The sequence below is a fragment of the Lepidochelys kempii genome, chromosome 14, assembly GCF_965140265.1.
Source record: "Lepidochelys kempii isolate rLepKem1 chromosome 14, rLepKem1.hap2, whole genome shotgun sequence".
In the NCBI taxonomy this organism is placed as follows: domain Eukaryota; kingdom Metazoa; phylum Chordata; order Testudines; family Cheloniidae; genus Lepidochelys; species Lepidochelys kempii.
In genome coordinates this window covers 41,178,240-41,293,877 of record NC_133269.1, presented here as the reverse complement: position 1 = coordinate 41,293,877, position 115,638 = coordinate 41,178,240, and the positions used below count along the sequence as shown (strand labels likewise).

Below are 115,638 nucleotides of genomic sequence, written 5' to 3'. Positions count from 1 at the left end.
CTGATCACCATCTTTTCACTATCATCTTGCACTGCCTGTCCCAGCCCCCCGGGTTGGCTGTTGCATCATAGACTTGGGTGGTGACCCCTTCGGGGCAGGGGCTGTCTTTCCATCATGTGCGTGTGCAACCTGGCCCGATGGGGTGACACCACAATACAATTAATAAACAATAATAACACTGCAGTTGGTGCACGCGTGCACACACAGAGAGAGAGAGAGAGAGAGAGAGCAGGTCTCAGTCCCTCCAGCATGGAGCATCAGGGACACACAATCACACACACCACATCTGTGTGATGAAGTGGGGGATTTTCTTAAGAGTTTTGCATGAATACTGTGTGGGTCTCAGTTTCCCTGTGTGCTTAACAAAGTGGTGGGAGAGGGGGGGTTGTTGTTACAGAGGACCAGGTGTGACCTTGCCTAGCAGTTGAGACCCCATACAACTGCCTGGAGATGGGAGATCCTAGCGACTGGTGACCAGGAGGACCACTCCAGCTTGGCAGTCAGCCAGTTCTGGCCAGTGGGAGGACAAAGGGCTAAGGAGAGAGGACCCCAGTGCCTGACTCCACTGGTTCCAGCCAGTGGGGAACAAAGGTCAGAAGAGAGGAGGCCCAGGCAACCTGTTTGTCTGGGACCGAAGACAAAGGATAGGGGAGGAGCTGTTGGGGGAGATGATATAGGATGGTCGGCTGGAAGGAGGGGGCTTCTGGACTGGGGAGAGAGCAGCCAGAGCCACCAGGATGCAGGAGAGACAGAGATGAACTGTGCTGAGGAAGGCCCTGAGAGTTTCCTATGCTGTGTTCAGACGCTCAGTAAACCCTCCTGTTTTATGCTGGCTGAGAGTCACTGCAGGCTGGAGATCAGGGATGCATCCTTATGCATCCATTATTCCTTCTGGGTGGGGAGGCCCCAGGTGTCCAGAGTGAGTGGACTCCTTGAGGGGGCCCACAGTGAGAGACAGGCATGCTGAAGGCTCAGAGAGGTGTGCTTCCAGGAGGTGGAGGGGCCTACGGCTTAACCCCCGAGAGAGAGTGGACCCCCAAGAAGGGCTGTCACACTGTAGGGGGTTCCTCCCAGGGACTGTACAGAGCCGAGAGAGAGCACGAGTCCTGTGAGTCCGTGACACCGTTTAATTTTTTTTAAAAAGAGCTGATTTCTGACCTGAAATTCTTTTTTTAATGGCATGCTTGCCCATAAATCATGGCTTCATCTGATAATACAGGTATCTATTAAAATAGCAAATACCTGAAAATGACCAAAATAGTTAGCGAGAAACCTAAAACTGCACAAAATCCCAGTCCTCTAAAAAAGTGCTCCTTGGCACACAATGCCACTCAACTCCTGCTCTGAAGAAATCCATCAATACCATCTTCTAACTCAAATCCTGTGTCAAGTGCCTGTTCAAAGCCACTCTTGAAGACTCTGCCAGGGTTTTTGCCTGATCCCATTCTCAGGATCCTGCCCGTAATTGCTTTAATCAAACCGTTACGATGCTGCAAGCAAGAAGCAGCGAGCACATGCTTAATGAAGTTAGTGGGTGCTTGTGCTTCAGGTTAATAACAAGATCTCTCACTCATCATGGGGGACGGTTGCAGATCCATCTGCTCACGGGTTTGTTTACTTCATTCTCTTTAAAAGGCCCGACACCCTGCCGCTGTTAAAACCATCGTACAGGTGCAGAGGCCAGAACCGGCGGGATGGGAAATGTAAAACCCCCATGGCACTAAATAACCAGGATATGCAAACAACCTACTGGGGCTTGGCCTTTTCTGTACTGGGATCCCACTCCTTTCTGCCTGGAATCCACAGCACCATGGAAAGAGGCAGTGGCTCTCTGCTGTCTGGTCAGGGTCATAGCCCCTATCCTGAGAACCTTCCATTGACCCCGCCCCTTCCATCTCTGGCCCCACCCCTCTCCATTAATATTGACTCTAATGCCCCACAAGGAGCAGCCAGGGAGTGGGGGATCTGGGAGCGGGCTGGGGGGGGGCATTGAGAGGCTTGGAGGAGAGAGAGAGACGGAGAAAGAGATGAATGATGGTGTCTAGATGAGGGATGAAAGACAGAGAGCAGGAAGGCAGGGGGAGCTCCTCCCCATAGATGTCCCACCCCCATAGGAATGTATCTTGGGCAGGGCAGTTGGGTTCTCCGCTATGACCCATGGCAGAATTTGACCCAGAATTAGTTGGAAAATGAGGGGGTGGGGGAGAGAGGCAGTTCCCTGTGAAAACATTCAATCTTTCAGCAAAAGTTCAAATAGGAAACATTTAGTCTGAAAAGTGAAATATTTTGATTTGGACAAGCTGTTACAGTGCCTCATGGGAGTTGTAGTTCGGGTGTCTTTAGGCCCAGCTACCTGGTTGGACTACATCTCCTATGATGCACCAGTCTCTCAGGGAGATGCATCATGGGAGTTGCCATTCAGAAGGGTTATTCTGCTGTAGGCTAGGCCGCCAGTGTACACATCTCCCATGACGTACCATGAATACGGCTAGCTTTTGGACATGGGTATTTTTAGTAAAAGCCATGGACAGGTCACGGGCCATGTATTTTTATTTACTATCTGTGACCTGTCCATGACCTGTACTATAACCCTAACTAAAATTTGGGCCGGGGCTCTGCAGGTGCTTTGCGGGGGGGCGATCCGGGGGCACTGGAGGTGCTGGTGGCGTGGCTTGGGACCCACATGGGTGCTGGGGTGGGTGGGTGACAGCGCACAGCCTGGGATCCTCGCTGGTGCCCCGGGGGTTGGAAGGGCTGGCAGGCTCCCTACCTGGCTCCGCGCAGCTCCCCGGAAGTAGCCTGCATGTCCCTGCAGCTGCAAGGGGGAAGGAAGGGCAGGGGGCTCCATGTGCTGCACCTGCCACAAGCTCTGGCTCTGCAGCTCCCGTTGGCCGGGAACTGCAGCCAGTGGGAGCGGCAGAGGTGGTGCCTGCAAGCAGGGGTGGCGTGCAGAGCCCCCTGGCCCCTCTGCCGAGGAGCTGGAGGAACATCCTGGCTGCTTTTGGGGAGTCCCCCCACCCGAGATAAGTGCCGCAACCCAACCCCCTGACCCAGCCCTGAGCCCTCTCCCACACCCAAACTGCTGCTGGCCAAGGGCAGCCCCTGAGCCAGCAACACAGGCCACTGCAAAAGACACTGTGACTTCCATGACCTCCATGACCATGACAGACACGCAGCCTTAACCGTGAGCTCTTCGAGAGGGAAGGCGGTTGCATCATGGGAGCCCCTGGTCATGCTGCATAATGGGAATCGTAGTTCAGGTGTCTCATGCCCCCAGGTTCTTCCCTAGGTTGGGCTTCCTAATAGGACTACATCTCCCATGATTCACCACAGTCTCTTGGGGAAGAGAGGCAGATGCATCATCGGAGGCATAGTCCAGCCAGGGAGCCTGGTCCATAGTCAACAATGGGGACAGAAGTAAACTGAACTACAACACCCATGAGGCACTGTGGCAGCCTTGCAGAACTGAAATATTTTCAGGTTTTTTTGAGGTGTTGGGGGGAGGGAATGGAAATTCCCCACAAGGTGCAGTCACTTTTCACGGAACAATTCCATCTCGTCGAAAACCCAATTTCCCATCCAAACATGAGTTTAGAAAGAACATTTCCCACTGCCCAGCTCCCTGATGTCTCCAGCTCTGAGCCCTCCATGCAGTGACCCCCCTCCCTGGCTCCTCTCTCCTTGCCAACCACCCCTGTGAAAACACCACGGGGGAGAGGGGAAGGAGGCTGGTGCCTGGGCAAGGGGCCTCCTTTTCTCTCTCCAAAACCTCATGTGACACCCCTTCATAAACTTTCCAGACCAAAGCCACCAAGGGCTGGGATGGACCAGGTAGAATTTCAGGGGAATCATGCCAGCCAGTAGAAGATCAAGCTTATACTGGGATATCAAGCGACATGGGCCCATTGGTCCCAGCAGGGAGGAGCCAGGATACCGGGCTAGATGGGCCCGTAGGTGTGGGGTTCTGCAGCCATGCTGGCTTAGTGCTAGCTGCCCCCCTGCTCACCAGGGCCTGGTGTTGCGATACTCCTGCTTGTAGCGGATCCATTGGGCATCCCGTGACACTCCCGCTACCGTCCAAGATGGCTGCTTCCCCCATGGCACCCCGGCTGGGTCGTACCACCTGTTGCTGGGCCGTGGAGGGAGGCAGTCCACAGGATCTCCTAGGCCAGAGGGCTTTGACTCCGGGGCCGCCCGGACGCCTGGGTCCTTAGTCCTGTCTGTCAGGGCCGGCTCAGTGGGAAGGGAGGTGCCCTCAGAGTAACGGACCGTCCCACTTGGCTGGGGTAGGGGAGCTGGATGTGATGTGTCCTGGCTGGTGATCATTGTGCTGTCCAACCTGACGTAGAGAGAGGGAGGCACCAGTCAGTGCCGGGGGGGTGTCCCCTCGAATACTGCTAGAGTGTGGTGGGGGGTAGACGTGGGGAGCACAAGCCAAGGATCGGGGGAGGGGAGGGCTCCCAGCAACGAGGGAGGTGGGCCATGTGAGGAACAAAAGCCAGAGGAGGAAGGATCACAGAGGAGTCCGAGAAGTTGGGGTGCTGGTGGCATGGGGTGCCCGGGGAGGGATCCCAGCAGAGGGGAGGCAGGTGGTGTGGGGAATGTGGGTTGGAGGGGGGTCATGATGGGGTCCTAGAAGTGGGGGGAGAGCAGGTTGTGGAGGTAGAGGGTGTCCTGGAGGTGTCCCAGAGGCAGGCAGCGGAAGCACGAATCTTACCGGCCTTCTGAGTCCTGGAGTCTCCTTAGTGGCTCTCGGCTGCTCTCTGGGTCAAGGAGCAAAATGGGGAGTGAGCAGCAATTCTTGTAACGTCCCTGATAGTCGCTCCCAGTCCCCCCAACCCTCGCCACCTCGGGACTGCAGGGAGCAGGGAGGAAGTGGGGGGCTCAGTGCACCTGGCAGTCAGTGCTGACCCCAATGCCCAGTGCAGCAGGGTGAGGGATAGAGGATCAGCAAGAGGAGACCAGCGAAGATGTGGCAGGACTCCAGCTGGCTCCAGGGGGCTAGGACAGGACCCCCTGAACTGCCAGACTCTGGGGGCAGCTGCAGCCTGAGTGCTGGGCTTCAAGGCAATGGGCGAGAGCAGCAAGATGTCCACCTGCCAGGATGCCAAGAACCGATCCCAGCCCAGACACACCCAACCCCGCCCACAGTGAGAGGTGGAAACCCCAGTCCAGCTCGGGGTGGGGCCCTGCGCCCACCCCACTCACCCGCTCTCCTCTCAGCGCCGCCGGCCACCCCGTCAGGCAATGGGGCAGGGTTCCCGTAGCGGCTGTAGGAACTCCGCTGAGCCACAAGGCCGTCCTGCCCCACAGCGCTCCTCCTGGAGGAAAGAGGGGAGGAGACGGGGGTGGGGCGTGATGAGGAGGAGGTGGAAGGTGAGGGGTGGGGGGGATGCCAAGCTGGGAGGGCAGACATGGCATGGAGTCTCATGGGACGGGAGCACAGACAACGTGATGGAATGGAATTAAGGTGGGGGGTTCAGCAGGGGGCACTCTCCCCTCACAGGTGGTGCTGACACCCTGGCCCGCACCGTGCTGAAGGGAACAGGATGGCAGCTCGGCCTGGGGCACTCCCCCTTGCACTCAGTCCTGATCTCGATGCCCTTGTTCCTGACAACCCTCGTGATCTTGAAAGGCCTGCTTTGCACAGGACCCTGTCCAAATCCCAACTCTGACACCTGCATTTCACCTCCCTGCCCTTTCCCCCTACAGGATCCACTGACCCACTTCACTTCCTGTCCTAAATGGCTGCAGAGTCCCTCTGCGGCTGTTCTCCAGCTGCCCCACCCCAGAGGTGGCTGCATTTCAGTAGAGGTGGAAATCACTCTGGGATCCTTGGAGGTGCAAGATGGTAGCCATGTAAGTGATCAGTCTACTGGCCTGAGAGGATCCCAGCTGATACAAAGCAGCGAGGACAGCGCCTGGCAAACCCATCCTGGTTCATACTCCAGAGCCAGGCAGCACCAAGGGACCCTGGCTGGTTCTGCGCAGACCTTCAGGAGGGGTTCAATCAAACTGCTGCGCTTAGCTTATTATTCAGGGTACCCAGTAGCTGGTGAAAGGGGCTGGCTAGGCAACCACTAGTGGTTCTGTACCCCCAGACAGACCCACCCTCGGCAATGTGCTGCATACCTGCAGGGATCGATGAGATTCAATCCGCAAGACCCAACTCCCTTCCCAGAGCTGGGCATAGAACCCAGGAGTCTTGGCTCTCAGCCCCCCCTGCTCTAACCACTAAACCCAACTCCCCTCCCAGAGCCAGGGATAGAACCCAGAAGTCCTGACTCTGACCCCCACCCAGTTCTAACCACTAGACCCCACTCCTCTCCCAGAGATGGGGATAGAACCCAGGTGACCTGGCTCCCAGCCCTCCCTACCCTAACCACTAGACCCCACTCCCCTCCTGATGGCACAGCTCCATAAGATGGTTCCAGAGCTGAGACGGGCAGAGCAGTGCAGCTGCCCTCGGCCCCTGCGGTGCAACAATAAACGACAAAAGCTTCCATGGAACATTTTGAATAATAATAAAAAAAATCTCCAAACTTTATTGAAATGTAAACAAAAGCTCACGTTCCCGCATTGAACGCTAACGACCGAAGGCAGCTCAGAGCCCTGGGCAGCTGGGAGGGGACAAACGGGGGCTGAGATTAAAGAAAGACACTGTCAACCCAGTGAGCTAGCTGTGCGCTCGAAGGCTGGTGGACAAGACCCTGGGCTGGGAACCAGGAGCTCTGGGCTCAGTTTCCAGCTCTACCACTGAGCGGGTGTGACCTTCGGCAAGTCCTGGAGATGCAGATCCTCCCAGGTATCTAGGTGCGTAACAGTGAGTTCAGTGGGCATTGTGACGGAGAGGGGACTTTTTGTCGTATTTGTATGGAGGCCTGTGTGTGCCTCAGTTTCCCCTGCATGTGGCACTGGTACCCAGAGGAGGAACACTGATTTAAGTTTGCTCTCAGGGCAGGCTAAGAGACATAGGTGGGGGGTCCCCTCCCTGCCTGGGTGGAGCTGAGAGCCCTGAAGGAACTGACCCAGAATAATAAGGGGGCCAGCGACCGAGCTCCAGGGCCTCATGGATTTCCCTGCCACTCTGCCAGGAAGCTGAGCAAAAAGCCCAGAACAAACGAGTGACAGGTGGGGGAGGAGTTCTGGCTTCCGGGGGGAAGCTGGGAGCGGAGGAAGGAGGTTGGCCTGAGAGACAGAGCCTGATCATGGAGTTTGCTGTGCTTGAACCTTCTTTCCTCCACGCTGACCTAAGAACCGCCAGCTGCCGTGTGCAGGGTGACTAACCAATGGTTACCTTGTTTCAAAAAGGCTGCCACTGTCACAGTATTGATGGGAAGCACGGAGTATGGGGAAACTGAGGCATACAGACGTCTCATATAACTACCATAGAACATTCCCACTTCATCACAGGTATCTACAAATACCTTTGAGGATCTAGGCATGAATTTCTCTGGCCTCAGTTTCCCCATCTGTAAAATGGAGAGAACAAACCTTCCCTTATATGCCTGGTCTGATTGTCAGTTCTTTGGGGCAGGGCACAACGGGGACCTGATCTCAGCTAGGGCAGGGACTGTCTCTCCCTGTGTGTCTGTGCAGTGCTTGGCACAACAGGGCCCTGATCTCAGCTGGGCCTTCAGGTTTTAATATAATTTAAAAATAACTGCACCAGATTCAGGGCAGGGAGGTTTTGAACCAAAGTTTTCCAGTGTTAATAATTATTAACTAATTAACACTTTCATTAAGCCTCATGACATCCCTGGGAGATGGGGCCCTAATTTTATACTTTTTTACAGATGGGGAAACTGAGGCACAGTGGTGAAAGGACTTGCCCAGTTTCACATAGCGAGTTTGTGAAGAGACTCAGGGATCTCTACTCCCAGCCATCCTACTTTAACCCACTTGGCCCCACTGCCCTCCCAGAGCTGGGGATAGAACCCAAGATTCCTTACTCCCAGCTCCCCTGTTGTAACCTGCTAGGCCCCTCCTCAGCTCTCAGAACTGGGGATAGAACCCAGGAGTCCTGGCTCCCAGGCCCCGCCGCTCTAACCCATTAGACTCCTCTGCCCATGAACAGCTGTGACGCCTTCAGGGGAACGGGAGCAAAAGCAACTGAGAAGTCATTAACAGTGGTTCCCTTTGGGGGCATCTGGGTACTGGCCACATCCTCTGTAGATCTCTACCATGGATCTGTCAGCTGAAGGGACCCCTCGGAGGGATCTGGCAGTCAGCAGTGGATCCCTCCTGAGGCTCTAGCCATTGGCAATTTGTAGACAACCTTTTTAGGAGGCATTTGTAATGGAGCCATGTGGCAACCCAGGCAATCAGGAAGCTGGGGGCGGACTCTATTTGTTGGATTTAGCAATTGGCAACATGTAGTGGATCACCTTTGGAGGACCCAGTAGCCTGTCGGTTTTGGGTGTTGCTAAGGCAGGCCCCTTTTCAGATGCACCAGTCAAAGAATGCAACTCAATCTTAGTTTGGTTTCAGTGGTTGGCAGCATGAAGTAGATCCCTTTCTAACCTACTCAAGAGAATAGAGAAGCAGATCTTATTCTGGAGTTAGTACTGGTGATCTGCACTGGATCTCTTTTAGATCCAGCCACTGGGAAACAAGGAACGTGTCATATTTTGAAGCCAGCAACTGGTAATCGGCAGCAAATCCCTTTTAGATCCAGCAACCACACAAGACAAAGGGACTTTATTTCAGAGTCTTCTGTTAGTGGGCCAGAGTGGATCTTTTTAAATCTACCGACTGCAAATCACATGGGATCTCATTTTAAAACCAGGAATTGGTGACCTGCAGCTGATCCCTTTTAGATCCACCAATTAAGAAACATAACCAGTAATTGGTGATCAGCAGTAGATCCTTTAAACCCAGCAAGCATGAACCACAAGGGGCACCTTGCTCTAGACTCCACCCACACTGGATCCCACTTAGATCTACCGAGAAACATAAGGGGATCCTTTTTCTGATGATGAGATTAGTATTTTATGATCCTTTTTAGATCCAGCCACTGAGAAAAATAAAGGGATCCCTTTAAGTCAGCAAATTAGTGGATTGCTTTTAGATCCACCCACTAAGGAATACACATGGATTCTATCCTTAAGTCAGCCACTGGTGATCTGCAAGTAGACCCAGCAACGATGACACGCAAGGGGACCTGGTTCTAGAGTGGATTGACGAGATCTAGTTTAAGTCCACTGGCAATCTATAGTGGATCCCAGTTAGATCCCAAGACAAACAAGGGGGTCCTATTTCTGAGTCTGCAGTTGCCAATTTGCAGTGGATCCTTTTCTTTAAATCCACCTACAGACAAACACAAGGGGAGGATCTGATCTGGCACCAAGCAGCAGATCCCATTTCGAGATCCGGCACGGGAGGGATGATCAGAACCAGATTTCCCACTGTAAACCTCTGAGAGCTTTGGATCCAAAGTACAACATATGCATATTTAAAAAAAGGGGGTGGGGGGGAACTACCGTGCTAATGGGACCGGATCCCTCTTCGGAGGGAGTTTTAGGATCATTCCATAGAAAAACAAGCAGCCCAGGAAAAACACCCACTGAGCCCCGGAAATAACCCAGCATCTGCGCCAGCCCCACCGAAGCCTATAAAAAAGGGCTGTGGAGGAACGATGGGGCTGAAACCCCCCCTCTCGCCGCCTGAGATCTCAAGACACAAATGGACGACCAAGCCGGGGCGGGGGTGGGGGACACAGCGGCGACGTCAATAGCTGTTTTTTTCCGAGCGGGTGAGGGAGCTGGGATGGGGAGGAGGGGGCAGAGAGAAAGACAGAGAGAAGACAGGTTAGATCCCAGGCAGGCTGGGGGAAATGTGACCAAGCAAGATCCCTTTCCCCCCCTCACCCAAAAAGAGATGGCTGGTGACTTCTGGTTCTTATCCCACCTGGTCTCCTGAGCTACTGTGTGGTTCTGGGGGCGCAGTGGGAATGGCTAAAGGCACCAGGTGTTGGTTCTGCTGGGCCAAATTCAGCAGCGCAGGAAAAAGTGGGAATGACCCCTCCACACCCTCAACTGGCTGGAAAGCAGGGGGCAAGGGACAAAGCTGGGTGACTAGCCCAGAGCTGAACTGGCTGGCAGTGGTGTCAAGTGAGAGCAGCTCGGAGCGTGGCTTGCACTGATCCAGACCTGGGTATGCAAAGCATGAGTGTGCAAAAGTTAGTGCAGCTTGCATGGATCCAGCTGTGGGTGCAAATCATGAGCGTACAAAACCAGTGGGGGTTGCATTGAGCTGGCCCCGGCCATGTAAATGGTGAACCTGCAAAATCAGTGCACCCCTCATGGATCCAACACGCTGAGCAGGCAAAGTGTGAGTGTGCAAAATCAGAAAACTTTGCATGGACCCAACACTATCGTGTGCAACACAAGCATGCAAAAGCAGCATAGCTGATGTGGATCCAACCTGGTGTGCAAAGCACAAGTATGGAAAAGTGGTATGGCTCACACAGGTCCAACATGCTGGTGTGCAAAGGGTGGGTGTGCAAAACTAGTTGGCTAGTCCAACATCTGAGCTTGCAAAGGTTGAGTGTGCAAATTCAGACTGGCTCACACAAATCCAACCTCTGAGTGTGCAAAATCAATGCATCTCGCACACATCCAGCATCTGAATGTGCAACAAGTGAGCATGCAAAATCAGTGAGGTATGCAGAGATCCAACATGTGTGTGTGCAAACAGTGAGCATGTAAAAACAGTGCAGCTCACACAAATCCAACACCTGACCTGCAAAGGGTGAGCAAGCAAAATCAGAGCAATTTGCATGGATGCAACATGGTGGTGTGCAACATAAGTGTGCAAAATCACATGGCTCCAACCTGGCATGCAAAATCAGTATGGTTTGCACAGATCCCACACCACAGTGTGCAACATGAGTATAACATGGGCCAGTGCAGCGCTCGGTGGGAACATACAAAAGGTGGTCTCCTTGCACGGATCCGGCACTCACCCACAAAACTAGTGCACCTTGCACCGATCTGGGACTCGCTGCGAACGGGAGGCACCAATCTAGCACTCAATGCGGACGTGCGGAAGCAGGGGAAACAGCACCAGTTTGACACCTGGCCAGTGCAAATCGAGGACAATCTGCACTGACTTGCTACTAGAGCGAATATGCGACGCTAGTGGGTGGGGATCTGGGCCTCAGCGGCAGCGTGTGCAGCCCGGAGAAGGGGAAAAGTTTGGCATGGGCGCACAAACCGAGGGCTGGCAGTTTGTGCAAAATAAGGCCAACTCCCCCCCAAGGCAGCACTTGGGGTGGACGTGCAAGACGTGGATGATCAGGATAAGCGTGCAATGCAGGTGGTCCAGCCAGGGCTCGCCAAACGACGCAACAGCTGCTTCCACCTCCCCAGTGCTGAGCAACTCCCCCTCATTCACAGCCCCACTGAGTCTGGCCCAGAGCAGGGAGGCCCCACATCCAGTCTGCAGCTGCCCTCTCCGGGTAACTGCGGGAGGGGACAGAGCTGAGCAGCTGTGCATTAACGCAGTTCAAAACATAGGACCAGGAGAATGAGGAAGAGGGTCATGCTTCCCCTTACCTGCTCTCTCCTCTGGTTCTTGGCTGAGTGAGAAGATACCACCCTGCACCCACATCCCCCAGATTGCCAGGACCAGACGTCAACCAGCAGCCCAGATCCAAGATCTGTAGGATCAGAGGCCAGCCTGTGTTCTGGATCCTCAAGATCTCATGGGATTGGATGCCATCCAACAGCCCTGCGACCCAGATCTCCAGAACCGCACACCGCCTGGCAGCTCAGATCCCAAATCCCCAGGAGCAGGTGCTGCCCAGCAGCCAAGATCCCCGCTAATGGAAACCACCTGTAATCGGATGCCGCCCAGATCCCTGTGACCGGGCACTACCCAGCAGGATGCCCTCCGTAAAAGGGCCCAGGCTCCTAGGCGCAATGCTGGCTGGGTCCATCAGGGTTAGAGTGGCAACGTCCCCCGTCCCGTACCTGGTTCTTCGCCTCTGGGCGGCCGGCCCGCCCGGCTCGCCGTTGAGCAGGTGGTGGGCGGCCGCATGCGGGGGGCAGAGGCGCAGGTTCCGCAGCAGCTCCTGCTCGTTGAGGAAGGGCTTGAGGCAGGTGCGAACCGGCGAGTTCCCCAGGCTGCTGGAGCGGGTCAGCGAGTGCGACTGGTTGAAGGGCCAGGGTGGCTCCACCTCCTCCTTCAGGACTGAAGGGAGATGCCCAGGATCAGGCCCTCTGGCCCTGCTCTGTGCCCCCCACCCCCCTTCCTAACCCAGGTACAGCCTGGGGGCCCTGGGGATCCTGGATTAACAAAGGGGAAGGGAGTGAACCTTGCAAAGTCATAGAGTTCTGGGGCCTCCTGTTGCTAGAGAGGTCCAAGATGTGTGACAAAGGGGCACGTTAAGAAAGACGGGCCCAGGTTGTTTTCCAGCTCTCAGCCTCTCTTGTCTAGGGATGGCCCAGTGGTAAGGGTGCTTGTCTGGGCCTCGGCAAACCCAGGATCTATTCCCGGTTCTGCCCCAAACTCCCTGAATGACCTTGGGAAAGTCACTTAGCCGCCATGTGCCTCAGTTTCCCCATTTGCAGAAGGCAGCTAATAGCAGGGCCCTGCTTCCCAGGGCTACTGTGAGGTGCTCAGATCCTATGATGATGGAGGCTAGATAAGATTGATAGAACATAATACGGACAGTCCAGTCCATCTGCCTATGCTGTGTGGCGGTAGCAATGGGATGAACCCCTCCAGCTAGCAGTGTGTGTGTGGGGGGGGGGGGTCCATTCTGTCCTCTCTGCAAAGTGGGGGGTGGGGATCTGCCCTTCCCCATCAGAGGGGAGGTGGCTTCCCCCACAACAGCTGTGGGAGCGGCTCCTGGAGAGGGCAGTGTGGTTGACGGCTGATTGGTGGGTGCAGTGCGATCATTGTGCAGGGCAGTAAAGAACCCTCGGGGGGTGCGCTGGGTGAGGGAAGCAAAGAAGGAAGCAGAAGGGGAGTGGGCAGTGCAGCAGCTGGGCTGGGGGCAGAAGGGAAAGGGGAATCATTCTAGCCCCCATTCCAGTCAAAGCAAACGGAGGGCCATACTGAAAACCACACGAGCCAGCAGCCTCATTTCAGGGGACCCCCTGTCACAGCCCTGCTGAGTCCCTGTGTGGTGACACTAGGCAGTGCAGGCTGGGTTAGTCAGGTTAAGGGCCCACAGGGTCCAGCAGTCTCAACCCCCCTTTGATGTTCATTACAGCCAAGTGCTGCCTCTTCTCAGCCACTGGGGCGCCACACCAAACCTCCTAGGATTGTTTGGGGGCAGAGGGGCACATCCTAGGTGGGGATACTCCTGAGCCAGCCAGTCCCCCATCCACAGGCTGGATCACAGCCAGCGCCCCCATCCCATTCCCCACCCCCTGAGCCAACCAGACTGCTCCGCCCCTCCCCCCGGGCTGGATCAGAGTCGGCACCCCCTACAGGGGAAAGGCCCTGTGTCTCATTCCCCAGCCAGCCAGTCCCCCATCCACAGGCTGGATCAGAGCCAGCGCCCCCTAGAGGGGAAAGGCCCCATGTCCCAGTCCCTGCCCCCCACCCTGGGCCGGCACAACGGGTCTCTTACACTCTCGGTCTGTCAGAGAGTAGGGTTTTATCTCCTCCTCAGCACGTTTTGGAGGCAACTTCCTCACCGGAGCTGCAGGGAGAGGGTGAGAAAGGTCAGTCCCAGAAAGGCAGAGGCCAGAAGGGGTTGGCCCAGATCGTAACTACCACATCCCAGAGCTGGAGGTTTCAAACCCGTCCTGGGCTCACCGGAGCACTCCTGGCCTAACTTTGATTGCCAGCTCTTCGGGGCAGGGCCGGTCGCTTTGGTCTGGGTCTGTACAGTGCCAAGCACAACGGGGTCCTGGGCTGTGCCTGGGCTAGTAGGCGCTACTGCAGCAAACGCACCCCAGGGTCCTGGCCCAATCTCACTATGGCTGATTGCATTGTACTGCCTCTCTAAGCACCACACCCTGTAGGTTTCCTTTCCTTTCCAAAACATGCACTGTTGCTGTTCGCCGTTAAATGGATGCTGCACCCCATCCCAGAGGTGGCTGCATCTCAGCACTGGCTGATTGATCCCTGTGCCAAGTTGCTGTGCATCTGTTCTCCAACTACCGCACCCCAGAGATGGCTGCATTTCATCCCTGGATGAGCAATCCTTGTGCAGCATCACTGTGCAGCTGTTCCCTTCCTGCCCCTCCCCAGAGGCGGTTGCATCTCAGTGTCTGACGAGCAATCCCTGTGCAGCGCTAATATGCAGCTGTTCCCCAGCTGCCCCACCATGGAAGAAAGGGGCAGGTACCCTAGTGCTTGAAACACTGATTGCTAGACTCGGCAAAGCCCTACAAAGCAGCGTGTAGGGCACCAACCCATCACTGAATGGGATGCGGCCCCATGAGGCATTAGCATTTCTACCAGGAGGGGTCCAGTTGGAGCAGAAGCAACATTCGTCGCTATTATATCTGCATTCCCCTACCACCCAGTCACTGCTCAGCAGCTGTCCAAACCCAGAACAGAGAGATGCTCCCTGTTTTCAGAGACGCTTGGGCCAACCTATCCAAGAGCAGCCTCTGACTGTAGTCTCCCTTGCATATTTGGGCCCCTGTCGCCTAGGATCCGCTTTCTAGATTTTAAAGGCAGATGGGACACTTGTAATCTGAGCTCCAGGATAAGCCAGACCACAGAACGGCTCTGGATTGATCCCTGGTTGAACCAGAGCAGATCTTTTATGGGGAAAAAAAAAAGACCCGTTCTTGATTTTAAAATCTCCAGTGATGGAGAATCCAGCACAGCACAGCTGGGCCAACCATTAATACCCTTCACTGGTAAAAATATACCAGTCTCAATCTTCCAGCCGTTGAATCTCGTTAGACCTCTGTCTGCTAGACCAGCGTTTCTCAAACTGGGGGTCCCAACACAAAAGGGGATCTCAAGACTATTGTAGGGCAGTCGCGAGATCACACAAATTATAGGGTGACCAAACGTCTGAGTTTTCCCAGATATGACCTTCTTTTTGGTCCTCCAAGCTCCGTCTGGGTGGATTTTTGAAATACAAACAAATGTCCGTAATTTTCTCTTGCTCGTCATTTTTCCTTGTCTTCAGAGCTGGGTGCCCGGCCAGCTGCTGTCGCTCTCCGGCCACACAGTTCTGAAGGCAGCACTGCCATCAGCAGCAGCACAGAAGTAAGGGTGGCAATACCGTACCATGCTGAGCGGCCAGAAAGTGACTGCAGCTGGCCAGGCACCCAGCTCTAAAGGCAGCGCCGCCAGCAGCAGCAGCACAGAAGTAAGGGGGGGGCATAGTACGGTTACTTAGCTTTGTAGGGATCTGCACTCATGTTGCGAAAGCTATGTCTGGTACCAAGAGTGAGGTGGGTTGGCACAGCCTGAAATATTTTCAAAGGGGGGCCCAGCAAAAAAAGTTTGAGAACCCCTGTGCTAGACTGAAGAACCCCCTACTATCAGATTTCTCTTCCCCATGCAGGTACTGCTAGACAGTGATCAAGTAGGCTGACCAGATGTCCCAAGATTAGGGGCTCTGTCTTAAATAGGCAACTCTATCCGTCGCCCCCGAAAAAGAAGTGTCCTGATTTTTCATGCTTGCCATCTGGTCAACCTAGGATCAAGTCACCCCTTCACCTTCTCTGTGCTCAGCTAAAGTGATTTGCCCAAGGATCCACATTTCCCACTGTCTATGAGTGGCATTGTGCGTGATCAGCACCTCTGAGAGCCAGGCTGGAGGTGTCTGGAGTCAGGCAGCCCATGACCAAGGGGCTGGAAATCAGAGGCCATTTGATATGATGGCCTGGGGGTGTAACCAGTAGGAGATGGCAGCTGTCCCGAGCTCCCCGCTCGATGCATGTGGGAGACAAAGGACTCTCTTTGTTCCAGCTGGGCAGGCTTTTGAAAACACAAGGGAATGGAAATCGTGTGACAGGGATAAAGGCGTCTAGATAGGGACGCTGATTCAATCGGTCTCTGCAAGTCCCCGGCTTGGAACGTAGCGTCCCCTCCCCGCAAAGCAGGGCAAATTGCAGAGCTCGATCCCGCATGCTGCCTTTCAGTGACGGCTTTCAACCCTGGCACAGAATGGATTAGGGCGGCAGGGCGTGGTGTGGTTGAGTTGCCTCAAGAGGGCGACAGAGCGCTGCTGCATTGGCCAGCCTGCTCCTGATGCTGCTATAGGTTGGCGCTCAGAGCATGGTACTGGATGAATGATGGGAGGGTGGAAGACTCAACCCCCATGCCCCGGTGTGGCACTAGAGGGTGCTGTGCTGTAGGAAGCAGGGTGGGGGCTCAGTAGGGAGTGCTGTGCTGACCCCAATGCCCCAGAGCAGCACTAGGGGGTGCTGTGCTGCAGGGAGCAGGGTGGGGGCTCAGTAGGGGGCGCACTCCCCTCAGTAAGTGCTGACCCATAGGGGGCAGTGTCCTTTCAAGGTGCCGATCACTCACATTCAATCAGGCACTCATTCTTCATTCTTCTCCTCCTAGTCCCACTTCCACGAGCTTTCCTACACTTTTAATGGAGTAACTGAAGAAAAATTCTTCTTCACTTCCTGTCCCAAACAGCTGCTAGTCACTGTATTCGTCATATCTGGCCTTATGCTCTGGTATGAGTATTAAACAGCTGCTATGCCCCACCCCCAACACGGGTCAGTGGTAGGTGAGCAATCCCTGTGTTGCTGCGTGGCTGTTATCCAATTGCCCCACCCCAGAGGTGGCAGCATTTCAGCGCTGGTTAAGCCATCTCTGGGTGGTGCTGTTGCATGGCTGTTCATCAGCTGCCCCACCCAGAAGTGGCTGCATTTCAGTACTAGGCTGAGGATCTCTGTGAAATCTTGCTGCCTGGCTGTTAAGGAGCTGCCGCGGCCCACCCCAGAGGTGGCTGCGTTACAGCTGTGGTTGAAATAATGCTTGCATGAGGTAACAGCCTGTCAATCTGCACAGAGATGAACGTGCCATGTAGACAGCAACAAGCTGTAATGTGCCACTTGCTCTGCACATGGAGGTGCCGAAGCGGCGGTAGGGAAGCTGACAAGATGGGGTCAGATCAGCCGAGGTTCGGGGGGTCATCACAGGACAGAGGAGAAGAGTGGGCTTCTGTGTGGGGTTCAGGGCGAGATGCAGGGGAGGAGACACTCAGGGAGAGGTACGAGTTCCTTACTGCATTGATGCTGCTTAGAGAGAACGCCACCCCCAGGGCAACGGAAGGCATGGCAGCATGGGGGCCAGGAACCTCAGGCAGGGAGGATCTAGGCAAGCTAAGAATGCACCAGCTCTCTATATGAGATGGGCCCGAGCATGAGGGGGAAAAAAGGGCGAGGTTAAGTTCCAGAGGCATTCGGTAACACTGCCCCCCACCCCTCCACCGCAGCTCTGGGACGATCAGCAGCGGGAGGAGGAGACGAAGGCAGCACAAAGGGTTAAATCCCACTGATATGAATGAAGTCAGCATGAGCCTGTGGAACTCACGGACACAGGAGAGTTCTGAGGCGTGGAGCTTAACAGGATTCAAACACAGGCAGGGTTGCCTAAGGGTTAGAGCAGTGGGCCGGGACACAGGACACCTGGATTCTATTCCCTGCACTGCCACCTGGCCTGCTGGGTGAGTCACTTCACTGCTCGGTGCCTCAGTTTCCCATTCTGCCCTTTGTCCGGGTGAGAAGCAGGATACAGCAGAAGTCCTGTTCCTTCCCCACAAGTCTAGCTCTAGCTCCTTCTTGGGGGACTACAACTCCCAGAATGCACCTGGCCTTAAAGGGGCCAAACCCCAATTTTTGTTTCCTGTTTGCTCGCCACCCAGGCTAGCTGGCCCAGCTGGCCGGGAAGGGGTGAAGACCACCTCCCCCTTTCGCTTCAGGCCTGAAACCCCACAAGGCAGTGGAAAGACAGGACCCACCAGGCAGAAAGCAGGACTGAGTGGTGCTGTTATCGCTCCGATTGGGGGTGTTTGCTACCCCCTCGGGGCTGCCACTTGCCCTCCAGATTTGTTGTCTTAGCCCCTGGTCTAAACCCCAGGCCTCTGGGGTAGCCCTGCCTATGCAATGGGGTAGCAGGACTGACGCTGACCCCTAGGGGGCAGGCTGGGCTTTGCAGCTGCCATCAAAGCAGCCCCCAGCTGGCGGCTGTGACTCAGGGATGTCCCTGGGCAGGGTAGGGGCTACATGTCAGGGGAGCGCCCCCTGCTGACAGAGAGGGAGGGCCACCCACGGCCAGGCCACTCACCGTGCTGGTCAGCAAAGAAGCCCTCGAAGATCACAAAGTTGTTCACCTGGGAGAAGCGAAGGCCACGGACAATGAGAAACTCCTGCCTCTGACGCCTCCTGCCCCCACTCCCACTCCCCCGCCTGGCGCCAGCCCCCAACACCCCAGTACCAGCCGCCTTCCCCACCCCCGCTGCCCCCATTCCGCCCCAGAGACAGCTCCTCTCCTAACTCCCCGCCAACCCCATTGTGCCCCAGCACCAGTCCCCCCTCCTCCCTTCCTTTACTCCCCAGTGCCAGCCTCCCCCACCCCCATTCCCCTAGCACCAGCCAGCTCCCCCTCCCCCCCGATACCCTCATATGCCTGCCCTTCGCCAGCCTCCTCTTTGCCCTGCCCAGTCATGCTCAGGCCCCTGCTGCTCCAGGAGGACAAAGGTGGCCTGAAGCCACATCCAAGCCCAGGAGCGGGGGAGCTGAGAATCAGCCCCTCTGGCCCTCCAACGTGGCAAGAGCCTTCTCCTCTGCAGCTCCCTGGCATGGCTGGCAGCCGAGAAAGTAGCTGCTCCTGATAAATCACTCAGTACATGCCCTCCGCCGCCCCAACGGCACAATGGGGTGTATCCGTCCCTCACCCCCGGAGGATGATGGGAGGAGCCAGAGGGTGCGACTCACCTGGGGGATGGTCCCCTGGAGGTTGTAGTGCTTGTGGAGGAAGCAGAGGAGTTTCTCCGAGGGGCGATCCACGGCCAGCTGGTGGGGCTGCACTCGCTCACGCTGACAGCCGGAGAGGAGACACAATCGGGGACTAGTCAAGGTCACAGGGTCAAGATTAAACACACCCACGGTACAAACAACATCTTCAGCTAAGGGACTGGCTGGCGCAGGGGGTGGGGAATGGGTGGGGCCCTACCAAATTCACAGCTCCAATCTGGTCCCTGGTTGGGAGTCTGGCTGGGTCAGGGGGGCAGGGAATGGGACACAGGGCCTTACGCCTCTAGGGGGCACCAATTCCACTCCAGCTCCAGGTCAGTAGCTGCTTAAGGTTGTTCCCATCTGTTGGCCCACATGTGAAAGCAGTTGGTGAGCCCGAACCCAGTTCCTGGTCACAACCACCACCTCTAACCGGCCACTTCCCAGCAGCCTCAGGCCTGGTCACAGACTCCGGATACCAGACCGACCACTGGTCTGGAATCCAGGCTCAGATGGACCAATGGGGTCCCCCAAAGATGTGGGAATACAGGTCCAGATGAATCAATGGGGTCACGCATTGTGACAGTCAGGATCCAGACACCCCAAGGGGAGAACAGGGGGTTTGAACCCGCCAGAATAAGTGACTGAATCAATTGGTTGTGGACAATATTACTGTATATCAATATATGTCAAGGGTGGTCTTTAATGAAAGCTTGTAGTGACCTGAACTTTGTGGCCATGAGGAAATCTGTGTACAGGCTCTGGTGATGACCATATGCACGTATGTTCAGAACATTGTAACTGTAACCAGGATTCAACTACAGCATCACCTCCCGACAGGGGTGTGAAGCAATCAGGCAGGCAGGGGCACCAAGCATTGGCCTGCCCAGGGAAAGCTCATGGGGGATTACTGGAGTTAATGGAAAAACACTGAAACTGACAAGAAAACCCCAGTCTTGGAAAACTAGGTGAGGAGGGAGTTTCCCGCACTCTGTAAATTCCCACAGTCTGGGCGGGGGGAACATGAAACCCATAAAGCCTGTCCAAAGGGAAGAAGGCTTGAGGAAGTGAAGGCTGTCCAGGGCTGGCATCTAAGCAGGGTGCTGTCTGTGGCCCACTAGAACAGAGGGCGTGCTGGGAAACCGTTCAGGTAACTGGCATCAGGAAAGGGAATTTGGCTAACAGAGAAGCGTGAAGCCTGAGACAGCGTCTTTATTTTCCGCGGAGCTCATCCACGTTGGCTTTCCCTCACTATTTCCCCTTTGGCACTGCGATTTCTCTATTCAATCAACTTTTCCCCTTATTTCTCCTCCAAGCCGGGCTCTAGGATGCAGCCTGTGCGACAAAGGGAACTGATAACTGGGGGCAGATTTCACCCCTTTGGGGGGGGAAGGAGGGGGGGGTAATTCAGAGAGACAGGTTTTTTTTGGGGGGGGGGGGACGACATGACGACTTGGGCTAATGGGGCCACCTTGCAAGGAGTAACTAGGTTGGTGGAAGCCAGGGTGAGACCTTTATGCCTGGAATCAGAGCTCCGAGCCGTATGGGCATGATGGCACCTGAATTTACAAGGCAGGTGGTGCCAGACCCCCTCACTGGTCTGGGTGATCCCCAAACCCTCCCACCCGGCATGGTAGGGAGGCAGGAAAGGGGTGAGAGGGACCCTCCCAGACAGAGCAATTCCCTTGGGCCCCTGCTCTCACCTGTAACATGCACTGGAAGAGCTCCTTGCCATAGCCGTGCCTCTGCAGCGACTCATGGATATAGAAGTCCAGCACGCACAGCGGCTCCACCTCGTTGTGAGCCCCATGGCGATCCTGGGAAGGGGGGGCGGGAAGAGGGAGGGAATATGCAGGCAGTGCTGAATAACCAGGGGGCCCCCAGAATAGGTGACCTGCCCTGAAAAGTCAGGGAACCTGGGAGTCCTGGCTCATGGACACCCCTGCTCTAACCCACTAGACCCCACTCTCCTCCCAGAGCCAGGGATAGAACCCAGGAGTCCTGACTCCCAGCCCCCCCCCGCCCGACCCCCCCCCCATTCTAACCCACTAGAACCCACTCCCCTCCCAGAGCCAGGGTTAGAACCCAGGAGTCCTGACTCCCAGCCCCCACCCACGCCCCATTCTAACCCACTAGAACCCACTCTCTTCCCAGAGCCAGGGATAGAACCCAGGAGTCCTGATTAAAGCTGGGTGAAACTTTTCCAACAGAGGTTTTTCCCCTGATGCTGAAATTGATCCAAGTAACAAGGATCGCAATGTGAATGGAACACAAAAGGCCAGTTAGACAGCACACCACTGAGGTTAGCACAGACTGTGAGGGGACAGTGCCCCCTACTGAGCCATCCACTCTGCTTCGTGCAGCACAGCACCCCCTAGTGCCGCACTGGAGCATTGGGTCAGCGCTGACTGAGAGGGGAGCGCATCTCCTATTGGGTCTCCAGTTCAGAGCTGCATTACAGCAACTCACCAGCAGGAAGAGCTTCTTGTAGCCGACCTTGAGGAAGCCGATTATGGCCCCTTTCCCTGCTCTGCAATGGGGGAGGAAAAGAGGGGACATTAGCGAAGGCATCAAGTTGGGAGAGAGGAGACAGAGGAGACACACACTGATGGGAAGCCACGATTGTCCTCTCTGTGCATGAAGTTCCTCTAGTCTCTATGGTACCAGCTTCATAGGGTCAGAGGAGCCATGGACAGGTGAGCGAAGGTCCCATCTAATCCTCCAATATCTATGGTATGGTGAATGTAGAGGGGGAGGGAATGAGAACCTGTGAAACTCACTGCTGCAGGACATTACCCTGTCAAAGAGCTGAATGAGGCATAGGCGCCAACTTTCCCTGGCACCGGTGGGTGCTCGCCCTCCCCCGCCCTCACTCCAACCCTTTCCCCAAAGTCCCCGCCCCAACTCCGCCCCCTCCCTGCCGCTATTGGATCCCTTCCCCAAATCCCCGCCCCAGCTCCACCTCTTCCCCAAGCATGCCACATTCCCCCTCCTCCCCCCTCCCTCCCAGCTGCGCAGAACACCTGTTTTGCAGCGCAAGTGCTGGGAGCTAGGGGGAAAAAGCAGGTGTGACGTTATTGACATGAACTGGGACCGTATAGATCATTGTTGCAACCAGGGTCCTGTAGTGGCACCAAAGCTTGTATAAAGGGGGTCAAATAAGGTGTCTCAGACAAGGTTATGGTTTGCTGGTTATGATTATGCTGTCTATATGTGTGTATCATTTTTGTAGTTAAAGTTATGAATATTGGCTCTATACTGTCTATATTTCAAACTTATGCTATTCTTCTGGGTGACACCCCAGACAAGTTGGTGTCAGCTCTGCCTAGCCTGCTTGATGGCCCATTAAAGACCATCAGCTATACAACAGACCCTTTGAGAGAAGGCAGACACACCTTGGTGACTTAGCAAGGTATGCAGGGACATGCCTATGGACAGAACTCTGAGGTTTTTCCAGGCCATGTGATGGACAGCTTGTCTTTAGGACAAAGAAAGAAAGACCACATGGCAAGAGAATATAAAAAGCTGCTGCAGCTCCTCCGTCTTGTCTTCAGGCCTGCTTCATACCTCGGGAGGAACTTTGCTACACTGAAGCTTTGAACCAAGGACTGAAAGACCCATCCCAGCTGTGGATGTACTCCAGAGACTTGATTTGAACCTGCAGTTTATTCTACCACTGCTGCAAGCCTGAACCAAGGACTTTGCCATAACTGTGTGTCATTGATTCCATTTAACCAATTCTAGCTCTCATCTATATCTTTTTCCTTTTATGAATAAACCTTTAGATTCTAAAAGGATTGGCAACAGTGTGATTTGTGGGTAAGATCTGATTTGTATATTGACCTAGGTCTGGGGCTTGGTCCTTTGGGATCGAGAGAACCTTTTTTCTTTTACTGGGGTATTGGTTTCCATAATCATTTATCTCCCTAACGAGTGGCACTGGTGGTGATACTAGGAAACTGGAGCGTCCAAGGGAATTTCTTGTGTGACTTGTGGTTAGCCAGTGGGGAAAAACCAAAGTCCTCTCTGTCTGGCTGGTTTGGTTTGCCTTAGAGGTGGAAAAACCCCAGCCTTGGGCTGTTACTGCCTTGCTTTAAGCAATTTGTCCTGAATTGGCACTCTCAGTTGGATCCCACCAGAACCAGCATCATTACAGCGGGCACGCGGCGTGCTCAGGGGAGGAGGCGGAGGTGATGGGGGTGATGGAGGAGGGCAGGGGGGCGGGGAGCTGCCGGTGGGTGCAGAACACCCACCAATTTTTCCCTGTGGGAGCTCCTGCCCTGGAGCACCCACGGAGTCGGCGCTTATGGAATGAGGCAGGTAGGGGAGCAGACAGGTGTAGACACATCCAATCCTCAGGCTTCAGGACAGGAGTTGATGCCCACCTGAGGAAGGGGGTGGGGGCCAAGAAGGAATCTCTCATCATCTGAGGGTACTGCCCAGTGGGGAGCATTGGGGGAAGTTTATAACTTTCTCAGAAGTACCCAGCACTAGTTGCTGTGAGGGGCAGAACCAAAGTGTTCATTGCGCTGATGAGGATACTGGGGTAGATGAGCCCATGAGTCTGATGCAGAGAGGCAGGATATCGGGCTAGATGGGCCCATGGGTCTCATGCAAGGAGGCAGGATACCAGGCTAGATGGGCTCATCAGTCTGATCAATGGAGGTGGGATACTGGGCTAGATTGTGCCAATGGTTTGATCTGGGAAGGCAGGATACCAGGCTAGATGGGCCCATGGGTCTGATCTGGGGAGGCCAGCTAATAAACCAGAACAGCCCACTGGTCTGATGCAGAATGACGTGCCCTTCTCCACAGGGATGGCTCGGGAACCAAACCCGGGTCGCAAAGGGACTCACGTCTTCACTTCATTGTCCTTCAGCATGTAGAGAACGTGGTGGTTTGTCTGCATCCGCGAGGCACTGGTAATTGGGGCCGGCAGGTTCTGGGCCTAGAAACAGATTTGGGGTGAGCTGGAGCAGAGGGCAAAGCTGTGCTGGGGAGGAGAACTACCACAGCTCAGCCCTGGATCGGACCCAGTGCCTCCTGGCCCTCTAAGCCAGCCTGTACCCTGCCCTGGGGCCACGTCGAAGTCAGCGCTCCCTAGAGGGTAAAGCCCCCGCCCTGTCCCATTCGCCACTCTCCTGAGCTCACCCATTTTCTAGCTCACTGATGAGCCTTCATCTTCAAATAACAGGGCGGGGTAAACAAGGGTGGAAGAGCTCACATCTGGCTGACCCTGGTACCCCTATTTCCCCCCACCCCAGAGCCTAATCCCATCCCACGTGCCATTAACTCCTCGGTTTCCAAACTCTGCCTTACCTTGGCCGAGGCCTTGCCCATCTCGTCTATGATGGTCATGAGCTGCTGCTGCAGATCCACCCTGAGCAGAGGAGAGCAAAGGAGTTAGGACTCGCTGGAGTCTGAGCCACCCACAGAAGGAGGGACTGTGCCCAACCTTTGCTGAGGGAAAGGGGTCTGAGCCCCTAAATGCCATACGGGGTGGGAGGGCCGCAGGAGGTCAGGCTGTGTCTGAGACGCATTCACATGGAAAAACATCAGCAAGACCATACCTTATTGTTCTCCAGCTACCAGCCTCCTCTGCTTAAGACTACCCCCACTCCCCTCCCAGAGCTGGAATAGAACCCAGGAGCCCTGGCTCCCAGCCCTCTCATGAACCCACTGGACCCCACCCCTCTCCCAGCTGGGGGTAGAACCCCTGGAAGGGTGGCTGTAATGCCCTGGCCACCTGCTCTCCCCACCAGCCCACCCCCTCAGTCCTTTAACATAAAAACCCCATGTAAGCCACAATGGAAGGGCCTCAGGGGATCGTGAGGGACTCTCACAACCCACTGCACTCTGGTGCAGTCCATTAGGCAATGCAGACACGAAGCAGCAGCAGCAGAGAGGAAAGATTTAATCGGCTGTATGTTGCTGACAGCCTCTCCCCAGCTCCCAGTGCAAAAACTGTCTAACAGTGAGTGTCTGAAGGGAGGAGGATTCTTTAGAGGATGGAGGGGGGAGCTAAGAGGGATGGGGAGGGCCTCTCCAACTGGGTATCAGGGCCCATCCCCTAGCGCTGGGCAGATCTTTGAGCCTATGCAAGTGTCTCTCCAAGGGAGGAGGGCAGAGTGTGAGCACTGAAGATATTTTGACCTCGGTCTGGACAAAGGCCTGGAGAAATAGAATGTAGGGATCAATGCTGCCCAGCCCGTCTGGGGCTGGAGTTGATGGAATCCAACGGAGTTTTGCCTTCTGCTGAATTCTGTTACTCCTTCCCCCGCTGTTTACAACTAAACACCAAGATCTGTTCTAGCTAAGGTGACCAAACAGCAAGTGTGAAAAATAGGGACAGGAGGTGGGGGGTAATAGGAGCCTATATAAGAAAAAGACCTCAAAATTGTGACTGTCCCTATAAAATCGGGACATCTGATCACCCTAGTTCTAGCCCACTAGACCCACTCCCCTCCCAGAGTCAGGGACAGAACCCAGGAATCCTGACCTCCAGCCCCCCGCTCTAACCACTAGACTTCACTCCCCACCCAGAGCCAGGGATAGGACCCAGCAGTCCTGATCCCCAGTCCCCCCTGCTCTAACCACTAGACCCCACTCCGCCCCCAACCCACCCTGAGCTGGAGCTAGAACCCAGGAGTCCTGACTCCCAGCCCCCCCTCCCCCTCACTCTAACCCACTAGAGCCCACTCCCCTTCTTGAGCTGGGAATGGAACCCAGGAGTGCCCCACACACCCCAATCCCCAGCCTATGTTTCTCAGTCCTTCACTGGGAGGGACCACACTCTTCCATAGCCAGGGTTACATCACTCCAGGTACACTGTGGCACAGATACATGGCACTGCTGTGCAGATACGTGGCCACCTGGAGATGCAAGGCCCATGGCTCACTAGTGGAACTGTGGGTTGTAGTTTACAATATGTGGGGTTCTGGCCCTTCCTCTACCTCCGCCCCATAGTTCAAAAGTCAGCAAAACACTCCAGAGGCCATTTAAAGAAGTGACTTCGTGAGGAAGTGGTGGCAATTACCCAGCATGTTCCACAGGCAAGGGGTGGCAGATTATACCCAGCACAGGTGGTGCAATTTACCCAGCATGCCCCTTTTACCCAGCTGCACCAAAGTCCAATCACATGAACAGCTATTACCCATCATTCCCCAGGACAAGGGTGCCTAATACCCATCATATCTGGGGGCAACAATGAGGGATAGCTATTACCCATCACACCCCAGGGCAGAGAATAGCTATTACCCATCATCCCTGGAGTCTTTGCCTCCTATATCCCCAAAACACCATTGTGGAAGACTCCAGAGGAACCAAATGGGGGGGAAATGCCAATGATCCTAACGGACCCAGGCTCTCCAAAACAACTCCACCCTGGTGCCGCCCTCAGTTGGACACTCTGGGGTGCTCTAAATCCAGCGAAAGCCAGCCTGGCAAAGCCTGGACACAGGCTGACCAGGGGGAAGCTAAGGACTGACCCCAACTGTGCATGGGGAGAGCGCTATGGCAAACCCTCACCTGCTGCCTGGTGCAGGGCCCCCATCTACACCCCTACTCCAGTGCCATTAGTCGGGATAAGTGACAACACCACGTCCTGGCTGCAGTTTTGGGGCAGTGGTGACAGGCATCCCCTTCCCACCACACACTGGGGAAGGAGCACCTCTCATGCCCTGGGGCGGGGTGATGGGCACCCATTACCTATGGGATCCTCCCGGTACCTATCATGTCCTGAGGCAGGAGACACCTCCTGTTACCCATGGTGCCCTGGGGCAGGGTCCCATCCTTACCCATCGTGCCCTGGGGCAGAGGTAATGGGCACCCACTACCCAAGGTGCTCTGGGGCAGGGTCCCGCCCTTACCCATCGTGCCCTGGGGCAGGGGTGATGGGCACCCACTACCCAAGGTGCTCTGGGGCAGGGTCCCGCCCTTACCCATCGTGCCCTGGGGCAGGGGTGATGGGCACCCGTTACCCGTGGTGCCCTGGGGCAGGGTCCCCCGGGGCAGGGCCCTCCCCTTACCCAAGGTGCCCTGGGGCAGGGGTGATGGGCACCCGTTACCCATCGTGCCCTAGGGCCCCCCCCGTGCCGGCTGCCATGACCCCTGAGCGGCCCCGCGCCGGGCGGGGTGCCAGGCCGTTGCCATGGTTACCTGTGGGCCGCGGTGTAGCCGGGCCCCCGGCGGCCCGGCGGCTGGAGGTGCTGGTCCACCGCCGTGACCCGCTCCCCAAGCAGCGCGTCCACATCGAAAGGGAACTCCATCGCCCGCCGGCATCCGGGTCCTGCTGCTCGCCCCCCCGCCCCGTCCTCCGGCGCGCGGCGCCCGTCTAGCAACGCGCGCCCCGCCCCCTAGCGACGCCCCGCCTCCGTGGCAAGCGTCCCACGCCTGGTCCCGCCCCTAGCAACCGGGCCTCCCTAGCAACCACGGGCTTGAGCTTGCTCCGCCCCCTCTCTCACTCTGCTCCCTCCCCCCAAAAAGGGCCATGGGCGCCTCTCACTCCTGCCCGAAGGCACGACGGGCAATTTCTGATCCTTGTCCCAGAGCATGATGAGTAATAAGTGCCCATCACCCCTGCCCCAGACCCTGATGGGTAAGGGGTGCTCATCATTTTTGCCCCAGGGCATCATAAGATCCCAATAGCTGTCCCCCAAATCCAAGTCCGCCCAATATCCGGGAGCACCCAAAGCCTCATCACCCTCAAACTACGGGATCCACCTAATCTGCCTCCCATTAAAGGGGGCTTCCCATAGGCTGCCCTCCAAATAGAGGGGCCCACCAATTTATGATCGGCAATTTAGGGGACTCCCCCAACTCCAAAGGCTCACCCTTCTAATGAGAGGACCCATTTAATCTGGCTCAGATAAGGAACTACCTCTGCCTCCTCCAATGGACAGGACACCCTAATCTGGTCTCCATCATAGGGATCCTCCCAATAAACAAGTCCTTCTGCTCCCTGAAGCTGCCTAACCTATGATAGGGACCCCCTGGACTGCCCTCCTCATTCTGCCTTCCCCCTCACTCCATAGGAACCCCCCCCATCTGGTCCCACCATTATACAAGACCCCCAAAACAATGGCTCCCCCATCACAGGGAACCCCAAGGACTATCCGCTACCATAAGCACCTCCCCCAACCTGCCACCCCCCGTAAGAACCCCCTTACAGTCTAGTCCCCCAATATTGGAGAGCCACTTATAACAGTCTGACATCCCCTCAAATGATGAGACACTCTTAGTCTGGATCTCCCAGTGGAAGGGCCCCCTCAGTCTGTCTCCCCCATAATAACACTGGTCCCTCAGTAACAGACCTTCCACTCCCAACCCTGATCTGTTTCATCCAAGGGTGTATTATAGAGGTGACCCATCCAATCCTGGGGGACACCCCCACCTCCGGGCTGGTCACCAGGATGAGGGAGGAATATTGTAAAGGGCCAGCCATTCCACCCCTCACAATTAAAGAAGAGGGCACCTCCTGTCAACCACGGTGGTTGGGGAAGGGGAAGAGGCAATTGTGGGGACCTCCCCTCCCACCCACAGATAGATTCCCCCACTTCAGGATAGGCTGCAGTGACCAGGGCAGGGGGAATATCATGGCAACACCACTGTCCCCATCCCTAAAGAGAGCATAGCCCCCAGATCAGGCTGCAAGAGGGAGCTCAGTACCACAGAATGGGAGTCTCTATAGGCCACCCCCCCAAAAGACTTTTCTGACCCATCTCCTATTTTATACTATGGCCATCACTGTGGCATCTGGGATCCCAGCTGCCTAGGATTTATGGGAGCATCTGGCATGGAAAGGGAGAACCCTGATAGAAGGGGTTCCCTAGCCCACTGAGGGGGTTAGGACAGGCAACACTATGACAGCAGAGGGGAGCTGCAGGCTGGGGACTCGAGATTGGGGTTCAATTCCCAACTCTGACAGACTCTCTGGGCAAGCCCTTGTACCTTTAGAAGCCTCAGGTTCCCTATCTGTAAAATGGGGATGAGCCTTCCTCTACCTCTTCTGTTCAGCCTGCAAGAGCTTTCAGGCAGCGACTGTCTCTCGCTGTGTGTCTGGGCAGCGCCCGGCACAACAGGGCCCTGATCTCAGTTGAGGCAACTGTGGATAGGTGCCCTGTAGGCAGGCTACATATCTGTGAACAGGCAGGCAGGCGTGTTGTGCGTCTGATCGAGTGGGTCCATTGTGAGTTGCATGTCTGCAATTGTCCAAGTGTGGTTGTTCTGGTGCGCGCCTGGGACTGGGTGGGCTGCATGGTAGGTCGGTCAGGGAGTAGACATGCTATGTGCTATGCCATCAGCTGAGCTGAGGTTTCCGCTATGGGGCCTGACACTGCTCTGCTTCCCTTCCCCACACAGGACCTTCATCTGCCAGACCTGTTCCAACTTCCTGCTGCTACCATGGGGCATCTGGGGAAGAGATGGTGAGAGCACATGATCAGAGAGGCCCCTGGCAGGCATGGGCCCCAGCTGGCTCTCCTGGAAGAGCCTGACCATACATCCCAGAGATGTGTGAAAATACATTTAAGCTGGGGCCAGATTGGAGCTGGCACCCCCTAGAGGTGAAAGGCCCAGTGTCCCATTCCCCACCTGCATAGCCAGCCAATTCATCTGCCCTAGGGGTGGATCAGAGCTGACATCCCCTAAGGGGGAAAAGGCCTCATGGCCCATTCCCCACTCCCATAGCCAACCAGTTCCTCTGCTCTGGGGGTGGATGGGAGCTTGTGCCCACTAAATGAGAAAGACCCCATATCCCATTCCAGCACAGGGTGAATAAACACAGGGAGTCACTGCCGACAGCTTCCAGTTTATTCTCCACTGAAGGCTTGGACAAGTCATGGCCGGGAGCTGGGCAGCTCCAGCGCTATCCCTGGAGGGCTTGGGACTAGGGCCAGCTTGTCAGGTGAGGCCGAAGGCCCTAGCTTCCCCAGAAGTGGCCCATTCCCCACGCCCCAGGACACTCCCTCCAGTCCTTCCCTGGGCCCTCATGCCAGGCCGGTCTCCTCCTTCAGATAGTCCTTGTAGATCCTGCGGATCCTGGCAATGTCCTTTTCGGGCGGCTGTTGCCACTCATACCAGGGGTACCAGGGTGTCTGGCTCTGCAGGGAGAGGGCGGGGGGCGTCTTGGCCACTGCCTGGTGCTGGTTAGTGTAGTCCTCACCCTGCAGCGTCACCAAGGGGATGTGGAAGCTCAGGAGCCCTTGGGGGGAGGAAAAGCAGCTGGTAAGCAAGACGGGTCAATCCCCATCCACAGCCCTGCTCCCCACACACAGCCCTGGGCTCCCCGCCAGTGCTGCCGGTGCCCCTCAATTCTAACCCGCAGCCCCCTGCTATTCCCACTTGGTCATATCCAGCTCTCTACTCACCATGGTCACGAGCTTGGTAGATTGCCTGGGTCAAGCGTTTATGCTGCTTCATGCAGACGCCTGCAGCGGAAGGAGAGGGTAGCGTGTCTCAGAGAACAAAGAGACCATGGGGTTTGGGGAGCCAATTCTGGGGCAAATTGATCCAGAGGCTCCTTTTCCATTTCTAAAAGGGACAGACAGGGCCCCAAGGGACAAAGAGGGTTCCCCAGGTGGGGGCTGGGCTGGATGGGGCATCTCCATCTCCCTGGGGAACAGGCTGTAGTGGGCAATGCTTCCCCATGGAGGGATGGGACCAGATGGGAAATGTCACCTCCTTTGTCAGTTTCATCCTTCTCTCCCCCTGCCCTCAAGGATCCCCATCCCACCCACCTCTTGGTACCCCCCCCCCCACAGACTATCCCCTGGCCTCTTGGGCTATTCTCCTCCACCTCTGCACTACCCCAGCCCTCATGCTGCCCCTGCTTCCTCTCTCTTGGGTCCCGCCCTGAACCAGGCAGATGGCTCCCCGTCCACCCCTTTGGTCTGACTGGGAAAGTGGTTCCCTGTGGCGGACTCCAAGCCCCCCTGGGCAGAGGACGAACAATGTACCTGTGCGTGTGGGATGGAAGGTGATGCCGGTGTGGGAGCAGATGAACTGCTCTAGGAGCTTCACATTCTGCGGGGGGGAGAGAGGCAGAAGTGGAGCTGTGAGCAGCAGGCGCAGGGCCTGGCGGAAAGAGGCTGGCGCCGTAGAGAGGACACCGGGCTGCTGGGGGACACCAGGTTTCACAAAGAGCCGGGGAAGGAAGGGACCATACAGGAAGGGCCAGCCTGAGGAAAGAAGTGGGGATCACAGAGTCGGGGCAGAGGGGAAAGAGGGGATCATACAGCCAGGGCAGGGGCAAAGGGGAAGGTATCATACAGACAGGGCAGGTCTTAGGAAGAGGGTTACAGAGCAGGGGTGGAGGATCATAGAGCTGTGCCCAAGGAACTCAGACCACGCATGTTTTCTCCCCAGGTCGAGGGATGGGGGTCACAGGCCCTGCCTGGGGGTGGGGAGGGGCTGGAAGGACCTGAGTCGGACTCGGCCCCTTACCCTGTAGTCCACGTGGAGTTTTTGGTCTCGGCAGATGGGGCAGGGGTTCCCCACAATCTTCTTTCCTCTCTGGGGAACCAAACGAGACTGTCAGAGCTGAGCCGCCTCTCCACCCTGCTCACATCCCAGCCAGCGGTGGTCCCCATATACCACAAAGCAACACTCATGGTGGGCCAGACCCATGGGCCCATCTAGCCCGGTATCCTTTCTCTGGCAGTGGTTAGCCAAAGGAGAAGGTGCAAGCAACCCCTAGTGGTCAGGTATGGAATAGCCTGCCTCCATAGAATGGCCTTCCTGTCCTTCCTCATGCCCTGAAGCATCTGTCCCCTGCTATTATAATAATCCCAAACTCTTCCCGAGGGCTTTACATCTGGAGATCACGAAGCACTTTGCTGTCTTTAACCCCATTTTACACATGGGGAAACTGAGGCAGAAAAGGACAGCGACTTGCCTATGGTCACCCAGCAGAGGTGGGCACAGCAGCCCCGCTCCAGTGGCCGGGTATCCTCGCCAGCTGTGCCCTCAAATCCTACTAGACTCTTCTCCAGCCTCCCCCATCCTGGTCCCTTTCCAACACTCGCTGGAGACGATTCCGACCCCTGTGGACCAGCTGCTAAAGGATTAAGTTCTCTGGGTCCTGCTGACCTTCAAACTCCTCCTTGTTTGGTGTCACCTGCCAATTTACCTTCCCGCCCTCTCATCAAACCGCACCTTTCTGATCCGCTTTTCACTCTGCTCCCACTTCTATACGCCCCCGCACCCTGCTCTAACCACTAGAGACCCTACTTCCCTCCCAGCACCAGTAGTCCTGGCTCCCAGGCCCCCTGCTCTAACCACTAGATCAGTGATCCCCAAACTTTTTCTGTCACCCCCCCGCCTTACCTGTAATGGAACCTGTCCGCTGCACTCCCCACAAGGGAACAACTGTGGGGCTGCTGCTGGGAGTGGAGCTCAAGCTGCAGCAAGGTGTGGGGCTGGAGTGGAGCTGGGGGCACAGTGGAGCTGGATGGTGCTCTCTCTCCACCCTTCCCCGCACTATGGGGGCTGACCTCACCCCTCCCCTCCCGAAGGTTCCTCCGTGCCCCCCCAGACGGTGCACCCCACAGTTTGAAGGCCACTGCACTAGAGCCACACTTTCTTCCTGGATTGCAGACAAAACCCAGGAGTCAACTCCCAACCCCCTTGCTCTAATCATTAGACCCCCTCCCCACCCAGAGCAGGGGATAGAACTCAGGAGTCCTGGCTCCCAGCCCCTTGCTCTAACCACTAGACTCAGGACCTCTTTCTTTGCTGGCATCTCTCCGACCAGCCTTGATGAGGACAGCTCATGCCATAGGGTGGAGTCTGGGTGTCCACTGGCTCCCCCATGTGTCTCCTGGAGCCTGGGCAGCCGACAGGTGTGCCAGTCATTGGCCCCAAGCCCTGCCCAAGCTGAGGGGCAAGGGAAGGTGTGGGGCTGCACACTCACTATGCAGGTCTTGCGGGTCTTCTGTGGGGGGATGGGTCCCTTGTGGTTACGCCGATAGCCGAACCAGATGGGTTTGTCGCCGTATCTCTCGATGTACTCTGCAGGGGTGGGGTGGGGGGAGGGGAGAGTTAGCCATTCCCAAGTGGGGTTCACACCGAGGATCCTAGAGAACATGAGGGAGTGCTGCCTCTGTTGCATCATGGGGAAGATGGGGAAACTGAGTCACAGTGGGAGGAGGATGGCCAATGATCATACTGAGAGTCTGGGTCCAGAGATGGAAACCCAGGTGTCCGAACTCCCAGCCCCCTGCTCTAAACCACTAGACTCTCCTCCCCTCCCAGGGCACAGGATAGAACCCAAGAATCCTGGATCCCAGGTCTGCTTCCCATGCCACTCTAACTCTTAGACCACTTCCAGGAAACCTGAGCCCCTTACAAGGTTACCCTTGGTGCTGCCAGCCTGTGAAGCAGCAGGTCCAAAGCCCAGCACCAACCCCTCCGCAGCTCCTGGCTGGATACCTTCTGTCTCTAGATACTCCCAGGGTTTCTCCTTAAAGCGTGATTCAGTGTCAAAGGTGACTGGCTCTGCTGACGTGGTTGGGTCCATCTCTGTGCTAAATACCCGGAGCACGGGGCGCTGGAGCCGTAGGAGCGAAGCAGCAGGAGCAGCCTAAGAAAGGCCGAGTCAGGAAAGGAGAGAAAGGATCAGACCACCTCAAAGAGCAGCTGTCCCTACTGCATCTAGGATATTAAATAAGGATCAATGAAATGCAGCCACCTCTGGTGTGGAACAGCTAGGGAACAGCAACATGGCACGGGGGCAGAGGGGGTTAACTCACCCATCACAGAAATGCGGCCACCTCTGGGGTGGGGCAGTTGGGGAATAGCCACACAGCAACACTGCATAGCGGAGGGGAGAATCACTCACCCATCACTGAAAATTGCACCGACTGGGCTTTGCAGGCACAACGATTTGTCCCAGTGCTCTTGGCTGAATTCTTCCCTCCGCTCTGCAGTGGTTAACTGCTGTGCTTCACCCAAAGGAGGCTGCATTTCAGCAGAGCCCATGCCACTCTGTGATAAAACAGCAGGGCTAGTGAATATGAAAGATTTTATACATGGGATTGGAAAATGCTAGCATGATCTTTTCAGCAAGCAACTTTAACAATATTTTTTGCATTTAATTTCCCAGCTAGTTTTAAGAAAGAAAAACAAAACAAAACCACAGAGTAAGGACAAATGGATCTGCTGTCTGCATCTGCCCTGTCCAGAGTTGCTGGACACTGCATGGAAACAGCAGCAGGAAACTGTGTCTAAGGTGGGTGGCCCAGTGAGCTCATGCCTCAAAGGCAAGATAGCCTGCAGGACCCCACAACAACAGGGCGCTGAGATCCCATGTGACACAGCGATGCCGCGCAATGGAATAACACCATGCCAGGGGAACATCATATCCTGCTGCAATGCTGATCTGGCGCTGCCCAGCAATCAAGTTGACAGTCTGGCTCGGCCCTGGATAACTGTGTTGTGTTATGCTGAAGTGCATAACCACAGCACTGCAGGGCGATGTCATGGCAGGGGGACTTTGGGAACAGCAATAATGTCACCTCGTCTCACACGGGCGGCCTGACCCACCCTTGTGGGGTCACAACAGGACAATGCCACGTCACATCATGTTGCCCAATGCCACACAGCACCATAACAGCATGACACCCATGATATCATATTGCCACGCCTTAGCATGATGACCTCACGGCATGGCAGCTATGATATCACGCTGCCACCTCGTGGCAAGATAACCCTACAGCATGGCAGCCATGATGTCACGCTGCCTTGCTCCTGGCATGATGACCTCATACCACAGCAGCCCTGTCATGCTGCCACCCTGTGGAGTGATGACCTCACAGCACGGCAGGCATTATGTCACACTCCCCCTACCCCTAGGCTGTGATAACCTCATGGCATGACAATCATGATGCCACGGTGCCCCCTCATGGCATGATGACATCATAGCAAGTGATTTTGGTGCAGGGCAACTCTGACATCACACTTCGTCCACCATGGCACAATGACATCACTGAGGACATTTCCGGTACAGCAGAATGACGCCACCCAACAAAGTGATACATGCAATGACAGCACATGGCCCCGGCCGGCCCCCTTATCCCCGCTCCTCACCTGAGCCCAGAAGAGCCTCGGGAGCAGAGCCAGCCCAGGCAGGCTACTCGCGACCCTTCGCAGTAACATGGTGCCCCTGGAAGCCGCCATCGTGCGCTACGGTGATCTGTGCGCATGCGTGGTGACTAACAAATCAAAACGGCCTTGATAGCAGCCATCTTCTTGCACGTGACCAAAGGGCAAGATGATCATTGCGCATGCGCGCATACATTTTGTTGGTGCGCCTGCGCACAGATAGGAGTGGAATAAAAACTGCGCCACAAGATCAAGACAATACTGGGCGTTGGCCGCGCATGCGTACAACCTGTAGGACGACAGCTCAGGAGACTCAGCCGGCCCCACCCCCGCGCATGCGCGGTATAGAGAGTCTCGTGACACCTCCGCAAGGGTGTTGCCCGCCGGCCGAGCCCAGTCACCCGCCTTTCCCCTTCGCGCACGCGCGCTGGGGCCCCTTCCTAACTGCGTCACAACCGTCGCCGATTTTAAAATTGATTTTCGAGCTCGGATTCCTCTCGCCCATCGAGAGGGGACCCCAGCGCTGTGTTTCGCTAGCGGTTTTAAATCGGTTCTCGAGGAGCCGGCCGTTGGGTAAGAGGGAGGAGGGGGACTGCAGAGGACGGAAGCCTTTGTTCTCGCGCCGCAGCGCGAGCTGTAGGGGGGTGGGGCCGTAGGGGGGTGGGGCCGCCTATAAAAGGCGCCACCCGCGCGGTGTTCGGCCATTCTGGGGTCTGGTTAGAGGTGAGTACTTAGCTCTTAAGAGCGCCAGGCTGGGGTACAGGGTGGGGGCGCGCGGGGAGGGGTGGTGGTGGGAGCTGCTCTTAGCCCTTTTGAATGACCTTGGTGATTGATCATTTCTGCTAATTAACCTCCTGGGTCTGAGGCAGGGAACTGGGGCTTTTGATTGAAACTGGGTTTCATCTGAACCATGAAATTCCAAGCCTCCCCCCCGAAGGGTGGTTCCCCTAAAACCCCTATTTTCATTGTCAGACCCCCCTCCCCGATTTGCAAAAATTTACAACAGCCCAGGTCCCAGCGATTTAAAAAAAAACCCTGAAAAATACGTTTATGCTAAATTTTGTGGTTTTGTGGTAAAAATTTTGGAGGGAGGGGTGCCTTTTGTATCTAAAAATGCTCATTGTGGTGTTTTTTCCCTTCTTTTCTACTCCAGGTTGGTTTGGTCTTGAGACTGGCGTCGAATTTGCTACGAGAAAGAGAAAAATCCCCCCCCACTTGGTCCTTGGAAGACATAAAAAAGCAGCCACCATATTTTCGACCGTCCTTGGGAAGCCGTTCAAATTCTTTGTGACCTGAAGGAAACTGCCACTTAAACATACCAAAAGACCAAACAAAAAATAATTAGCAACAACCTGTCCTGATCCTTTTTTTAAACCAAGCAACTTTTTGCATCTCTTTATCTCGACAAACCACCAAAAATCCCCAAAAAGTTGCTGTATTTTTTTAAAGCCATGACCAAAAACAAATCAATTATTTTTTTTCCTTAAAATACACCACTTTAATCAAACAAAAAATAACAAACCTTGAAGCGCTGTCGACGAGAAAAATTATTGGATAGTAAGTGTCGAATTTTCAACCAACTGACCAAAAAAAAAAATTCCTCCTCTGTACCAAAAAGAATTAACGCCAGGAAGAAACCAAAAATGTGTATATAATTGAGAGGAAAGTAGGCTTTGTTTCAAAATGGTTAACCCTTAAAAGTCAGGCATTTTGCAAAATATGAATGCATATTTATAAGGAGTACGACGGTCTCTTATACAAATCCATCGTCTCCACGAATATGAAGGGTTAATGAGCTCCCACACAAAAGATGGCGGTGACTGAGCCATAAAGTATCGCTTCTTTGTGTGGGAGACGAGGAAAATGAGCAATCTGTACATAAAGATTGCAGGGTAAGGCTGTAAGTGGTGAGGGGTGCAAGAAAGATCTATGGCATTAGCCAATGATGGGTTGGTTTAAAAAATAGTTAACCTTACAGTGATATGTCAAATCCATTTCTATATTTTTTAATTCAATGTAATTGTTAGGTTTTTTTGTGTGAGTTTTATTTTTTTAAAACCCGGAATACCACTTTAATAATGTATTTGCATATATATGTAGTAGCTGGGGAAAAGGGGCAATTTTAAGAATTGGGTGGCAATCTAAAAATAAAGATTGCAAGAGACTTTTTTTTAAAAAAGACTTACAAAATTTGTTAAAATTCAGTAACTTGTATCTTAAAAGATCAGAATGAAATTTGATAACATTTAGACTCCAGTTATAACGAAATATAATGTGCTTTTAAAAATGTGATTCTCGCTTTCTATTTTCCCTTCCCTACTCAAAGATGGCAAAGCTGTTCTGTCTCCTTGTCTTTGTTTCTGGCAAGCAGCTTTTTTTTTCCTTTTCAGGTTGATCCCATTTTTTACCCCCCCCCTTTTCTTTTTTGCCCCTCCCATACTTCGGACGGGGACAAATTAGCCCCCCCCCCCCCCCATTGTGATGGGGAGATTCTGTAGTGAATCTTCGGCTCACGCTAATAAGAATTGGATTCCTCCCCTTGTATTTTTAATAGGTGTAGCTTTGTAGGATTGAGATTATAGGATACAAAGGGGTGTGTGTGTGTGTATATATATCTATGATGGGGGCTTTATTGTGTTATGAATTCCCTCTTAATAGATACTGAAGCCTTTTTGTTTGTGTTTTTTTTCCCTCCCCTCTCCCTTGTGCTTCTAAAATGGCGTCTGCCTCATTTTGTCTCTTCCTATACAAAAGCGAGAACCCATGGGCAGGGAGGTGATGTAACCAGCTCTGAGCAAACTCCTCCCACTGACTGACTTGCGTTTGGAGGCAGGGGATGGAGGGAATGAGATGCGGGTGGGGGGAAGGAGGAGGGGAATGCACCCAGCGCGTCCCCCCCTTTCCTCTTTCTAAACTGTTCTAACCAAATTCCGCTCCTGGCTGTTTCATCTACAGGAATTCTCTAGGTACAAGTTAATATATTGAGTACAAAGTATGATCCTAAGTCCACCAGGTTTCTTTCTTTTTATAGGTTTCAACATAACCCATGAGTTTGGACCTCCGCTCTCTTACTTGTCTGTCTTATCTGGCTGTATTCATAACTTACATTGGTTTCTATCCAGCTTCCATGCTCAGTAAAGCAGATGGTCTGCTTTGTCTCCCTTCTACTTTGGGATTTCACTGGTACCTTTTTTTAGACTTTCCGAAGGGAAGTGGGGGAGCATTCCTCTTGATCAGTTAATGTAATCTGATTTGTTATAACAGATGTGAAATGCTATCACTGGACTCCAAAGGTGCTGTACATAACCCACAAATCTGTTGTCAAGGATATTCTGGAGGTGGGAGGGGTGCGTGCATTTTCTCCAGCCACACACACCCCAAGTGTCTTGTTGGGCAGGGGAAAGGTAAAAAGTCTTGTATTCAATTAATTTGCCACATTCCACAGTGCCATAGTTCCTGTACAATGTACTAGGAAAAGAAGTGATCATTAGGAAAAAAAGGGAAGCCCTCATCAAAGGGAGGGGAACAGCCACAATTCACGGGTAAGCAAACCTTTCTGGTATTAATTACATTTCACAACCTTCATTTCTGTTCCAGACCACTTTGCTTATTTCTTTTTGATTATTCTTCCATTGTCAACTCCGCGCAGTGACATCGACTGATGCATGCAGAGGCTGTAAGGATATTTTGAGTCTTGATTTAAGAGCTTGCCAATCTGTTAAGACAACTACAAATTTAATTTTTTGAGACTTTGCATTAGAGAGATCTGGTTTCTGTTACCAGAGCCAACCCATTGGATCTGCATGAACGTCAGATAGCTTGTAACGAAGGAGAAGCTGCTTTTGTGACTGAGATCTTTTTTTTTTAACTGCTGGATTTTTTTTCTGGACTGTTTCCAACATGAAATGGGACTTCACAAGGCAGATTTTTCAAACCCAGCAGGTTAAATACTTGCTGCAGTGTCCAGTGGTAGCATTTCATGCAATTTAAAGCAATTCAGCATTTTAGTCTCATGAGGACTGAACGGTATACAGCCTGTAATGGCCTAATCCTGAAGCATTGAGCTGCTATCCCATTGAAGTCATTAAGAGTTCTGGGTGCTGAGTTTCTCTCTTGGGATTGGGCCTTAGTCGCTGCATGTATAGTGCAGGTAGGATGAGGTAAGTTGTATGTAAGCAACAAACTTAGCAAAGGCCTTGTAGAGATTGTGCTGACAGGTGGGTCCGCTCAAGACTGGGACCATTTGCTGTGTTGCAGTTGTGTGCACTTCTAAATTTCGAAGCACACAGAAGATTAATGGAGGTGAAATACGCTAAATAAGGAAAATAACAAAAGATCCAGCCAGAGAGATTGATGAAAGCAGCAATGGCTCTTGCAGCCTCTTAATAGGAATAGAAAATCTATTTAATTTTTTTGAGAAAAACATTCAACTAGAGGAAAGCTTTTCTTTTTTATTTTAAAGCAAACTCTAGGAAATCCATTCAGACATTTAAATAAACCACACGCTTGATAAGCTGAGATTTGTCAGGCAAACTTTTGAAACTGGGATCTGTGTCTGTAAAAGCTTTTTCTTAAAAGCATCTGTAGACTTCATTCTAGAAGAAAATGAGATCCTCAATTTCGGAGATTTGAAGATGGGGTTAAAAATCAACGAAGTGAGGCTAAACGTGGGGTGAACACACAGTGGGGACTGTCAGTCAGGTAATAGGCCTGATAAAACTTTCTCTTGCCAGAAGCCTAAATGATTGCCAAACTAGCTGAGTTTATTCTATACAGCCAGTGATCTTTTAAAGATAGATCAATAGGGGTCTGGCTAAAGATGGCTTTTAAAAGTATTTTAATACCACACTTCTAAAAAAAAATCCCAATACATGAAGTTTCTGTACCTTAGTAGATCTTGGCAGGCGTTAAGAGCACCTGATGCTTACTGAAAAAGGAGTGCCGCTTCTGTTTAACAATTCTGTTAATAGGATTTATGTTCTAGAAGTCATCTGCTCCTGCTGTCTGTCTTCCCTCACCTTCCTGAAGTTGTAATCTCATCGTCTCACTCATGTGGGTGAAGATATGAGAGGGGGTTGGAGAAGTAAGACACTGAGATGCTAAAGGGACAAAGATACTGTGCCAGAAGCTGAACCCTTTGCTGTAGCCTGGTGACCTTGACAGTCACCGGCAGGTTCTCTGTCACATTTGACACCTCAGTTATGCTGAGAGCATATGTGGACAACGTATTGTAAAGATCACTTCTGATTTGAGGTAGCTTGGCCTCTAGGTGAAACTCAGTTTAGCATTTAGACCCCAGGGAAAATAATTGAGTTTTGAGGAAATTAGCAGGTCTCTGAATACATAGGGGGGTCCAGATCTTTAAATGTAAAGATCTGGCTGAATTTAGTCTTGTTTTAACTCTTCTGTAAGTCACTTCAGTGACTACTTTGTCCTTCCTTTCAAAGGGAAGGGGAGTACTTGTGTTTTCTAGATCCAAACTAATCCTCATTTCCTTGCCATAGGAAGGGGAGGATTGTCCTGTTAGAACACAATGCTGGGAGTCAGGACTCCTGGTCTGTGCCTAGATTTGGAAAGAGTGTAGATAGTCCCAGAGGATTTGTTCTTGGGGCTCATGGGTTGTGTGTCTTTTGATGAGAGTGTGGTAGTTAGGAAAAGGGGTGGGGGTGTCTGGGAGTCTAGACTCCTGGATTCTAACCCGCTGGCACTGAAATGGAGACATGAGCAGATAAAGAAAAAGCCACAGGCTCATTTTCCCCTTCCCCATCCCTGCTGGGGACTGAAGTGGGAAAAGGCTGTGAGGCTTACTTTGTTACTCGAGGGTTTTGAGAGCCTCGACTAGAAGGTGTTACAGAAGAGTTACTCCATCGGGATGGTTTTAATCATGATTTAATGAACAGCTGTTTTTGTAATGTTACAGTAACTGGCAGTCCTCAGTCATTCCCCAGGGTTAGGGATTAGAATACCAAGTCTTAAAAATCCTTTGATATATATTAATAGGATATGAAGATGTCTGTCTTCATTGGAATAAAATCCTGATTTCTATCTCTAAACTGTAAGTACAAAACAACTCTCCCTGTGGTCTCCAGTCATATGGGATCAACTTCTCAGCTGTACTGGAACACTACTTGTGGAGGGGTTTAAATCCTAATAGATCAGTAGCTGTGCTTTGCTTGTGATATGTCCTCTGTATCTTTCTATCCCATCCAGACCCTCAAGGCTCTCTCTGTGCCATGTCCATAGCTGCTTGTAGCCCCTCTGGATATGCTTGCTTCAGTAAATCCCATCACCCATAGCATTCAGAAATTGACCCAGTCTCTGCAGGATTCCTTTGTCTTTGGGGGCAGGAGCACGCAGCTGTCTTTCTCTTAAAATGGCACAGCCATTGTAGTTTTGATGCTCTTTATGTCAATACTGACTGGCTAGATCGTGGCAGTGGATAAATATAGGTTGCTCTGAAGAGAGTCCCTGTTGTATGACCCACTGCTTAAAATCAGCTCCCTGTGTCTTCCTTGGCTTATTATTGCCCATAGGCGCTCTCGTTAGCACTGGGAGAAAATAACTAGATCCCTTACAAAGGGGTGAACCGCAATTCAAATCTAACTGGACTAAAAACTTTTCCATCTTTTTCACTCTAGGCTCCCAAGAGATGGAGTTTAAAATACAAGGCTGAAATCGTAACATCTAAAAATGCCTTTACCTGTGTTTAACTTCAGCTCAAACCCAAAGGATGTTTTGAAATCTGTCCTGGGGAAAAAGTTTGTTACTTCCTCTATTTCTCACAAAGGAGGGAGCTAGTTCATATTTTGTTTCTATTCAATTTCACTTCTGGTTCTCTGCCCTTAAAGCTGCAATGTTTGGGTTGCAAATTGGTGGTTGTTGAATTTTGCTGAACTTGTTAATCTTGTAAATTTTAGTCTGCTTAAAAATGTCTTTGTTCTTGTATCCTTTTAAGTGATAGTGAACCATTTCAATGATTCATGTCCTAGGATAACTTTTTTGACTAACAAGTGTGTACCTAATGCAGCTCTTCCCCTTACCAGCTTGACCTGTTCTGATTTTTGTCAGAAGGAAGTAATCTGTTGACTCTCATACATTGACTGTACCTTGTAAATGATCATGATATTTGTGTATTTACAGAAACTGCCTTTAATGTTGGGTAGAAATATGTAAGAATATTGCTTAAAAGTTCACATCACTAGAAGCGTTTCTTGCACCATATAAACTGTAGGCCTGATGTTCAGACTCTGACTTCATTTGGGATCCCAGATGGTTAGGATTTCTGAACATCTATCCATATTAGGATTTGGAGATGGAAGCTGATATTTGTCACGCACTCTGTTCTGCAAATACCACAAATTGGTTTCTGTCCTGCTTCAGGACTAGTTCAGCAAACGTTGTCAATGCTTTATTGTTTAATCAGGATCAGAATTAATGCTTGGGAGACTTAAGCCACTCACAGTTGAATCACTGCTTTTTTTGGTTAAATTCAAAGTGCAGCTCTACTCAGAGAAGCAACTCTGTAAAAGGCATTGTGTGGCTTTGTTTGTCCCTGAACTCTAGATCCTGTTTAATCAACTGGGAAATAAAGATGGCTTTCTGCCAGCCCTGCAAATTCAGGCTGGGATTCAGTTGTCAAGCTGGGTTCAGTCTTGTATTCATCAGGAATAGATTGTCCAAATTAAGTTCTGCCTTCATTTAACCTGATTTCAGTAAGCTTACCCAGATGTGACTGCAGTCACACTGCAGCTCATGGGTGAGCCTAAAATAGAATGTGGCATGCTCCTTTAAAGCCTTTTTGGTTCTGTGGGGCTAACAGGGATCAAATGTGCTATTGTTAAAGTTAGCAGATCTGACTCTAATACGCACAGGAACCAGAGAAGATGCCTTTAGTCACTTTAAAGAGCAGAGCTATGTCTTAAGGCGTTTTAGACTAGATCGCCCATTCCTTTCAGTGGAAGTGAACAGACATCATAGCTAAATTCTTTCCTGTTCAGTTATATTGTGCTTACCTTTGATTAGCATTGTGTGCCATAAACAGCTGCAGTGCTCCACACCAGAGGTGACTGCATTTCAGGAGCTGGAGTGAAGTGACCAAGCTGTAGCTTGTTTTTCTGGGAAGCTTGCTGTCTGAGAGCAATGTTTGTCTTAAGCCTGCTCCTTCCTGTGTCTGGCAGTGGAGTCTAAAGTCAAGCTTGGTTATTTCCATGGCCAACAGCAGGCCAAATTTTCTAACCAAAAATTCCTTAATTGCAGAAAGCCTAATCTATAGCTCAGTGCCCAGAACATGTGCAGATCTGAGCATTCAAATGCAGTGATTAATGTTTCTTTAAAAATAAAACACTAATGCCAGCGTATGACTAACACCATAGGATCTGTTTGGGGAGCTAGGAGGAAAATGGTTGCCTATTTACCATTTTCAATTATGTAAATTTCACATGAGGCATTTGTTCTCCATGAAGCAGGGGTATGTTGACCAGCACTCTAGCACAGGTTTTGGTTTCTCTTCAGCCACTGGCACTGAAATCAAATGCCCTTTTTGGGGAGAAATGGATGGAGACATGCTGCTTGTGATGTGAACTTCTAGGGTGCATGCAAAACAGAAACTCTGGGCAAAGTCATGAACATTATATCTGTTTTTCTAAAGCTTTGCCAAGAGTTCCTGCTAAAACTGTTGACCTTAGACTGCAGTTTCCTCAAGTTAACAATAGAAAAGCTGTTTTCCTATAAATGCAACTTAAAACTGTTCTTTAAAGTGTTTCTCTTCTGAAGCATGTTTCTAAAATGACATCTTGGCAAGTCACAGATAATGCCTTCCTCATCTAGCGCTTTTCATCAGTAGATCTCAAAGCGCTTCACAACCTTCATAGTCTCTCAACACTTCTGGGAGATAGAGCAGTGCTGTTATCCCCGTTTTACACATGGGGAGCGTGAGGCCTAAGGTCACATAGGAAATCTTGTGAAGTGGGGAATTGCACAGAATTGGGAACCATAAGTTATAGTGCTCTAGCACTGCACCCATGATCCCATATTAAGATGTCTGATTGCAGAGCCAGATTTGTTGAGCTCTTGACACTGAGGACCGAATCAGACCAGCAGAATCTCTCTAATGGAGATGCACAAGCAGTAAAAAAAGCTGCTGATCTGATCCTGGGTTGGGTTTGTAAGGAGCCAGGTAGAAAAAACCTTCCTACATGTGTAACCTGACACGCTTGATTTGGGATCATGGACACACAATGCCATTTCATAGCAGCTTTTCAGAGTGGAACACTATTTTCTTTTTAGCTGAGCTGTCTGACACTACAGTAGTCCATGTTCAGGGTTTGTAACTTGGTCATGCTGCTTCAAGCCCCTTCCAGTTGACTGTGGGTCAAGCTATTGGCCCAGAGAGTGGGATCAAACTAGACGTGTAGTTGGCTAAAAGTGGACTTCAGTCTAAATTAGGCTTAAATGTGTAACTGAAACCTTAAATATGCTTTCTGATGTTTCAGAGGTGAACTGCAGAGGTCTTGCTCAGAGGTTTTCAAACTGGGGGTGGTGACCCCTCAGGAGGTCATGAGGTTATTACGTGCGGGTCACGAGCTGTCAGCCTCCACCCCCTGCTTCACCTCCAGCATTTATAATAGTGTTAAATGTAAAAAAAAAAAAAAAGTGTGTTCTTAATTTAGAATTGGGCTCACACTCAGGCCTGCTGTGTGAAAGGGGTCACCAGTACAAAAGTTTTAAGAACCGCTGCTGATGAAGGCTTGAGTTTAGGATAGGGGGTCAGTCTTTTTAGGAGACCTACAGAGCTGTTAGATAAAGGGGAAATAACTTTTAGCTGTGCTTCGGAACAGAGGTGCCATCAGGTTTGAGGCACAGGACTCCTGGGCTCTAGATTCATCTCTTGAGCAGGGAGCCTGGGAGTCAGGACTCCTGGGTTCTATTCCTGGCTTGACTACAGACTTCCTGTGTGATCTTGGGTAGATCATATAACCTCCCTCTTTATATTTTTGCCTATAAAATGGGAATATTAATTTGGTTCCCTAAAGATACTTAAAGTGAGGGAGAAAAGTGTATCTAGTTCTTAAAATGCCGAAACTTCAGGCTTCCCTGCTGGATGAAGGGACATAAGTACTATAAACAGGTTTAGACTTTCTATTCAAGCGTTAATACCTTGTCTATCACTGTGGTACGAGTACATATTGAACATTAATTCAAATGTAAGCTGTAGGGACCAATGCTGAAGTAGGAGCCTTCCATCTGACTTCATATTTCTAACCACTGGCTTCACTCTACTTGCTTATTTACACCTCTGTCTAGGTGGATTGCCAGGAAATCTGCAGTTTGGATTTCTCTGGCCCTTTGGGGGGGTGGGCGGTATTTTGTCAAAGTATGAGATTTACGTTTACATTTTTAACAAGCCAGTTAGCTCTTAGCAAAACCTTTGCAGTTTGCCTTTTAAACAGATCTTCAAGTTATCTTTAAAGAAACTTGAGCTAAACTTGCCATTAATCTTTTTTAAAAAGCTTTTAGTAAGTTTCCATGAGTGCTATAAATTCCAGTAAGAGCAAGCATCTCTATCTGTAGCATAGGCAACCTCAAATGTGTCAAGCTTTAGCAGTGTGCCAAAAAGTGAAATTGAATAGAAACACATCTTACTGTTTGAGCTGAGAAATATTGGAAGTAAATAGCATAAACAGTAAAGAAAAAAAGTTCTAGCTTTTTCTTTTAACAGTCTTTTGATTTTAGTCTTGGTCAGGCAGGGGAGGGGTTGGTAATACAGGAAATTTCTTTTAAATTGTCTAAAAACCGGTGATCTAATATTTGCTCACAGTTGCCGAGGATATGGCTGCCTTATTCTTCCCTCTGGTGTCCTTTAGTCCAGTATTGCACTGATCAGAATAGTTGCGTGTGCTAATAGACAGCTCTTGCAGCCCGTTGTCTGTGCATATAAATCTGGTGCATGTGTAGTCTTTATTAATAGAACTTAAAATCTTTGCTGGGAACCCTGAACAGTGGAAGCTCCCACTCTTCTTTAATATGCCCTGTAGCGCCTGAGGGAATTCACGTGCTTGCAGACCTTCCCGCAGCCTCAAGGCAACAAAGTGGAATCCTTATTTGTTACCTTGGTCAGTTCTGTGTATTCACCCTTATACTGCCAATGAAGCGAAGGGATCTCTTATTTGTAGATCTGTCTAGACTTGCAACTGTCTTAGGTCTGTATGATCCAGTGTCTCCTACTCTCGTAATCTAGTACCCAGTCTTCCAGCATGGAGTACAATCAGGGCATCTTGCGGGATTTCCCTACTGGGATGAAGTAGCCATGGTTAAGTTCTCCTGTGTACATAACTGTATGTTTGATCTCTTGTGTGGATGGTGACAGGTGTTGGATTGGCAGCCCTGGAGACTGAAGTCCTCTCTTCACCAGCAAAGCACGTCTGAGCCTGGCAGCAGCACTGCGAGCTTTTTTTCCTGCCGAAGCGCATTCACCTTGCGTGTGGAGGATACCACCTCTGGGGGGTGAGAGGGGAATTCAGTCTCCATGGCCTGTCCCGCCCTCTGCCTTTCCACTGGGGGCTGCAGGCACAGAGATTTTTCGGCATGGAAGCCTTGCAAGTGGACTGACACCCCGTACCCCCAAACTGATTCCCCCTCCAAGCTACTGAACAACCGTCAGCTGGTAACAACTTTCCATCGCTCCCAACTGTCTAGTTTTGTTCCACTAAACTCCTCTGCCCAGTAAGTGATGGTGGATCTCTGCAGTTAACTTGGAGAGAGACTTTATTGGGGAGGAGTTCACACCAGACCTTGGAAGAGCTGGCTGTGGTTGGATATTTTTCCCCTCCTGCTCGGAGAAAGGACTTTGCTGAAAAGGCAGCGACGAGGGGATCTCTTCCTTCCTTGTTGAATCCAGTCTCGATCAGCCTGCCACAGCCAACAAAGTTCTGGAACTCAGCCATGCTGCCCATCTGTGTGTGTGTGTAAATTCCCCCTCCTCGCGCCAACCCCTCTGCTCCCCCAAGCAAAGCTGCATTGGCAGCCTTACACACAGCCCCGTTTGTTTCAGTGCTGCGTCTCGGAGTCTATGCCTCATGCAGCACGTGTGTAACTTACCAACGGGGAGTACGTTGCCTTTGTGTCACTAGCTACCATTGACACTAATCATTCCTTGCTGTACAAGACGGGGACTATTTACGCTAGGCAGCTACACTATACCTTCACCCCACCCTCTGAATAAGGGTAACATACAAAGGCAGATCTGTGTTGCTGAAGCAGACCCAGCCAGTGTGTCTCTAAGCAACGCCCCAGCCATGGTCCTGCTTGTCCACTTTGGTTGTAGTTTAACCTGTCTTGTGTTACAAGCTTCCCAGATAGGTTAATGTGACCTCATGCTACTGCCTACCCACTGCTCTGTACTGCAAGCGGTTTTCATTCCAAGGGCTGAGTGCAGTGTCTCCTAATGGGAACCCTGCTCGTGTTCCCTGGGTTGAGTGTTAATGGGAGGCTGGGCTGCTGCATCCAGTCACCTGTAAACTCTGCGCTTCCTGTCTGCACCAGATGTAAAGAAAGCCGGTACTAAGGGGAAGTAGTCTCCGTGCTCTTAAGCCACTGCTCAATTAGTCATTTGTTGCTTATGCATGCTCCACTTTTAAGAGGGACAGCAATAGTGTATTCACTTTCCACCCCCCTTTGCCCAGGTTGACTGACACCAAATAGCCTGACTAAGCCAATGATTCCTGGTCTCTGCAGTCCTCCAATCCCATTTACTCTTCTGTAGTGTAGGAGCCTGTGACAGAAATACCACTGAGACTGGGCTCTGATCCTCCCTCTGGGTGTGGGAGGACAGTCTGCCTTGCTTGCAAATCACTTTAAAGGGCCGTGGCCAAGACAATTTCTCCAGTTAGTCTCCTCAAACTGACACTTCTACCTTACTCCCAGGGTGTGGCTGTTCTTTCCCTAGGGTCTGAGACAATTTAACTAGCCTGGGCAATTTCACTTTCCCAGTCTTTCATTTCTCAGTTCTAGGCCGGGCATGCGCCACATGGGAGAGTTGTGTGTGTATATCCAGTGGTGAAGGCCTCTCTTTCCAATGAAATTAACAAAATTTATGAAAACACTTAAATGGGACAATTTTTTAAATCAAATTTTGGGTGAGAAAGCCTTGCCAATGGCCCTTTAACTCCTCTCAGAGTCGTATCTGAATCTCCCACTAATGGAACTGAATTTTTTGCCAGCACCAATTCACGCATTTAAGACACACTGTTTACTGTTAGGGTATCTACAATAACCCCTTTACATGCTAGGGATTCATACCATCGTTGGTCTTGTTGGGTCTGAAGGACCTAACAGAAACGGTAGTGTGATAATGTGTAACGTTCATGCTCAATGTCCTGGCAAACAGGATAATTTATCCATGCATGACTGACTGCATCATCCTGATTTTGGGGGAGAGTTATAACTTCATATCGGCCATTTGCCAGTTTCCTTTGAAGAACATTGTTTTCCCAGCATCCACCCTGAAAGATCTGGTGTTCCATACAGAGAAGGGAGCTCTGTCTCAACCTAACCCCCTCCCCTTAATAGATACACGTTTTTATTCTAGTAAAGCTAAAACCAGTTGAACAATAAAGCCAGACAGATTAGTTTCAACAGAGCATGCTAGGTGAAATCTAATCGGCTTGTTTCAGGGTGCCTTCCATTTCGGGATGCTATGAAGAATTGCATGAAGGAACAAATTGGCAGAGTGTTTCCCATTGCTTTGCTTTTGTGTCCTCTGCATTTTTTTGTGGATCTGTTGAATTTTTGCTGTTTAAACATGTACCTGTAACTTGGTGCATTACATTTCCTAAAAACCAAATAAACTTTGTAATTTACAATCTGTAACTTGTGGATGTTGGAAATATTATGGAGGGAAAATTAATAAAAACAAACAAACAAACCCCAACCTGTTAATCTTTTTTAATAGCATAGGCCAAAATACTTCCTGTTGATTATTTTTATGTCTGGGTTTTTCTTCCAAACCAGTCCCCTCTATTTTAAAAAGAAAATTTATTTAGTAACAGTTTAGAAGATTTACTTCTGCAATGACTCTTTCTAACAAATGAGATTCCAACACAACCCACTGCTCTGTCAAGTAGAACCTCTTTTTTTTATGTAGGTAATCAAATTTAGACTGATTGAAACTTACAGCTGCTGATGTATTTTTAGGCCCCATTCTCATAAACAACATTGCATCTCAAGTCAATATTAGCTTTGGTTATCTCTCTAAACCACTGAATATTACAAGGTTTAGATCCACACCTCTCTTCTGATCATGGCCTATTCGGATATAAATTCTTTAGTGTGCAATAACTCCTCAACTAAAAATTAGTCTCAGAAAAACATCAGCATTTTCCACTGGGGTTAGTCTAAAAAAGACAATATCAACTTGAAAACACTATTGTGTGTTTGTTTACAGTTCAATAAATGGCATCTTGCCATAAACTTGTTAGCCTCAAGGTGATTGAGTGGGAACATGACTAGAAATCCCTTAGTCCTCCCTGCTCTGGGTTTTGCCTATTTTGCCTGTTTTGCCCAATTGCCTATCCCTTTGTCCTGTTTATTTCCTAAAGGCTTGGGGGATACTTGAAGACAGGTTGGCAAAGAAGTAAACCCTGAGTTCAGATCCATCCTGGTTAAGGCCCAAGAGATAGATATGTATATGTGTGTGCACATGTAACTACGAGCGTGCAGTTAGGGAAAAGAATTCTAGTTTTCAAATGCTGGGAACTGATGTTTGCCAAGTGTGTTATGCTCTGGGTTCTCTTGACTGGTGGCAATGATAGGATAATACTTTGTACTTATAGTATCTGTACCCTTCCTGATCAGGTTTGGATTCCACTTACCAGTGCGATGATATCTGTGCGCTCTTTGCTGAGAGTAACCTTTTTTTTTCCTTCTTCCTTTTTTTGCCTCAGAACTGTCCATCATGGGCTCTGGACCAATTGATCCTCATGAGCTCCTAAAAGGATTAGATTGCTTCTTGGGGAGAGATGGAGAAGTCAAAAATACAGAAGGAGTCACCAAGATTTTCAAGTAAGTCCCCAGTTTAAACGTGTGGTTTGACGAATTCTTAGCATGGCAGGACATAATGTAGCAAAATCTCAATTTCCCAGACCAGAAGTAAGCAGCTGGTGTGGTGTGAAAATGACCCATCAGAGCAGAGCTGTTTGATTGTTTTAAGTCTTTTCCCTTCATAGTCTTATTTATTTATTAGATGCTAATCTGCTTGTATGGTGGTCGGCATTAAAGTTGTTGGGCTTTTTAAGACAGTGTAGGGGTTTTAGTTACGCAGAGGCCAGATTCTCAGCTGGTGGGCATCAAAATAGCTCCATTGGAGTCAATGGAGCTGCCCTGGTTTAAACCACCTGGGGGATCTGGCCCCATTGACTTCAGTGGAACCACAGCTGACTTGCACCAGTTGGGGAGTTGGCCTTGGGTTCCATCATCTTCAATGGAAGATGTGATCCAAATCTCCTAGGCTGCTTTGGAAACATCAGCCTTGCCTTTCTTGTAACTGCGTCCTCTTGTTTCAGAAATGCATCCAGTTCTCTTCTTAAATGTTATCTGATCCTGGATCTCAGTGGAAGTCCCTTCTGTAGGTTGCTTGAGGGCACTTCAGTGTATTCCAAGCACGCCTAGCATTTGTTCCCAAAGCTCTCCCACAACCGCCTTGTTCTTCAGGGTGTGGATGAGGCACTGAGTAGCTGTAACTGCCCTATGAAATATTTAACTCCCCAACCCCCTCAGAAACCCTTCTCCAATTAAAAGGATGCGTGTGACGTTTGCAGAACATTTAAATCTTGGGCTAGATCCTCAACCGGAGTAAATTAGTGAGGCTCCCGAATTTAATGGGAATCCCATCCACTTTGAGCCAGCCATTGCCCCAACTGGGGCTGGATTGGAGCCAGTGCCTGCTGGAGCAGAAAAACCTCCTTCCCATCCCCCCCTCAGCCAGGCTGTCCCCCACCAACCTGGGGCCAGATTGGAGCCAGTGCACCACAGAGGGGAAAGAAGCCATATGCTGTTCCCAGATGAGTCCTGTTACTCCTTCTTCTTGGCCCCCGAGCCTACGGAGTCTGATTTTGTGGCAGTTGGTTGCCATGTGCTCTGATCTCTCTGTACTGCATCAGCTCAGCTTCTTCCTTGCCTCTCTCCCTTCCTGCTTGCAGCTTCATGAAAGACGCCCAGAAAATGGTCAGTCGCTGCATCTACCTGAACATCCTGTTGCAGACCCGGGCGCAAGACATCCTGGCAAAGTAAGAGTCGTGGAGGGTTCCTTACGGAGAGTGGGGACTGGGGGTCAAATTATCCCTAGCTCTGGGAGGGGAGTGGGGTCTAGTGAGTTAGAGAAGGGGGAGCTGGGAGTCAGGACTCCTGGGTTCCCTCCCCAGCTCTGCCGCTAACTGTGACCGTGGCTGGGTGTCTTTTCCTCTGAGGTGCAAAGTGGTTCTCAGGGAGGTTATGGGGTTTTAGTGACCCATCTCTGGCAGGTGCTTGGAGATCAATCCTGGGCTGTAAGGAGTAGGCAGAGACAGTTCAAAGTTTGGCTGTAGCCCATGGCGTGGGAAGGGTATGACACCAGCACTGACCTGGATCTACTCTCTTCCCAGGTTCATCCGGGTTGGGGGTTACAAACTTCTCAACACTTGGCTCACCAGCTCCAAGGCATCCAGCAATGTGCCCCTGCTGCAGCAGATCCTGCTCACACTACAGCACCTGCCCCTCACTGTGGATCACCTGAAGCAAGTGAGTAAAGCTGCTGGCGCTCTCCCTTCACAGTCAGTGCTGACCACGGTGGCCCAGTGCGATGCTAGGGGGCACTGTGCTGCAGGGAACAAGGTGGGGACGCTGTCCCTTGCGGTCAATGCTGACCATAACCCTCTGTCCCTCTCTGATCTTTTCCAGAACAACACGGCGAAGCTGGTGAAGCAGCTTAGCAAGTCGAGCGAGGACGAAGGTAAGAGACCGCCCTATTGTGTGTGTGCGCGCCATGCCTCCTCCCGTCTGCAGGAGCTTGGTGCGAGCTGCCCTGCTCTAATCTGTGTCCTCTCTCCCCTTGCAGAGCTCCGCAGACTGGCCTCCATCCTCGTCAGCGACTGGATGGGCGTCATCCGCTCCCAGAGCAGCGCGCAGCCTGCAGGTGAGTCACACCCTTGAAACATGCATAGGAGACCTTGTTTGAAATGATGGGGCCCCAGCCGTCTTAGCTCGGGCCCCTCAGCCCACTAGTGGGTGCCCTCCCCGCACCATCCTGGGTCTGTCTTCTCTAGCGTGAGATCCCTGCCACTCTACTGCTCAGTGGCTCCTCCCATAATACGCTTCTCGTGTCCATCCTAACCGACGTGGGCAGACTGTGGGCTTTTCCCTGGAGCCTGAGGGTGGAGAAGCTCTTGCAGTGGCCTCTGCCTTTGGGACTTGAACCCTCCCCTTCCCTGCAGAGCGAGACAAGAAAAAGCGGAAGGAGGAGAGTAAGAGCAAAGCACCTGTCCAGGAGAAGCCTCAGGAGGCCAAGGCAGAAGCCAAGGCTGAGGAGACACCGGAGAAGAAGAGAGAGAAGCCAAAATCGCTACGCACCACAGCACCCAGCCATGCCAAGTTCCGCTCCACTGGTGGGTACTGGGAGGGGCATCTCTCAACTCCTGGGGGGAGTAGGCCTGATCGAGGGCAGCAAGCTAAGAGGCCTCAAGTGGGATTCTGTATGGCTGTTCCCCAGTTGCCCCACCTAGAGGTGGCTCTGAGCAGTGTAACTGTGCAGCTGGTCCCCACTTGCCCCACCTCAGAGGTGGCTGCATTTCTCTGCTGGGTGACCTATCCCAGCTTAAAAAGCCTTTGGGATCCTTGCAGATGAGGTACTATGAAAATGTGGGCTTATCCCGGTGCTGTACTCTGCTAACCTGAGTTCTGCTTTGCCGTAGGGTTGGAATTGGAGACTCCCTCACTGGTTCCTCTAAAGAAGAACCCCAACGCTGTAGTGGTGTCTGAAAAATACAACCTGAAGCCGATGCCAATAAAGAGACAGAGGTAGGTCTGAGCGTCCCGCCCTGCTCTAGGGAAAGCATCCAGACTTTATGCCTGTGGCTTCCTCTGTCTGCCTCACCTTTCCACTCTGTTCCTCAGTCCTGAGAAGCACTCTGTGTAGAATTGGGAGGCAAGACTCCTGGGTTCCCTCCCTGTCTCTTGGGAGGGGAGTGGGGTCTAGTGGTTAGAGCAGGGGTCTGGGAGGCAAGACTGAGTGCTGAGGGGATTTGCCCGAGACCCTGTGTGTGGTACAGGCCCAGCATTGGTATCCTTCCCCAAGCCGCCCCTTCAGCCCCCTGCAAAGCAGCTCTAGGGTTGTGCTGTGCTTCCTATGCTCTTCTTCACACCAGATCGCCACATGATCTGGGCTTGCCCGCTCCTTGCTCAGGGCAGCATCTGACCCCTTTCCTGGGTTGTGGCCTCAGTACCATGTCTGCTTTTCCCTCTCACAGCACGTCCGCCCCCTCTGGAGACAACCCACCAGTAGAGAAGAAATACAAGCCTCTGAACACCACCCCCAACAGCACCAAGGAAATCAAAGTCAAGATCATCCCTGCGCAACGTGAGTACACTGAGTCCCCGGTAGTCAGGATGCCTGGGTTCGGTCATCATCATCGGGAGGGGAGTGGGGTCTAGCTGGAGTAGCGGGGTTGCAGAGGTGGGGCTGAGAGTCCGGACTCCTGGGTTCTATCCCTTGGCTCGGGGAGGAGAGGGGAGTGGGGTGTAGCATAGGGGAGGGGCAGGATAACACGTGAAGTTGCTGGTGCTTGGAGCGTTCAGTTTCTGTAACCTGTTTCATTCCCCCTTCTTCCCCCCCCCCCCCCTGCAGCAATGGAGGGCTTGGGCTTCCTGGATGCCCTTAACTCTGCCCCCATCCCAGGGATCAAGATCAAAAAGAAAAAGAAAGTCTTGTCTCCTACTGCAGCCAAGGTACAAACACTTCTGGGTGGGGAATGGGGGATGGTTGGTTAGAATGGGGGGTGCTGAGAGGCAGGACCCCTGGGTTCCATCCCCAGCTTGGGGGTGGGGCGGGGGGTCTGGTGGGTTAGAGCAGGGGGCTGGGAGGCAGCACCCCTGGGTTCTGACGTCAGCAGTGAGAAGGGTGTGGGGTCTGGTGCAGGAGCTGGGAGTCACTGGTTCACTTCCCATTACGCTGATCCCACATTTCTCTCTGTGTCCCAGTCGAGCCCGTTTGAAGGGAAGCCAGCCCCAGAAGCGAGCACTGCTAAACCATCCTCGCCAGAACCCGCTACTGCATCCGAGCCGATGGAGGTGGATCGGCCCGGCACTCCTGTGCCGGCAGTAGAGGTCCCAGAGCTGATGGAGACAGGTAAGGATGGGGAAAGCGTTGGAGCCAACAGGTTCTGTTGTGCTAACCCCGGGTGGGTGGTAGGTGTCAACCCAACATCCTGGCTGTGTTGGATCAGACCTGATGTTTCCACCCAGGAGGCCGTAAAACCCCATAATGCATGTGGCCAGGTGTGCCATGCCAGCTGGGGTACAGCTGCCTTGGCAGAGGGGGCAGCCCCTGTGTCAGCTCAACTGTGGGGCTGGCAGGGCTGTCTTCACTGGGGGTCCTGGGTTGGGCTCAGGAGGCATTGGCGCCAGCTGGTAGATCCAGGCTCCGTGGGTGTGTTTGTCTGATTGCTCTGTGTCCCGTCCCTGCAGCCTCGTCCGAGCAGAACTCTGATGCCAAGCCACCCGAGAGTGCAGCTGACTCCACTCAACTTACCAAGAAGGGCAAGAAGAAGAAGACAGTGAGCTGGCCTGAAGAGAGCAAGCTGCGGGAGTACTTCTACTTCGAGCTGGACGAGACTGAGCGAGGTGAATACTGAGGAGGGGGCCTTTCCCTCTAGGGGGCACCAGCTCCAATCCGGCGCTTGGGGTATGGGACATGGGGCCTTTCCCTCTAGGGGCTGCCAGCTTTGCTCCGGCGCCAGGAGACTACCTGGCTTCTGCGGGTGGGAGAAGGGATACGAGGCCTTTGAACTCCTATTATAGAGTGGGGTGTCTCACCCTTCCTATCGGCTGTACGGCAGTGGCCTGTCTGTCCCCTGACTAAACCTCTCCCCATTTCTTCTCCTCCCCCTGGCAGTCAACGTGAACAAGATCAAGGACTTCGGCGAGGCAGCCAAGCGGGAGATGCTGAAGGATCGGGAGGCCTTTGAGACGGCACGCCGGCTCAGCCACGACGCCATGGAAGAGAAGGTGCCCTGGGTTTACCCCAAGCTCATCGACCTGCCTAACCCCCTGGTGCAGCCAGGCAATGGCAGCCGCGAGAAGTTCACCCAGGCCGAGAGGGAAAAGGGCATCCTGCAGGAGATCTTCCTGTCAAAGGAGAGGTGGGTGTGGTCCTGGGGGGCAGTGCAAGGGATTGGAAGGATACTGGGGTCAAGGCCGGGGCACCATTTTCCATTTGCACAGTGTAGGTTCTTTGTCCCCCTCTAATGGCTGCACCATGCAACAGCCAGTGTATCAAATTTAGGGCCACCCACCTGAATTCAGCATGGCTCTGTTCCTCTCTAGCGGCATATGAACCAGCTGCTGCCTCTGAGCTTGTCGACTTGGTTGTTTGACGCAGGGAGCACAGACCCTGCTTTCAGCTCCAGAGATCCCGCAGATGACCTCACCTGGGGCTCTCTTGGTTGCTGGGCATCAGGATCCCCCTCTGACCCTGCTATCTTTGCTTCCCATGGCTGGTGGATGCTGGGTGGGTGTAGACCTGGCCTGTGAGGCCATGCTGGAGCTAAGGGGCAGGGGGGAGGGGCATTAGGCTGTGCTGACAGCCCCATCAGTGGTGGGCTACGACCACATGTCTCGGTGCTGAGATCTGATGGGCATCTCTCCTCTCCACAGCGTTCCAGACAGTCCCCACGAACCCGACCCGGAGTCCTATGAACCCCTGCCGCCCAAACTCATCCCGCTCGACGAGGTATGTCTGGCCCAGGGCCCCGGGTTCTCTATCCTGCTTTGGAGGACAGAAGGAGGGGACCTGTTGGGTTAGAGCAGGGGGATTGGTAGTCAGGACTCCTGGGTTCGCTCCTCACTGTGGAAGGGGTCTAGGGGTTAGAGCAGGGGGTTCATTTCCCAGTTCACTGGGGGCCCTCCCCCGCTCTGTGTCTGTCTCCCCTGTATAAACGGGGACGGGCTAGAGAAGGGCAAAGGCCCAAGAACCCAAGCGCCCAGCCATGACCCCCAGCCCCTAAGGCTGGGGCGTCCTCCTTGCCCTCAGCCCGTCCTGACTCCAGTGTCTCCTCTGTCCCCTCTCTCAGGAATGCACCATGGACGAGGCCGCCTACCAGGAAGGACTCGACCCAGCCGCCGCCTCGCAGTCTCCCGATGGAGCCGGGGCCTCCAAGCTGCCCCCAGTGCTGGCCAACCTGATGGGGAGCATGGGGGCCGGCAAGAGCCCTCAGGGCCCCAACCCCAGCTCCTCCATGAACGTACAGGAGATCCTCACCTCCATCATGGTAATTGGAGCTGCTGTGTAGTTTGATTGACCCTACAGGCTTCCCGTAGTGGGAGGGTCCAGCACCAAAAGGGTAAACAATGAGCCGTTCTATGGGTGGGGCCTCACTGGCCCATCTACCCCCAGAGCCGACCATTGCTTCCCCCCCGCCGCCCCACCACTGCTGGAGTGGACCATTGGCCTGGTCTCCCTGCCTCCAGCTTGGTTGAAGTTCCAGCGTTTTGGGGGGGGAGGGGAAACTCAGAAAATGCACCAGCTGAGCAATAGTTGGGGTGGGGGGATGCATGGGGGGGGTGGGACTCTTTCCTGTCACCGCCTTCTCCCAAAGCAGTTGGCTCAAGCCAGCCCCTGGCCCCAGCTAGAGGGTTAATGGACTAGCACAGCGCCCTAGAGTTAGAGGTCAGAGAGAGCTGAGGGGGTGTAGTGTGTGTGTGGGGGGGGAGGAGAGACACTCTGTCTAACCCTGCTCCTCCTCTCTCCCTTCCCTGCACAGGGCGGGCCCAACAACCACAAGACAGAGGAGCTAATGAAGCAGCCGGATTACTCGGACAAGATCAAACACTTGCTTGGCAACCTCCAGACACAGCCCCCGGGGCCCTCAGGAGGTAAGAGACCTGTGGGGGGGCACTGACCTTCTTCCCACCTCCCTCTTCTTCTAGGAGAAAATTCTGTTCTGCCGGTCGCCTTCTGGCTTCTGTTTCTCTGCCTTCTGTCTGTCTCGACGGGGCACCTGGGCCTTATAAACCATCCACTCCTACAGTTCTAGGGGCTCTGGCAGGCGGGTAATCGGAAGGACCTGATCTTGGTTGATTCAAATGGCTGGTGCCAGGGTAGAGCTGGTGCACCCAGCATCCCGATGACATCGTAGGGGTGCGAGTGCGTGTCTGTGTGATTTCCCTTGCTCTGGGGGTTCCAGGAGAGGTGGCCTTGTAAACATGTCCTGGGTTAGGATCGGAGGTTGCCTGTGAGGGGATGGGAAGTGAATCCCCCACCCCCTTTCCACTTCCCATTGTAACCCCATTGGCTGTATTTGACCCCTCTGCTCTCTTGTCTTCCAGTGCCCCACGGGCTGCTGGGCCCAGGGCCCCTCGCCAATGGATTCCCACCTGGACCAAAGAACATGCAGCATTTCCCTCCCGGGGGGCCAGGACCCATGCCTGGTAAGGAGGGAGCTACCATCTTCTCGGGGTGGGAGGACACGAGTGTCAGACCTTCAGCTGGAGTGTGCCTGAGTCAGTAGGGAGTGCTGACCCCAGTGCGGTGCCAAGGGGCGCTGTGCTGTAAGGAGTGGGGTAGAGGCTCAGTAGGGGACACTGCCCTGGCGTCAGTGCTGGTGCCAATGCCCCAGTGTGGTACTAGGGACCACTGTGCTGCAGAATGGGGGGCTCAGTAAGGGGTCCTGTGTGGCATGGAGCAGGGTGGGGGTTCAGCAGGAACTGTCTTTCTGCCCTGGGTGCTCAGACGGGGGGGTCTCTAACCTTTGTGCCTCTCTCTCCCCTAGGTCCCCACGGTGGCCCTGGGGGTCCCAACATGCCCCCAGGTCCTGGCATGCCTGGCGGGCCCAGGATGATGGGCCCTCCACCTCCCCAGCGAGGCGAGTTCTGGGATCCCCCTGATGGCGGCATGCGGGGAAACCCCCACGGGGGTATGCGAGGGGGTGGCCCCGGCCCGGGGCCTGGACCAGGCCCTTTCCACCGGGGACGAGGCGGGGAGCCCCCCTTCCGGGGACGAGGAGGAGGCGGGCGCAGCGGCGGCCCCCCCAATGGCAGAGGCGGGCCCCCTAACAACGGCATGGGTGGAGGAGGCGGCCACGGCGGCGGCGGCCATGGTGGAGGCCACGGAGGCCATGGTGGAGGCCACGGCAGGGGCCACGGCGGCCATGGTGGGGGCCACGGAGGCGGCGGCCATGGTGGGGGCCACGGAGGCGGCGGTCATGGAGGTGGCCACGGAGGAGATCACGGCAGAGGCCACCCAGGGGATCACGGCCGGGGTCATGGTGGAGGCCACGGAGGAGGTAATTGCAGGGGGCTTGGCTTGCCCTCTAGGGGGAGCAGAGGGCCTTGGCTTTGGAATGGCCCTGCCCCTTTGTGGGAGGGGCCTGTGAGTGCCCCCTCCCCTCCCCCGTTTTTATCCAGCCGGTGGCGAGGGCCGATGGGGGAGACCCAGCATGCATTGCACCCATTCGATCCTGTGGGCCCCGCTCCTTGGGGGCGGGGCCCAGAGTGGCAGAGACCCCCTATGGGCCTGTGAGAACAAGGAAGACAGTTTCAGCTGCAGCATTGCATGCTGGGAGCTGTAGTCTGCTCCTGGCAGCCTGGGTTAGGGTGGAGTGTTGCATGCTGGGAGCTGTAGTCTCTCCCCCATCCTCTGCCCTGCTCTGCCACCCCTCTGGCCGTGCCCTGCTGCCGTGGCTGACCTGCGCCCCGTTTTCTCTCACGCAGACATGTCGAGCCGCCCCGTGTGTCGCCACTTCATGTTGAAAGGCAGCTGCAGGTACGAGAACAACTGTGCCTTCTACCATCCCGGAGTGAATGGGCCGCCCCTGCCGTAGCGCCCGGGGCCCTCCCTCCACCCTGCCGACACCCCGTGAAACCGCCCAACACAGCTGCCCCCCCCCTTCACGGACTCTGGGGTGCCCGCTGTCGGACTTGGGCTCTGAATCCACCATTTATGGCTTCTGTGAGGCCTTGTAACGCCCAGGGGGGAGGAGCAACCCCCCCCCACGGCTGCTGCTACTGAGGAACCACTGCGGGGGGGGGAATATCCCCCCGCCACTCCGCTCCCTCCTGTGTTGTTTTAATCTGATGGAGGCGCTGATGGGACCTGACTCTGCGCCCCCCAGTGACTTTTTGCAAGCACAAGAGCCGCTGTCTGCTCTGGGACCTGGGGGCGAGGGGGGGCAAAGTGGGTTGTTACCACTGTGTGTATCTCTGTGGAACCAGCAAAGGTGTAAAGAGAGCGTTGCCCGGCTGCCCCACCCGGCTCCGGGCTGTGATCTGTCCACGGGTTCGCCAGCTGCAGATCTACTCTGAAGACATTTTGCCTGGGGAGCCTTGGCCCTGAGGAGCAGCCGGCCACCCCATCTGGCTCCCCCAGAAATACTGCCTTCCCAGGGCACGTGGCCAGGAGACTTCTCCCTCCATCTGGCAGCAGCAGGATATCAGTCCTTCTGTTGGGGAGGAGAGGGATCCCTTAACCACTGCCCCCCATCCACTGAGCAAAGGGGGTGCTTGTTAACTTCACCCCCTCCATGGGGTCATGTGTGTGAACAAGTGAGATCAGAGCTTCTCCCCTTGCTGTAAATACCCTTCCCCATCCCACTGACGACTGCAGACACGTGACTCCCCTTGGTGCTAGCGAGTCGTTGGAAGTGGGGGGGACATGAAGCTGTTTTCTGTGAAAACGGACGGACTTTATTGCTGTTGGCATCTGGGGGCTTGGTTTGTTTCCTTTCCATTGTTTTATTTTTTTACGGTCTCTCCCTGAGACATGGACTGTCCTCCCCCCACCCCACCCCACTGGTGCAGCCTCCCCCTTTTGTTTTGTATATTTTGTACATTAGTAATAAACATGGTGATTAAAAAAAATGGATCATCTAATTTAACCTTGGTGTCTGTGCTGGCTGTGTGGGGAAGGGGCCATCTCTGTGCATCTGTACAGCGCCTGGCACAGCAGGTTCAAGGTCTGCAGCTGGAGCCATGAACACTGCCACACTCATGAGAGAGGTGCCCTGCTGCAGCTTCTGTCTCTGCTCACTTCGTTTCGCCACTGAAATAGGAATGAGCCAGATGCACAGGGGAGACATTTCCTCGTTCTTACAGTCCTGCTGATGGCTGAGACGCAGCAGGGTCCTGGGAGTTGGACTCCGATTCCCACTAGCGAGAATCCTTCAATCCACCCTGACTTGGTACAGTGCTTGGAACCCTGGGATACCTACCCAGGATGCAATGCATGCAGAACTGGTACAGTTGTCCAACACGTCCCTTTACAAGCCCTTGTGTTCAGTTGCTTATAACATTGCCACGCATCATCCGTTTGGGCTGAAGTTTTCCACGCTGCGTATCCTCCTTAGGTTGAATATTTGGGAGAAATTTCAGCCAAAATGGTTCAGCCGTTTCCAAGAATGAGGCTAAGGGCAAGCGTCTTATTTTGCTCAAGCTAAAACGGTCTGGTGACCCTTTCTTTGAGAAGCTCTAGTCTCCCCGTGTTACAGAGCAGGGACTCAAAACTGGGCAAGGGCGTAGGAACATTTTGCTTAAATTTGGCCACATCATAAGCCTTTGAAAAATTGTGGCCTGCACATGCTTTAGATTTTAGCTGCTAAGTTCTCCAAAGATCCTGTGTGTGGGCTCCGGCCTAGGGCTGATCAAGTGTTCCTCTGCGACTGCAGTTCTGGGCGGACTGTGCTGGGCTCCGGCCTGGGAGCAGAGAGCAGGCAGCCTCCCTCCTGCGCTCTCAGTGCCCCTCTGCTGGGCCCAGGCAGTGTGAAGGAGGAACCCACCCGATTCCCATGCAGAGGGGACAAGAGGCAGACCTGTGGATAGAGATGGACTTTGCAGGGGGAAGAGACTGGGACTGAGAACCAGTCTGAAGGAGGGCAGATGGGTCTAATGGGTGCTTATGTGTGGGGGAGGGAGAAAGGGACATGGGTGGAGGGCATGCTGACTGGAGACGGACAATAGAAGGAGAAGGGGCAGAAGGTGACATGCTGAGGGGTTGCTGGGGGTGAGACTATGTAGAGGAGTCTGTGCCCACTAGGACACACTCCCCTCCAGGCCTGGAATGGAGCCAAGATCCTGAGTCTCACTATGCCATCGGCAACTAGCTCAGAAACCCACCTGCAAAGCATCTCCTGGCCCTCTGGTGCTAGGATGACAACCTTCTACTGGTATCAGTTATGCCGGTAGCTCAAGTGGCAGAGGGCTGCAACCTTGCTAGGTGTCAGTACGATGCCACAGGATAGAATTGTTTTTTTCAGTTTGCTGTTTAAAAAAGGGGCCCTCTGCAGTCATTGCTGGGGGGGGGGGGGGGAAAGGGGTGAGCACCTCCTGCTCTAAGAAATTGCAGGGGGGTGGGGAATGGGCAGTCAGAGTCTGAGGTTTAATCCCTTCCCTTGTGGGCAGCAGGATTCTGTGTTGCTGCTTCCCCCCCCCCCCCCAGCAGCCTAGAGGCCAGGGTAGCGGGGCTGGCTGGCATCACACCATGCTGGTGGAATAATGCACCTGATTGTCGAAGCTTCCACAGGTGCCTTGAGCCACAACAACTTGTACAATGGCCAACAGACTCCTGCTATGATGTCCCCCTCTCCAATCACCTCAGTGATGTGTTAACTCTGAAACCTACTGATTTTGTTGGGCATTCACAGGTGGTCCAAGTTGAGCCAATCTACTATACTGGCCAGATGTTAACTCTGAAACCTACTGTTGACAGTGCAACTGCTAAATGGGACTTAATGGGCTGCAGGGGCCTGTAATAAACAGGTCTGAGATGAACAGCTCAGCCCCCTCATCTTGTTCACGTCAGGGGGTGTTGAGTCTGAAACCTACCTGATGACTTGGCTATCATTAACTACCTTGCACCAAATCACGTTCACTGACACAGCCTGGATGGGGTCGGGGGAAAACAGACCCAAATACAAGGTCACTTCCAGCCTTGACCCACCCTTGCCCTATCTAGCATCTAGAGGCCCTGCTGCAGTCACCTTCAGCTCTGTTTTTCCCCACCCCCTGCTACCTTTGCTGATCCATGGAACATTTATCAGCTAATGCTGAGACCACCCCATGCAGCATCATCTCAATGGGGTGTATTAACATCAAGTGCCCACCACAGCTCCAAAGGGCCACTGCCCAGCCTGTGCCAAAGGAGAGAGGCTGAAGGAACAGACACGTTCCCAACAGATGCAGGACAACAGCCAGATGGAACAACAGTGGGCTGAATAGGCCTGGCTGAACTGAACACAGGCTGCGGCTCCGAGGGCACCAGGCTAATGTGCTGGCAGGGGGAAGCAGATGTGGGACAAAGGTGGTGTCTACACTTGCCCCAGCCTGGGCTCAGCTCCCAGTGGTTCTCAACCACTGGTACACAGAGGTCTTCCATGGGGTACATCAAGCCACCTAGATATGTGCCTAGTTTTACAGCAGGCTACATGAAAAAGCACTAGCCAAGTCAGCGAACACTAAAATTTCATACTGCTCTATACACCAAAATGTAAGAATATTTATATTCCAATCAATTTATTTTTATAATTTTAGGGTAAAAATGAGAAAGCAATTTTTCAGTACTGGTGGCTGAGACACATCTGATTTTGTGAGGAAGTCATTTTTAAGAGAGATGAATCTTAGGGGTACACAAGACAAAGCAGCCTCCTGCAAGGGGTACAGGAGCCTGGAAAGGTAGAGAACCCCTGATTTAGGGAGCAGGACACAGGGGGATAGGCTCTGCTCTAACCAGTTGTGAGAACCAGGTTAGGGTATGACTTTACCCTAATTGAGCACCCTGTGAGCAGCAAGTTCATTAGAAGACACTGTAGCAACCCTGTGGACTGGAAAAGGTCTGAAAGGGCAAGAGCCCCCCCGAATTAGCCCAAACACACAGACCTGGAATTCAAGCAGGAGACCTGTGCTGAGCTCAGACCTGGTTAAGAACAAGAGCATCAAGCCAGAGCTCTGTGACCCAATACCAGTGTGTCAGAAACTAGGCCCAAGGGGCATATGAAATGAGGGGGGGTGGGCTAGCCTGCCCCCCATTCCTTTTGGGGGTTCTTAAAGAGACTCAAGGGAGAAAAACTGGCTACTGGAATGAAATTAGCTGCTGTCTGGCAGCCTTCCCCACCAGCTTCTGGGACCCCAGGCCCACCTTCACCTTAGCAGGGTGGGTTGAAGAGGGACTCAGATACCCCCCCCCCACTTGCTGCAGCGAAATCCCAACCCCCACTTGGGACATGACTTTATCCTCCCCCCACCCCTTCCTCATCACCACTGCTGGGAGCCTTTGACCAGAGCAGGGGCCTGAACCACCCACTCCTGGCACAACTTTGCTGGGTCATGGAGCAGCTGATCAGCCCCCCTGGGCTGGGTCCATGCTTCTCCGGTACCCAAGGCTGCAAGCGAGAGAGAGAGAGAAGTTGCCTTGCCCCTCGGTGGGGTGCTTTCCTCTCCCCTCTGGTGAGCGTTCAGCTCGGCCTGTCTCCCAGCAAACGGGATGGGAGCTCAGCTCAACTCCTCCAGCCTTGCTCCCATCTCGGGGCCCGGCGGAGAAGCCGCTCTCTCCCGCTCAAGGGAAAGGGAGGCCGTTCACATGACAGCCTGAGTGGAAGCGTAAAGAGTCAAGGTTTTGCCTTGTTTTCCTCCCCCGCTGTGTGTTTAGTCAAAAGACTGGTTAACGGTGTGAGGGCCAAACCCCGCACGCCATTCGACACAGGTTAGCCTTTCCCGCTCCATGGCAGATGGGCCCATCCCACGGTCAACCATTGGCCCCATATATGTCATAAGTTGTGGGGGCTCAGCCCAGCCTCCAGCAGGGCAGGCACTCTGCTCCCCAACGCCCCACCCACCCCACCAGCCACGTGGGCAGAAGTGGCCCCAGCCCCCCTCTCTGTCCCCTTGAAGGCATGAGTGGGCTGGACAGACACTCTCCACCCCCAACCTCTCTGGCCATGATGAATCCCCACCCCCCGCACAATCAAAGCCACCAACAGCCACTTCCTGACTTCCTGTTTTAATTGAATCCTGTCAAACGGAAGCGGAACAAGGCTCGAAGCATCCTCGGAGCAGCTGGGGGGGTGAGAAGAGTCCAGCAATGGCACAGTCCCCTCCCCACCTGGCCCAGAATAGACCATTCCAATACAAACTCCCCCCCACCCCCACCCTTCATATAAATACCCAGTGGCCCTTCCCAGAAAGGAAGGGGGGTTGCAAAAAAACACTCCCACCTTCACAGGTTTAGCCCCACTTCCATCTCTTTAGCCCCACCCCCAAAGCCAAGCCCCACCCCATCATTGTAGCCACGCCTCCTCTGCTATCCAGCTGCACAAAAGTCCTGCTGCAAAGGGGCAAGCGGGTGAATGGAGAGTCCATCATGGGAGGGGGGAGGAGCTTCAGGAGGCCCCACCCCCACCTCACTCGCGGGGCCGGTTGATGATGACCTCGCCCAGGGCCTCCAGCACCTCGCGCTTGTAGTCGTCGAAGTCGCCGTCAATCTGCTCAACGCTCTGCTCCTCCACCACCCACAGCTGGCAATTGGTCTCTGTGATCAGGCGGGCGTCGTGGCTCACAATGATGACGGCTGCAGGGCGGGGCAGGGGGAAGGTTAGAGGGGATCCCCCATTCCAAGGGGTGGGGGATACCCTCACACATATGCCCCCCCCCCCCGGTCTGTGGGATGGTATCGCCCACGAAATGCATGCTGGGTAGTTTGTGCAGGCTCTTTTGTGGGGCAGTGTCACTCGGTGAGGGGCATTATAGGAAGTGGTATTTATCCCTAAATAACCAACCTCCTCCCCTTGGAAGAGACCAGTGGGGCCCTTCCCACCCCACCCCAGCCCTGGACCAGACCCTTCTGGCCCAGAATTCCCTGCACCCCACCCTTGGGCCAGACCAATGGGCCGTTCCAGCCTGGAATTCTCCCTCCCCCACCTAGCACCAATGGGCCCTTCAGGCCCAGAATTCCCTCCCCACCAGCCCAATGGACCATTCCAACCCAGAATGCCCTCCCCCTGGACCAAACTAATGGGCTGTTCCAGGCTGGAATTCCCTCCCCACCAGGCCAATGGGCCCAGCCAGCCTGGTCCAAGTGCCCGGTGGTGTCACTCACCCCCTTTGTACTCATTGATGGCATCAGCCAGGGCGTCGATGGACTCGATGTCCAGGTTATTGGTAGGTTCGTCCTGGGGAAGAGACAATGGGCTGAGACGGCGAAGGGGCAGATCCCAGGGAGAACCCAAGAGTCCTGGCTCCACCCTGCTCTAACCCACTGGACCCCACACCCCACCCAGAGCCGGGGATAGAACCCAGGAGTCCTGACTCCCAGCAGCCCCCTGCTCTAACCCACTGGACCCCACACCCCACCCAGAGCCGGGGATAGAACCCAGGAGTCCTGACTCCCAGCAGCCCCCTGCTCTAACCCACTGGACCCCACACCCCTCCCAGAGCCGGGGATAGAACCCAGGAGTCCTGACTCCCAGCAGCCCCCTGCTCTAACCCACTGGACCCCACACCCCTGCCGGGGATAGAACCCGGGAGTCCTGGCCGCCAGCACCCCCCTGTTCTAACCCACACCCCTCCCAGAGCCGGGGATAGAACCCAGGAGTCCTGGCTGCCAGCCCCGCCCCCCGTGCTAACCCACTGGGCCTGGTGCTCTCCGGGGCCCTGTCCCACCCCTCGCCCCAGAGACACTCACCAGAATGAGGACGTCGGGCTCCCTGCAGGCCAGCTCGGCAAACACCACGCGAGCCTTCTGGCCTCCTGGGGAGAAGGGAGAGTGGGGCGGGGTGAGGGATGAGACAGGGGAGCCCCCTCCCCACTTGTCTGCATCATCCCCCACCCTGGACAGCCAAGCCCTTCCCACCTCCAACCTAAGCTGCCGGGTGCCCTCCCCCATCCCGAGCCCCCCACCTCTCCTGGTTGCCCAGACCCCCGGCCCTCTCCCCTCCCGCAACATAAGTCCCACCCCCAACCCCCACCTCCCCTGGGTGCCCCCCTCCCTTCTCCAGACCCTGCCACTTACTCTGTATACTCAACCCCAAGCCTTCCCTAGACCCCCCTCCAAGGCCTTCCCCAGAAGCTCACCCCCCACCCCAGCCCAGCTCCGCCCCCTCCCTGAGGCCCCGCCCCCAGTACCAGAGAGCTTGCAGATCTGGATGGTGTGGGCGTGGCTCTCGAGGCCGAAGCGCCCCAGGCACTTGCGGGCGTCCTGGTAGGGCAGGTTGAAGTTGCGCTGCAAGTACTCGGTCGCCGTCTCCTGCATGTTCAGCTGGTCGGCGTATTGCTGGTTAAAGAAGCCGATTTTCTACGGGGAGGAGAGAAAGGGGCGGAGTCGCCACCCAAAGCACCGCCCCCGTGCTGCCCGTTCCCCCTCCCCGTCACACCCCCTGCTCTGCTGGTGCCCCTCCATTGCATCCTGCAGCGCCCTGCTAGCCCAGCCCTGGGCTCCCCCCACCCAACTCTGCCAGAGCCCCCCCCCGATACCAACCTGCAGCGCCCCGCTATCCAAGTCCTGGGTGCACCCCAGCTTTGCCAGTGCCCCTAATGGGCAGCCCCCCTATTATCCCAGCCCTGGACTCCAATCCCCCTGCTAGCCCAGCCCTGGGCTGCTCCCCACCTCTGCAGGTGCCCCCCCGTCCTGATTCGCAGTCCTCTGCTATCCCAGCCACGGGCTCCCCTACCCCCACAAACCTCAGAATCTGGGTCCCGTCATTACTTACTAGTCTGTGGTTTTTCCTCATCTCCCCTCTTGTCTGAAAGGAGAACAGAAAGGGATTCATGGTTACTACTTTCCTCTGCCCTCTAGTGTGTTAACAGCACACAAAAACCCCTCGCCCAGTGCTGATGCAGCCACCTCTGGGGTGGGGCAGCCAGGGAAGAGCTGTACAGCAGTTTAAGACAGGAGGGAAGGGGAATCCTGTCCCCAGTTGAAGACACACAGAGGCAGAACAGAACTGGATGAGTTTGGGTTGAGTCTGGATTAGGGGGTTCCGGGAGAGGCCCCTTACCGGCGTGAGCTTCCCCGTCAGCAACAGCAGCAGTGTGCTCTTCCCTACGCCGTTCGGCCCCACGATGCAGACTGAGGGGTGGAGAGAGAGCAGCCATCAGTGACTCAACCAGGCCAGGAGAGCGATGGGTTAGCACGACTGTGTGTGTGTTGGGGGGGGTTGTCATTGTTGGGTCTCTCGAGGGTGCTACGATGGCCGCTTTGTTAACGTCAGATCTCTCGGGGATGCTACAAGGTCTGCACGAGCTGGTTTGTTATTGTAAAGTCATTCAGGCATGCTAACATGTTATTGTAGGGTCTCTTGAGGTAGCTAGGGGGTGGCACAGGCTGGTTTGTTATTGTAAGGTCTCTCGGAGGTGCTGGGGGGTTGCGCAGGCTGTTACTGTAGGGTCTTTCCTGGGGCTAAACAGTCCAATTCATTGTCGTAGGGCTGTGGACGGGAGGGTTTGTTATTATAGGGTCTCTCAGGAGCGCTGCGGCTGCACCAACTAGTTCATCATGATCGAGTTACTGGATGAGTTTATTATAGGGTCTCGCCCATAGGTACAGCCTGCACATCCCGGTTTGTAGGGTCTCTGGGGATGCAGGCAGAGGGAGTTTTGGGGCTGTGCACATGTAAGTTTGTTATTGTAGGGTCTCTCATAATCACCAGCTGGTAACTTACTTCTAGACTCCATGTCGATCCCAAAATCCAGACTCTTGAACAGCAGCTGCTGTCCCTCGTAGCCAAACACAACACCTGCGGAGAAGGGACGGGGAGGAGGGTGAGGGGTGCGAGCGCACAACTGCTGGACAGCAGCTCCTGGGGGACCTGCCCACAATGCACCATTCAGCTCTGGGGCCCATGGGAAACCGGGGTCGGAAAGAAAACTCCTCAGCATCCTGTATCCCCAGGGAATGAAAAGGGGGCACTCACCAAGCGCTGAAATGCAGCCACCTCTGGGGTGGGGCGGCTGGGGAGCCGCATAGTGACGCTGCACAGGGATCACTCACCCGGCGCTGAAATGCAGCCACCTCTGGGGTGGGGCGGCTGGAGAACAGCCGCACCACGAAGTCACCCAACAGTTTGGGGCAGGAAACGAAGGGGAATCCGGTGTCCAATTGTGGCCACAGGGTGGGAGACGTCTGGGAGGCAGAATGGACATGGGTTGGGGGGTGGATTTGGCCAGGACAGCAGGGGAGTGTTAATAAGCACCACAGCACCCCCTGGCGTCATGCTGGGGCATTGGGGTCAGCACTAACTGCGACGGGAGAGTGCCCCTGCGGAGGCCCCCCTACACGCTGCATGGGGACGTACCGTGCAGGCCCAGAATCGGGGGGCTGAGTGACGGCGGGTTGGGGAAGGTGAATTTCACCGTGTACTCCCTGGGCCTCTTCAGCAGCTCAGGGGCCTCGTTAGCCTCTTCATCCAGGTTCTTCTTGCGGCATTTCTGCTGCTTTCGCGTCAGGGCCTCTTTGGTTTGCTTCTCCTGGAGACGAACAGAGCAACAGACCAATGAGCCCATCTCGCCCCGTATCCCGCCTCCTCCCTGTCCGTCCCCCGTGCCCCCCACCCCGATCAAACCCATGCGCCCATCTAGTCCGGTATCCCGCCTCCTCCCTGTCCCTCCGGATCAAACCCATGCGCCCATCTAGCCCAGTATCCCGCCTCCTCTCTGTCCCCCCGGATCAAACCCATGCGCCCATCTAGCCCGGTATCCCGCCTCCTCCCTGTCCCCCCGGATCAAACCCATGCGCCCATCTAGCCCGGTATCCCGCCTCCTCCCTGTCCCCCCGGATCAAACCCAAGCGCCCATCTAGCCCGGTATCCCGCCTCCTCCCTGTCCCCCCGGATCAAACCCATGCGCCCATCTAGCCCGGTATCCCGCCTCCTCCCTGTCCCCCCGGATCAAACCCATGCGCCCATCTAGCCCGGTATCCCGCCTCCTCCCTGTCCCCCCGGATCAAACCCATGCACCCATCTAGCCTCATATCATGCCCCCCCTGGATCAGACCCATGGGCCCATCTAATCCAGCTCCTCAGATCAGGAGGCCCATCTAGCTTGGTACCCCCGTAGCTCCAGACTCCAAGGAAGTACAATCCTCCACACTGTACCTTAGGGGGCAGTACAGTCCCATGAAAAGGAAGGGATCATTTTCATGTGACACCCAGCTGGGGCTCAGCTGCCACTGCTCAATGTGAGGGGTGAGCATTAACCCAATTTGTTGTTGGGAAAGAGATTGTTAATTCAGTAAAATCTTGCAACAGTGAGTTCCCTGGGTCAACAGGGTGGGGACAAATTCAAGGTAGGAAAGAGCTGGATTGAAGCCAGTGGCCTCCTAGAGGGGAAAGGCCCCATATCCTGTTCCCCAACCCCTAAACCAGCCAGTCCTCCTGCCCTGGGGCTGGATCTCTGGACTCACCGCCTGTTTTGTCGACTTCCCGCCAGCCTTGAGGTCTTTCAGTTTCTTCTCCTGTTTCTCGTACTGTTTGAGCAGCTCTTTCTGCTTCTGCTGGTACATCTTCTTGAAGGTCACTGTGGCAGAGAGGAGGGTGAGGGATTGTGGTTAGGGCGCTGTACTGGGATTTGGAGGGGGCGGGGGAGAGGGCAGAAAATCCGGGTTTGACTTCCCACTCGGCCACCAAAGCTCTCTGTGCAGAGACAGGGAAATGCCATTTTCCCTTCCCTGCCCCGCTTCCTGCCTGGGGAATCGAACCTGGGACCCTCTGTATGTAAACAAAATGATCTCGACTCCTAGAGCTAGAGGATGAGGCCTGTGGAGGAAGCTCACTATTCAGGCTGGTCAAAAATTTCCTATCAAAACTTTTTTTGGGAAAAAAAACGGGGTTGTCAGCCAAAGGAAAATTTGGGGTTCTCACATGCCCCGGCGGCACCTCATGGGACTTGTAGTTCAGACACCTCATGCACTCACTGTCTGCTCTGGGCTAAGCTCCCGGGCTGGACTACATCTCCCATGAAGTACCATGACACAGGGCTCCCATAATGCAATTTGGCAGCTCAGTGGAAGAGGTGCATCATGGGAAAGTTTGACCAAGGAGCTCAGTCCATAGGGAAGAATGGGGGCATGGGGCAACTGAACTACAACTCCCATGATGCACCCTCAACCCACAAAACCTACCCGTGGCGGGAGACCTAGGGGCAAACCAGCCTCCAGCTGGGCTGAAGTCTCTGGGTGACCCAACCCCCTCCTTAACCCCCACCCCTGGCAGATCAGTCTCTGCAATTGCCCCATCTGCTTCCCCCTGTCCCCCTTCATGTAGTTCCCCTACCTCCTCTTCCTCCCCCTCACTGTACTTGCCCTAGATGCCCCCCCAACTCACTGTAGTTGCCCCGGTAGTAGAAGAGTTTTTGCATGTCCAAGTGGATGATGTCGGTGCAGACGTCGTCCAGGAAGCCCTGGTCGTGGGAGACGATAAGGAGAGTTTTCTTCCACATCTGCAGGTAGCTGGGGAGGTGAATGGGGGACAGACAGAGGAGAATTAGACAGAAGGACGGACCCTGATCTGTGGCTAGGAGGGGCACCCAGCCAAGGGGGAGGGGACAGAGCTAGAACACCCAACGTACACCCCACGGTGGGATGGACGGCAGCCTCACTCAGCCCAGCAGTGGGGGTGGGGTGGGGGGAGAGATTTTCTAATGGGAGTTCTCTCCTCTGACTCCCCTGCCCACACACACACACACACTGGGCCCCATGCACCCTCCCTGTAGCCCCACCGGGGGGATCTCAGCCAGTCCAAGTCCTGGCCCCCTGCTGAGACCCCTGCCCCATAGGGAAAACCCCCAGAGCCCAAACCCTGCCCCTTATTCAAACCCCGGCCCTGACCCCCAGAATCCAAATGCTGCCCTCTCCCCAAGAGGGGAGTTTCCTGCCATCCCCCAATCCTGATCATCCCCCGCCCCAATAGGAAATCCCTCCCCCCAACACAGTTTATACCTCACCCAACTCCTGCCCCCATCTACATCTGACAGCCAGCAAGACCCCTCATCCCACCACGAGGGGCTGAGCAGAACCCCCCACCCTGAGTCCCAGTTGTGTGACATTCCTGGGGTCCACCCCCGTTCAGTCGCTGCTCGCTGAATGGGCTCCACCCCCAGAGGTGGCAGCTGCTGATCCGAGCCGGGGGGCCCCTAGCACCGATGGAAAGGGTTTCTCCAGGGCTAGGCACTCACTTGTTGAGCCAGATGACGGCGTTGAGATCCAGGTGGTTGGTGGGTTCGTCCAGCATCAGCAGCGTTGGCTCCATGAACAAGGCCCTGAAGGAGACGGGGGGGGGGGGGGGGGGGAGGGTGAACGGTGCCCCCTAGTGGAGTCTTACGGGACTGCCCCAGGGTGAGGGGGACTGGCCCTATCAGGGTGGGCAGGGAACAGGACATGGGGCCTTTCCCCTCTAGGGGGCCCCGGTTCCAGATTGGATCGTTCCCATCTGGATGTAACGAGCTATCAGGTCTCAGCCCAGCCCACAGCAGGGCAGTGCCCCAGTGTGTGTGGGCGGTGTGTGACGCCCCCCCTCCGCCAACCGATCTCCTGCATGGACTCACCCAGGTCACGACATGTGGGATCACAGGCCCATTACGCTGCCCCCCTTCAGCTCCCGCCAGCCTCACCTGGCCAGAGACACCCTCATGCGCCAGCCACCCGAGAACTTCTTGGTCTGCCGGTTCTGCATCTCAGGGTTGAAGCCCAGACCAGCCAGGATGCGTCGGGCTTTGGCCTCCGCCGCGGCCGCCCCCGTGGCCCGGAGCTCCTCGTACACCTGCAGAGGGGGAGACAGGCGGGTTCACCAGGAAGCCTTCGCCTCCTCCATTTCTCCCCTCCCCAGACCCCTCGACTGCCCCATGCTTCACCCCCTTGCCCACTCTGCTCCCTGACACTACTACAACCCTCCTTCATCCTCTGTGCTCCCCCACCCTGCTCCCCTCTCCCCAGCAGCTGCAATGGTATAAAAACCTGTATACAGTGGCATAGCCCCCCCACTCCCCCAGCTATCTCCCTTCCCCCACCTTCCCCACACCCCCCAGTACCTTTTCCAGCTGCTCAGCCACGCTGTCGTCCCCTTTCTCCAGCAGAGCCTGCAGCCGCTTCTCCTCCGCCAGCAGCTTCAGCCGCTTGGTGTCGGCCTTGAGCACCGCCTGGACTGCGGGGGTCTCATCTGCTATCACCTCTGAGGGGTGGGACGACAACACACACACACACACTCAGTGAGTGCAAGGTTCCCCGCTCTAACCACTAGCCCCTCTCCCCTCCCAGAGCCAGGGATAGAACCCAGGAGTCCTGGCTCCCAGCACCCCTGCCCTAACCACTAGGCATTGCTCCCCTCCCAGAGCTAGGGATAGAACCCAGGCGTCCTGGCTCCCCCCAGGACCCCCTTACCTTGCTCACACAGCAGCACGTCAATGTTAGGGGGGATGCTCAGGGCCCGGTTTGCGATGTGCTTCAGCAAGGTGGTTTTGCCCTTCCTACAAAGGAAGAGGGAAAGAAAGGGTTAAGCGGGGAGGGATGAAACAAAGGGGAGGCTGCAGCACAGCCCCCCCTAGTGTGGCACAGGGGTAGCCCTGACCGCAAGGGATCCATCCATGTACCTACCCATTGGGTCCCACCAGACCATACCGGCGCCCAGCCACGATGTACAGGTCTGCGTTGACAAAGAGCTCCTTGCCGTGAGCGGAGATGCTGAATTTCTCCAGCTGCAACCGCACGAGAGAGCTATCAGGACAAGATGGTACGACCCTCCCCCCTGCCAGATGTGCCAAATGGTATGACCCATCATTGGGGGGTCCCCCCTAAGAAGACCCCTGCCATCTCATGGTATGACCCTCCCCCCACCCAATGGTCCTCACAACCATCTCTTGGTACAACCCATTTCCTCTCCCATATAATTGTGCAACCCACCCTTCAGACGGCATAACCCACTCCCCGCAATCCCAGATAATAGGACCTACTCCCTCTCCCATGTAACTGTGCCACCCACTGTATATCCTTGTCAGATGGTACAACCCACTCGATGTCCTCTGCCGCCACCATCACCAATGGCCCCACCATCTCATGGTACAACCTGCTCCCCCTGCACACCCCCATCAGGTGGTGTGACCCACTCCTATCCCCCTCTTACCACATGGTTCAGCTCAGTCTCCCACCCAACCCCTGAGCATGGCACAACCCAGACCCACCAATGGAAAGAAGGGAGGGGATTAACCCTTTCCGTACTGCTGCTGGTCCTCCTTGTAGTGGGAACTACCAACTCCATCAACATGGCGGGGAAGGAGAGGGAAAAGAAGGGGTGGAATTATGGGACATTAACCCCTCCCACGCAGCTGCTGAAGGGAAGAAAAGGGAAGGCAGTACAGCGGGAAACACCAACTGCTGACCAAATGTGGGGTGGGGCTGGGGGGGGGAAAGAAGACATTCCAAATAAATCCGGGGGTGGGGGAGGTACCTTGATGTCGGAGGCATTCTCCAGCATGGCCTGGCGCGAGGACATCTCTGCCTGTGACACCGAGAAGTCGTTCGCCGCCGCGTTGGCTGCCTTCAGCGTTGCCACCTGCCGCTCAAACTCCAGCTGTGGGAGAGCCAGAGGTGATGCTCCGGCCAAGGGACCCTCTCTTCTCCTCCCCGCCAGTACCCAGCCTGCCTGGGGGCCATCATGCCCAGCTAGGTTGAGGCCCCAGTGGGGAAGCTATCATGCCAGGACTCACTCTGGGGGTGGGATCCCACAGAATGGATCCACATGAGTTAACAGCCTCTCCTCCCCACCGCAAGCAATTCCTATGATGCTTCAGTACCAACTGGATGGCTGCAAAGGATTCTGGGAACACAGACATGTGAACAAAAAGTATGGCTATAGACAGCTGGGAGCCGCCCCACTGGAGGGGAGGTGCTCACGACCCACGAGTGGGAGGAGGAGCCTGTTTGGCAGAAGCTCCCACCCAGAGCTCACCTGCTTCTTAAGCTTCTTTCTCTCTTTCTTGCTGAGATGAGCATAGGGGTCGTCGTCCTTCTTCTCCCCCTCATCCTCCTCATCCTCCTCTGACTGCTGTATCGACCATAGGAGGCAGGTTACCAATAACACCTTCCGCCCACAGCCAAAGATAGAACCCAAGAGTCCAGGTGCCCAGCATCCTCACAACCACTAGACCCCATTCCCCTCCTAGAGCCAGGGATAGAACCCAGGAGTCCTGGGTCCAAGCCCCACAGCTTCATCCCCTTCTGATATGCCTCAGCCCTGCTTCTGAAGGGATCCCCTTCCAGGGGGCTGAGGGGAGGTTGGCTCTGTGGCCGTTCACCCTGGGCCTCTCTGCTGAGGTTGCCCGTGCGGGATTGGGGGCCAGCTGGATGCTGGAAAATGAGCCGAGAACCCACCAAGTTGTCTCACACCTGAGGCAGCGCAGTGAATGCGGTTCGGTTTGAACAGAGCAAACCCACCCCCACGGCCAAGAGAAGGACTGTCTTACTGGCTCGCTGCCTCGCTTGGGCTTCTCCTTGCTCTTCTCTGGCTCCTCGTCTTCCTCCAACTCCTCCTCGGACTCCAAAGCAGCAAATTTATTCTGCAGCAGAACAGAAGCCAGCTCATCCAACCACAATGAGCAGGGACCGCTCTCCCAGCACCAAAATGCAGGCAGCTCTGGGATGGGCAGCTGGGTACCAGCCACACAGCAGTATTGCACAGAGACTCTTTGCACAGCATAGCGCCCCCGAGAGCCACACTGGGGCATTGGGGCCAGCACTGGCAGTGAGAGGAGAACGCTCCCTGAGCCCACTCCCTGGTCCCTGCAGTACAGCGCCCCCTAGTGTCCACCAGTAGCAGGGACCCCCATAAACACTCACGTGGGCTGGTTGATTCTTTTTTCCTTTTGTTTTTTTCCCGGCTTCACCAGACCCTGTCTGTTTATTCACAGTCTGGAAGGAGGAGTGCGAACGAGTTCAGGACACTCAGCTAACCCCGTATCCTGCCCCCCTTTTCTCCTCGGGACCCCAGATCACCCCAATAGGCTCAAACTGCCTGGTATCACACCTCTCTGCCCGGATCAGATGAAAGGGCCCATCCAGCCTGGTATGCTGGCCTCCCCTTGCACTGCACCACATCAGACTGATGGAGCCAATTCTGGAGTATTCACTGGAAGCCACCCCCCATAATGCTAGTTGGGCCATTCTGCCTGATGGGGATAGAAACCAGGAGTCCTGATTCCCAACCCCAGCTGTTCTAACCACTAGACCCCACTCCCGTCCCAGAGCTGGGAATAGAACCCAGTCCCCCCGGCTCTAACCCACTAGACCCCCATTCTGCTCCCAGAACCAGGGATGGAACCCAGGCGTCATGACCCTCAGCCTCTCCTGCTCTGACCCACTAGACGCCACACGACCAGCACTCCTCTTGCCCACCTTGCTTGCTTTGCCTTTGGGTTTGGATTCCTCTTCACTCTCCTCCTCTTCCTCACTCTGGGCCAGAACAGCAAAGGCTGATCCCCCTCCCTGGGAGCCATGGGAGAAACAAGAGCATTTAGAGACAGCAGGGTTGGATTAAGTCAATAACCTCAGTTCCTAACACCAGATACACCTTGTGCAGCATAATGCCCCCTAGTGCAGCGATGGGGCACTGGGGCCAGCACTAGCTGCGAGGGGACAGCGCCCCCTACGGAGCCCCCACCCTGCTCCCTGCAGCACAGCGCCCCCTAGTGCAGCCCTGGGGCACTGGTTTCCACATGCCAATCCCGCTGAATCTTGGAAACGCCTGCTTCGCACCTGCTGCCTCCCTTTGGTCTTCTCGTTTTTCCTGCTCTTCCTCTTTTTATCGTCCTCTTCTTCCTGCTGAGAGCACAGAGCAAATCCTGCCCCGGTGAGACGCGGCGTCTCTGACTGTACCTGACCCAGCCCAGCATCCCTGCCCCACTGCCCCGATTAGACCCCTGGCCAGCGGAGCCAAAACTCATAATGCAGCTGGTTGGCTAAGCTATTCTGCCACATGGGACTCCTAGCCCCTCACGCCGCTTTAATCCACTGGACTGCACTCCCCTCCCAGAGCTGGGGAGAGAACCCAGGAGTCCTGGCTCCCAGCCCCCACTGCTCCCCACTCCCCTCCCGGAGCTGGGGATAGAACCCAGGAGTCTTGGCTCCAATCCATGCCAGACCCAGCCATGACTGTCCCGGTTAAGACAAATGGGAACCACCCAACACGGGGGCAATGGGAGACTGACCTGTTTTCCCTTTGGCTTGTTGTCCTTTGTCAACTTCTTCCCTGGCTGCTTCTCCTCTTCGTCATCAGGTGGGGCCTGCAGGGGGCAACATGTCAGCCCCACAACTCAGCACTGGAAGAGTTAACCCACCCCCAGGGCAGGAGCGACCCCCACAGTCTAATCCCTGGACTCCGGCCAGGCATGGTACGGAACATCTCTAGCACAGGGAGCTCCCGGAGCCTCCCTTGGGAGGGAGGGGATGATCCCCCAGGCTATTGGGATTTCCTTGTTCTCCAATAGATCTGGGAACCCAGGAGTTCTGCCTTCCAGCGTCCCTGCTTAACTACTAGGCCCCACTCCCCCAAGAGCTGGGGATAGAACCCAGGAGTCTGGTCCCCGACCCCTGAACCTCTGCCCCATCCAACCGCCCCCTGACTGCCCCCTGGGACCCCCTATTTGCCGCCGCGTGCGTGCACTGCTGCTGCCCCCTTACCACGCCACTCAGAGCTGCAGGAGCTCGCAGCCCCGCTGCCTGTGTGGCAGTGTGATTGTGGGGGAGGGCGGACAACAGGGGAGGGGCTGAGGGTAGCCTCCCCAGCCAGGAGCTCAGGGGCCAGGCAGGACAATCCCGTGGGCCGTAGTTTGCCCACCTCTGCACTAGAAGATGACCCCACGCCCTCTTTGTGCTAGATTTCGTCCGAGTGAGCTAACCTTGTTGATCTTGTTCTTGTTGAGTTTGGCAGGTCTTGGAGTCTCTTCTTCCTCCTCTTCTTCCTCACTCTGCTCCTGGCTCAGGGCGGCAAACACATTCCCTCCCTAGGGGAAGGTAAAGCCAAGGTCGTTAGCAAAGAGTGGCCATCTCCTCTCTCCCACCACCAGAGCCCCCCCCCCCCCCCCCCCCCCCCCCAGAGACCCAGGGCAGGATCACCCCTCTACAACCTATTCCTCAAGTAGATGTCCCATCAGGTCCCAGCTCAACTGGGGCAGGACTGTCCCCAACAACCCGTTCCCCAGCGCAGGACCCTGCACAGTCCGAGTCTAGACAGCAACCCCAAGCCCTAGGGCTCCTTCCAGCCCACCCCCAGTTACAGCCCATTCCCTTGTGTAGGGCACCTTGCGGCCCAAGTCTAGAGACCTCTCCTGAGCCCTATGGCTCCTTCCAGCCTAGAGTTTCACTCACCTTCTTCTTCTTGCCACCTTTGGTGATGGGAACGGTCGCTGGAAAGGAAACGAGAGAAGGACTTTAGGGATCGATGGAATGGAGACACCACCACTCCCCGCATGGGGAGCTAGCCCCATAGAGCTCTCGGTCCTCCAGCACCTTGGGAGATCTGGGATGGGAGGGAGAGGGCTTCCTGGTGGGTTGTCATCCTCTAGCTCCCTGCTGATGCACGTGGGGCTGGACTCTCCTGCCGCAGGGGTAGGGGCTGGAGTGAAGGGGCTAGTGTAATGGGGCGGGGGCTAGGAAAAGGCAGGCCATGGAGAACAGAGGCCCGTGCTTCCCATCCCATGTGTTGTAACCCTGCCCCCGCTAGGGGGTAGACCTCAGGAGGGATTGGAGAGGACCCCCCTCCGGGCTCGATGGTGGGATGTCACCACTTTTTATACCCCGGAGATGGCAAAACAGCCACGGTCTAACTGCCCCCCTGCACCAGGCATTACCCACCCCCTCTCACACCAAAAACGATCACCATATTCCAGGGCGTGGAACTGTGGTAAGCTGAGCTCCTGCCAGCTGTCCAGATTAGTTACTTGGGCGGTATGAAACCCAGGAATACTGACCTCCGGGTCCCACCCCTGCCCTGAAAGTTAGCTCTCACTCCCTTACCAGACCTGGGAATGGAACCCAGGAATCCTGGCCCCCAGCCTCATCCTGTCTTACCTTCCTCATCCTCATCGCTGCCTGGAGCTGACAGCTTCTTCAGTTTCTCAATCAGCTGGTGCTCTTCCTCATCCTCCTCTACCTCCTTCTTCTTCTTGTCTTTCTTCTTCTCTCGTTTCTTTTTCTGTTGTTGAAGCTGGGGTGGGGGAGACAGATGAGGCGTGTGTGTGTGGGGGGTCATATCTCCCATGCACACAGCCCATGAGAACCAGGGGTGGGGGTGCCCTGGTTAAGCAGGGCATCCCTTTCTAGCAGCATACTTATTGTAGGTCCTACAACAACCCCCAGCAGCCCCCCCGGGGGAGTTCTTTTAGCTGCTCACCTGTTGCTGCTGCTGCTGCTCCTTCTCTTTAATGACAGCCTGCTGCTCACTGACTTGTTTTTCCTCCACGGCCAGCTCCTCAAAGAACTGGGGAGGGCAGAAGGGATAGTTTAAAGCTCTGCTTCCCACCCCCAGGAGTCTCCCTGCCCCTCGTGGTGAGGGAAGGGCACTCCAGCTGGCAACCATTCCCTGTTTCACTCACGCCCCCCCGCAATGGGAGATTGCACTGTGCTCTACGAAATCCAGCCACCTTCCTTTGCATGTCCCCTAGCAGTGAGCTGCTTTCCCCCATTTTTAGTACTGACAAACCCCAGCTGAGATCATGACCAGGTGCTGCCCAGACACACAGGGAGAGACAGTCCTTGCTCCAGTTAAGATCAGGGCCCCGTCGTGCCAGGCGCTGCCCAGTCTGAACTGAAAGACAGTCCAGATATATGGTGGGAGAAAATATTAAGGTGTAGAGAGAAGCGATTTAACTCAAGTCACACAGCAGGGCGGGCGTAGAACCAAGGTCTCCTGAGTTACAGCCCAATACCCTTCCCACTAGGTCCCTGTACCAAAGCTCACACCTCCCCCAGCATGGCCCGGCTCAGTCCCCCTTCTTACCGACTTCTTAGTCTTTTTGTCCTTCTTGCCTTTCTTCACCACTTTGTCTGAAACAAGTCAAGAGATGAATCCAGGCAGGTGGGAGAGAATCCAGAAGTCCTAGTTACCTACTCCTCCGCTCTAATCCATTAGACCCCACTCCCATCCCTGAGCTGGGAATAGAACCCAGGAGTCCTGGTTCCCAGCCCTCTCTATCCACAGCCACTCCCTCCACTGCCCAGGCCCAGCTGGGTCCCACCTGGGGCAGTTCTTGTGGGCAGATGGATGGGCACAATTTGTCCTCCACCCCACCTTAGTCCAGATCAGCCCTGGCTGAGCCCGGTTCATCCCATTGCTCCCTCCTTCTGAGCCTGGTTCACTCCAGTGTCACACCAGGCTCAGACCCAACCCCCCCTCCCCCCATCCCAATCCAACCCCCCTCCCCCCATCCCAATCCAACCCCCCTCCCCCCAAATAATCCAGCTTCGGTTCCAGCCCTGCTTCTCCCCATCTAGCCGAGCCCCAGGACTCCCCCTCCCCTCCCACCAATCTCTTCCCCATTAACCTCCTTTCCGCTTCCCCCACATCAGCCAGCTTAGGGTCCAGCCCCTTCTCCCCCACTTTGGCCCAATTCAGTCCCTCATCTTTTATTCTGCTCCAGCCCAGCCCCCCCTGGCCAGGTTCTAACCCGCCCCACACGCTTCAGTCCCATCCAGTACTGTTGTCCCCCCCCCTACAGCCAGTCCCCCCCAGTTCTCAGTCTCCCCCCCGGGCCCAGTCCCCCCCAGTTCTCTGTGCCCCCTCGCCCAACCACCCTCTGTCCAAATCCTACCCAGCCCTGTCTGTGTACCCCCCCGTTCTCTGCCCCCCCAGCCCAATCCCCCCCCCAGTTCTCAGTCTCCCCCCCAGCCCAATCCTCCCCCCAGTTCTCAGTCCCCACCCCGGGCCCAGTCCCCCCCAGTTCTCTGTGCCCCCTCGCCCAACCACCCTCTGTCCAAATCCCACCCAGCCCTGTCTGTGTACCCCCCTTCTCTGCCACCCCAGCCCAACCCCCCCCCAGTTCTCAGTCTCCCCCCCAGCCCAATCCCCCCCCCCAGTTCTCAGTCTCCCCCCCGGGCCCAATCCCCCCCCCCCAGTTCTCAGTCTCCCCCCCAGCCCAATCCCCCCCCCCAGTTCTCAGTCTCCCCCCCGGGCCCAATCCCCCCCCCAGTTCTCAGTCTCCCCCCCAGCCCAATCCCCCCCCCCAGTTCTCAGTCTCCCCCCCAGCCCAATCCCCCCCCCCAGTTCTCAGTCTCCCCCCCAGCCCAATCCCCCCCCCAGTTCTCAGTCTCCCCCCCGGGCCCAGTCCCCCCCAGTTCTCAGTCTCCCCCCCGGGCCCAGTCCCCCCCAGTTCTCTGTGCACCCCCGCCCAACCACCCTCTGTCCAAATCCCACCCAGCCCTGTCTGTGGACCCCCCTTCTCTGCCCCCCCAGCCCAGTCCCCCCCGGTTCTCAGTCTCCCCCCCGGGCCCAGTCCCCCCCAGTTCTCTGCCCCCCACCCAGGTCCAACCACCCCCTACCCCGATCCCACCCGGCCCTGTGTGTCCGGCCCAGCCCGCTCACCTGTGGCCTCCCCGACCTTCTGCTCCCCATCCCCGATCCACTCTTCCTGCGGCGGCCGCGGCGGCTGCTTCCCCGCCTTCGGCATGGCCGGTCACCGCGCCCAGCGCTCACATGCAGCCCCGGCCAGCAGCCGGGAAACCTTACCCCTGCGCCTGCGCGGGGAGGCCCAGCCTGACCATCGAGTGCCGGAAGCGCCCAGCCCAGAGTGGCTTCCATGGAGCGCCCAGAGAGTCGCGGAGCAGTAGAGACGCCCTGTCGTGTGGCTAGACAAGCCCCTTCACCCCGATGACGTGGTTCAGTCCTCCATGGAAGTGGGGGTACTGATTCGGGGCAGGGAGTCCTGCTCTCCAAGCCAGGCCCAGCCTGGGGGGGGTCACTCCCTGCCCCCCCAAAGGCAGCGGGCAGCTCCTAGTGCAGGTGGCACCCCAAAGCCCCATCACATGACCGTTGCACCAAAGCAAAAGCCTCTGTGCTACCCCTGTCTGTTCCCCGCACTGCGAGCCTGGACTCCTGGGTTCTGTCCCCAGCTCGGGGGGGGGGGGGGGGCTACTGGGAGCCAGGACTCCTGGGTTCTGTCCCCAGCTCTGGGGGCGGGGGGGGCGGACTGGGAGCCAGGACTCCTGGGTTCTGTCCTTGCTGTGCTATCTGTGCGTGCTGGGCTGGGCTGGGCTGGGCCGGGCCAGGCGGTTTAAGGGGAGGAATCACAAAAGCGCAGCAAGGGAGCAAGCGCTAGGGGGGCAACAGGGACCAGAGTGAGGGCCAAAGGTTGAACACCAGGGATCCAGAGGAGGGATGCCAAGCAGAGAACCGCCGACAACGCCCGCCACCCCTTAAAGAGTCAGTGGACGCTGCCCAGAGGAACTCCAACCCAGGGCGGCCACATGCCTGGGCAGGCCTCTTTTTGAGAGGTTCGTCCCTCATCCAGTATGGGGACAAAACCAGATGTGGTTTTGTTCGGTGTTGGATGGGGGAATGTGATTCCACCCTCTCTGGCTCTTAAAGAGCATGCCACCCTCTCCACATGTGGCGTGACCTCGCAAGCACTGTCATGCCAGCAGGAATGGGACAGCATGTTCGTAAAAATGGACCGTCCCCACACCCAGAGTGGCATGACCTTGCATGCGCCATCATACTGGTGGGGCTGGGATAATCCTGGGAATAGAATCCAGAAGTCCTGGTCAAGCATGTGAAGTATCCTACTCTCTCTTCACAAAACTAACTGGTTGAAACATGAGACAAAGTAATATATTGTATTGGACCAATTTCTGTTGGACATTGATTTGGAGATTAAATGTTCACAGAGCCAGAAAGAAACTAATGTGCTATCCAGCTGCCTCAGAATCAGGGTAGACAAATCTACTTAGAGTATAGTTATCATCTATCGATTATCAAGAGAAAAAGTCATATATAATGTAAAGTTTGACATGTCCAGTGGGTTTGGAGGGGGTGGCTAGGGGCTGGGAATCAGGACTCCGGGGTTCTGTCCCAGTTCTGGGAGGGCAGTGAGGTTTAGTGTGTTAGAGCAGGAAGGCTAGGAGTCAGGACCGGGGGGGGGATAGCTCAGTGGTTTGAGCATTGGCCTGCTAAACCCAGGGTTGTGAGTTCAATCCTTGAGGGGGCCGTTTAGGGATCTGGAGCAAAAATTGGGGATTGGTCCTGCTTCAAGCAGGGGGTTGGACTAGATGACCTCCTGAGGTCCCTTCCAACCCTAACCATCTATGAATCTCTAGTCCACTCTCCCTCCTGTTCTCTTAGCTTGAGTAGTCCAGCCCAGTCACTCCCATGCACCTAGACTGAGAGATTTATCATTGTCTCCATGTTTCCTTCTCCTGAGCTTAAATGGGAAGGGATTGGATGGTTTAATACCCCCCCCTTTCAAAATGGTTCAACCCAGTCCTAGCACACCCACCCCAAGCAACAGAATGGTTCAGCCACAGCTCTGCCCTGTAAATACACCTTTAACAAAAATGGTAGAGTCTAGTGTTTCCCCTCTCATGGTACAACCCAATCTCACTGCTCCCAGACCTGAATGGTTTAGCCCAGCCTCCCGCCACTCGGGTGTCCCCCCCTGCTAAATGGTTTATCCCAGACTAGTCTATTCTTAATAGTTCCTCCCCCTTCTCATTCTGCCTCTCCCCATCTTTTAATGGTTTATTCTGCCTCCCCGCTCTATTTCTCTCTATGGTTTCTTCTCCCCCCCCTCAATGGTTTCTCCCAGTTGCCGGCACACACACACACACACACACACACACACGGCTCTCAGTGGTTTATTCCCACCTTCCGCCATGGTTTCTCCCAGATTTCTCCCACCTGGGTTCTCAGTGGTTTCTTCCAGTCACAGTGGTTTGCTCCGCCCCCCTCCCCCTCGGGCCTGCAGAGTGGTTCTTCCCGCTTCCCTCCCGGTGCTGCGGGACGGCGGCCGGGCCGGGACATGCCCCGCAAGAGGCCGTTCAGCGCCAAGCAGAAGAAGAAGCAGCTGCAGGACAAGAGGGAGCGGAAACGGGGTGAGGAGGGGGCGGGGGCCACCGCCACCAACATCTGGGCACCGACCCCTCCTCTACCCCCCCCGCCAACATCTGGGCACCGACCCCCCTCCCCCCGCCAACATCTGGGCACCGACCCCTCCTCTACCCCCCGCCAACATCTGGCAACCGACCCCCCTCCCCCCGCCAACATCTGGGCACCGACCCCCCCACCCTCCCCCAACATCTGGGCACCGACCCCTCCTCTACCCCCCGCCAACATCTGGCAACCGACCCCCCTCCCCCCGCCAACATCTGGGCACCGACCCCCCCACCGACCCCTCCTCTACCCCCCGCCAACATCTGGCAACCGACCCCCCTCCCCCCGCCAACATCTGGGCACCGACCCCCCCCTCCCCCAACATCTGGGCACCGACCCCTCCTCTACCCCCCGCCAACATCTGGCAACCGACCCCCCTCCCCCCGCCAACATCTGGCAACCGACCCCCCTCCCCCCGCCAACATCTGGCAACCGACCCCCCCACCCTCCCCCAACATTTGGGCACTGACCTTCCCCCTCCCTCCACAAGCATCTGGGCACCGACTCCCTTCCCCCTGCCCCCACTAACATCTGGGCACCGACCCCCTTCCCAATATTCGGAGACTGACCCATTCTCCCCACCCTCTCCTGTTCCCAACAAAAATGTATCCTTACAAAAAACACATCTCTCCACCCCAAGATGCGGGGATCCCCACTGTCACCCCCAAACATCTGGGCACTGACCTTTCCCTCTCCCCACCCCAACAACTGGGGGCTGACCCAATCCCGGCACTCGGAATTGCCAGCGGGTCCTGGAGCATGGCGGCGGTGGGGGATTTCGTGGGGGGAGTTGGGCGGGTGAGAGGCCTTGGCGTGTCCCAGTGCCCTATAGAAACTTAGACAACCTCACTGGGCACAAAGGCCCTCTCTCTGGGCACAACAATCGGGTGCTCTCCCCTGGGGCTGCGCTGTGGCAAGCAGGCCCCAGTCTAGGAAGACCCCAGCTCAGCTTGACATCTGGGGGTAGCCAGTCCCAGAGCTGCAAGCCATGCCCTGGGCACGTCTCACCCGCCCCTCTGCGTAAGTCTGACTCTGGGCTCAGGCCCCTGGAGAGAGAGCGCATGCAGCCTGGTGCCTGTTCTTAAAGCATTGAAGACAGCAAACAAGGAAATTGCTAGGCAAAAAACTCAGTGAGGGCTATAAAATAGAGAATAAGCTACGTTAAAGTGGTATCAGCTGGGGCTGGATCAGAGCCAGCGGCCCCTAGAGGGGAAAGGCCCCATGTCCCATTCCCTGCCCCCCTGAGCCAGCCAGTCCCCTACCCTGGGGCTGGATCGGAGCTGTTGCCCCCTAGTGGGGAAAGGCCCTATATCCCCAACCTGAGATGTACCATTGGGCTTTGGGCACCTAGACAATAAGCCAAGGCAATTCCCAGGCAAAAAGCTTTGTGAGGTTTGGAAAATGAGCTGTGTTAAAGCCCTGTTACCCAGAATTCAGGTGGCAGCCGGTCGAGAGCACCAATGTGCAGGACTCTCTCGTCTGTGCCTTGCCAAGGAGCTTGCCCCTAGCCAGGCCTGGCACCTTCCGAGGTCTTCAGAAATGGGGGCATGGATCAGTGTGACCAGGGCATCTGTTCAGAAGGGCAGCTGTGGTTGCCTAAGGTATTTCCAACTGCTGTTGCTACTTGAGTGTCGGGCACAATGCTAGGGGGCGCTGCGCTGCAGGGAGCGGGATGGGGGCTCAGTGGGGGCGCTCTCCCTTTGCAATCAGTGTGACCCCCAATATGGCACTAGGGGGCACTGTGCTGCAGGGCGTGGTACGGGGCTCCCCATGCCGTGTGGTTGTGTTAATGGCATGCCTCTGACCTAGGGCTGGGTGGATGGTGGAGCCCTGCACTCGGGAGTCCTGACTGTTGATGCTGAGGCAGGCTGCGAGTCAGCATTCCTCGGCCCTGCCCCACAAACAGGCTGGGAGCAGCTGATAAGAGGCCCCACCCTGGCCACACTAATCTCCCCACCACCACCACCTTCGTTCAGCCGCTGGCTGACCCTCAGCTCTGCCGCTGACATCCTCTTGGGGCACCTCAGAAATTCCTGCCTGTGGCGATCCTTCACTCAACTCCAGTCCAGAGTCACAGTGTGGTAGAGACAAGGATAGGACCCAGGCGTCCTGGCTCCCAGTCCCGTCCCCCGCACTCCCCTCGCAGAGCTGGGGCGAGAACCCAGGAATCCTGGCTCCCAGCCCCCCTGCTCCCCAACCCACTAGATCCTTCCCCCCCCCTCCCCATTTCATGAGGAATGATGCCATCCCCGCTGCAGTCTCTGAGGGGGATGGAGCCTCTCGTGGGAAGGAGACTGGATCCAGCCCCCACCTCTGTTGCCGCAGACATGCAACACGCTGCAAGCATCCCTGGCTCTGAGCAGCCCTGACGCAGCATCACGGGCCCTGCAGGGCTGCATTGCAGAGCTTGGGTCTGACCTTGGGGCCTTGATCTGTGGACGACGCTGCCATGGGCAGGCTCACAGCCAGCGCCTCCTAGTGGGTAAAGGTCCCTGACTCTTCCCTCTCTGTGCCCCAGGTCTGCCTGATGGCGTGAGGTCGAGCTCCAACAGCCGGAGTGGCAGCCATGAGCGGCGAGAGGACCAGACAGACACCTCGGACAGCGAGTCTCTGTCTCTGCACGTCCGGAAACTCAACCAGCAGCCAGCAGTCCGCAGGCTGGGGGAGCGCAGCTATGACCCCAACAGGTAACGAGGGGCAGTGATCGAGGGAAACTGAGGCACAGAGCCGGGTCACACACAGAGCTTGTGGCAGAATCAGGTGTAGAACCCAAGGGTCTTGATTCCCAGCTCCTTTGCTCTAACCACTAGATCCTGCTCCCTTTTCAGAGGGATAGAACCCAGGTGTCGTGGCTCCCAGCCCACCCTGCTCCAACCCACTAGACCCCACTCCCCTCTCAGAGCTAGAGATAGCCAGGAGTCCTGGCTCCCAGCCGCACCCTGACACACACACCGTCTAACCCTTAGACCCCATTCCCCTCCCAGAGCTGGGGATAGAACCCAGGAGTCCTGACTCCCCCCCCCCGCTTGCTCTATTACCCTTGTTGATAGCTGCAGTGGGATGAATTTGGGCCAATCTGCCGCTTTCGGGTTGGCTCTGAGGTCTGCCCCCTCCTGCCCCCTTGCTGCTGGACGGGGGGTTCTCGTGGAGGGGGAGAGCAGTTTACCTCAGCCTTTCTGCTTACCCTGGTGTTCAAGGCCCGGATCCTGCTGTACCAAAGGGGGCTCAGCCTCCATGGCCCACCCAGGGCCCTATGGCCTTTGAGGCCCTATGCGATGAGTCCAGCCGTGGTAGATCCGCTGGGGAGAGGGGGCTGGGTCGGGGGGGAGTGTGTGGGGGGGTCTTCCTGCTTGGTCGGAGAGATCTCCCCCCAGCACACACAGTGCCCCTGCTCGTCCGCCTCAGCCCTGCCTCTGCAGGGATCTGCCTCTAGGGGACAGGGGGGAGCTGGGGCTCCGTGGCCAGTTCAGCCCTCAGTTTCCCTGATGAGGCTGCCAGCGTGGGGGCTGGTTGGTGCTGAGGTGTGGGGTGGGGACAGGGCGCCTGCCCTGTGAGGGGCTGGGCTCAGACCCCCACAGCGCGTTACACCCAGACAGGAATGATCAAATCAGGCACCAGTGCCCCATGTCCATTCTGCCCCCCGAGCCGACCAGTCCCCCTACACTGGGATGGGATGGGAGCCAGCGCCCCCTAGAGAGGAAAGGCCCCATGTGCCATTCTCCATCCCCCGACCCAGCCAGTCTCCCCTGGCTAGCGTTAGATCAAGTCAGTGTGACCAACTGGCTGAGACACCTCTCATCTGATCTGAAACTAAGCAGGGTCGGCTTGGGTCTGGATGCGGGTGGGTGACCCAGTGGGCAGCCCCCGTTGGGGAGGAGAATCGGGACAATTAGGATCTCTGCCCCCGGGTCTCCCAGCTTGCCTGATGCTCTGCAACTTCCCCCTGCTGCCAGGTATCGGCTTCACTTTGAGCGTGAGAGCCGGGAGGAGCTGGAGCGGCGCAAGAAGGTGGCTCAGGAGAAGATCCTGGAGCCCGTCCCAGAAAGCGAGAAGGAGCTGGACATACAGGATGTCTACAGATCCGGGTCCGGTGAGCAAGGGGCTGCAGTGGGGAGGGGACGTCCCCTGGAGCGGCCAGGATCCTCCTGAATTCTTCTCCCGGCTCTGTCTGTGCAAACGTCCTGTGGCGGGGAGTTCCCCAGGCTGCCCTCCTCCTGCTGACGCCTTGCTTTGTGAGGAACTTGGATCTGGCTGACGTGTGGGCACAGCGGGTTGCGGCGGGGGTGGGGAATAATGGCTGAGGACCGTGTATGGGGGATGGAATCCCGGGGGCTGGCTCCCATCTGTTGGGGTTGCTGGATGTCCCTTTCACAGCTTCTCAAGATTGGGATCCCTCCGTACTGACCTCCCCCCTACCCCCCGGTGTGTCTGTGTTCCCCCCCCCCACCACCAACAGTGCTGGATTTCCCCAAACGCCCCCCCTGGAGCTACCAGATGAGCAAGGAGCAGCTGCTGCTGCGGGAGGAGAAGTGTTTCCGGGACTATCTGGAGGGAATCTACAGCACCTACCAGCCCAGCCAGCTCAGCTACTTCGAGCATAACCTGGAGGTGAGCAGGGGACATGGGGCCTTTCCCCTCTGTGGGACACTGGGTCTGATCCAGCCCCAGGATGAAGAGACTGGCTGACTCAGGGGCTTTCCCCTCTCCGCTCGCCTTGCAGACCTGGCGTCAGCTGTGGCGGGTGTTGGAGATGTCAGACATCATCCTGCTCATCACAGACGTCCGTCATCCGGTAAGGACCCCTTCTCTGCCTGGGATCCCAGGGCAGTGGGGCGGGGACAGCTTATGGGAGAGCCTCATTCCCAGCCACCAGGGTTCTTGGGGTGGGGGTAGTTCAGGAGCCCTGTCCCAAGGCGGCCCCCCACAGGACACAAGAGATTGGAGCAATTACCCCGGGGGCTTTTGGGGGTCCCTTACAAATTGTGGGGGGAACCTGAGGTCTCCCTTCTCTCTTGGCATCTGGACATGACCCTGTGGGTCATTGGGTCCCTTCTTGCGTCCCAGCGTTCCAGGGTATCAAACCAGGATACTGCTCCCCTTCCCACGTCCGTAAAGCCCCTGCATGATCTCTGCTTCCCTCCCTCAACGGGTGCCGTCCCGGCCCGAAGCTGCTGCCACCCCTGCTTCTGAAAGTGATCGGATTGAAGGGGGCAGCATGGATGGGGCGGTGACCATTGCTGACCTCTACAACCCCCCAGCCCTCCCAGAGCTGGGCACAGAACTCAGGAGTCCCAGTCCCGCCCCGTCCCAGTCCCCCACCCAGAGCAGGGCTGGGTTCCCAGCCCTCCCATTCTAACCCACTGAAGCCGACTCCCTTGGCTCAGCCATCCCCGTCTGCCCCCCACCAGGTCATTAACTTCTCCCCTGCGCTGTACGACTTTGTGACCAAAGAGATGAGAAAGAATCTGATCCTGGTGCTGAACAAGATCGACCTGGCGCCGCCAGGACTGGTGGTGGCCTGGAAGCACTACTTCCAGACCCGCTTCCCCCAGGTGCACATCATCTGCTTCACCTCCTACCCCCAGCAAAGCCAGGATCCCAGCACAGGTAATGCATCTGCTTAGGGGCACGGCTGCCTCAGGAAATGGGACCTGGGGACTTTCTTCGCTAGGGGGCGCCAGGTCTGATCCAGCCCCAGAGCGGGGGACTGGCTGGCTCAGGGTTTGGGGAATGGGACTCTGGGCCTTCCCCCTGTAGGGGGTGCTGGCTTCAATCTGGCTGCAGATGAGTTAGTGTCTGGGTATTGGGATGTGACACTGGAAAACTTTTTAGTACTGAGCTGGGAATGGGGGATAGAACCCAGGAGTTCTGGCTTCCACCCCCCATTTCTCTACCCCACTAAGCCCCATTCCCCTCCCTGAGCCGGGGATAGAACCCAGGAGTTCTGGCTTCCACCCCCCATTTCTCTGCCCCACTAAGCCCCATTCCCCTCCCCGAGCCAGGGATGGAACCCAGGAGTCCTGGCCCCTAGTCAAACCTCTGGCTTCTCCCTGTTCGTGCGTCAGTGTTCAAGAAGCGGCGGAAGCGGAGGAAGGGCAGGAGCACGGCCATGGGACCAGAGCAGCTGCTCCACGCTTGCGAGACCATCACTGCTGGGAAAGGTGAGGACCCCGCAGCTTCCCATTCAGCCTGGGGGGGGTGTCCCCAATCCATTGCTCTGATATGGGGTGCTGTGTGCCTGCACGGGGTCCCGAAGCTCTTTCTGGGTTGTAAGGATTGCTAACCCGGTGCTGAGATGCAGCCACCTCTGGGGTGGGGCAGCTGGGGACCAGCCGCACAGCACTGGAGCTTGGCTGTTTGGAAAGGGATGGCGACCCCCCCCCCCCCCCCGTGTGATGGGGACTGCATGGGGTATTTTAGGCAGGCAGAAAAGGGATGGGTTGACTTGGAATTTGGCCAGCACACCAGCGTTCTCTCCATGAGTCCTGGAATTGGTTGGACCATTTATAACACCCCCTTAGGGTCATCACTGTCTTATCCCCTACCCTGCTCCACAGCTCTTCCTGGTGCCACCTGGGGGTCAGCACTGACTGCAAGGGGGAGAGCCTGCCCCCTGCAGCACAGCACCCCCGGGGCCGTCTCCCATCCACACCTTGAGCAGCAGACCCTGCTTGGCTTCCCGCACACTTTCCCAGCCCTAGGGCGTGTGTTACGGGGTCATTGGTTGGCCTCTTTTTGACCCTTTTGCCCTCCCCAGTGGACCTGAGCAGCTGGAAGGAGAAGATAGAGCGAGACGCGGCCAGCGCCCACCTGCCCGCTGAGGTCTCGGAGGAGGAGGAGGAGGACGACGACGAAGGGGCGGCCGTGCTGATGGAGCACCAGACTGATGTGGCCATGGATGTCGGGGTTCCTTCCCAGGAGCTCTACAAGGACGGTGTTCTGACTGTGGGCTGTGTGGGTGAGAGCACCCCCCCACCGGAGGGGGCGGAAGGGGGTCATACTCCTGATCTGCTGCTTGGGGGCCCCTTCGGGCTGCTGAGGATTGCGGGGCAGTAGCTGGAGGGGCTGGATAATGGGTGCAGGGGAAGGGGTGTCTGGGTGGAGGACAAGGGATTGCCATGGGGTTTTGAGGGGGCATCTGAGGGCGGACGGTGTCCGGGCGGTTGGGAAAATGGGGGGGGTGGCTGCTGTGGAAGAGGGTTTGAGGAAAGGGGTGGTGCGGGTTGGGGGGCAGTGCATGAAGGGGAGACACAGGATGTCTTGCGGGCGGGTGGGGGGAAGGGGGCATGCAGGGGGGATGGCTGGTGCTTTGGGGACAAAGTCTGGCTGGGGGGGGTTGGGGAGCTGGATCGGAATTGGGGAGGACCTTGGTGGGGAGTGGCTTTTTCTGGGTGGGGGCGGGGCCTTGGGGGGCTCCGCCCACCGTGTGACCCCGCCCCCTCCGCCAGGGTTCCCCAACGTGGGCAAGTCGTCGCTGATGAACGGGCTGGTGGGGCACAAGGTGGTGAGCGTGTCCCGGACGCCCGGCCACACCAAGTACTTCCAGACCTACTTCCTGACCCCCACCGTGCGCCTCTGCGACTGCCCCGGCCTCATATTCCCCTCCCTGGTGCACAGGGAACTGCAGGTACCTCCCCATCGCCACAGCTCTGGGGGGGGAGAGTTTAGTGGCTAGAGCCCGGGGAGGAGGGGGCTGGGAGCCAGGACTCCTGGGTTCTATTCTCTTCCCCTCCCCGTACATCAGCTTCCCCCCGCTATGTAATACTGGGATAACTTATGCCAAATCCCTGATCATGGCGGCAGTGAGACATCTTCCCCCTGCTGGCGGATGCTGGCATTACACCCAGTCTCCCTGCCCTCCCTGAGCGCTGCTTTCTGTCGGTCCTTGCAGATCCTGTCTGGCATCTACCCCATCTCCCAGATCCAGGAGCCCTACAACGCCGTGGGGTACCTGGCCAGCCGCATCCCCATCCAAGCCCTGCTCAAGCTGCGCCACCCCAATACCGAGGAGGGCAAGCCCGAGACCCGGTGGTGCGCCTGGGACATCTGTGAAGGTGAATGGGGTCTGAGCGCTAGGGGGGGCGCCATGCTGCAGGGAGCAGGACAGCAGCTCAATGAGAGGGGTGCTCTCCCCTGGCAGTCAGTGCTGGCGGTAGGGGGCTCTTTGCTGCAGGGAATCGGGCGGGGGCTCAGTAGGGGGCGCTCTCCCCTCACAGTCCATGCTGACCCCATCTCACCCTCTTTCCCCAGCCTGGGCCGAGAAACGCGGTTACAAGACGGCCAAAGCAGCTCGTAACGACGTGTACCGAGCTGCCAACAGCATCCTGCGGCTGGCGGTGGACGGGCGCCTCTGCCTCTGTCTGCGGCCCCCCGGCTACTCCACTCAGAAAGGTACTGGGCTGGGGAGGGGACAGCCCTCCCAGGGCATTGTGGGTATTTACCCAGCATCCCTCTGGGAGTCTGGGCAGGAGAACCAGATCCTACGGATCCAATGGAAGGTTGCCTGTAATGGCCACGGGAAGGGGAGTAGCCAATGACAAGTCGTGTTGGGCTAGTGATTTTTCTACCTTTGGTTGCCCTCAGGGAAAGGCCAGGAATGGCTGGGAATTCACCCCAGTGACTCGGCAGTGACCCTTTCTATGACAGAATTTTAATCTCAGCCCCTGAGCGAAAGGTTGATGAGTTTTTAAGGCTCATTTAGCCCGATATCCAACCTACTAGTAATTCTAAAATCCTTCCCTCTACACCTCAGCGATTATTGACGCTGTTGCTATTTTAGAGCAAGATCCGACGGCTGGAAGTTGACGCCAGACAGATTCAGGGTGGAAAGACGTACGTTTTGAACAGTGAGGGGCATTGGCCATTGGGGCAATTTACCAAGGGCTGTGGTGGGTCACGGGCAGCTTTTAAATCAACGTTGGATGTTTTTTTTTAAAAGGGCTGCTCTGGTTCACACAGATTAAACCAGGGCCTGTGTTATGCAGGTGGTCAGGCGAGAGGATGTTGGCCTGAGAATTCGTTAATGAAATTAGCGAGCAATGATTTTTACTCATTGCTAACAAGTCTCTGCTCTTTTAAATTAACTCTACGTATAATAATCAGTGGTAGTTAACAGTCTTGCGGACGGACTGCTTTCTTCCTTCTCACCACAGAAGTGTGCTGTATAAATATGTTACCGTTCACGTACTCGTGTGTGTGTGTGCACACATAGAAAATCTAAGAGATGAGTGAAAATCAGAATTACCATTATGCAGGAAATTCTGATATTTTGCCTTTTTTTTTTTAATTTGAATCAGGTTGAAAAAAATCAAAAAATTTTTGAAGATGGTTGTGGGGTCTAGTGGTTAGAGCGGGGGTTCTGGGTGCCAGGACTCCTGGGTTCTATCCCCAGCTATGGGAGAGGTGTGTGTGTGTGTGGGGAGGGGGGGGTCTCATAGATTAGAGCAGGGGGGGCTGGGAGTCAGGACTCCTGGATTCTAGGCCTGGCTCTGGGCAGGGAGTAAGGTCTAGTGGTTAGAGCCGGAGGGCTGGGAGCCTGGACTCCCGGGTTCTAGTCCTGGCTCCGGGAGGGGAGTGGTGTCTAGTGGTTAGCACATGGTGGTGTACCCTCACAGCTCACCCCTGACCATCTGTCTGTCCCCGCAGCCATGTGGGAGCACCATCCCGAGACAGCAGAGATCGCCGCCCTGCAGGAGGCTCACCGCAAGCACAGCCGGCGCAGTTCAGAGGAGGAGGAGGAGGAGGAAGAGGAGATCTCCAGCTCTGGGGAGGAGGAGGATGAGGAGAAGGACCGTGATGCTGATGAGGAAGAGGAGGAGGAGGAGGAAGAGCCAGCTGCCTCCAATGCGGGAGGGAGCAGCACCCCAGCCCAGGCCCCACCCAGGAGGGTGCTGAAGGGGAAACTCTCAAGCCGGAACTTGTTTGCTTTGCTGGGGGAGGACGAATGTTAGTGGCTTCCCCTGCTGGACAGATTGAGAAAGGGGGGGAGGAGCACCTGGCTACAGGCTCCGCCCCCTGCCTTGGCTGAGCTCCACTCCCCCATTCTCCATGTTCATTCCCATGCTCTATAGTCTCTGTATATGAATAAAGGTGATGTTTATTTCCAGACCCGCTTCCGTCATTGGCCGGGACACTGGTCTCCCTCCCCAACCATTGCTCCATCTATCCCAGGATCTCCACCTCCCTCCTACATCACACCAATGGGCTCATCTAGCCTAATATCCTGCCTCTTCAGATAAGACCCATGGGCCCACCTAGCCTTGGTATCCTGCCTTCCCTGATCAGATCCATGGGTCCATGTAGCTCAATATCCCAGCCTGGTCCTTCCTGCCCTGGCTCAGAGCAATGGTCTCTGCTCGGGCCTGTTCATTTTGGATCATTTCTGTTTATAAAAAAGGCTAGTTCCTTTTAGTCTTCAAACCTTGGTTTGCTGCAGAAGCATCCTGTTCCCCGTTTTCCTGTGGAACTCCCTGCCACAATATTCTCGCCCATACTGCTCATGCACCACGAAGCAGAGAGCCACTCCCAAGTTCAAGCAAGTGCTGGCTTTGCTGAAATATCTGCTCCAGAGGTGGAAGCGAGGACCGATCGCTGGGGCTCTGTTTGGGCAGCATTGTAACCCTTTTCCCCTCCTCGGGCAAACTGGTCACCTGGGACTGACCCCCCCGCCCCTTGTTCAAAATGCTCCGTTGGGAGTGCCCGAGCTTTGGGCACATGGCTGCCCTGGCAGCAGCCCAAAGCAGGGACACCAGAACGGGGGGCAGTGACCCCTCCACTTTTTACTGGCCCTAAGTGCGAGTGATGGGGGGGTGCCTCAGGGAGAAGGGGCAGAGTCAGGGCGGGGCCTCAGAGGGGAAGGGATGGTACGAGGGGATGGGGCCATGGTTCAGGTGCCCACAGGCCCCCTTCTTTTAGGGATCTCCTGTCACCCCTGGCCCAAAGGCCGCATCCAAAGCACTCATAAATTTGCAACAGCTTTTTTTTTTAAATCAGCAAATCAACACCGATGCCCGCGATTTGCAGAGGAGCTTGTATCGTCCCCGCCAGCCGAAGAGGAATCGCTCCTTCGTCTGTTAGCTTTGTCCTCACCATTAACCTATGGAGAGAAGGCAGCCTTCAATGCCTCCCACGAATTACCTCTGGTCCTTGAGTTGCATGTCATTAGAACAGGCCTTTTAGTGATCGATCCAAGGAGCTCAGTCTGTGTAGCTTAAAAAAGAGATGGTTATGGGGGAGCTTGGTCACAGTCTCTTAAGTCTCTGCATGGGGAACAACTATTTTAATAATGGGCTTGTCAGTCCAGCAGAGATAGGCCTAACACGAGCCAATGGCTGGGAGTTGAAATTTTTAAATCAAGCCTGGGTATTTTTCTAAAAGCTCTGCTCTAGGAATTATTTTGGGGAGTTTCTTTGGCCGGTGCTGTACAGGAAGTTGGATGAGATGGTCAGTGATCCTTTCTGGTCTTGAATCTAGGAATGCGTGGGTCGAGGGAGTGGAGGGGCAGCCAAATGTTTTGAACTATGTTTCTTCTCATAATGGTTCTGAGATGCAGCCACTTCTGGGGTGGGGCAGCTGGGGAAACAGTTATCATAGAATCATAGAATATCAGGGTTGAAAGGGACCTCAGGAGGTCATGTAGTCCAACCCCCTGCTCAAAGCAGGACCAATCCCCAACAGTTGCAGGATGACGTTGCATAGGCATCATTCATCCAGCCCTGAGATGCAAGTTGGGAGCTGGGTAACAGCCACACAGTGACACTGCACAGAGCTACTGCTCATCCAGCGCTGAGATGCAGCCACTTCTGGGGTGGGGCAGCTGGGGAAACAGTTGCAGGATGATGTTGCATGGGCATCATTCATCCAGCCCTGAGATGCAAGTTGGGAGCTGGGTAACAGCCACACAGTGACGCTGCCCAGAGATACTGCTCATCCAGGGCGGAGATGCAGCCACTTCTGGGGTGGAGCAGCTGGAGGACAGTTGCATAGCAACACTGCGCAGGGATCACTCATCCAGCATGCAGATGCAGCCACTTTTGGGGTGGAAGGCAGCAGCTATTTACCTACCACTAAACGCTGACAATTTAGGACAAGAAGGGATGGGGGAATCCTCCTAAATCCAATGGAAACCACAGGATGAATTCCAGGGACGGGGATACATAATTGCCTCAGCTGGGATCCAGCCAATCCAATGCAGTCAATCCAGCCTTGCAAAAAAAGGAACCAGCCACATATTATCTGAAATTAGGCAAAGTAAAAATGCCCCCAACTGAGCCTCCACCCCACTCCCTGCAGCAGAGCCCCCGCCTAGCGCTGCACTGGGGCATCGGGGTCAGTACTGACTGCCAGGGCAGAGCGCCCCCTGCTGGAGGGAGGGGGAATGACCAGCAGAGGGTCAGGGCTGTGCTGAGTCCCGCCTAGGGGCGGGAGAGCTGGGGGAACCCGAGGGGGCAGGTGCAGGAGGAAGGGGTGTCGCCCCCCGCCCCATGGTGTGCCGCAGAGCCAGGAAAGCTGGGAAACTACATTTCCCAGAGGCCTTTGCTGCTGCAGCAGCTACGTCAGCTGGGGGCTGGGCTGGGCAGGAAGAGGCTGCAGCTGTTGGTGTCTCCATGTGACTGAGGTCCGGGGGAAACGGGGGAGGGGGCTGGGGGGGAAATAAAGGGGGCTGGCAGGGTACAGCCAGGAAGGGGATCTAGGGGCTAAATAAGGGGGGCTGGAGGAAGGAGGCTGTGAGGGGAGGGGGATCTGCGAGAGGGGGCTGGTAGGAGGGCAGGGGGGATCTGGGGAGGGGGCTGGCAGGGGAAGCGATAGGGGTTTGGGGGAAAAGGCTGCCAGGGGAGGAGAGGGGATCTGGGGAGGGGGCTGGCAGGGGAGGGGAGAATAGGTCTGGAGGAGGGGACTGGCGGGGAGGGGATCAGGGGAGGGGAGAATAGGTCTGGAGGAGGGGATCTGGGGAGGGGGCTGGCAGGGGAGGGGAGAATAGGTCTGGAGGAGGGGACTGGTGGGGAGGGGATCTGGGGAGGGGAGAATAGGTCTGGAGGAGGGGACTGCCAGGGGAGGGGATCTGGGGAGGGGGCTGCCAGGGGAGGGGAGAATAGGTCTGGAGGAGGGGACTGGCGGGGAGGGGATCTGGGGAGGGGAGAATAGGTCTGGAGGAGGGGACTGGCGGGGAGGGGATCAGGGGAGGGGAGAATAGGTCTGGAGGAGGGGATCTGGGGAGGGGGCTGGCAGGGGAGGGGAGAATAGGTCTGGAGGAGGGGACTGGTGGGGAGGGGATCTGGGGAGGGGAGAATAGGTCTGGAGGAGGGGACTGCCAGGGGAGGGGATCTGGGGAGGGGGCTGCCAGGGGAGGGGAGAATAGGTCTGGAGGAGGGGACTGCCAGGGGAGGGGATCTGGGGAGGGGGCTGGCAGGGGAGGGGAGAATAGGTCTGGAGGAGGGGACTGGCAGGGGAGGGGATCAGGGGAGGGGAGAATAGGTCTGGAGGAGGGGATCTGGGGAGGGGGCTGGCAGGGGAGGGGAGAATAGGTCTGGAGGAGGGGACTGGTGGGGAGGGGATCAGGGGAGGGGAGAATAGGTCTGGAGGAGGGGACTGCCAGGGGAGAGGATCTGGGGAGGGGGCTGGCAGGGGAAGGGGAGAATAGGTCTGGAGGAGGGGACTGGCGGGGAGGGGATCAGGGGAGGGGAGAATAGGTCTGGAGGAGGGGATCTGGGGATGGGGCTGGCAGGGGAGGGGAGAATCGGTCTGGAGGAGGGGACTGGCGGGGAGGGGATCTGGGGAATGGGTGGCAGGGGAAGAGATAGGAGTCTGGCGGAGGGGGCTGGGAGGGGAGGGGTATATAAGGGCTGGAGATGAAGGAGGATTTTGGAAGGGATGGGGGTTTAACGAGGAGGTGGGGGATGTTCAGTTGGGGTGATCTGGGGGGAGCAGGTCTAGCCTTATAAGGTTGGGGGGAGCAAGAGGGCAGCAGACCCCTCCCCCCACAATACCAGAATGGGGCCCTGCTGCCCCTCCTGGAAGAATAATAAAGCCCAGAAGCCCCCTGTTTTTGGGGGACAGATCCCAGCTCCGTGTGTGGGGAGTCACTAGAAATGGGGTGGATTGTGAAAGCGCCCCCATCTGGGGTAATTGCTGGAGGCAGCATGGAGCCGGCTGGGGCAGGGGCAGCTAACAGCCCCTTAGGGGACTGGCTGCCCCTCCCTCAAGTATCTTCCCCTATTCCAGACCCACCCCCCACCACGATGTCAGCCCAGGTGAAGGATAAAGAGGCTTTCCAGAGGCTCAGCTTCCTCTACCAGGTGAGGTTGGCGCCCCCTAGTGCTGGGATCCCAGCAGGGATGGGGGTTACACCCCTAAGAGAGACCCTGGGAGCAATTTCCCCTAGCCCCAGGGCCGTGGGGGGGAGATTTCTGGGGCTCCCTCCAGGATTCCTGAATAGAGCATGGGGCAAAGAGGATTGGAGTATCTGCATGTGGGGTGGGGGTTGGGGGGATTGGAGGAAGATGGAATTGGGGCGACTGGGAGGGAGGGGGGATTGGTAGGGCAAAGGGGTCACGTGGAGCCGGGGAAGATGCGGGGGGTGGGGAGTGATATGGGACTGGGCGAGGGGAGGTTGGATGGAGATGAGGCTGGGGGAGAGGGGAATCGGTGGGAGGGGCGACTGGTGGGGGGAGATGGGGTTGGGGGATCAGTGGGACTGGGGGAGGAGGATTGGTGGGGCTGGGGGTAGCGACGTGGGGCTGGGGGTAGCGACATGGGGCCAGGGGGAGGGGAGATCGGTAGGATGACATGGGCGAGGGGGTAATGGGGGGGTGACGTGGGGCTGGCGGGAGATCAATGGGGAGGGGAGAGTGACAGGGGGCTGGGGGAGGGAGGGTTTGGGGGTGACATGGAGCAGGGGGAGATGTGGGGCTGTTTCCCTCACTCTGCATCTCTTTTTTTCCCCCCTGCCCACTCCTCAGGCGGCTCACTGTGTCCTCGCCCAGAACCCCGAGAACCAGGTGCTGGTGCGATTCTACTGCCATGCCCAGCGCAGCATCAGCCGCAGGCTCGTCCTGAGACAGTGAGTGTCGGGATACGGGGCCTTTCCCCTCTAGGGCGCGCCAGCTCCCATCGGGCCCTAGGGGGCGGGCACTGGGCCATGGGGCCTTTCCCCTCTAGGGGCCCATCTCCCCAGGCCCAGCCCCTGTTTGTGTTTTCCCCCTCAGGGACCCATCGGTGAAGAGAACCATCTGCAAATCCTGCTCCTCCCTCCTGGTCCCTGGCGTCAGCTCCACCGTGCGCCAGAGAAGTGAGTGCCGCCCCCTAGTGGGGAGGGATCAGTACTGCTGTGGGTGGTTGGGAGCCTGGACTCCTGGGTTCTATCCCCAGCTCTGGGAGGGGAGTGGGGCATAGTGGTTAGAGCGGGGGCGGGGAGCTGGGAGTCGGGACCCTGAGAGGGCGGTGGGCTCAGGTGGCAAAGCCTTTCCCCATGCATGCCTGTCTGTTCCTGGTCCCTGACTCCCTGCCCTTCTCTTCCCCCCTCCCCGCCACCCCCCAACCAGGGCATCGTGGCCGGCGTTGGTCAGTTGTACGGTGTCTCTGCTGTGGCCAGACCAAGCGCTTCCCAAGCAACCCAGGGTACAAGCTGTGGGCGGAGCAGCCTGAGGCCCTGCTGGAGAACCAGCCCCAAGCCGGTGAGAGGGGACAGCATCCCAAGGGTTAATGGGGGCGGTGTGGGGCTAGAGCCCCTGAGGGGAGGAGTGGGGCATCTGGAGGCAAGGCTCAGCAGGGAGGATTGGGTGGGGGGGTTGCTGGGCCCTGGATTGTTTTGTCACTGTGTGGGGAGGGGGCTGGATTGATCTGGGGGGGATCGGGAGGGATTAGTCACAGAGGGGTATGGATTGGGGTGGGGGAAGAGCCGGGATTGGTCTGGGGGGTGAAGCTCGCATCAGTGGGGGGTGGGGATTGGAGGGAGGAGAAGCTGGGGGGGTTGGTCAGAGCTGGGATTGGGGTGGGGGAAGGGGCTGGGATTGGACCGGGTGGGGGGACTTTGGGGAGGGGATCTGGGGGTGGGGGAGGAGCTGGGGTTGGCCTGTGGGGCAGGATAGCCATGGAGAGGGGATATCAGGTTCAAGAGGGGGAGGGGAGAATTTGGGGACAGGGGAGCAGTGAGAATTTCCTGCATCTCCATCTCGTCTCTTCCCCTCCAGACCAGAAACCTGCAGCCCCCCAGGACCCGCCAAAGGAGCCCTCAGCACAGAAGGCTAAAACTCCCAGTGTGGCCTTCGGTCTCGAGAGCCACCCCACTCCACAGAGGACCGCAGAGGCCGGGACCCGGGTGGGGAAAGGGGGCCCAAGCAGGAGGTAACCCCGTGAGCAGGGGTCAGTGGCTTAGGGCCTGATCCCAGCGGGGGCTGGTAAGGACAGGCCTGGAGCAGGTTTTAGGAGACTCCGTTCGTGAGAGAGGTGCCAAGACTGATTTGAAAAGGGGGAAGAAGAGAAACGACCCCCTCAAAACTATCCACTCCTGGGGCACTGGCTGGCTCAGGGGGTGGGGAATGGGGTATGGGATCTTTCCCCTCTGTGGGGCACCAGCTCCCATCTGGCCCCAGGGCGGGGGACTGGCTAGCTCAGGGGGTGGGGAATGAGACATGGGGCCTTCCCCGTCTAGGGGGCGTCGGTTCTGATTCAGTGGGGGTTTTTTGGGGATCTTGTCTATTTATAAACAAAAACAAATTGCATCTCTGTGTGTATTTTTAGAAGCACGTTTCCTGCCGCAGGATCTTTTATGGGCTTAAAACAAGCTGGTGGGATGGAACCCCTCTAGGATTACGTGTAGGGGAAATGGAGGGGACTCCTGGGGTGTGGTTCAAGGACGGAGGGACTATATGGTCCTGGCTAGACTTGATGGGGGGCTGATGGGAGAAACCCTTTACAGTTACCAGTGGGAATACTAGGGACTGGGATGTCCCATGGGAAGCGTTTGCTCCCCTGGCTGGTCGGCTGCGGCTCTTCTTGCTTGGCCCCTGGTTCGCTTCCCGGTTTGGGCCATCAGCTGGTTGGGGTGTTACCCGCACAAAATTCTCTGTTACACACTCTAGGGCACCCACCTTTACCCAATTTCTAGGGCTCAAGGTGTAAGCCTCTTAATTTAGGCACCCACACCCACTGTTCCCTCTAAGCTGGGCGCGCACACAGATCCTAAACCCCACGCACACGGTGAAACACCCGCGCGCACAGAAATTTGCCCAGAAGCACACCAGTTTGCACAGAATAAACTTTTTGCGCACACGGCCTGTCAAAAATTAGAGGGAACATTGCCCCCACCCTTTCCCAGTTTCTAGGGCTCCAGATGAAAAGCACCAAATTTTACCCTTCCGTGGGCTCTAGGCTCTACTCCTCCATGGGCTCTGGGCTAACGCCCTTTTCCCGCGGACTCAAAGCAAACACCCTTTCCCTGTGGACTCCGGGCTTAATTTTTTGCAGGTTTACGGGGTCTTTTACCAGTGAAAGAGCCCTGCACAGTAATATCCTACGTAACCTCTATTTATTAACAATCACCAAAAAGCAGACTGCACATGCTACATCTGCAATGCACACCACTCCCAATAAGACAGGTGAACTTTTCTTGATGGCCAGTCGGGATCAGGTCCATCTGGGGGACCCTAGTTTCTGCACGGTGTCATTGGCAGGGTGTTGAGGTCTGGCAGCTCTGATCTTGGGGCTGTGTCCTGGAGTTGGTTCCCCAAGAACTTTCTGTTGGACCCAATTTATAAAGTGAAACTCGAGCCCTGCTTAGCTCGACCTTAACCAATCAATATACTAAAATGTTACTAACCAATCCTGACAAAATTCTCTAACCAATCCTACCCCACCACCTTAATTAATTTACACCTAGCAAAATTAATTATACAACAGACAGAAATAACCAAAGAACCAGGCAGAGCTCATCCAGACAAACAATAGGGAAGCGGGGACCATAATGACAAAACAGTAAAGAAAGGAGAATTTCCTAACCACAACTATTGATAAGTGATTTCTTGCCAGACAGAATGCTATCAAGCTAAGTTTTCTTTAACCATCTTAAGATCTGTTTCTTTATCTGGTGATAGTGGGGGCCATGAGGACGGGGTGTCCTTCTTAACAGTTGGATATTACATGGTTTTAATGTAAGTTAGATGGAATGTGAAGATGTGACTTCCTGCTTCCCCGCTGCTCTTTTAATCTGGCTGCAGACGAAAGCTTTAGGCCTTGCAATATGGCTGCAGACAAAGGCCTTATCCTTCCAGGGGCTTTTCTCCTTAGACAGGGCTGGGGTCCTCTCATGTGGTGGGGCTCCTGCCGTGCAGGTGGAAAGCAGAAAGAATGAGAGACAGGATGGAGGGTGGGGGCGGGGGGCAGAAAGCAACAGGACAAGGGAAGGAAAAACCATACAGGATCCTCCGTGGCTTTGTGGTGCTGGATGCCTTAGGAACCCTAACACGCGGAGGTGAACACCAGGAGCAAGGCAGCCGGGCTCCCTCTGGGGATGAACATCCCTTAATCTGGTTTGCTGCCGGGGTCCTGGAAGCTGAGATAAGGGGCGACGTCCAGGTTGGGGGGATATATGAGCTGGGGGACGAGAATGATTCTTTTGGTTTTTTCAGTGTCTCTTTTTAAGCAGCCCCCCAAAAAGGAATACAAGTGGGGGAGAGTTTCTCCTCATTATTTTGGCCACCAATTAAATCCATTTCCGGAAGGCCACATTCGGCATTGGTAACTTTGTTCCCACATTTACTTGTTTGTTAAGTATGACCTCACCACACTCAGTGGTTTGCATGAGCAGGGCCCCTGCTGTCTGGACTGATTCAATTTTTGTCTGGTTTTTCTTGCACCTGTTCCTAACATGGTGTGTTTATTGAAAAACAGCTAGACTTCTATTTCATGGTTAATTCTCTGCCAAGCAAACGGTCCTAGGTTAGTGTGACCTCTGATAAACTTTCCCACACTTCTCACAATTAAACTTACAAATGGGGGACATTTTTTAGGTCCAGTGATCACAACAGACCCCAAAGATACTTAAACTTAATTCAAGAAGGTCTCCCAAGGATATGCAGCATGTTGTCCCAAACTCCACCCTCCTCCTGGAGTGAGGAAGAGAAACCAGGAGTCCTGGCCCTCAATACCCCCTGCTCTAACCCACTAGCCCCCACTCCCCTCCCAGAGCTGGGGATAGAACCCAGGAGTCCTAGCGCTCAGCACCCCCATTCTAACCCACTAGCCCCCACCTAATTCAGGGTGGTTCAGAGCAGTGTGCTGGCCCTCTTGGTCTGGCCCCCTTGATCCTGCCCTGTGCCCCCCTGGGGATGACACGTCTCATTTCCATGCAAGCGGCAGATCCATGGCAGGCTGCCTGGTCTGTTTGGCACTCATCCTCTGTCCTGCCCGCAAAGGAGTTTGCTAACCCCTGTCAATACAGCAGGCAGTGGGGTGGGGGAACCCTGCAGCTGGAACCCTGATCCCTCGCATATAAAATGTCCTGTCTCTTCCCCCCAAAGGGGCTTCCCTTCTGGCTCCACCAAAATCCTGCTGTGGGTTGAACTGGCCATGGGATTTCCCCTTCACCTCCTGTTACCCCTCTGTGCCACCCCAGAGTCATCTGCATCTCAGGAGCGGCAAGCAAGCCCCAGGCAGCGGTCCTGTGACCCTGCTACCGTACCCCAGAGGTGCTGAACTGGGTCTCTGAGCCCATGGACCCTGCCCCGGCATCCCTCCAGCCACCTTGAACCTGGGCCCTATGCGTGCACAGCCCAGTGAGCTTGCTGCTGCCAGGGTGAATAAACTCGGGTGGCTGCTCCCTGGCTGGTGCTCTCAGCACCGGAGACGAGAACCGTTTGGCTCCCGCATCGGCAGATCCCTCGCTCTGAGTTGGGAGCCACAGAGCCATGCCTGCAGCAGCGAGCCGGTCAGGTGAGTCTGCGTAGCCAGGGGTGAGGAGTGTCCCTCGGGCTCTGCGATGGGCACAGAGTGGTCAAGGGGTGACTGGTGTAAGGGGAGCTGGAATTGAGAACTCGACTGGTAGCTTCCCAGCTAATACCCCTTCCACAGACCCCACCCTGAGAGCTGGGGATGGAACCCAGGAGTCCTGACACCCAGCCCCACTTGGCTCTTACCTCCCAGACCCCACTCCCCTCCCTGAGCTGGGAGAGAACCCAGGAGTCCTGACTCCCAGCCCTGTCCCCCCTGCTCTAACTCCTAGACCCCACTGTCCTCACCATGCTAGGGAGAGAACCCAGGAGTCCTGACTCCCAGCCCTGTCTGTTCTAACCCATTAGACCCCACTCCCCTCCCCGAGCTGGGGCTAGAGCCCAGGAGTCCTATCAATCAGGGTTCTCTCCCCAGCTCTGGGAGGGAAATGGGGTCTAGTGGGTTAGAACAGAGGGGGCTGGGAGCCTGGACTCCTGGATTCTCTCTTCAGCTCCAGGAGGGGGCATGTGGATTTTTGTCCTAGCCTTTTGGCATTTTCCCCTGGCATAAAGGGACCTCTAGTTGCCTGCAGAGGGAAATGGGGCAGAAGGCAAAGTGATACAGATCTGGGAGCTCAGCAGAGAGCTGGAGCCCGGGGCAGGCTGGTGTTGAGGGGGTGGCTGACCGGAGACGGTGTTTACCAAAGGGGAGCCAGGCTTCCTGCTCGCATGAGGGTTTAAATAGTTAGGGCTGCAGCACAGAAACTCCCCCAGCAGGGGCGAGGCCCCATATCCCATTCCCCACTCCCTGAGCCAGCCATTCCCCCCTGACCTGGGCTTGGATTGGAACCAGCACCCCCCTAGAGGGGAAAGGTCCCAGATCCCGTTCCTTGTAACTCCCTCTGGGGCCGTCTCCCTTCCAGCTGCCGCGATGCTGGGACTCCTCCCCGCGCTCCCCTGCCTGCTCCTCCTCTCCCTGCCAGGCCCCAATGACGACGGCACCATGGTGCTCACCACCAGCAGCCCCATCCGGGGCAAGTGCCTCCCGGCCGGCTCCGGCACAGTGACGGCCTTTCTGGGCATCCCCTATGCTGAGCCCCGCCATGGGGGCCTTGCGCTTCCAGACACTGTTTCCCCATCAGCCCTGGAGCCACATCCTGGAGGCCACCGGCTTCAGCAACACCTGCTCCCAGCCTCTGCTTACTGGTTACCCTGATGCCTATCAGGACGCCCAAAATGCTGCAGTCTGAGGACTGCCTCTTCCTCAACATCTGGGTGCCCCATCCCCGGCCCCCTGCGCCGGCCCCCGTCCTCGTTTGGATCCACAGCAGGGGGTTCTTCATAGGTGCAGCCTCCATGGAGCTCCAAGACTGCTGCTTCTTCGCCGCCACCGAGAACGTGATCGTGGCCTCCATGAACTACCCGGCTGGGGCACTGGGCTTCCTGTCCCTGCCCCCAGCTGCCCCGGGGAATGCCGGCCTGTGGGACCAGTGCCTGGTGCTGCGCTGGCCGTGGGTCAATGGGGCCACCTTCGGTGGGAACCCGGCCTGTATGATACTCTTCGGCCAGAGCGCCGGGGCCTCCTCGGTCAGCTTCCATCTCCTCTCGCCGGGGAGCCGGCCCCTCTTTGCCCATGCCGGGCTGCCGAGTGGTGCCCATGCCTTTCCCTGGGCCTGGATTAGCCCAGAAGCGGCCAAGAAGATAGGCCAGGCGCTGGGCCGTGAACTAGGCTGCCCCGATTTCGATGACACCGCCCTGGGGGGCTGCCTGCAGGGGAAGGAGCTGGGAGACTTTGGGAAACGCATTATGTCCATGCCTGGGTCTGTGCCGACCGTCGACGGGAGCCACCGAGACTCTTGGAGGCTTGGCACAGCCAGCCTACACCCCTCCTGGCCGGCGTCACGGCTAACGAAGGCTCCTACATAATCATTGGTGCCCGTAACTTCACCAGGGTGAACGCCGGCCACATGAGCTGGGCGGAGCCGCTGGAGGTGCTGAGGGTGACAATGCTGGGGCTGCCGTGGGAGGCCGTCCAGGCGGTGGCACAGGGGTACGGCCAGGAGAGGCAGGGCCCGGCACGGTACCACCGCGCCATGGCTCACATTGTCAGTGACTATCATGCGGTGTGCCCCATAGCCAAGCCGGCTGGGCAGATGGCGGAGGCCGGCGGTCCCGTGTACATCTACGGCTTCACCCGCCACCCCAGAGTCTTGTCTTCCCCCAAAGGGATGGGGGATGCCACATGGCTCCGAGGTGCCCTACCTGTTCGGGATGCTGGCGTCCATGGAGGGAGCCAACCACACGCACACGGAGGCCGAGGTGGCGCTGAGCCGCAGGGTGATGCGCTACTGGGCAGAGCGGCAAAGAGTCCTGTGGCACCTTATAGACTAACAGGCGTAATGGAGCATGAGCGTTCGTGGGTGAACCCCCACTTCGTTGGTTGCATACTGGGCAGAGTTTGCCAGGAGCGGGTAAGGGAACCCCTAAGAAGTTGCAGCCCTGAGTGCCAGCCAGCTTGGATCTCCTTGCACTTTCAGGTTCTCTCATAGATTCATAGATATGAAGGTCAGAAAGGACCATTGTGAACATCTAGTCTGACCTGCACAACGCAGGCCACAGAATCTCACCCGCCCACTCCTGCGATAAACCTCTCACCTATGTCTGAGCTATTGAAGTCCTCAGATCATGGTTTAAAGACTTCAAGGAGCAGAGAATCCTCCAGCAAACCCATGTTCAAATTTGGTGTCCCCAGGGCAGGTGGAATCCAGTCCTACCAGCAATAGAGTCAGTTATTACTAGATCATGACACCCCTGTTTAGGCTATTGCTTTTTCCCCAACCCCCTACAGCTAGCACTTGAAATAAAACAACAAAGCTCCCCTCTGAAATCGGACATTGCCTTGGTCCTAACTAGCCAGGTTAGGGTGAGCCATGCTCCCCACTCTTTAACATCCACTGGTTCTCAGCCTTTCCACCCTATTCATGTCCCTGCGCTCACACAGCCAGTGCAAGACAGATTGTGAGCATGGAAGCTGGGGAAATCCCCAATTGTGCAGCTGGGGGGTACTGCATGATGCTTGGGATGTCTATGCAAATTACACCCGCCAGCTGGTCCTGAGCCCCTCCCACTTCCCCATCGGCACCAGAGAACTGTATTTCAGATCAGCCTGGCAGCTGGCATGAGAGTGCCATTTCCCACTTCACCACCAGAGGGCAGCCTGCGACTTCAGCCCCATGAAGAAACATGTGGAGAGGTGGCCATTTTGGAAGAGGGCAAAACTGGATTGTTTGGCTCTTGATCCTTCCTAGTTCGTGGGAAGGTCAGTGAGACCTGGCTGGAGACTGTGGGTAGTTGGGTATGTCCCTGTCCCTCTCTGCTGCCGTCTGCTGGAGTGAAGGACCCCTGGTCGGGGCATCCTCCTGTCTGCCTCCTTGTCGCTGGAATTCATTCCCTTTCCCCCCATGCCGATCAATTGATGCATTTTCCCCCAGGAACTCCATAGGAACAGGAGGCAGCAGTGGCCTCTTTACAATGCCACGGAGAAGAATTTTTCTATATCGGAATGGAGCCACCCCAGGTAGAGGGGATGTCGCTTGCCCGGCTCTGTGGCTTCTTGACACCACTGGTCCCAGATTATCAGCAGCTCAAGGGTGCGTGTCACAATTTGGGGCACAATCCGGAGCAGTGAGGGGCTGTTCACCCTGTAACCCTGAGCGCCTGAGCCAGCCAGTCTCCCCAGCCTGGGGATGGATTGGCGCCGGTGCCCCCCAGAGGGAAAAGGATCCTATAATATGCTCCCATAAGCCAGTTCCCACTCTCCATAGATATGGGGGATATTCTGGCCTCCAGGCAAAACCTGGGGGGAGCCCTCCCATCCCAGGGCCTCTAGAATTCACATGCCATGGGCTGCCGCCTGACTCTAGGCCTGACTTTTTAGTGATGGGACAGTAACCCCCCATGCCTCTCTCTTAGCCCAGCCCAAAGGATCCTCTGAACCAGCAGGGGAGAGGGAACCTCCGGAGGACTGAGCACCATGGAGAAACACAGGATCTGCAGCAGGAAAAGCCCAGACCCCCTCCTCCATCTCAGCTATGGGAGTTAGGCCTAGATTCTCTTGGGCATTTAGGTGCCGAATGGGAGTTCACTGCCTAAATAGCTTTGAGGATCTTGGCCTAACTCTCGCAGCCGGGTGTCCGTAACATTTTTGTTGAAGTAGTGCTGGGCAGCCACTAGATGGAGACAAGATCCGGCACACTCATCCCTCTTCCTAGCGTCTCTACAGTGACACCTTTGTGTGCAATATATAAACAGGCCACGAAATGTCACTGTGGAGGGGGAGCGGTCCCCTGGTCAACAGTGGGGCTAAAGGAGGGTTGCGACTGCATTTTCAAATCTCTGCTTGCCAGTGCATCAAGGTAATAGCCAAAGTTAGCTGGCTCAGAGCCTTCCTTTGTCAGTGTAATAAATTTGACTACAACAGTGGTAACTCATTGCTGCTTTATCAGTGCATTAACGGCATTAGCTCACAACACTCAGCTAATTTTCTTTTTCGCAAGTGAAGCTCATTACAGATTTTATTCAAAACAAATCCAAGCATAACTTAAGGGGTCAGCCCAATGGTCCAGCTAGCCCAGTATCCTCTCTTCGGTCAGTGGCTGGCGCCAGATGTTTCCGAAGGAATGACAGAACAGGGCAATTATTGAGTGATCCATCCCCTGTTGGCCAGTCCCACCATCTGGCAGTCAGAGGTTTAGGGGCACCCAGATCATGGGGTTGCATCCCATATGAGGTGAACGGGACACAGCATTCATCTTAACCGTGGGCAGCCTGTGGCTTCACTGTCATTGGGAACAACAGTGGATGGCAGCCATTTTGGAAAGGCGTCAAACTTTGCGAGTTAGCTCCTAACGACCCCTGTGTGCAGCTGGAGCATGTTCCTGCCCCTGCCCTGTATGAAACTCTGTGGGGTGTGTTGAATTTCTCCCCAAGAGCCCCATGGGGACAGGGAGGAGAGCATGAAGCAGTGGCCCCTGCAACAACCCCATGGAGCAGACCTTCTTCTGCATCAGCACAGGGCCACCCCAGGTGGAGGGGATGTTGCCTGCCTGGTGCTGTGGCTTCTTGGCATTGCTGCTCAGCGAGAAGCCGGGCCTCCTCAGTGAGCATCAATGAGGTGCGAGGACGGCAGCCCTAAAGGGGAAAGGCCCCATGTCCCCCCACCCCTCTGAGCCAGCCAGTCCTCTCCCTCTGGGGCTGGATCAGAGCTAGTGCCCCTTAAAGGGGAAAGGCCTCATGTCCCATTCCCCCCTTTTCAAGTGACCATGGAATCGTCTGGCCTCCTTAAGGGGCAGACACCTTTGGGGAGCTCTCCCATCCCCTGAGGTCCCCAGAACCCACATGCTGTGGGGGCAGCCCCAGACTCAAGCCCAGTTTGTGGTTGTTTGGGCCTTTTCAGTGGGACAATGACACCCGCGTTTCCTCCCCCAGCCGAGCCCCACAGAACCGCTGAACCCTCAAGCGGGACGGAACATGAGGAAGAGGAGAACTGAGCCCCATGAGGAAGCCAGGACGTGTAGCATCAAATCCCAGATGCCTTCTACCAGCTGAGCAAAGTAATTCCTCCAGCTGGGAGTCATTAGGCAGCTGCTGTAGTAATTCCATCTGGCCACTAGATGGAGACATGATCCTATTCACTTCGCATTGGCTACCTCTCCAGGCATGTTTCTTTGCAATATGTCATTCAGCCATTAGATGTCGCTGTGTGCAGCATATCACTCTAGCCAATGTAGTGTCTCTGGTAAACAAGGGAGACCATGCCGGAATGTGAGCTTTGTAGAGGCCTGTTTGGGTCAGCAGCTGCTTTCTTTAATAAACGCCTTCTGTTATTATTATTTATTATGTGCATCACCAAGCGAGATGCATTACCCACTGTGCTAGGCTGCGTACAGCTGCAGTGAAAGGCATGCCCTGCCCCCACGAGCTTCCCATTGAAATAGACGAAGGAAGGATTATTATCCCTACTGTATGGGGGGAGGGAAAACCGAGGCACAGAAAGGTGAAGTGACTTGCCCAAGGTTACACTGGGAGGCTGTGGCAGAACTGGGAACTGAGCTAGGTTTCCTGGGTCTTGTTTGGCTTCAGATCCGCATTCTGGAAGATTTGCTGTACTCAGACCCAAGTTATTGAGCTTTGACTGGTGAAATATAATGGCATGTTCTGTACAGAAGATCAGACTAGGTGATCTAATGGTCCTTTTGGCCTCAAACTCTGCGATCCTCTGCTTCATTAGCACTAGGACATGCTCGGCTGCTGTCTCAGCTGGGTCGTACCCCCGGTAATAGCTGCGTCAAACCTTTGTGGCATCTGGACAGGGTCCTGATTTGGTAGGATGGGTTTGGGCAGCTGCCCCAGTGTTTCGCCCAGCAGGGAGACATGCTACAGAGGGTGAGGAGAAGGGGAAGCTTTACTGGAAGGGCTTTCGGGGGCCAGCCAGCCACAGGCTGTGAGGCAGACAAAGCAGATACAGAGCAACTCAAACACTGGCACTGCCAGAGCAAATAGAGAACCGCAGTCCCATCCCAGCTAGCAGAGAGATTTATCCAGGGGATTGCACAGGGAACCCACAAACAAAGGGGGTTTGGACAGAGGCAGGGAACCCATGAAAAACCCAGAAATAAGGAGGATTTATGGAGTGAGACAATAACCTGCACTTATATAGCATGTACACAGTGGGGGCCAGTATCCTGCCGTTTTACAGGAGGAGGAAACTGAGGCATGGCCACTCAGGGGTGGAGAGGGGATTAGAACCCAGGAGTCTCGGCTCCCCCTGGCTGTCACCCACTAGACCCCATTTCTTTCCCAGAGCCAGGGATAGACCCCAGGAATCCTAGCTCCCAGCCCTCCTGCATTAGACCTCACTCCCCTCCCAGAGCCAGGGATAGAACCCAGGAGTCCTGGCTCCCAACCCCCAAGGCTCTCACTCCCATTTAGACTCTGCTCTCTTCCTAGAGCCAAGATTAGAGCCCAGGAGTCCTGATTCCCAGACCTAGACCAGTGATCCCTAAACTTTTTCAGTTGCGTGCCCCCTGGGAGCCATGGTTGAGAGCCAGGGCTGGGAGCAGGGCCAGAGCAGTGGCTGGGGCCAGGAGCCGTGGCTGGAACCAGGTCTGCAGTCAGGGCTGGAGCCAGCAGTTCAGCTGGGGCCACGGTCTAGGCCAGGAGCCAGGGCTGGGGCAAGGAGCTGGCACTGGAGCTGTGGCCAGGGCTGGATCTGCAGATGGGGGCAGGGCCGGAGCGGGGCTAGGTGGCGCTCCCTCCCTGCCTCCCCTGGGGGCTGGCTTGGGCCCACTGTACCGCCCGCACATTCCTCCATGCCCCGCATGGGGGCATGCCCCACAGTTTGGGGACCACTGCACTAGACCCCACTCCCCTCCGAGCGGCAAGGATAGAACCCAGGAGTCCTGACTCCCACCCCCACCCCCTCTCTATCTGACTATATTGTCCCCAGGCTTTACAGTTAGCTAGAACTGTACAACCCCGTAAGAGGTTTATTAATCACAGCGAATCAGGGAACACGGGCAGGTTTCACACCCGGAGCGTCCGTGGAGGAAGAGTGGACGGGGGGAAGATCAGGAGGAGGAGGAAGAGGAAGGGAAGAAGGGAGAGGAAAAGAAGGGAGGAAGGACAGATGAAGGAAGAGAAGAGGAGAGAGGGATGAATGAAGAGAAGGAGGACAGGTGGGAAGAAGGGAGAGAGCAAGATGGAAGGGAAGGAGGTGGAGGGAGGAGGGAGGATGGGGAGAGAGGGATGGGTGAACAGTGAAGAGGATGGCTGGAGAACTGCAGAAGTGGAAGGAGGGATGGGGACTGGGACGGAGGACAGGCAGGGATGGAGGAGGGTGGCAGGCGGCAGGCCGGACTCAGCACCCTCCCTTGCTAGGGGCAGCAGGACCCAAGTCGTTGCAGAAGGAGGCGTGGGAGCAGCAGGTGATGTTGATCTGGTACTCGGGGTCCAACAACTCCTTCACCAGCCCGCAGCGGCCGGGATTCATGATGCAGCCCTGGATGAGGAACTGCACCTCGCTTCCTGCAGGGGGAGACCGAGAGGCAGAGCTCAGAACCACGCCACTCGAACACACCACCCCAAAGCCCAGAGCACGGTTGGGGATCAGAAACCAGGCCACCCCGACCCAAGGCCGCTTACTTGCTCCGTCACTGGCTGAAAGCGCCCCTGGCTCATAGGATGTTGATACAGCCAGGACTCCTGGGTTCTTTCCCCAGGTCTAGGAGGGAAGTGGGGGTCAAATGGTTAGAGCAGGTGGGGAATGGGTATCAGGATTCCTGGGTTCTATCCCCAGCTTTGGGAAGGGAGTGGGGTCTGGTGGGTTATTGCTTGGCGGGGGTTGGGAGGGAGCGGAGAGCCCACATTGCAGTTCTGAGCCTGACCACAAGGAGTCAGGCCAGAGCCAAGCAGCAACTTGCCCAGAAAGGAGTAAGGGTCAGTACTGGTGGGGGCATTTGGGACAGAGAAAACCCAGTGTAGCCCTCCCCTCCACTCACTAGAGCTGATGTTGACAGTCATGCATGGATGCCCAGCCTTAGGGGTGCACTCAGTGGCTCCAGGGAGGCAACCGATGTAGGTTTGTCCAGGGCGCATTGTCTGCAACGCAGATTGCTGGCTGCAGGGGGCGAGCAAGGGGAGATGCAGTGAGAGATGGGCACAAACACCCCCCAACCACCATCCCCACAGGCAGCCCACCCTAACCACTAGACCCCACTCCCCTCCCCAAGCCAGGGATAGAACCCAGGAGTCCTGACTCTCAGCATCCCCTGCTTTAACCCACGAGACCCCACTCCCCTCCCCAAGCCAGGGATAGAACCCAGAAGTCCTGGCTTCCAGCCCCCCCCCCACTCCAATCATTGTACATTGCGGAGTGACACCACTTTTCCCCTCCTGAAGTTCTGTCAGTTTGGCTGGGTTACCCCAACGTCTCCATGGCTGAGCAGAGATCTGGTGGGTTGCTGACCCGAGACGTGCCAGGGAAGTGGCCTGTGCGTGACTGAGAAGACCCAGGGCTGTGATTCATCCTCTTTCAGTGGCACTGTGGGGGTTGCTCACCCCAAGTTGACAAGCCCCTGGTAAAAGCTGCCTGCACTGAGCATGAAACCCCTGGCATGGCAGGCAGAGACCAGCAATCCCCATCCACACCTCTGAGTCCTCCAAGGAGAGCTCCCCGCCTCCAGGGATACTAACTGACATGGCCATTTCCAGGGCAGCTGGACACGTGCATCTGAGTTGGCTCATTAGCGGGACATGGACATCACACCAAGGGGCTGATTTCAGCGTCTGCAACACTCATTTGTCCAGAGGAAGGGGGCTGGGAGGCAGGACTCCTGGGTTCTATCGTTGGCTCTGGGAGGGGAGTAGGGTCTAGTGGTTAGAGTGGTGAAGGCTGGGTGTCAGGGCTATTGAAATCTATTCTAGGCACTCGGGAAGACAGGCGTCCGCTGCCTCAAGGAGCCACTCAGGCCTGTCACCCTAGAGTGGAGTTTCCCCGAGCTCCCTGATGGCACTTAGCCCCCCAGTGCGAGGCAGAACAGGACAGAGGCTGCGAGGAGCAGAGCCTGGGCCATGCTGGGCTCCTCTGGGTCGGGCAGGCACGGCGTTGGGGGAGCACAGAGATCTGAGCTGGGACCAACGCAGACTCCTGACTCGGGGGCTGGTTTTATTCTTCTGTGCCAGTGACCAGCCGTGCAGGGAGCATTGCCCGAGGTGGCTAGAGAGACAGAGCAGACCTGTTTCGAAGTAACCACCCACACCGAGAACAGTCCCTGCAGGGAGGCGACAAGTCTCCAGAAATAGATTCTGCAGGGCAGGGGCGGGGGGAGGGGACTGGGTGCCAGGACTCCTGGGTTCTATCCACAGCTCCTAGAGGGGGTGAGGTCTAGTGGGTTAGAGCTTTGGATGGGCCAGGGTCTGGGTCTGTATTTTACATTTCATCTTCAGCACAGTGGGCCCCTACACCACACTGGGGTATTGGGGTCAACACTGACTGTGTGGGGAGAATGGCCCCTACTGAGCCCCCACCCAGCTCCCTGCAGCACAGCCCCCCTAGTGTCACACTGGGGTCAGCACTGACTGTGAGGGGGGAGGGCGCTCCCTTCTGAGCCCCCACCCAGCTCCCTGCAGCACAGCCCCCCTAGTGCCACACTGGGGTCAGCACTGACTGTGAGGGGGGAGGGCGCTCCCTTCTGAGCCCCCACCCAGCTCCCTGCAGCACAGCGCCACCTGGTGCCACACTGGGGTCAGCACTGGTTGACCTGCCTCCCCCATATTCGCAAACGGCCTCCTGCCCAGATCAAGCCGAACCCATTAATTGTGAGATCAAAGTGTTTGCCCTTATTAGCGCAGGTTCAGCAGGATCCATCCCACCTCCGCGCAGGGTAGTTACAGTTCACATTGTGAGGTTACGTGTCGGAAACACATTTCACAGTCGATGCAATGGGGATAAGATTTACACAAATCAGTCATAAGCCTGGGACTAGAACCCAGGAGTCCTGGCTCCCAGCCTCCTCGCCCAACTCCCCTCCCAGAGCAGCGGCTAGAACCTAGGAGTCCTGACTCCAGCTGACTGGAATTTCTCATCTCAACCTTTTTCCATCAGCAAGCAAAAGAGACACTTTCCCCAGAACTCTCCTGTTTTGTTAACACTTCAGTCAGGAAGGTAGCTCAGGCCCCGGAGGGGGTTTCTGCGAGAGAGACAAGAGAGAGACACCTGCACACCTGACTGAGAGCAAAGATTTTAAACTGGGTCATCCACGTCGCAGCCATGTGCCTACTGAACTTCCCCAAGAACCGAGGCCCATCCCAAACCTCCCCCCGTTCCTCTCCATGGGCAAGGTCGAGTTCTTCAGCCGGGCCTTCTCGAACACACACACAGCAGCAGGTAGATCTGAAGTTGCTACTGAAACAAGACGCTCCTCAGCACCCCTCCTCCTCTGGGGAGAGGACAAGCGGACAAACCCCACACGAGGGATGCGTAGACACCTGGCTTAATGCGCTATTGGGAGATGCTCAGATACTACAGCGATGAGGATGGTATCAAAACTTATGCAGACTCAAACCACTTGGTTCTCTTGGCATCGGGTTGGCTCTTCGTGTCTGGTTCCGAGCATGTATTCCACAGCAAATCTGAATCATCTTCCCACCCCCGAAAGCTTCATGGAAACGGACCTTTCACTTCAATTTCAACCGGCTTAATTTTGGTGTGGAAGGAAAACAAGTGTCAAAAGCTCCATGTTTTGGGAAACGGATTTTTTAAATGATTCAGCCAGTGGAGAGCAGCAGCAAAAAGGGCTGGGTTCAGCTGTCTAGGGGAAATCAGTCTGAGGACTTAAGTAACCCCAGTTCATACCCTCACCCAAAAAGCGGGTAAACTATATGTATCATCCTGGGTGCCCTCGCTAGGCACCGATCCTTCCCCCCTTGCAAGGGTTTAAAACAAAAAGAATTTTATGAATAGGGGAGAGACAACAGAATGAATTTGAGAAAAACCAGCAGGTAATAAGTTACCATTCACTAAAGACACCTGGGGAAAAGTCTTAACAGTTATTCCAACTTCTGGGCTGCTCCTGGGGCTGTGATTCAGTGTTGGTTGCTGCGTACACAGTCCCTCCCCTAAATCTGACTGGGAGGCTGGCAGCTGCTATTCTCCCTGCTGCTTCAGCCCAAGCCATTTCAGCTCCATGCTGTCTGTTGCCTCCAAGCTTCCTCTACTCAACTCTTTGCGGAGCTCTGTGGGATGCAGAACCCCCTTGGAAGCATCTACACTGCAATTAAAACCCCTGTCAGCTGACTCAGGTTCATGGAGCTCAGTCTAAGGGGTGGTTTAATTGCCATGTAGATGTTCCAGCTCAGGGATCCCATGAGAGGGTAGGGTAAAGTCCCAGGGTTCAGGCTCCAGCATGAGCTCAAACATCTACATGGCAATTAAACAGCTCCTTAGCCCGATTCAGCCCAACAAGCCTGAGTCAGCTAACACAGGCCAGCCACAGGCTTTTAATTGCAGTGTGGACATACCCTTAACAGCCTATTCTATCAGAAATGGACTCACCCCAGAGAACAGACCCTTCTGTAATTTTGTCCAGGCTCTTAACTAACTGTGCCTGATAACGCTACCAGTCAGGGTGACCCCTTCACCCTCTACACAACCAGTGTCCCTCTCTTCTCCCTCAATCTCCTACCAGGGACAATGGCATCTTATTGCCCCCACACTCACAACGTAACTGATTTTAACCCAAATGACCCAAACTTTTGCATAGTTGAAATGCAAATGAGGCTTGCTCCATACCAGCCATTTCCCTTTGCTCACCAACAGGT

At 55.6% G+C, this 115,638-nt stretch overlaps 6 protein-coding genes and 1 pseudogene across 22 annotated transcripts; 4 read left to right on the top strand and 3 right to left on the bottom strand.

The window, feature by feature from the left end:
* Nucleotides 1-3,063: 3,063 nt before the first annotated feature.
* ATAT1 (alpha tubulin acetyltransferase 1) lies at nt 3,064-27,219 on the bottom strand. 4 transcript variants are annotated; one of them, XM_073311166.1, is made up of 12 exons: nt 27,057-27,219; nt 24,219-24,279; nt 23,756-23,847; nt 21,369-21,429; nt 20,603-20,716; nt 18,882-18,983; nt 18,232-18,277; nt 13,586-13,657; nt 11,976-12,195; nt 5,209-5,321; nt 4,718-4,763; nt 3,064-4,339 (listed from the first exon to the last, which is right to left on the bottom strand). In XM_073311166.1, the coding sequence occupies exons 1-12, from the start codon at nt 27,164-27,166 to the stop codon at nt 4,003-4,005; spliced, it is 1,374 nt and encodes a 457-aa protein (XP_073167267.1). In that variant the 5' UTR covers nt 27,167-27,219; the 3' UTR covers nt 3,064-4,002. The 4 variants fall into 4 exon arrangements, with proteins under 4 accessions (XP_073167267.1, XP_073167268.1, XP_073167271.1 ...); XM_073311167.1 differs by lacking the exon at nt 5,209-5,321 and having other exon boundaries at nt 4,173-4,339; XM_073311170.1 differs by lacking the exons at nt 3,064-4,339; nt 4,718-4,763; nt 5,209-5,321 and adding exons at nt 6,509-9,763; nt 16,153-16,198 and having other exon boundaries at nt 13,586-13,680.
* A 2,475-nt stretch (nt 27,220-29,694) lies between these two features.
* MRPS18B (mitochondrial ribosomal protein S18B) lies at nt 29,695-35,136 on the bottom strand. 6 transcript variants are annotated; one of them, XM_073311195.1, is made up of 8 exons: nt 34,983-35,072; nt 33,736-33,881; nt 33,327-33,477; nt 32,809-32,906; nt 31,341-31,409; nt 30,854-31,010; nt 30,266-30,325; nt 29,695-30,099 (listed from the first exon to the last, which is right to left on the bottom strand). In XM_073311195.1, the coding sequence occupies exons 3-8, from the start codon at nt 33,412-33,414 to the stop codon at nt 29,885-29,887; spliced, it is 687 nt and encodes a 228-aa protein (XP_073167296.1). In that variant the 5' UTR covers nt 33,415-33,477; nt 33,736-33,881; nt 34,983-35,072; the 3' UTR covers nt 29,695-29,884. The 6 variants fall into 6 exon arrangements, with proteins under 6 accessions (XP_073167296.1, XP_073167293.1, XP_073167295.1 ...); XM_073311192.1 differs by lacking the exon at nt 33,736-33,881 and having other exon boundaries at nt 34,983-35,131; XM_073311194.1 differs by lacking the exon at nt 33,736-33,881 and having other exon boundaries at nt 30,854-30,920; nt 34,983-35,129.
* Nucleotides 35,137-35,551: 415 nt separating this feature from the next.
* Nucleotides 35,552-60,112, top strand: PPP1R10 (protein phosphatase 1 regulatory subunit 10). Of its 4 annotated transcripts, none has more exons than XM_073311125.1 (20): nt 35,552-35,570; nt 36,151-36,554; nt 49,937-50,054; nt 51,191-51,277; nt 51,632-51,767; nt 51,927-51,978; nt 52,084-52,161; nt 52,460-52,630; nt 52,937-53,042; nt 53,492-53,601; nt 53,869-53,969; nt 54,222-54,369; nt 54,708-54,863; nt 55,135-55,381; nt 55,896-55,971; nt 56,312-56,509; nt 57,002-57,113; nt 57,567-57,668; nt 58,010-58,522; nt 58,950-60,112. In XM_073311125.1, the coding sequence occupies exons 3-20, from the start codon at nt 49,948-49,950 to the stop codon at nt 59,057-59,059; spliced, it is 2,610 nt and encodes an 869-aa protein (XP_073167226.1). In that variant the 5' UTR covers nt 35,552-35,570; nt 36,151-36,554; nt 49,937-49,947; the 3' UTR covers nt 59,060-60,112. The 4 variants fall into 4 exon arrangements, with proteins under 4 accessions (XP_073167226.1, XP_073167225.1, XP_073167224.1 ...); XM_073311124.1 differs by lacking the exon at nt 35,552-35,570 and adding an exon at nt 35,634-35,720; XM_073311123.1 differs by lacking the exon at nt 35,552-35,570 and having other exon boundaries at nt 35,757-36,554.
* Nucleotides 60,113-64,202: 4,090 nt separating this feature from the next.
* Nucleotides 64,203-80,956, bottom strand: ABCF1 (ATP binding cassette subfamily F member 1). 3 transcript variants are annotated; one of them, XM_073311119.1, is made up of 28 exons: nt 80,777-80,955; nt 79,196-79,242; nt 78,590-78,676; nt 78,268-78,403; nt 77,566-77,603; nt 77,097-77,201; nt 76,407-76,481; nt 75,955-76,020; nt 75,595-75,684; nt 75,040-75,111; nt 74,667-74,759; nt 74,153-74,248; nt 73,652-73,774; nt 72,802-72,902; nt 72,589-72,674; nt 72,240-72,379; nt 71,823-71,971; nt 71,388-71,471; nt 70,538-70,662; nt 69,619-69,731; nt 68,513-68,684; nt 67,880-67,954; nt 67,217-67,287; nt 66,929-66,961; nt 66,345-66,513; nt 65,905-65,969; nt 65,320-65,392; nt 64,203-64,791 (listed from the first exon to the last, which is right to left on the bottom strand). In XM_073311119.1, exons 1-28 carry the CDS (start codon nt 80,859-80,861, stop codon nt 64,625-64,627), a joined length of 2,736 nt encoding a protein of 911 aa, XP_073167220.1. In that variant the 5' UTR covers nt 80,862-80,955; the 3' UTR covers nt 64,203-64,624. The 3 variants fall into 3 exon arrangements, with proteins under 3 accessions (XP_073167220.1, XP_073167222.1, XP_073167221.1); XM_073311121.1 differs by lacking the exon at nt 75,040-75,111 and having other exon boundaries at nt 80,777-80,956; XM_073311120.1 differs by lacking the exon at nt 75,955-76,020 and having other exon boundaries at nt 64,204-64,791.
* Nucleotides 80,957-83,116: 2,160 nt separating this feature from the next.
* Nucleotides 83,117-93,443, top strand: GNL1 (G protein nucleolar 1 (putative)). 2 transcript variants are annotated; one of them, XM_073311151.1, is made up of 12 exons: nt 83,119-83,280; nt 85,857-86,025; nt 87,292-87,428; nt 87,795-87,946; nt 88,059-88,130; nt 88,747-88,945; nt 89,404-89,499; nt 90,096-90,296; nt 90,787-90,965; nt 91,230-91,392; nt 91,589-91,729; nt 92,984-93,443. In XM_073311151.1, the coding sequence occupies exons 1-12, from the start codon at nt 83,208-83,210 to the stop codon at nt 93,286-93,288; spliced, it is 1,887 nt and encodes a 628-aa protein (XP_073167252.1). In that variant the 5' UTR covers nt 83,119-83,207; the 3' UTR covers nt 93,289-93,443. The 2 variants fall into 2 exon arrangements, with proteins under 2 accessions (XP_073167253.1, XP_073167252.1); XM_073311152.1 differs by lacking the exon at nt 88,059-88,130 and having other exon boundaries at nt 83,117-83,280.
* A 2,446-nt stretch (nt 93,444-95,889) lies between these two features.
* Nucleotides 95,890-100,056, top strand: RPP21 (ribonuclease P subunit p21). Of its 3 annotated transcripts, XM_073311207.1 has the most exons (6): nt 95,890-95,954; nt 97,559-97,632; nt 98,296-98,396; nt 98,542-98,624; nt 98,878-99,009; nt 99,526-100,056. In XM_073311207.1, the coding sequence occupies exons 2-6, from the start codon at nt 97,576-97,578 to the stop codon at nt 99,681-99,683; spliced, it is 531 nt and encodes a 176-aa protein (XP_073167308.1). In that variant the 5' UTR covers nt 95,890-95,954; nt 97,559-97,575; the 3' UTR covers nt 99,684-100,056. The 3 variants fall into 3 exon arrangements, with proteins under 3 accessions (XP_073167308.1, XP_073167309.1, XP_073167307.1); XM_073311208.1 differs by lacking the exon at nt 95,890-95,954 and having other exon boundaries at nt 97,237-97,632; nt 98,511-98,624; nt 99,526-99,615; XM_073311206.1 differs by lacking the exon at nt 95,890-95,954 and having other exon boundaries at nt 97,241-97,632.
* Nucleotides 100,057-104,191: 4,135 nt separating this feature from the next.
* On the top strand, nt 104,192-105,651 carry LOC140897534 (acetylcholinesterase pseudogene; annotated as a pseudogene).
* Nucleotides 105,652-115,638: the final 9,987 nt, after the last annotated feature.

Excerpts from the sequence above, each read along its gene's own strand:
- ATAT1 (XM_073311166.1), bottom strand. The coding sequence starts at position 27,166 with ATGGAGTTCCCTTTCGATGTGGACGCGCTGCTTGGGGAGCGGGTCACG. Across the intron at positions 24,280-27,056 it reads GGCTACACCGCGGCCCACAG|GGTGGATCTGCAGCAGCAGC; the intron begins GTAACCATGGCA and ends TCCTCTGCTCAG. Across the intron at positions 21,430-23,755 it reads AAGGACAATGAAGTGAAGAC|AGCAGGGAAAGGGGCCATAA; the intron begins GTGAGTCCCTTT and ends CCCCCATTGCAG.
- MRPS18B (XM_073311192.1), bottom strand. The coding sequence starts at position 35,072 with ATGGCGGCTTCCAGGGGCACCATGTTACTGCGAAGGGTCGCGAGTAGC. Across the intron at positions 31,410-32,808 it reads AGACCCGCAAGACCTGCATA|AGAGGAAAGAAGATTGTGGG; the intron begins GTGAGTGTGCAG and ends TTGGTTCCCCAG. Across the intron at positions 30,326-30,853 it reads CTTCCATCCCACACGCACAG|GCGTCTGCATGAAGCAGCAT; the intron begins GTACATTGTTCG and ends CTTCCGCTGCAG.
- PPP1R10 (XM_073311125.1), top strand. The coding sequence starts at position 49,948 with ATGGGCTCTGGACCAATTGATCCTCATGAGCTCCTAAAAGGATTAGAT. Across the intron at positions 51,768-51,926 it reads CTGTGGATCACCTGAAGCAA|AACAACACGGCGAAGCTGGT; the intron begins GTGAGTAAAGCT and ends GATCTTTTCCAG. Across the intron at positions 52,162-52,459 it reads GAGCAGCGCGCAGCCTGCAG|AGCGAGACAAGAAAAAGCGG; the intron begins GTGAGTCACACC and ends CCTTCCCTGCAG.
- ABCF1 (XM_073311119.1), bottom strand. The coding sequence starts at position 80,861 with ATGCCGAAGGCGGGGAAGCAGCCGCCGCGGCCGCCGCAGGAAGAGTGG. Across the intron at positions 79,243-80,776 it reads GAAGGTCGGGGAGGCCACAG|ACAAAGTGGTGAAGAAAGGC; the intron begins GTGAGCGGGCTG and ends GACTTGTTTCAG. Across the intron at positions 73,775-74,152 it reads GAAAGAAGCTTAAGAAGCAG|CTGGAGTTTGAGCGGCAGGT; the intron begins GTGAGCTCTGGG and ends GCTCTCCCACAG.
- GNL1 (XM_073311151.1), top strand. The coding sequence starts at position 83,208 with ATGCCCCGCAAGAGGCCGTTCAGCGCCAAGCAGAAGAAGAAGCAGCTG. Across the intron at positions 88,946-89,403 it reads AAGCCAGGATCCCAGCACAG|TGTTCAAGAAGCGGCGGAAG; the intron begins GTAATGCATCTG and ends TTCGTGCGTCAG. Across the intron at positions 90,297-90,786 it reads TCTGACTGTGGGCTGTGTGG|GGTTCCCCAACGTGGGCAAG; the intron begins GTGAGAGCACCC and ends CCCCTCCGCCAG.
- RPP21 (XM_073311206.1), top strand. The coding sequence starts at position 97,426 with ATGGGGTGGATTGTGAAAGCGCCCCCATCTGGGGTAATTGCTGGAGGC. Across the intron at positions 97,633-98,295 it reads GGCTCAGCTTCCTCTACCAG|GCGGCTCACTGTGTCCTCGC; the intron begins GTGAGGTTGGCG and ends CCCACTCCTCAG. Across the intron at positions 98,397-98,541 it reads CGCAGGCTCGTCCTGAGACA|GGACCCATCGGTGAAGAGAA; the intron begins GTGAGTGTCGGG and ends TTTCCCCCTCAG.